Raw genomic sequence first — 106111 nt, 5'->3', positions numbered from 1 at the left:
TAGAGGTAAAAGATGAGGCCATTAGGAATATCAACAAATGTTCAAGTGTATATAATTCAGAAGGGAAAATACACAACTAAAAATACGATATATAAACTCCCCATTCAAACGGCTTTTGAAGATAATACCCTAAATTCATGATAGATTGAGTTACCATGGTAACTCCTGTTTCCAGTACATTTCCCACTTTAGTAATACAAGGTCTCTTTTTATTTTTTTGATGAAAAAGGCAACTATCTGTGATAGCGTTCGTCTTTAATATATTACTTCTCCATTCTGGGCTGCTAAACAAATTAAAATGCCCTCTGTGTATTGTGAAAGTTTGAAACTGAAACCTCCTGAAATCATCACATTTTGTTGCTGCGATGAATGAAGCAGCAGACATGTTATTGTATCTCTGGATCGGCTGATGTTGCCTATGATTGGCTGTTTGTCACCCCACCTCTCACACATGCTCATGGTGGGAAACCCAGAGTTAATTTAGTTGGAGAACTAGTGAAGCTCCAAACCTCAAACTGCCCGAGTGAGCCAAACATGAACGCACGTATTGTGTAACTCGTGAAATCTAACACAAATATTTATAGAAGTGAGAGGATGAAGTGAACCTGTGTTATTGTCAGCCAGGTGTCAAGACATTTACAGGGTACATCAATTCAACTTAAAGGAGCAATTAATTCACTCAATACTTTTTAAAAACATCTTATGTTGGTGCAAGTCAAATTTCAAAATTATTTAATAATCATGTTTTATTCTACGACATCCAATTTGTAGACAAGTAGACCATTTGTGATTTATTCAAGCTTTTACATGTCTGAAAGGAAAAAGACAGCAGTGACCGAATACAACTACAGAGGTTGTCAAGGACATTAGGTAATGAGGGCTGTCCACTCCTGTTAAAACTCAGGGAAGCGGTTTGATCCCAGTTTACCCCATTTCACATGCTGAAGTGTCCTTGGGCAAAGTCTTTTAATATTTAAATCCAGACCATTTTCCATCTCATTACGCTGAACATGACAATGAATCTACTCACCACTACCATTTATAGTCCCGTGTTTATACTCGCGTTCAATCAGGAGGACTTTCACTTTCCACTCACAGTTCTTACCTCTACCAATCAGCTGAGTGTTCACTGTAATCCAATCAGAATTTCCCATTGTCTCAATCAGACAATCATGCCGTCGCCGCCAAATTTCATATCTGTTCTCCACTCTGTTGCTGTCAGCCGTCACTCCCTGCGACCCTCCTCCTCCCCCACAACCTCCAGTCTCCATATCCAACTTCCTGACTGAGTCCACTCATCAGCCCATTCATTCTATACATCCTTTAACCCCCACCTGTGTCTAGACCCCTGAACTAACTCTCTGTAAGTGATTCAAGGGAACAAAGTATGTGCTGACCTACAATCAGATTATTCATTTCTCAAGGTTAACATGTAAGTAAACGCTGATATTACATATCCACCAAACACAGAGAAACAATTAGTCCTGTTGCTGGTGTAGCTTGTTAACTGTGCTGCTTGACGATGCAGGTCTATGTGGGGTTTCAGAACCTTTTCACTGTAAATAGCAGCTTTATTGCTACACTTGAGAACAAGGCTGTTGGTACACAGAGCTGAAGCAAATTATAAAGCATATCCATCATCCAATGGCAAATGAATGCCTTTGATTTTGCACTTTTAATGGGCTTATTGTGCCACTAAGACCAAGCTCTGGTGTGTATGAATAGCAACAGCTAAGTAGTTCATTTGTATAACCATTCTATTTTGTAGCATCGCACAATGTATTCATTTAGCTGCTGGAGCTACTGCATATTCCAAAGAACACTAGACATTCACTGTATGTCAGGATTCATAACCTGCATGGTTTAAAGAACACACACATGTATTTTTAAAATAAATATATTTTATTACTTTGCCAGGACAGTTCATGGTAAAGTTAAACAGTATATGAACATAAAAAGCATATGTTAATGTACAAACAGAGACAATATTTAAAATGGAGAAACAGATCGGAGCGCAAACCTCAGAGCAGCTACTGGGGTCGAGTTCACCCCATGGAGCCGGCAGCAGGGGCCGATGGGATCGATCCCCATCAGTCCGTGCCCCTGCCACCCTCTCGCGCTCAGTGTGATGTGATCATTATGTCTCATATTAACACGACTATACAACACTGCATATGACTGGTGGTGAGGTCCTCTGTAAGAGATGGAAAAAAGGCGACTATGGAGAGTTTATGATGTCGGCCAAAAACACCTTCAAGATGGACAACAACAGAGCTACTGTTAATGACTGATACTGGTTCACAGTCTAGTGTTCTGGCTCCTGGTTTCGTCTAGGGTTGGACTGGTATGTGAGACTGAGATACAGGGTCTTTGTAACACTACTGCCATGTGTTTGTGTTAATGTAGAACTGGTCGGACCAGTAGGAAAAACTTCACAACAGCCTTCTACCTGTAATTTGACTCAAATGTTGAGGATATCTGATACTTGGCGACGTCAAGTGTCAACAAACTGACGGCTCAATGGCTGCAAAGCATTTCGTGGTTACATTGAAACAAAATATGAAGTATAATTCAGTCAGTGACACTAAAAATAGCTCACTGAGGTTTGGTGTTACGACAAGGCTGACAGTAGGGCAGCCATCTTGAAATGATGTGGGAAAGCTGCAAAGACAGAAAAACTGGAAGTTGTCCTGGTCTTCCCAGGGTCCCACCTTCATCATACTGTAGCAGACCAGGGAGCAGAGTATCTGTAATTTGCAGGCATTCAAAACCTCCTATTTAAAGGGACAAGTCAACCTTCAGCTAAAGAGGATAAATGGTCCCCTTGTGTTTCCAACTAACATGTTAGCACATCCAGCTAACATAAGCTGTTGTCAGACATGACCTCCAGGTAAAAGCCGGAGAATTGTGGAGTTTACCCAGAGTCTGCCTTTCACACATGCACAGCACAGCGGGAGGTTTTCTGCACAGATCCGTTTACAACAAGAGGTCAGTAGAATGTCTCACTCGGACATTTGCGTTCACACATGCACCTCCTCCGGAGGAAATACGGAGGAGCTGTGGAGTCCAGTGCATGTCTGAAAGCAGCTGTAGAGTGACATTCATTTGGAGTCATGTTTCTGTTTCTCTCTTCTTTTTGTTGTGTTGTTAGATTGGTGCCTGATGCAAGGCGGGGGATGTCCAGTTAGCGGAAGTCCCACCTGCTAATGCAAGTGAGGACATTAACAGCAGTGAGACTGAAGGTCAACTGTTAAGTTGCAAGACAATAAACCAAAGCAAAGTGTTTATAGAGGCCGTACAGCTTCATAGAACGGTCGAGTTGGGTGATTATTCTTATTGGGGTTTTCAGAAAAAGTGACACCTTTGACACACTACACACAGTACACCATTAGAATGGTCTGTTATAGTATAAAGATATGTAGTAGTGCAGCATTGATATATTCCCGGTGGAGGGCAGTTGTTTGCTGTGTGACACTCTGAAGGGTGATTTTCCCCTGGACTTGTATATTATTGGCAGATGCTAATAACTGTAGCTGATTAAGTCAAATCCTGTTGGTTTTTCAAAGCACTTATTCACATACCCAGTCAAGCCCTAGTTCATATGTTGACCTGTCAACCAAATAGCTGTCGACTGATTGGGTTTGATTGATTGACGACAGCTGATTGGCTTCCTGGCGGAGGGTGGGGAGTGGAGCAGCTCTGTTGTTTGACATGGAACAGGAACAGAACATATCAACGACATCAGGTGCTGAGGTGACTTGGTTGTCCATTTCTTCCACTCATGGGTTTCTCTCTCGTATTTGTCGCAAATTGTACGTGTGTGTGTGTGGTGGAGTGTGACCGGGATGCCCAGGTCAGCCCACCAAGTTCCAGTTACTCCTCCTTTTGAAGTGTTTTACATTATTTAGATGTGATTCCATGATCCCAAGGGCAAATGACGGAGCGTCTTTTCCACAGAGCTGCCAAATGAAATGCAAAGCACACACCATTTATGTAACATCTCTGCAGTGAGCTAGATAGTAAAGTATTACAGTTACGTCGGTACAACATTCAACAGAAACAAACAAGATGTAATTCAGCATTGTGAAGTTGTTTCCTAAAGGAACAGATAACGGCTCCTGCTGTGTCCGGGCGCCCGAGGGCACGCCAGACGCGTCAGGGGTGGATGTGGACATTCTTCGGCTGTGAAGGTTTTCCAGCTTCATAAAAGGAAAAGAAATAAAAATAAAATAAGAACACCTTGACGCCCCTCCCTTCATCTCTCACCAGGAGAGGAAGACAGAAAATCAAGGGAGAGCATTTCCTATGTCACATTGAGATAGAAGTAATTATTCCTTAACACTGCATATCATTCTTCTGACAGACTCCATGACATTATTCACATTCAAACACGCGAAAAACAAAACAAAAAAACCCCTAAAACAGCTCTGGTTTCCCTTATGATATGTATTTCTGGGCAGGGATGGAATGCAGATGGGTTTTTGTTGTGTGCTGCTGAGACCCAGAACCCCCCACTGCCCCGGGGTCTCACTTTTCAGAATGACTCATCTACAACATTTCCGTGAGGAGCTTATCTCAGCAAATATTCATCCCAGCAAATATTTTGAGACGTCTAGGACATTATGTATGGGAGTGTGTTTGTGCCAACGTAAAATTTGGTTTGGAGCCAGATTCTGAATTTGCATTCGTATTGAAGGAACCGACTGTCATCGAACTTAATAATTCATCTCATCAAGTCCTAAAAAGCTCAGTCATAAAAAAACCTTTAAACATCACAGTGTCACACTGACACATGATAGGTGTCCAGAATCAGTCTGTCATGTACTCCTCCCCATGCTCAATAGATTAATCTCTAGTAATGAGTAAATACAGAACTTTTTGAATAATCATTTTGCACTTTCATTTTCACACGGTAAGTATCACACAACTGTACCTTTTGCTTTAACGCAAAGCATTGCACTAAGGGACAGTTGGCAAAATTTCGTGGACGTGCCATGGAGACAAGCTTTATGGATCCATTGTTGAGTTTTTGGAAGGTTCTATATATAGAGCACAAATTTGACACTGAGAATTTGGGCACTCCAGTAAAATGGCGAAACGTAATTATAGTGCAGTATGGGAGTGAATTTAGACTCAGCTCACTGGATGAAGACCCTGCGATATGGTTGAAAGCTCCAGAGGAGGTGAGTACATATTTTTCTTTTTTTTTTCTCTTTACTTAATAAATTCTGATTGCACAACCTCTAAACTGTTGCTTCCGAGGTCGAACATATATACTAGACTAACAAATTCCCAACTTCCTAATGAATAAGTGCATTTAGCAAAAGGTGTAACTACTCCTTTTAGTCGTAGACGTGGATGAGAAGTCTTACAAGTGGAAACCATGTCTCTAGTTCAATGACAACAAAGCAAATTCTACCTGTGGACGAGGGAAGGTGTTATGTGGTCGAAAGCGCAAAAACAAGTGAACTTCTTTTGGAAATCAATAATTTCAGATTCAAATTGTGACAAATCCACATCGGTAAATCAATCCTAAAATCAAATGTACATCACCACAGACTCAACACATTCATCTTTCCAAAAAAGCTGATGAATATGAATTGACCGACCAACCAAAACCAATGGCTTGGATTGGTGGATGTCAGCTTGTTTGCATTGTGCCACTGGATTTCGATCTGAAATTTTGTGGCAAGTGTTACATGGAGACTGGAGACTGGAAACTTGGTATAAAGCCTTAAACGAGAAATTGAAAAATTTTGTTGAACCAAAATGAATACCCGCTGGCACAAATTCCTGCTTATTACCTTCACTTATGAAAAAAAACAACCTGTCCTACTTACTGCATCATTTCTGAGAAGAAGAAACACACCTTTTCTGAAATCCATAGCTGTTTCAATATCCGTGTTCTCCTTACTTTTATGTTTGATACGTGGTTGAACTTTGGCCCTCTGCCGTGGTTGCGGGGGGCCGTTAGCTTTCATACTGCTAAGTTTCAAACATGTTTAAGTGCTACAGTTAGTTTGTCCCCTGTGCTGTTCATGAACAACCACACGGTATCAGCGTGAGCGGAGCCGTGATCCGACCTGCAGGGACAGCAGCATAGAGAGGGATCTGGGTATTAGTGGCTATAATGGAGTTCAGTTCCCATTGTTCGGTGGGATGTGCGACCTCAGCTGTGAAGAAAAGCGGCTTTCTAGGATCATCTTTTAATTTCAGCGGGACTGCCTCATCTGATACACCACACCGCCTACTTCCCGCCAATGAGATTAAGTACTCAGTTGGATCTAATGTCCGAAGAGAAGCTTTCCTCGACTGCATTTCTCAGGGCGGTGCAGGGTCATTTGGGATCGCCTCTTGCATCATTAAATGTTGCTTACACTGTCAAGTCTGAAGTCTAAGGCGGATGAGTGGAGTGGATTTGGGTATTCCACCCCACCATGTGCTTTCTAAATTATTGTACAATCTTCCTCGACCCACGCAGCTCAGCAATCAGAATTGCATTGCCCATGTGTCTCACTGGTTCAAACAAGACACTTCTGAAAGGATAGAGAAGGAAAAGTAAGTGGAGGAGCTCTGCTCATAAGGCCATAACAGAGCCCATTTGTGTGTTGCAGAGCCTGGTTGGTAGTTCATGCTGTTGGTGGTGGATACACACTCATGAGGTTGACATTCAAGCAGTTGTTTTGGAAAAGTCGAAGCTTTGATGACCTGACAACGTCTATTTGTGCAACTGTTACATTTTTTAACAGTATCCCGTTCTACTTGCATCTTGATAGAGAGATATGAGTATCTATAGACATCCTTTAAACCAGACCAGAGATGAATGCGTGCTCTGTTTGCTAGCAGGAGCGCAACATGCCTGCAGAAGAGAGAATGTGGATATGTGATGTTTATTCCAATCATCATCCATCATCATCATCCTCATTCATCTTGACATGTATTCTTTTGCATTCTCTGATAAATAAGTTTCCCTGGCGATGAGATATCTTCTGTAATTGTACGTTCTCCACTGAACAAGGAAATCATGCTGGAGGAAATTGGATTTCTAAATAGCATGTGGCCTAATGTGATGTCAGACATCTTCCTCATACATTCAGTCATCACTGTGGGGCCAGCTTTTTTTTAACTTGTGAAACCCCTGAACCGACCATGGTTAAAGTGGAGTCATGGTCCAGTAGAAGTATAGGGTGTCCTGTGTGATCACAGCCTGTTGCAGAAAAATCTCTGGTATCTATCAACAACCTAATTTGCCCAATTTGTTTTGACAGTGAGGTAAACTGATTTACGGAGGAGATACAGCCACCAGATGAGTTAATTTCATAGGCAGGCCGATTCTAAATCTAATCTGGTACGTCGGGTCTCTGCGGTTCATGCCGAGACTGGAAAGCTAAACAGACGCGGTCAATCTGATGAGTGTGTGTCAAAGGCTTTTGCTGTTGTGCTTCCCTCCTTTGAGAAAACAGATGAGCAGACTCGGCTGTCGATATGGAGAGAAGCTTCGCATTCTGGCGGTGTGGATGTAAACTCATTCATGTAGAGACATGAACGAGTAAGTGTTTTAAAAGACAAAAACTGTTTTAAATATAGCAACAAATATAAAATATTAGACTTCCATAATGTCAATATGCAATAACATTCTAGATAACTTTTTGAAGGACTTACAATTTGTCCCTCTTCAAACCTTGATGTATCGCCTCAAAGATAATATTTAAGACAATGAAAAAAGCACCACAAAATTCATCATAGAAACAGAGATCTAACCATACGATGGTATGTACAATGTACGTATGCCAACAATATGAGAGAGGGAAAGAGATGAGGACAGAGTAGGAAAGAGAAAGAGAGAGAGGAGTAAAACCACTTATCCAACTCCTGTCATGCAGATAAGGAGTTACACAGGAGACCTGAGGAGTATCATCTCTGGCGGTTTGTGAGGGCCACGCCCCTTCCTGTCACAGTCCCAGAGAGACGCCATTACAAATGAGAGCTCAGTTCAGCATTATACACAAACCGTAATCCTTTGAGGCCTCCGTGTTGACGTTTTCTTTTTAAAGGAGGGAGTTTTAGAGGAATGGGAGAAGAAGGATATAAAGATAACATAATACCAAGCGTCGGAGAGTCAGGGCAGAGAGGTTGGGCATGGGGGGGGGGGGGGGGGGGGGGGGTCTACTCCTTGCCGGCTGTTCTTTTTTTGTGTGCAAAGAAATGTCAGAATAAGTCTCAGAGGCACCCATGGGTGCACTCTCCTAGGGCTCTTCGCTAGGAGGTGTGGCTGCAGCCTCCTCTGTGTCCAAGGAACCCGGCGACTCCTGGGCAGGGGTGTCCTCGTGGGGGCTGTCCTTGCCGCTGGGGCTGGCCCCTTCCCCTTCCCCTTCCCCTTCCCCTCCCCTCCCCTTCCCCTTCACCTTCCGCGGCCTTGGCTGAAGTGCTGTTGCCCTGGCTGTCTTGGCCCTCCGAGTTCTCCAGCATCTCCTGGATTAGCGGCGGCATGGAACCTGGGATCTCCATCTTCAGAGAGATGACGCGTTCTGCTCCTGCAAGACAAAATGAGGGTGGTAGACAAAATTGGGGGATGAAAGTTATGTCTTGATTTTAGAAAAAGTTGTTAGAGAAGTATCTGAATTCAAGGTCCTCTGACTGGCTTTGTCTGAGCCTCTGAACGATTTATCCATTGAAAACCACCAGACATGTCGAAAGCTCCAAAACAATGTCCTGAATGGACATTGAGTGAAGATATTTAAATTTGTATTGATTCTAAAGCAAAATGAAGCAGTTTCAACAGGATTTCTTGATCAGACATCCTTTGTAAAATAATTGTTATAAAAAAACTGTATACTAAAACAATTTAATTTGTATTGTGCACTTTAATCGCAACAGTAACCTGCTTTTTAGCCCAGAAAATACAGAGAAGAGAAAATATCAAACCAAAAAGTTAAACTAAGAAAAAGTAAAGGATTAGGACACAAATGAAACCGATACAAACAGTGAAAGCAGTAGTAAGACAATAAGCTGGGAGAGGAATCAGATAAACCAAGGAAACAACAAGAAGCCAAGTTTAAACAAAGGGTTTAAAGGGAAGATAAAGAGCAGAGATAAAGAGTAGGAAACTCTACAATAAAGATTCCAAAGTCAAGGAGCTGAGGTCTGTGGAAGGTTGATAGAAGCGTTTGAGGCTGCCACAAAGCTTAAATAGGGTTTACGGCTCAGCACTGTGAGTCAGTCCAAAACATACATGGAACAGATCAAAGATGTTTTCAATCTATAGTGTTTTACAGGCAGCCAGTGTCGAGAAGGTGCTGCCTCCTTGTGTTCCTTGTCACCTTTCCTGTAAAGTTTTGCAACTGAATATTCACAATAACGATCAGAACATGCCACGATTGTCACCCACCAAAACACCCACCACATACTGTGTTCATTTGATGTAAAAATGAATGTTGTACTTTCTTGTGTGTCCCCCATTATATCACAACTTGCTTATTAGTCCTTACTCAGCAGCCATTTCCCCAAGTTTGAAGATAACTGGGTAGTCCCCCCTTTTCCACTAAGTAGTCAAGATGGCAACTATCGAGTGTGAGAAATGCCCGACTTTTTGACCATTTTGAGTTCACCATCCTGGTACTCATATCTCAGTGCAAGTTTAAAGAACTCAAAGTTGAATAAACAACTTTGACACTCGTCTTATCTGTTTTTTAACCTCTTGAAACCCACTGGGTCTCCGGTGAACATTACAGACACTGAAAAGGTAAAATAATGTAGATGTCAATATGGACATGCTATACATGCTATCACCGCACATAACAACCATTTTCACCTATAAACCAAACACAATTCAAACACCAAGCAACTAAATCAGCATGTCCACGAAGCACACAAACTAAACATGTCCACAAAGCCACTAACGACGATCATGCTGCTTCATTTCCTACAACACAAGGGCATTCCAACGGTATCTTTCTTATCTTTCTATGACCAAAACTCACTCAACCAGCAGCCGAGCGAGAACAAAAATTCAAGTTCACATCAAAGAGCGACATCCATTATGTCTGACCTCTAATGTTTTGTCACAGTAAGTTTTGTTTTAGTCCATAACTCTGATACAGCCGTTCATCCAATGTCTCTGTGTCACTTTGAAAGAACTCCAAGGTTGATTTTCTCCTTCTCTCAGTTTACTGACGGTCCCGAGTAAAACCTCTCCCGGCCCACGTCAGAGAACATTTGCATAAAGTTGAACCTTTTTTCAATTTCTCCGTGTCACATTGCAGCAAGACACCAGCTTATTTGATAATTCTCCTCACAATGATAGCAGCCTGTCAGCCTCCAGCGTTTGAGTGCTTTCGCGTCAATGCAGGAATATCAGTCTCTGACATGCAGGCAGACGTGGATGCCTCCTGCTATTTGTAACTGCAGTGAGCTGATACGTGTGGTGCAAGCGTAAGGTGACATTTCCTTCCCACCTTTAGCACTGATGCTGCGCAGGTCTGTGATCTTCATCAGGGTTTTGGGGAACATGTGTGGTTTGCTGGGACGGCGCTTCCTCACGTAGATCTTCAGAGCCTCCAGCAGTGGCTCCTGGAGCTGGTCCACCTTGGAGGGCTCCTCCAGGTCCTGACGATCTGACACGCACACACACACACACACACACACACACACACACAAAATCCAGTCAGACTTGAGGCTCAGCTATGACAAATCCATGTCTTTGCCTTATCTGATGTAGACAAGCTAGAGGCTAATACATGTATCACAGCATGAAGCCTGGTTTGATTAAGAAGGAAGAGTTTATCTCATTATGTCAGCTCATTTGCTGCAGAGGAGAATTTGCCGCGATGGTTACAATTAGATAACTTGAGCAGAACGCTCATTTAAGTCCTTTATTCTGACTGGTTGTGCTCAGCTCTGATAACTGTGCGGTTTTAGAAGCAAAGCTGCTCGGCAGATGTGGTTTTCAAAGCCGTGCATCTATCCAGAGACCACTTCCCTGCACATAGTGATTATTAGAATGACTCAGTGGTCAGATGCACCAGAGGCCTCTGCTCTCTGAACAGGGACACTGGCTCAAATCCCCCATTCCAAAAACATTAAGGACTTTTTAGCCGGTAGTTCCCTTTGGTTTTTATTTGGCTTTATTGTGCATCACATGTAGCCACTGGCAATGTTGAGAAGACTTAGCTTGGGTTTATTTTCATCACAGAAAATATTCTCCATTTGGAATATCCAGCAGATTTCACAACCCCCGAGCATCCAAGGTGGTAGCTGCTGCTTATTACATACGCAGACCCAATAACAATATAGTGGACTCCTCATTACAATTACATTAAACTATGGCAGCTTTCCGATTTCCCTTTGACACAATTCTGTATCACAACTTGGGTTTCATCTTTGTTAACTGGGAGTTGGTAAAGATAATACTGTTCTAACTTAAAATCCCATTGGGCCGAGTCATGGTGGTGTTTGGCATTCAGAGATCTCAGAGAGTTAAACATTATCACAACCAAAATAGCTGATGATCAGAGCTACACAAACAAAACTCAAGATGTAAAAAGGACCTTCTTTTAAGGTTGTTTGAATCCTCTGATTCCAGACTGCATGATGCCATCAGGGGGAAATACTCTAAGAATTCAGCTCTCACATTCACTATCTTTTAGATTTCAAAAGATTGGTTCACATATTTCCAATCGATCTTAAAAAATGACACGCATGCAAAGTACATTTACTAACTGTTCCTCCTGTTATTTCTTGCTGTAATCACTTCCTTAATCAGTTCCAATGAAAGTGATGGGGATGCTAAAAAATGCTGCCACCTTTACCTGAGCATGTTAAAGCAGCAGGAGGCTGAGGTTCACTTGTTAATATGAGTCTCACTTTATTTAGTGTAAAAGTCTTTTCTGATTGTCCCGACAGCACAGCTCAACAGGGAGGCACTTTGGGGATTTGGAAAAAAAAAAGACTTTTAACACAGCATTGAAAAACAGGTGAACCCATCCTTTAAAACAAATCTCTGTTGGTTTGAACAGAACTTGGAATGACTGACCTGCCGATCCTTCAGTGAGGAGAAAGAGTTGTCATCATTTAAAGTCACTTAGTAAGATATACTACAGGACGTTTGCAGTTTCCAGTACTTTGATCATTGACATTTAAAAAAAAATTTTTAATTGATTTTTAAACTACTCTCTGTTTCTTGTGATTGTAAAATGTCTGGGTGTTTGACCACTGCTCAACGAGACAACTGAATATGTGAACTTGGTAGATGAGAAATCCTGATGGGAAACTATATAGATTCAACCATCAATTGAGAATCAAAAAGTGAAAGAAATAAAACCCAGTAATGTCTTATTTTATCTGAATGTCAGCTCTGAAAAAAAGTCACATTGAAGATTACATTTCAATCCACCTTTAGGCCTTAGGGTGGCAGTGTGTGCATTGAAATCAGAAGCTGCTGGGCCTGCAGACAAGGAGCATGATTACAGATGCAATCAGAGGTGTCTCGCACTTTCCTCGGATTATGCAAGAGCCTGAAATATTTGCTGAGGCTCTGGGGATTGAGTATATAAATATATATTGTTGAATGAAAACCCAGCGGCGAAGGAGCCGGAGCGCTGATGAAAATGACGGGTAGAGGGGAGCGTGATAATTAGAGGAGACGCTGTGTGACTTTCAGTGGACATACAGGAACACTTTGTGCATGTGTGTGTGTGTGTGTGTGTGTTTGAATATGCATGTGTGTGCGTTACAGACATGTGTGTTAATGTGCGCGTAGCCACATGAGGGCATTAGTCATGCCTGAAGTATGGTGGTGGAAAACAAGCAGCCTCTTCTCTCTTGGGGGGGGCAGTTCAAACATTCCACTCAGCGAACTGATTCTTGCTGTGACATACCTGCCCGTCATCTCTCTCCTCTCCCTGCTCTCTCTCTCCAGTCACAACAGCGCTGCCTCACTGACAGCAACCTGTGGTTGACCTGGTTTCAGACTCAGGTGGAGGCTGATTCACTTTCCCCCTCAAACTGAGTGATTCCTCTACCAGTGAACCTACCGAAGCTCTGCTGAACTGCGTCACTGTCACTGTCACAGTGTGTTTTGGGTGATGTTTAGTCCAATATTCTATATCCTATATAGTGGACAAAGGGTATCGCAGTGCATCATGAAAGTGGTGTACAACCGATGGTCACTAACCGGTATATACCATCATGCATTGCACTCATGCCATTAACGGGAAGAAAAATGGCGGAGAGACGAGGAAGAAAGGGCAGCACGTCTCAGCCTTCTCTCTCTTCTCCTTCTCACTCTCATCAAAAACATCGCAAGTATCGCGAGGATAAAGACGGACAGGTTCACAGACCGATTTGAAGATAGTCCGCTTGAACATCCTTTTTTTTAAATCAATTTTTTATGACTGGCACATTGTGGCGGTAAAATGAGAGCAGAGCAGTGCATCCCAGCACAAACAGTGGCAAACAAGTTTATTTCTACATTTAAACAGGGTCATTAAATACGCTTTTTACCTACTTGTATTGATGTAGTGTAAAATAAACATTTGAAATGTATTATGGTATTTCTCCACCGGCCAACATCGTTGTTATTGTTCTGTCATAATCCTAGAACAATGACATAATTACCGGGGCAGAAGAAATGCACTGGGTAGTGTCTGAAAGAGCTTTTTTTCTTTTGTAAATTAGGTCACTATCATCCTTTACATAGAAGTCACTATATAGTATATAGTGACTTCTATGTAAAGGATATAGTATATAGTGAAGTAGGGCTTAGTGAATGAGTGGGTGGTATTGGACACAGCCCTTGTAAGTATCATTCATTTACACCACCACATTTATAAACACAGGGCGCAGGATGAAAAATACCAGAGTTCCCCTTTGAGTTGAAATGTTGGAGTTACGATTTAACACTGTCAAACTTTAAAGACGTACTTTTGCTGTTGGACTGCTCACAGTTTAACAGCCACATATGCAACATGTGACAGGAAGTTACTGTTAGCTATGTGTGCAGTTTGTATATTTTATGTCTTGATGCTGGGTTTACCTATTTACTCACTTCAAAGTGACATAAATTCATAATTTGGCCACTAAGGGGCAGCTCAACGAGCTGATGACAACATATGACACATTATATGCAACTTGTGATGATAGGTTGCATTTACATGTGTGTCTCTTCCTTTCTCTCCGCCTTCTATTCTTATCTTGTCCTTCTTCCCCACTGCCCCCCCACCACTCCTCCCCATTCTGCCCCGGTTTGCCCACCTCCAGAGATGAGACAGATGGCGCTGAGGAGGCCTGTCTCCGTGTCGTCCATCTCGATGGGCAGCAGCTGGTTGGCAAAAGTGAACACCAAGTCAGTGAGAGGGCCGAAGCCAGCGTTGTGCATCTGCGTCCGGTTGAGGGTCAGCCCATCCGAGAAGGTCATGGTGTCCTTTTCGGGGGTGTACCTCGTACAGATGCGCAGGATCTGACAGGGGGGGAAGGAAGAGAGAGAGGCTCGGTCAGCAGGGACTTAGTGAAACCTTATGTGACTATAAACTGGAGGGTTCGTCCATAGAGGGGAAGCTGCAGACAGTTTGCTTCGAACGTCTTGAAGCTGAGTTTGAACATTGACTGAGCATTTGTTCACTTTCATTATTTTTAATGAAAAACCTTTGGTTTGGTTGAGTCAAACTAAAAGTATAAGACTTAATCCAGCTATAATCCACAAGACAAAGCAGGAAATAAGGAGGATTTAACTGTACCACTTTCTACTGATTCCTTTCTGCTCAACCTGGCAATTCAAATGTGTTCTTATTAATGGTTGTATAACTGGTTTCTAAAGCATTACAGTACGTTTTAATAAAAAACAAATAAAGGTATTACATACATTTATAATGTCTTTAGTACAGATGTCTTTTTACAGTGGGGCTGATTTGCTAAAACTTACTTTCTTCTTCTTTCTTTACATACAGTAGTGTTGATATACTGTGGCGACTTCACTATACCTCAAATATCAAAGCTGTAAACTGATCAGTCAGGACTTTAGAGCAGGTAACGTTCTTTAATCAAAGCATGGAGCCAAAGAAAACCACTGAAGCTACAAAATCAGTTTGAAATCATATTAGTGATGGTTCAGAATGAGGCCGCAGAGACACACTGATCAGTCACAACATGCTTTACTTTGTGGTGCTCACAGCATAAATTAAATTTTAAGTCCCAAACCAAAATGAGCATCATATCAGATACCCACATTATTACTGGACCTTCATGATGGGAAGCCATACTTACAATTTCACAGAGGAGATGTGAGAAGGACTGAAAGTGACTGAATAAACGTTCATATTTTGGTTGCAAAATCATCCACACTTCAATGGAACAGGAAATAAAACACGAGGAAATATTGTCACATGTAGCTTAAAAAAAAACTATATTGACGAATTAAATTAAGATACTTTACATCTTGTTTTATTGGCTCAGTGTGAAAAGATGTGCATCACCTTTAATCTTGTTACTGGTAAAAAAAGAAAGGTCAGGTTGTATTTTACGAAATATTTATATTTATATAACTGACGGAGACAGGTAGATACAGACACACAGACACACACACACAGACACACACACACACACACACACACACACACACACACACACACACACACACACACACACACACACACACACACACACACACACACACTCCTGCAGAGAGGAGAGAAGTTCCTTACGTAGATTATGATGTGTGAGTGATTAGAAATGAGCAGAGTCACTTGTTGACCTGCGGGGCCGCCCGGATACTGTAAAGGTTATAATCTGAGTGTTTTATCACACAAGCCTTAGTGGAGAGCATATGGAGAGCATCTAAATAATCAAAATATAAACATGTTGATTTTATTACTTTATTTATTTATTTGTGTGTGTGGGACCTCCACTTTGCCACTGGGCATTTCTCACACTATTTTCCGCACTTTTTTGTGCGTTGCTTTATCTACACATCCCACCAGGACCTGATTTCCAGCGACAGCAAGCAGCTGTTTTCAGTGAAAAGTCTTTGATACACTCCATATCCAGTTCCAAACACATGTAGAACAAAAGTAGCAGATAACTCTTGAAAAACATAGTGTTACAATTAAATAAGATCCAGGTGTTTTTATCAGGAAATAAAGTAGCTGAACATTGAAGGAACATGTTTAGTTACCAGACACATCTGCAACAAAGGTGTATGTTGCTCCGCATTGTAATGTTGTAATGCTAACATATTGGATGTAGATTATAAGGTAAAAATATGTTATATGCTATTCTTAGTTTGTTCTGCTGCCCCCTTGTGGGCAGAAAATCTATTCATGCAACCTAAGGTAAAAAAACACTGCAAGTTTTTTGACTTTCATAACAATGAAATAAAGACACGAAATATACAAAATGGCCATAAATATGCAAACACATAATTAACAGTACCAGCCTTCTCACAGTCATTCTCCCAGACTGTGAGAAGGTTGTTACCATTACATGTGAGTACGTGTGAATCTGTGAGAAGTCTCAACCAAGTTTCCCAGAAAGAGCAACAGAGAGAAGAGGCACAGCCAAAACAATGACCTTCCACACACTCAAAGAAAATAACCTTTGGGTCTCCCTGCTGCACTGCACTGCGTGTGCGTGTGTGTTTGTGTGTGTGTGTGTGTGTGTGTGTGTGTGTGTGTGTGTGTGTGTGTGTGTGTGTGTGTGTGTGTGTGTGAACACCTAATGAAGCCAGTGACGGTGGATGTGAAGCCTACAGGAACCTTTGAAGCTATTTGAGTGGGATGCTTCTGACAGTGAGTGGCAGGCGTGTCTGCAACATGAAACAGAATAAAACATGGCTACTGGCAGTACTCACACCGGCTGGCCAGGCCTGCGCTCAGACACACACAGACACACACACGGTGTTTGATCTTTACTATGACACTCCCTCGCCCAGGCCTGGTGCACAATACCTACGCCCTTCACCACAGAAATGTGCTGGTGAAGGGATGCTGATGGCTGAGTGGGAGCCAGAAAGTCACCACAGCCTTCAACTTCTCACCTCTGTTTCCCCGGGAGGTCACTGCTGCTCCACTGCTCAGCCACACCTGATTAGTGGGACTATATCAATGAAAACTCATTTATTAACGTGGCACTGCCACAGAAACTGAACTTGATAGAAACATACTCAAAGTGAATAACAATCTATTCCTGGTTATCGTCAGCATTCATTAACCCAGGATATGTGTGCATGTTGTTTAGCTACTTTGCATTTACACCTCACATTAATATGCATCTTCATGCATTAATCATAGATTTTACATGCCCCCACCGAAATGCAGATCATCCTTTCTATCACGACCTCTGTTATGGTTCATGTCTTTTAAAGACAGATACATCAGGCTGCTGAGAGAACTCTTTTATAATCATTTATGATTTGTAATCAATGGGTTTATTAATAATTAATGAGTCATTTATGCAGGTTTGTTTATGTATGTAAGAGATATATGCTCAATGGCCGTATAACAATAATCATACTGGGTGGTTCTTCCCACTGTTCTTCAAACAGTTCTTCATGACATTGATCCAACAATATGTTGGAAACGTTCCTCAGAGATTCTGCTGCATGTTGACATGACTCCATCATTTCTGCAGATTTGTCAGCTACACATTCATGTTCAACCAAAAAACAAAGGTTCTACTGGGTTCACATCTGGCGACAGTAGAGGTAAATGGTAAATGGTCTGTATATATACAGTATATATATAGCATTTCTCTAGTCTTGATGACCACTCCAAGTGCTGTGGGTTCACCGTTTTTTTGCCATTCACCAATTCACACACACATTCATACAGTGCATCTATGGGCAGCAGCTTTTTCTATGAGAACGGCACAGCCGACAGGGGCATTTTGGGGTTCAGTATCTTGCCCAACGACACTTCAGCATGCGGAATGGGGAAGACTGGGATCAAACCGCTGTCTATCTGGTTAGAGGACAACCCGTTCTACCCCTGAGCCACAGCCAACACCCAATGGTCCCTGAAGTTCATTGAACCCACTGCCATATTCAGGAAACTAGTTTGACACTTTTACTTTATCCTACTGGAAGTAGCCATTAGATGATGGTAAACTGTGGCCAAACGGACAAACATGGTCTGCAACAATACTCAGACAGTGACATTCAAATGAAGACTGATTGGTATTTACTGACCCAAAGGTTGTCAAGAAAACGTTCCCACCGTCACACCACCACCAGCAGTCAGATGATACAGAGCAGGCTGGTTCCATGGATTCATGCTCTTGACACCAGATTCTGCAGCCTCAGCAGAAATCCAGGTTCATCAGACCAGGCTACGTTTGTTCAGTCTTCACCTGTCCTGTGCTGGTGAGTCTGTGTCCCTGCAGCCTCTTTACTACTCTCTCTAGTAAAAAGTGGTTATCTGAGTTACCATGGCCTCTCTGTCAGATCCAACCGGTCTGGCCTCTCTTATTAACAAGATGTTTCCGTCTACAGAACTAAACGGAATGTCAGCAGATCAGCAGTTTCAGAGACAGTTAGAGAGAGAGAGAGAGAGAGAGAGAGAGAGAGAGCTCAAATGACTGTGTGTGAGTCTATCTGACTTGTGATGAGCTCGTTTTTACTGCACTAGAGGTGTTGCGATAACCAAGTAAGATAAGATGAAATATTGATATAATGTTAATATTACACATATAACATAAAATCGTGTTGATAATCCAGCACCAATCATTTGACCTCAGACCGACCTGCTCACCTTTTAAGTCAGTATTTACTAATGATGTACATTTAATATCAATCATAAGTCATTAATAAGAACAATTGGCATTGGGTTGTGGGAAATCCATGTGGTTATGGTTCCTCCTCCTTTGATATGTCTTTAGCTAGCTCCCTGTCTTGTAGCTAGCTATTAAGTTCTATTAGACCCAAGTTTAATTAAAAATAAAGCTTTACTTCAATCTGTATTTATCATTTTAAGATTATAATAAAGCAGGAATAATTATTATGTGGCAATGATTGAAAAAAAGAATGAAACTGTCCCTAATTATATTAGCCTAAATATACTCTCCCCTAAACACACGCACGCGCACACGCACGGACGCACACACACACACACACATACACACGCCAAGCATGCAGGAGTGAGACAGACGAGGAAGAGAGACAGCCATTTTGCCTTTTTCCATCTCATTACTGTGGCTACATTACAGTACATTGCTCCACTTCACAAGCCCTAAATAACAAACATTTACCCGCTGGCAGGCGGCAGACTCTGCAGACATCTCTGCGTCTGTGCTCCATAAAGAGCACACAGCATCATTAACAAATGCAGTGCGAGGAGTGAATGCCCCACATTCAAAAACACAGGCAACCGTCCTAAAAAAAGATTAGGGGCTGAGAAATGTGTCTGCATGTCTAATCTAACCTCTACTACAGACTGCTGCTCCTCGTGATGAACTGAATTGACTGGCATGATCAATTTATCTGAACTTCCTGACTCCCATTGGCCAGCTGAGGAGGTCATCCAATAAGATCTGAGGATTGGTCTAATGGGAGCCGGGCTTAAAGCCACCGGAGATCTGAGGCTCACCACAGACTCTAAACACATTAATAGATTCCAACACACCGAGGAACAGGAAAGGGAATAGGAGGATAAATATTACAATATACCAAGGCAGACGACTCCCTCTTCAGTAAAGAGGTGTGTTTATATAACTGTGTTATATCACTGCTGGGAGCAGTTCTAGAGAGGTTTTTAGCTCATTACTGAATATTTTAAGAGTTTACTCTCGTACTGAAGAAACATCTAAACTGTGCTTCTTGCAGCAACTCCATTAAAGAGAAACTAGTTCAGTATAATTACTGATATAGATGAAAAGGTAGAAAAGTGACACTGTCTGGAACCCTGTGCACACTGCAAAAAATAAAAGGTTAGAAACAACTAACCCAGTTTTTGATCTTTGAAGAAAATCACAGACAGTTGTGTTGACTGATTGTCTTTAATTCTGATCATTTATCTTGTTATAAAAACATAAAATACTTAATACTGAGAATTCTTGTGTCACCAGGGTCTGGATGATTTAACCAGTTTATTCCTTATGTTGATCTGAAAATTGACACTCGCCATAAACAATTATGTGTATCATTGAAATTTCAATGTAAATCGTCAATAGACTCACATTCACCATATTCACACACATTCATACAGCTCTCCCACAGTATATTCTGTGGTTTTCATTCACACACTTTCTTACTTCATGCAACCTCTTCTGTTTATTTTACCACTTCAAACAACACAACTGGCTTAAAAGCCTTTTTGTCCAGTATATGCACCTTGAAGATTTTTTATGTGGAAACATGAGGACTTGAGTGCCAATACACTAAGAACTGTTTTCTCAGTGTAGTAGGAGACATCTGGTGTCTGCCAGTAAACAAAAGGAATAGTATTATTTCTCTAAACAACAAGTTTATTTCTCCAAAATAGAATGACACCCACCAAAATGTCCAGGCAGGCAGCTTTCAGGAGCGTGATCTGGTCTGCGATGGTCAGCCCCGTGAAGCCAGGCACTCGTTTGGCAAATTCCACGATCTTGATAATGCACTTGGTGGCCAGCTCGCTGAATTTGTCCCACAGGCCCAGGTCCAGCCTCACACGGTGGTCTGCACTCGAGTTCTGTGAGGCACACACACACACACACACACACACACAAATACACACACACACAAACAGAGAACAAGCCGTCAGGCGAAGAGGCAGCTACTTTCGTCATTGCACAGACTGTTGCTAATGATCTCCTCAGTGCACCCTCTTCACTCTGCTCCATATGTGTCAGTTACCTACAGTAAATAGGCTCCATAAGACCAGAGCTCTCAAAAACACTGGCAGGATTGTTGTTGTGAATACGCCGAGCTGAGCCGAGCCGGGTGGCCGGGCCCTGCAATAATGAGCATAACAGTGCCAGTGGGATGCTTATGCAATGATGGGATGCAGAAACAGAGCTGTGACAGGTAGCGCAGGGCGGTTTGAAGCCAGAGCTGCCATTAATACAGCTACACCGTCCAGAGCCTACACTGGAGGGAAGCAGGACGGGTGAAAGCCAGGGAACAATAAAGACATAGCTGATCGCAATATACGGCAAGAGGAAAGAGTGGAAATAAATGTGCTGTAAGAGACCAGAGAGAGGAAAGAAAGAGAAGGAATAACAGATGACAGGGAGGGAAGTTAAGAGTGGGTGAGCAGTGTGGCAGAGCAGAGGAGAAGCCGTGGTATGAAGTCTGAAAATATGTATCCTAACTGCTATTTATGGCCATTGATTAAAACAACAAATGGCTTCAGCTACCTCTTATAGCAAAACTCACTCTGCCACTTTATACACTGTCAATTTATTTCAACTTGGGTCCTACTTTTGTAACTTATGTCATTATTTCTTTCAATAGGGGAAATAATATATAAACACAACCAGTTAGATGGGTTGTAAACTCTTACTATGAGTTGAATTGATTATCTTAACGTTTTGGAGGCTCAATTCAATTGAAAAAGGGAGAGTTCCTGATCTGCTGGTCATAACCCGTAATTGTGCACAACTATGGTCAACATGACAAGATGTGCATCGATAAGCTCTGATGGGTGTTAACAATCAATGTGGTTATCACTGTAACCTCACACCTATAAGGTTCTTAGTACTGCCAGGGTCTGTGTGGGGTTTGAACGCTCTTCTCATCAATCAATCAATCAATCAATCAAATTTTATTTGTATAGCCCATATTCACAAATCACAGTTTGTCTCATAGGGCTTTAACAAGGTGTGAGATCCTCTGCCCTTAACCCTCAACAAGAGTAAGGAAAAACTACTAAAAACCCTTTTAACAGGGAAAAAAGAACGTAGAAACCTCAATTCTCCTGCGGGGCCTTATATTGGTTTCCTGCCACAGTCTAAACACATGCAGTTTGGGGTAAGGTGAATTGATGACTCTGTAGGTGTGAATGTGATTGGTTGTTTTTCTCTGTATGTTGGTCCTGTGATTTGCTGGCAACATACCCCTCCTCTCGCCTGGGAATGACCCCCTAATCCGTACCAGACAATCTGTATAGATAATGGTTGAATGGATTCTGATAGAGTTCTGCTATCCTAACCTGAACCCAGGGGGTCCTGATATAGGCACTCAGGTCGTGTTTGTCTATGTTCATCTGTGGCAAGTTAATAGTAATCCACTTTAAGTTAAAATAACAGTAAATTCATCATCAATAATGATGCTAAAACCTGGGGTTAAAAAGTACATTCCTCTGTAGATTGGTGGAGTGTGATGAAAAAGTAATGTGAAACTGTTAAAAGCACTAGTAAACATAATTGATATGGTTAAAAGATGTTAATTTACATTGCTTGTACATGGTCACCATCGGGATCCAACCCATGTTATATTCACAAAATAACAGAATTAATAGTTCTTGTGTCGGTTCGGATGCCCCTGTTGTGTTTTAAATCTGATTAATAAAATGAGGGATGATGCCCTTTTAGCTGCTTCAGGTCAGAGCTCTGGTATTGTGTATGCTGGCTCTGTCACTGTCACGTAGTGAAACACTAACTAAGCCATCAATAAGGTCACAAGTAACATCAATCTGCAAAAGAGTCATTCTCTAAACTAGTGTGAATATTATGAGTCAGGTGCATCAAAATAAACAGCTTGTGGAGCTAATTTTCCACTCGGGCACCATTTATTGCAAGATGATGTAATTAAAAGAGCACCATCTCAGCCAGTGGAAAAAATGATGGAAATACATGTATATGACATTTCTGTTTGTCTCATGTTTTAATGCGAGGAAGGTTACAATCTGTGCTGTAGTCGTACAATCTGAATGTACGTATTTGTATCTTTCAATTTGTTTCCACGTGCGTGGCACCAGCACAATCCAAGTGGAATAGACTGAAATGCAGAGAGGAACTGCATGCCTGTTGTGTAGCCTCGGTCTATCGGGGCCTTCGTTCATACAGATGTTGCCTTTGTAAGTCACGACCATCACTATCGCTCAGTCTGGATCCGCAGAACATTTACTTTTACTGACACACCAGCTGTTTCACCTCAGCGTATCAAGGTTTCAAGGCAATATTTCCACGTAATGTAGAATTTCTATTTTTTCCCCTCATTTTAAACACTGAAAATGCAAATTAAAAAAGTGGATGGAAATGCACTTAATCCTGTAATTCTGGTGGCTCAAACTCTAAAGATTGTTTTACCCCGATAAAGACACAGTTTTGAGTCAAATCCTTGCTGTACTTAAAATCATAAAACAACACAGAAATTGGAATTAATTCCAAAGATAACAATGTCAGCATCTCCCCTCACTTGTTAGAAGCTACATGCCTACAGCATCTCTCATATCCCAGAGTAATGATCCCCATTATTTTTCAGCTTCATCTTTATCACCAGTGTTTTCTGAGACATGGGAGCATCCAAAGTGGAAACATCCAAAGAGGAGATTCTGTAATGGTTGAAAAAAAAGGGTTTGGTTATTGTTTACTGTGGATTAGGGCTGCAACAAACAGTTTGAAAAAGGGAGGGGAAAGAAATGGCCATGGGAGCAGGGGATAATGTGACAGATTCAGACGGAGGAGAGCAGCTGCTGGGGAATGGCCTGGGTGTAGCAGAGGAGAGCTGTGGTGCGCTGGCTGATGGTGGGGATGGAGCATCTGATGACCGTTCTGTTTTGTGATGGTTAACATGGAATAGCCCATCTGTTCTCCATGGGTGAGTCTCCACATGTAGCAAGGACACACGGCGCACACTCACAGAGAGGGTGACACGCACCAACACTTCACACAATGAGGAGGGACGATCTTTACACAATGTACTGGATATATGTTAGACAAGGGACGTCTGTGCTACGCAGCACGTTCAACATATCTTTTCGTTAGCTGGCCTCACTAAGTGTAACAACCGCAGTCTCGCTAAGCGGTCCCGTGACAGCGGTTATCAACATTATTAGTCTACCGAGCACGTTCACAGAAAGGCAGCGGTGTTTGTGGCATATGACCAATAGTATGAGATTTGACAGATTTGATAAAGTTGAACACATAATAATAATCAAGGTAAGAAAGGTAAAAGTGCAGGGACGACAGCTGGCGAATAATTGTAATATAATATAACATCACTGCCTTATCCATTTTGCAAGAGTAGATCTGACTATAATAACATTTGTGTATTTGATCAGATTCCATGTGTTTATATATGAGAGTTTTACACTCATTCTTTCAGCTGCAGCCCTGGCAGGGTCAAGCAAACATAATTCAGAGTGGTGTGTAGGCTCGCTTTACTAAATAGTCCAAGTCTTTAGCACTTCATTGAGTCTGTATTTTAGGACGATGTCAATATTCAAGAGGAAAATGGCTTTGACATATCTGCAGCCAGGGACAAAAACAGATAAAGAAGACAGGAGGGGGCCCTCCTACACAGGAGAACAGTCCTGCTGAGGAGCTGACCCTCTGTAAAAATGAGGATCATTCAGAGAAACCCCTGATGCCATTTTCCAAAGGAATTGATTGGTTAGTGCCCCCCTTCATTTTTCTGTAGCCATCGTAAACTAAGGGGATCACTGCTGTCGACTCAAAAAGCCTTTGTTACATGTTAATGCACTACTTACTGTTAATGTGTTAAGGGCATTATAGAAGTGGCTGACTCAATGTTCCTCTTGTTTTTCTCCGACTTATTCTTTATGTCAGAGAAAATAAAGAATATTTATAGAAGATCAGAGATAGGCTGGGGACTGGAGTGTTGAACGAGGGGTGCATCAGCAACTGTTCCCGCCTCCAAAGTCTCAAAATTCTACTTGACGAGCGAGCAACTGTCGTGCAGAGTTAAGCAGCTGCGAGTGCAAAGGGAAGTGCAAGTTTGCGCTTGTCTCAGCCCCATGCTCCCAGTTGTGCACGCTGAACTGCAGTTGTGGATGCAGAGTAGGAATTCTCATTCGCAAGTATGGTTTTGCGCTCATGGATACTGCTCTGTGCACTTGCAGGATAGAAACGCTACCTCACCAGTATGGTTAAGCGCTTGTGACTACTATTCTGTGCATTCGTGATAGATAACCTCCATACGCCTCTACAGATCAGAATCTGAAAATTCTACAAAGCAGAATCTGTTTATAGAGATAACCTGCCCTGGAGCAGTTTAGGAGTTCAGTATGATACCAGGAAGATTTACAAAGTGAAACACCATTGTAGCCCAGAAAACCAAGGGATAAACCGAATGGTATCTTGCAAACCATAAATTCTGCTTCATAGTGCAGGAAAGCCAGGACAGAGGCATTGAGACGCTGCTTTGACCTTTTACATTGGGACATTTTCATCATGAGCATCAGTGTCGTGGAGGCAGAGGTTAATACAAGACTGCATTTAGGTTTAGGTGTAATAAACTGGCAGCTGAGTCTGTTTAAACCATAGACTACATTAAGATGGACTACATGTATCCACTTCCTCTAACTGTGCAAAAATTACGCTAAAATATATCTGATACAGCCACTGCCATCTTGCACCACTGCTAACATCATTTGGAGCCAATTTGCGATGTGGAGTCATGGTATCGAAGTCCGGCCAATATAGGCTACATGCTCGACCAATCTCGAGTCAGTCATGACGTTTCACCCTGTTATTATAGCATCATTTAACTCATTAAAACCAAACCTATCAGAAACATGAACATATATCAGTGTGATAAGATTTACCTGAAATGACAGAAACCATCTTTGGAAAAAATGTTTTCACGTGTACTAGTGTTAATGCTCATGACAAAGCGTATCTGCTGCTGATGGCAGCTTGAAAGAAGCTAGTAAGTGAATCTTGAGTCTGGGGTATTTTGCCCAAAAGTCAGCAAATAATAAAAAAAACATGAATATTTATATTTTCCTTATATATGGTTCTTGATTAAGTATGACCAAATATGTAGTTTTACAGTGTAAAACTTAAGCTGTTAGATCTCCCTGGTGGACAAACTGTGTACTGAAGACACTGTTTTTAAATTGCCTCGTAAAATGCATATCGGATTAATACTGTGCATCTGCCATGACCGTTATTCGCCAGGAACAAGTAGAAACTGGAAGAAATTATTTTTACAGTCTGTAAGTGTTTGAACTGTTACTTTTTTTTGTTAAATAAAATGGTAAAATAATGGATAATAAGGTCTGAGCTTTAAAAATAAATAGTTTTACATCAATATAGAAAGTATTCTGTGGTATAGTCCTTAAAACAAATAAAAATAGATCCAACAGTTGAAATGGTTCAAAAGTAAATGGGAACTTGGCTACTGAATGTTTCTTGGGCAGCCGAATGTTGTTTCGTGGTTAGTTAAGTCCATTGATTCCCCTTTTTTTGGTAAGTACCAGCTTCATGGGGAAGAGTTTGAACTTATAAAAACAAAACAGAAATCCATAAAAAGTGCTCTTGTCAGAATCAGAAAAGGTTTGTGCCACGACCAGGCCCCTGCATAAACATATAATGAGCAGGGATTGTTCACATTGCGATTCACAGGCCTCAGGAGGGACAGAAACAAAGCCCTGAGAAGCTGTAATTGACTGCTGCATAGGCTTTTTACTTCCAGATAGTGAATACAACTGCAAAAATACTTTTTTACAGAGTGCTTTGCGCCTCCAAACAAACTCCTTGGACACTTTGGCTGTTTACTCAGCATAAACAACTGTACTGAAAAGCAAAGCATCTTCAAAGCACTGAGGAGAGACTGCTCAGTGTGGACAAAGCGAATACATGCTCTCTCTGTGTGTTTTAGCCAGTCCTACTGATTCGATCTGCCTAAAGATGCCACTTTATGGTTGACTATTAATTTGGTTAAATCTGCCTGTTTCTGTCTTTGTCATTACAAAGTCTGAACTGTATGAACAGATAAATAATGAATACAACTGTCAGAAAAGGGAGTCAAAGAAAAGTATGCATTACATAACAGAACCAAAACCCAGACAAAGAGAATGTTAAAGTCAAGTTTCAAGGGGTGTTATGTAATCAATCCATTTATGTCAAAAATGCTCTCAGTGTGTTTTTTTCTTGTCTGGGAAGAAAAGTCTGTGGAACAGCCTTCAGAAACAACAACTCTACACTGGAACCCAGAAAAATGACACATCTGCTTCCATTGGTCTGAGGGCTTTTGACTGAAGCACTTTCAAGGAGTTTTTTCAATTCAACATTTGTTTGTTTAAACAGAAAATGGGAAGCTGAGGCAGGTTTTACAGCCCCACTCCCCTGAAGCAACTGAAAAAAGAGAAGATCCATAATGCATTCAGTGTGTTAGCAAACCTCAACATCAGCGTACCGCCCTGTTCAGACCTGGCATTGACATGCATCATGGGTGAGGAGTTCACAAGAGGATAGATGTGAATGCACCCAAGTGCATTGAGGATCCATTCAGATCAGTTCGCTCAGATCACATTCGGACGTGTTCTGTGCTGCATGTGGCATCGTTCTTCCAGTGAGTGTGTCCTGGGACTTCCTCTCATACAGAGGACGTCTGGTCCTCTGTATGAGAGGAAGTCGTTCATACTCATCTAGTTGTTTCTCAAACCACATAAAATGGCTTTGTCCATGATGTCTGAAAATTCAGAAAAGCCCCTACAGACATCCATCTTTCCACAGAACTCTCTGTCCGTGGTTTGCATATTTGCAGAACCGTGCATGTCACCGGCTTCACACTTGGCATGTGTATTGTTAAGGGCCAACTGAAGTGCAGTGTCAGTTTTGGTGTGACCTGGACAAGTGGTTCGTTCAAAACCAATAATCTTTGAATAAATAGTCGACCAGTGCTCTGTAGCAGCGGAGGCTAGGACTCATCAATGACAGTGATATATTCGATCATGACAACAGCATGTTCACAACATCGGGTGCATTCATGACAATAACAACTGATTCTCCAGTTCGGGTCTCTGCATACTGAGTCAAGCTTCACTGAACATTGAATAAACAGGAGAACAGCTCTTTGTGGACTGGTATAGTCCTGCAGCCAGTCTTTACTTGCTTTGTCTTAATTACAGCAGGTCACCTTTAGTTTCAGAAGGAAAGCTGCAACCAGTATTAGTGCAGGCCAAGCAAACAGCCCATTCCAAACAGGCAGGTTTACAATGGGCACTATAGTAATGCATCAAACATCTTGGGTTGATTCACTTTGCCTGCAAATACACCCAATTTCTACTTCTTCTTTTAACTTCCATCTATGCACTTGGTATATTGTTCCCTCCCTCCTTCTCCAACAGCATTTGGTATTTTAGAATCAAAATGCTGTAAGCTTTTATTTGCACATAGAGCGGTCACAAGTGGTCACTGGAGGCATCTATGGAGGCACAATCTGATACCAAGTGTGAAGCGACGGAGTTAGAGCTGTCCGCTGATCGCATCGCCTGAGATGTTAAAGCCAGGTGTGAACAGGGCTTCAGCCCGGCCCCGGGGACTGTTTCAGCGCGAGAGGCCACGCACACCGCGGCGCCCTCCTGCCCCCCGACCACATCACTGAAGTGACTGTGAAGACAGCTAGAGCAACCCCCCCTACTCTTCACAGCACATCAATCCCCCTGAGGTTGTTACTGTGAGGCAGTTAGCACCGCGGCGGCTGGACACGAGCAAACAATCTATTGTGTGGCCACCCAAGAGAGAGAGAGAGAGAGAGAGAGAGAGAGAGAGAGAGAGAGGAGAGAGAGAGAGAGAGAGAGAGAGTGGGAGAGAGAGGGAGACAGAGAACAGCAGAGAGAGAGATCATTAAATATGATCTGGGGTTAAGTGAGAGGCACATTTGCTCTGTGTTTAAATCACAGATAACGAGCTGCAGTCGACACAACAGCACTATGGATGCACATTCCACTGATTGACGTCTGATTTGATGGGGACGGAGGAAGCAGTGTGTGTGTGTGTGTGTGTGTGTGTGTGTGTGTGTGTGTGTGTGTGTGTGAGAGAGAGAGAGAGAGAGAATGAGAGTGTGTGTTTGCACAAAGCACATATGTTGGGGGGGTTGGAGGTGACCGATATTAAAGCAACTTATCATGCTCTCTTCCCTCTGGCTGGAGAGAGAAAGAAAGAGAGGGGACTGAAAAGGGGAGCTGAGGGAGGGAGGAGGGTGAGATAATTCGTGGTTGGATTTTCTTTTTTCAACAGTCCCCCCTCCCCCCTCGCAATTCCAGTCAATTACACCAGTCCCATAATTCAATACAGCGAAACAAGGAAGTTGCCGGGGAATTCTAATTTAATTTAAGGTCATTTATTCAAACAAATCATAGAAGTTGCAACATTAGAGAATAAGCTGGCTGTGAGGAAATGAGCGCCGTGCTGTACGTCAGCAGACTTGTGTGTACAGATGCAGAAAGGGAAAAGGCAGTAAAAGCAGCCAGCACCTGTGACGGATGGAGACGGCGGTCAAACTGTAAAGTGGCTAATATCTCCAGACTGGGCCGTGTACTGTGCAGCAGCAGTGGAGGCCGCCTGGAGCCCTCTCGGGCCCCGCAGAGCGCTAATGTTTTATTTTGTCTTTGAAAGTGCCAGGCTCGTTTGTCATCGCCATCACTGTCAATGAAGCATTATTCATTGTCGAGCTAAGCCCTCTCACTTGCGCGGCTATCTCCGCTAACCCGGCAATGAACTCCTAAATCACTGCAGACTAGGATTTGAATATTTCACCACAATAATTGGAGCTTTAACCTAATCTAGGGGCGCAGGAGCTTCTCTTCTGTTTCCAATGAGGAGGACTCAAAAGGCGCATCAGGATCCAATCACTAATAATAAGGAACTTCTCACAGTCTGTGAGCAAGCATAATTACCACTGATCCAGATTAAAGCTTTATCTGGGGCCGACTGCCGCTCCAACAAACAGCAAACACTGGTTACTATCGTAACCGGGGAGCAATATTTCTGCTATCATGTCCTACTATTTTCAGCTTTGCATTTTGCTTCAATACCGACTGATTATTTTGTAAAATCAGGAAGTGTCTTTGGGGAGATTGAATGGGATGAGGGCGGAGAAGAGAGGGGTTACAGCGATTAGCAGCTTTGTGTTTTAGACTGGAAAGGGGGAAAACAGAGCTGTGGAGGTGGAAGGCGACTGAACACTGGAACGACAGCGGCGCCAGCTGCATGCCGCCCATTTGCTCTGTTTTCCCATGTCTCGCCCATCTCCGCTCTGAGGTTCATTGTCAGAGACAACCTTCATCACGGCGCCGAGGGAGACTTTACTGAACATTATAGCTGCTGAGTACATTTGTTTATCCTGGTATAAACAGTATTTTAAATGATTGACAGGTGTCATGAGATTTCCACCAAATCATTAAGTATACACCCCCTCCTGCGCTCCATCTCTCCCCACAAAAGAGTGTTTGTGGAGCGCCTTGTCAATCACGGCTCACTCCCCGCCGACTGTAATCTATATGTAAGTCAACTTAAAAACAAATACATTAGACGCTGTCAGCTCCCTGCACAATGCCGCCATTCCTAAGTGTCAATCAACGCGCAGCCAGCTCAACATGATTTAGAGCTGTCAGCCGTCCTGCAGCTTCAACTGTTTGTGTGACGAAGCATCTCCAAACTCAACCGAACGACGGGTTTGCAGTGGCGTGTACGAGCTGGTTCTCTCTCCGGACGTTTTCTTTCCACCTGCATAACCTCTGACCTTTGCACCGAGTCGTGACGAGCACAGAGCCACCCCTCAGGGGAAGGAGAGGTTTGTAATCATTTTTCATACAAGGTCGGGCGTTTTGAGACTGGACAGCGAGGGTGAGCTTTCTCCAAGCATCCCCTCACTATGTGGTCTTTCAGGGGGATGTCAGTTCAGCACAGGGCCCTGGTGTTTGAGGGTTCACGGGCTGCACAGAGCTCTGAGCCTGTGACTTCTGCTGGAAGATGGCAGGGGTAACAAAGCCTGCACAAACCCTGACAAGCGCTCTCGACACCCAGCTCAGCCGGCGCCTGAATGTGTCGCTTGATTTACAAAAGCAGATAATGATGCAAGGTGGATTATCCATATTTATTCTACTTTTCAGACATGTCAGAAGCTGGAGGCTCGAGTCGGCGTCTGCAGCAACCAGATGGGGAGCTGTCTGGCTCACAAGCACATCCCCGGTGAGGGTTTGATGTTGGAAACTGCATCGTCTTCCCTCCATAAGAAGTCTTTTCTTATTTTTAATTTCCCTTCACACTCTTGCAACATTTTGAACTGGGGTAAACAAATCCTACTATCATCTCAGATTTGTCTCAACAGAGAGAGCCTGGGGGGTGGGGGGTGATGTGTTAGTTGCATCGTGCTATTACGATCCATGACTTTCACTGTCTTTCTATCAGGCTTAATGTCAAATCAATAAGTATTGAGAGGAGAAGGAGAGGAAGTGCAGGCGAGGATTTGCCTGGACAGTCAGCGGTGTACGTGTGAGCTCGGGAGGTGCATTACATGTGGATTTAGAGTACAGTACAGGAGATTGATTATCATTATGAGCTCGGCACTCTGGGCTAGTTTGCGAGATCAGATCAAAGATGCAAACGCTGTCCCCGGCCGGTGCAGAGTCACAGGATCAGAGAAACACTGTGGCTCTGTTATCTGTATGATTCAAATAAATGACCCACTGTGTAGATGTGTACTTTCAGAAAGATGTGGCCCAGGCACTGCAGGACAGTAAACTCACCGTGGTGTATTTGCCAAGCTGGCAGAGGGAGGGGAAGGTTTCTTGATGGGCCTTGCGAATCTTTTCAATGATGTTCTCCAGCTCGGCTGTCAGCTCGTAGCTCTCTGCCAGCTCCGGCTTTGGGCTCTCTTTCTTCTTCTTATTCCGGTCATTTCGAACAGCTGAAGGAGAACAAAGGATTAGGATTAGGCGCTGACAATGAAGCCTGTAAATGGATGACTTGATCATCGCGGCAAATGTGGACGTTGGTGGATGGAAATGAAATCAAAGACATTTTGAAGAAGGAACAACAGAAGTTTGTTGCTTGTAAGCATATTTTCTTTTTTTGCTGGTGACTTTTCAAGAGATGCAGCAAGTTGTCAAGTTATATAAACCGAGACCTTACATAAGGACAGAAAGTTTGGAGCTGCAGACTCTTCTGTCGGCTGAACCGGTTTCTGTCAGTATACTGCCACTGGCAAAGTCTCAAATAAGGAGAAAACAAAAGTGGCTGTAAAAACTCAAGTGCTTCACAAATGGGCTGTGCGATTTGTCAGGGCATTTTCAATTAATTTCCCATTTCTATTAGTTTCCTCTTACTAATGGTCTGTGTGCTTTTTTTAGGTGGCTCATCTGAGGGGAGCCCGAGGTGTAGATAGACATGGATGACTCTCTTCAATTTGATTGTTGTGAATGTGAATGTTAATTACTCACATTCATTTAATCGGGGAAATATCAAACTACGATAATTAGGCGTGCAAAGCTATTAAGTACATTTGCTGAAGTACTGTATATTATATGCTTCATTTCTGAGCGGCTGAGAAACGACATGTTGTGTTTCTCAGGCCAGCTCCCAAGTCAAATCTCCAGAAAATGTCTGAGTGAGCCGATGGGAGAAAACCGCAGAAGATCCTCCGCAGCGAGCAAGTGATGATGCTTTACAACACGCAGCAGGCGCAAAAAAACAAACAAAAATAATACAAATATCTCCGGATGAAAAAGTGGTGCAACACACCAAGACACTGAAGAAGATGACAAGACAGCTTTTGGTGATAAGGGCAATGTGCTGTAAACAAATATCTGTGATCTCTCCACCCAAATGTATAGGTTTTGTCCTGACTCTGCCTGATGAACTACCCCTCACCTGGGGTTCATGTCTGTAAACGGCTTTATAGAGACAAACATCATCGAATGCATTTTATTCCGATAATTGATTATTTGTTAGCTAAGAGATACCAATGTACTCCCATGACTATTGACGCAAAACTTTCAATACTGAAGAACCTTAGGATGAATTCTTGTCTCTGCACTGCCTTCTACAAACGTAACTTTTATTGATGCACACTTGTTGGTTTTAAATAAAATTGCACACCGTAACATGTAAATGAAAACAAAAATATTTTTGGCTTCCAAATACCGAAATGGTGGGTCAGGTTTTTTTTTTTTAATTTGCCAGTGCTCATAACCGTCAGGCAGCTTTAACTGATAATTTACAATAACAATGTATTTGATGTCAATGTGAAAACAACGTGACAATGTAAAAGGGTAGTGATGAACCTACAGAGAAATGTCAGCTTAATCTGCAGCTTCCAGTCCAGTTTGCAAAGTCTGCTGATTTGTGTCGTGTTGTCTTTAGCTGCAGCAGCTTTCAGAGAAAAAGCTGTGAAACTACTGCACCCTACCTCAGTATCATGTGGTCAACTTTGTGAAGCATTAGCAGCTAAAGATAGAGCTAAAAGAGTATGTATATTGGACACTAACACAAAATAAACTATTAGCGCGAGTTCAAGCTGTAACATGCCTTATCTCGCCATTGAGGTTCGACCTTTGAAAAAAAGAAAGAAAAAAGGCATCTCTTGCTGAGCGGTCATCCTCCAACCAGAAGGTCGGCAGTTTGATCCCAGTCTTTCCTATCCGCATGCCAAAGTGCACCCCCCCTCCCACTGCTACCACTGTCGAGGCTCCATCTAAAGTTGCTTGCATCTCTTCATCAGAGGGTGTAAATGTTTAGGACATGTAAGCATGTCTTCTCTCATATGGATTATAGAAGCTGGACTGTAAAATGTCACCTGACATGGCCTCTTACCACAGTGGAACATACATCCTTGCATTGAACAATACACTGTGTAGTGATGTGCTTACATAATCCCAAAGAAACAGGTGCACGAACCTCAGGGAGTGAGTCCCCCAGTACGAAACAGGCAGGAGCTACAACAAAGCCCAGGCTGCTGTGTGTAAACTGCACCCTGAGAGACTGGGGTCCACAGGGTCCTTTGCTTCATTAGGTGCAGATCTTTGAAGTCTGACTTAAACAAACCAAGCAGGTTTATTACTTAACGCACAGCGTGATCCATCCATACATCACAGGTCTCTGATCATCCTTTCAAATAATAAGGAGAGGAGCTGGAGAGAGAGTGCTGGGCCCCGTTGTCAGCGCTGAGACACCCAAGGGACCTTCTGTGGCTGACAAAACAACAGTCACATCCTCTGCCCTAGTTTGTAAAAAAACCCCTCTATATTACCACATTAAAGCCAAGGTTGGAAACCTTTAAAGCAGATCTACAAATAGAGAAAAATAAATATATATATGAGGGATTTTGCAAACAGTGGCCTACTTAAACAACAGAGAACATGGAGAAGCTTATGAAACCTCCCCTCTCTTCAGCTCTCACAACCACATTCATATACTCAGAACTCCAGAAATGTTGTGTATCAGAGGTGTGAACCACAGGTTGCACTGGGACCCGGTGACAAGAGCGTTCGCACACTAACTGTGACATATAAAGGGCGTAGGGAACACACACAGACAGGAATGTTTGTGGCACTGAACATAACAACATGTGAAGTACAATGAAGAGGGACAAAAGCTATAGTTTGGTGTAAGTTGCTTGGGAGCCTGAAGGCCACAGAGCTGAAATTTCACAGAGATGGTTCAATTGGGAGAGTGGCTCTGCATGGGGTCCATTCTTGGTACAGAATACAGAAGGTTGATGTGACTTTGTAGAACCTTGAATGTGAGGAGAAGGATGGTGTAGTCAGGGTTTCAGGGCTGCAGTGAGATGGGGATGATGAGAGAAAAAGCGGCAGAAAATACAGTCCAGGTCTAGGTTCTGACTTGTTTAACTGCACAAAACAGAACCATTCATACAAACTCTGGACTTTCTCCGAACAACGCAGCAGGAAATTCTTCAGTCAGACGCTTTCAGGTGAGGGGTGGTGCAGCAGGAAGCGACAGGACGTCACATATTAATTCTGCTGCTAAGATCATGTGTTTCTGTTGACAACACTGGTGTCGGCCCTTATCACCAAGAACTCTCTTGACATCTGCATCAGTGTCTTCTACATGTATGGTTCCGCTTTTTCATCCTGAGATATTTGTATTCTTTTTGTTTCCCCCATTTTTTCTAGTATTAGAAACGTCATCAACCTTCACACTCACTCTCTGTGATCCTGCGGTGGATCTCCTGCTGTTCTCTAACATGGGCTCACTCGGACATTTTCTCACAAACAGCCCCTCCAGACAATGTCAGGAGATTCAGTGCATGTCTGAAAGCAGCTTATGACACTTTCACAGGTTGGCAGTCTGACAGAAACATTGTAACTTATATTAAAGGAATATTAACAAAAATAGATTATATGAAGAACAAATGTAGACAACAAACTGTAAAAACCAACTAGATTGATGTGATGCAACAGAATAATTTTACTTTTGTTTCTCAAATGGCAATTTTGGTAATTTGCTATGATATTGTAATTGTAATTGTAGGCTATTTTCACTCGAGCTAAGGTTTTCAGTACTTTTCCTATACTGCTGTTGGCGGTGGAGACGGGCTTAGAGTTTCTGACCATCACATCACTAGTCTGTGGAACACTTTGAAAATAAGGGGATTATGATTTTCAAGGCTAGTACTGTTGCCTAACTGCAAAAAGGTTTGAATCCTGGTGAGTCTTTCTGTGTATCATTTGTTATCCCTGTGTTTGTGTGGGTTCTATGTGGGGACTCCTCCCTAAAGACATGCAGACTGGGGACTTTAAATTGGCTGTAGGTGTGACTGCTGCTGGCCTCATTTATAAGGCCCGGGATCCTATCACCAGACTGATCCCCGCCTGTGACTGTGCAAACTTCAACTTCCCGTGGCCAATACTGGACTAACTGTACATACTTCAAATTGTAAATATCTTATCTTAACATCCAAATCGCACAATCCTTGAGTTTATATCATATTGCACAATGCCTTCTCTAGTGTTTTTATATTTAAGTTTGTTTCCTATTTTTTATATTTTTATTCACAAATTCTTTGTATGTGTAAACCTACTCGGCAATAAACCCCGATTCTGAATGTGAGAGTGAATGTATGTCAGCCCTGTGATGGACTGGCGGCCTGTCGAGGGTGTACCACTCCTCTCAAACAATGTCGGCTGGGATTGGCTCCAGCTCCCCCTGTGACCCTCGTAAATTAAGCCGCATAGCTAAAAGATGGAATGGGTGGACCTATTGGCTAACTGATTATGAGTTTCTGCACTAAGCTACACATCTTGCACCTTTCTCTGAACTATATCAGTCTTGCCATGTGACTCTGGCTCAGATAAATACTTCTCAAATGTTGGTATGTCTTTAACTTGATAAGCTGCAACTGTAGTGCACTGCTTACAATGCTTACACCCAAGCACAGCCTTTCCAACCACCATCAGATGTAAACATATAGACCAATGTGCTTATCTCCATAATCAGGCATTAACCCAACACATGGGTTAGAGTCCAACGTAAACATCTCATCTGTTTTATCAGCAGTGGTTGATACCCTTAATCTGTTTGACCTGATGTACTGTATGTAAACTGACACATGGTGGTAGTCTACTTTCAAACTGCAGTTTCTTTTGTATTGCTCCATATATAGTCCCAGAAACGAATCAGTCGCGCTCAGGGACATGGGATGTTGTGCACGTCTGTTTCATTTTGACACATTTCACCCACATCTCACAGGCTCATGTGGCTCCACACTGACTGAGTGTCTCAGTGCATCGTCAATACGGGTTGGACTGAATGCTATGGTCAGCCTTCTGATTGGTTCTGACTACTCCGATGAGAGGCAGCAGTTAATGTGCTGACATTAATCACTCCATACATTTTGACCTATATCTTTGACCTATATGTCCGTATCATTGAAGTAGCCTATGTACTGTATGTATTTAAGAGAATTTCCACTACATCAACTGCGATTATACAGTTAGTAAAGCAAGCTTTGACAATGACAATGTTAATTACTTCACAGACTCAAATGTGATCCGGGAGAACACTAACACTGACTAATTGTAACAGAATCAAATTAAATAGAGTTCCTGGCCACAGACTGGATCAGTTTTAAGATGGTTACAAATTTCGATTGTATTTTCTGCTTCATACCTGACAATGTTAATCCTCCGACATGTCAATGAAACCAGTAATGAGAGAAAGTGATGCTAACCCTGTCATTAAGGGTTTACAGAGTCAGTGTGAGGACAGCGGAAGGGACGTGACTTAGAGAGGACGGTGAGTCCTGGCTCCACAGGGAAAAGCTGAACAGGTCACAGGTCATGTTCTGAGTCACGAGTCATTTTATTAGAAATCAGGTGTGGGCCAGTGTTGTGATTCAAAACAAAAAATGAGAAAGTGACAATGAGGGGATATTGAAGTTTTAACAAAATGGGCACATGAGAAAATTACACGTATGCATGTGGAATTTATGTAAATGTACATAAACTAGATCATAAACCCAAAGTCCCAGTGTGTTCATCAGTTGTGATGTTAATTGTGAAACCACATGGTCCTTTGCACTTGACTGAACAATCAAATCTACACGTATCATGTAATTGAATTAATTAGCTACATGTGAAACGTCGAAAGCCACGTATGTCTATAGAATCACGTGTCAAATATAGATCTAACATGTACAGTAACATGTGAGATTGTTTGAACAATGTGAAATATTAATTAAAATCAATAACTCAAAAGTAAATGAATATGTATTAGTCACGTGTGGCAGTTGGTGTGTACAGAGGTCATGTAGAGGTAAAACAATAAAATCCATCCAACCCTGTCTGTAATGTTCTCTAAGCAACTTTCTCACATTCACATAATTGCTCGGCGGACATGAGAAAGTCAGGTGGGCTTGAACTCTCTAGCTCTCTTTAAAATACTGTTATACACCAGTTTGTCTCTCTTTACATTTGAAATATCAGTGCAACAGTATGAATGTCTTTCAGTGGACATTGTCTGACAATATGTAGTTTTCCCCCAATGTAAACAATATTGTTTGTCCTCATAACACCTTAACATCCGGCCTCCCAGTGTGGCTGTTCAGAAACAACAATCAGAACATGGTTGGAACAAGTTCTTTTTGAGCAGCTTTACTCATCCAACCTCACAAAAAACATCTATCCCAGGTGTGTGATGGAGAATAATTCATGCAGCCACGATCTCGCAGCAATAATGCAGCCTTTTTATATGCTTGTGATGTTTAGAAAGAAAAAAAGAAAAGGCCTGGTTGTTTCTGTCAGAGTCTGTCAGTGGTAGGTGCCTTTTCAAAGAGAGGCAAACAGTCGTGGGGGTGTGAGGGCGAAACCAGGCGCTCTGTGAACACATGCACACATGATACAAAAACACTTTGCTGCGTGGCAGGGGGGATGGTCCAGAGTAATGGTATAGAACGGGGGATGGTCCACAATCTGTTCAAATGTGTGTGTGTATCATTTGTCACAGTGCAGTGACAATCTGTGTCTGGAGAGGGGGTTGTGGTTCTCACAAAGGCTGGAGATGTTATTTAGGGAGACAGCGCCGGGGCAAGTGCAGCCCCCCCACCCCACCCCACCCCACCCCGACCAAACACAAACACTGACCCAAGGCCATCCATTACAATTGCACTCCGAGCAAATCACTGTGAGAAGATGCATGAAAATGATGCATCAGAAAAGAAGCCATTAAAATATATGGCTTTTTAATAAGCACATTAAAGGGGTTGTCATCATAAATTAGGGCCTGTGATCACTACTCCTGATGGAAATTATCTCCACTTTTATCTTTACTGGCCTCTGTGGATCTATCTGGATCTCTGAGAGCCGTTTTATGTAAAATCTTAAAACTTCATGGGAGATAAATGGACATTCAGACTGCGTAAAAAACACAAGAGGCCGCATTAGTGTGGGCGTGTTGTTCCGGGTAGATTTAAGTAGATGAAATACAATCCTCCACAGCAGCTTCTAATTACTTTATTCATAACTACTGCACTGAGACAGAGTTTTATAACTGGAAATTTAAGTGTGTGTGTTGTAATCTACATGACCATTGAGAACTGGTTTGTGTTACAATCTATTGCAGAAAACATTGAACGCCTGGTTCATCAGTGACATGAATTTGAAGATCCCAGTGATCCTAAATGATTATGTTTGACAAAACACAATGTAATATTCTCTAATAGTGTCATGTAATTTCTTGCTTGCAGCAAAGGCTTCCAATCCAAGAACAGATACAGTATTTACAGATGAACCCTGAGACTTTGGTGGCCTTTGACATGGACACATTTGGGCACTGCTGAACAAACTGAACTGATTTCAATCCAAAAATAAAATGTGAAAAATGGGTTTTGAGCTTTAAGGTGTGCTTGCCTCCAAACAGAGGCTGTGAGGAAAACACCATCCAGCCACTCTGTCAGGCTTTGAGGGAGCGCTGTAAAAGTCGAGTGGTCCTGAAGTGCCCAGGGATGAAGTGAGTGGGAATAAGACACGCTGGTATGTAATACACTCCTCACAGCGAGGCCTACTGTCTCACTCCAAGACACTCATCTCCCTCTTCCCTTAGTTAAAGAGCAATGTCCCACCCTCTGTCTTTTGTCTGCTCTATTGTTTTTTTTTCCACAGCTGCTTCTAGCCCCCTGGTGAAGCCTGGCATTTTCTTTCCCTCTGCTCTGCTGCTTTAGCTGGATGTTGTGTGGTTCGGGGGCAGCAAGCATGGATGATGGCCGTTGTTGAGAAGCCACCAGCCAGCCATCTGCGTGCTGCCAAGCTCTGCATGTTGTCTCTACAAGCAAACAGATGCAGCGGTAAACAAACACCATCTATCTGGAGCCCACGTGGTCCAGCCCGGGCCACTTGCCACAGCACTTAATATGGCAGCTCCCTAACACCAACCAGGTGGCTGTCGAGGAACGATGATAAGTCTTTGCTGCCGCCAGAGCTCCGAGTCTAAGCAAACGGCTGTAACGGGACAGGGGGAAGAGAAAGGAGAAGGGGTTGTCAGATGGGAAAACTACATTGTGAAATTATGACCTTGGAAGAGGAGGGGGGAGGGGTGTTGGAGAAATTATAATCTCATGATGGTCTCACTGCTGGTTTAAAGGTGTTTTTTCCACACTGACACACCTAATATGCCGATTGGGCATTAAACCCAGACCAAAAAGTAAACTATAAATAAATAAATAAATATAAGGTTACGTACTCTGTCCACATGAGCGCTTTAACTGCATATCAGTTTTAATCCCTGTCCATACAAACACACGTGAATACGCATATCACATGACTGCTTACATACACTGGGCGTATACGCATGCCGGTGTACACAGGTAGCATCTGCTTGTTAGCTGCAGAAAGAGCTAGGCTGCAAACAAGATTGAGAGCTTATCTCCTGCATATGTAAGGTGTATAGGTTTAAAATGCAGATTCAACCGCACCACAGCTGTGAGCAAAGACAGGGTCAGCAGAGCTTGTAATTGATTATACATGTTACGTTCTGCACTGGTAGCAGAGGCTAAAAGAGGCCATGTGATAGGAGCCTTGAGAATCAGTGACAGTTACGTTGTGACCGAAAAGACCCAGTCAGCAAGAAGTTGTGAGTGTCTACATCATAGTTTCCAAACATCTCAGTTTGTGCCCGTCCAGACTACAACAAACGAGAACAGGGCCCACAGCGTTTTCAGACCTCTCTGTTTCAGCGGTTCAGTGTGGATGCCACGCGTCTCTATGGCAGAGTCAAACGAAATGTAGCCTTAGTCTCATTAATGTGCATCAGGCACAGAACCATCCACTAGCAGCTAGCTGATGCAAGCTGATGAACATGTCATCAGGTTTGAGCATGAACCAAAGTCCTGGATAAAGTGACTTGCTGGTGGCACCAGGTGATGCCCACAGTCACTACAAAACCTCAAGCAGCTGACTAGTGGATACAAACACTGAAGAAGTGACCTGCTTTACAGACGTCTGACCGAACAGAAACCTTGGTAAGTAGCAAAATGCTGCTGCAATGAATTTGTATGACCCACTCGTGAAAATCTAAGGGGTTACTTTTTTCGCTTTTCTGCTTCCTAGAGTTTGAAGACACCGTGAAAAACAACTTCTTTATGCCCCAAAATCCCCCTCCTTACTGGTTTCCCATTGCCTGTTCCTGTACCTGCCCAGCTATACGCCTTCATGGTCATAATTTTGATGGTTACAGTCCCTCCACTGCACCTGTGTGCCTGCTTGTGGGTCCATCTGGGTCACTCACACTGTTGTCCCTGCTCAAACCGTGAAATTGTCTGGTGCACCTGCTGCGGGACTTGCAGCACTTCCATCTGTCCCTTTGCCTTGTCTATCAGCCTCAAAATTTCAATGAGTTCAGATGCTCTAGGGCTTGTCCCAACAAAGAGTGGTGTCCATATCCTTTGGCAAAACTGCACCAATGATCAGTATCTTCAGGGTCGAAAGAAACACATCAGTACATCCAGAATATGTTTCTATCTAGAACTCCTTTCTGTTAAACTTCTGTTCCATCACAATAAACAGTGCATGTGTCAAAAGGTCCTCTGCAGATTCAACAGATAAATAATGAATCAAAACAGTATCTCATGACATCATGAGACTCATGATCGCTGATATAACACAAAGAACACAAGTCATGTAAGGATGCACTCTATCACGTTCCTGCTAGTGCAGCACACACACACACACACACACAGGCACACACGCACAGAATGTCCACCAGTGTCTTCCACTTCAGTGGCACTTCAGTTTTCAGCAGAGGCACATGATTGCACGAGTCCAAAAGCAGATGTTTCCACATTATCTGCTGACTCAGGGCTCAGACTGGACTGTCGACACCCTACTTTCATCATGGGATAACTACACAACACCTTTAGAAACGATAAGCCAGAACTGAATGTATGTACTGTATTCTTCGCTAATTGATTGACTGTTAGAAACCATTTACACTAAACAGATATTGTCATGGCTGATCAGTGTATCTAGTAGGGTTTCTGCCTGGCATTTAAATACAATGATTTCTTGGCTTTATTTGTTCTTTGTTCTATTTAGGCAACCACAGTCCAAACTCATTTGAGGTTTTTGGAAAGTGGAACACGGTGCCAAAAGGTGTCAGAGCATGAGTGTCCCTCTCTTTGTTTAAGAACTTCTTGAAGACTCATCCCTCCTGGCACCTTTGATATCACAACATGCCAAACTAGCACTTACTGTGACTTTCAGTGGACCAAGACACTTGACACTTACATCCTTGTCTTCTACTATACTGACGCTTAAGTGTTGTTCTCTAGTTGTGGGTTGCTTTAGATAATAATGTCTGCCAAATAAGTAAATGTAAATGCACCAATACAATGAGGCTTTGCTGCCCTTTTACTACTTTAGACCTGTGGCTGGTATGTTCTGTTATATCAGCTGGAATCTCAGGGGCTAAATCATCCACTCAAAAGTTTTGGCTCACCTTAAATAGTTCAAGCAGTGGTGTCCTATCTGCAGGAGATCCACTTGTATAGTGTTGAATTGCAGCGTTTGGGAGTTAGCTTATCAGGGCAGCTGAGGCTAAAGCTACAGCTACTCACTTACGTAGAATATACCACTCAAACTATCCCAAACTTTGTAGTATGAAGGTTACCCAGCCAAATATGTGTGACCAAACTCTGATATTGTTCTATATGTCTTTTTGATGCAATTCTAGACGGTTCCTCCCCTGCCCCCTCCTCTGTTACACCTTTTAAAGCTTTTCTCAAAGACCATGGTCTTTCTGATCCAATAAAAGTGAACTCTTCCAGATAAACACTCACCCAATAATTTAGAGGCCTATGGAGGCTACTGTACATGCAGCCTAGTCTAATTACCTGCAATTCTGTGTGCAGTGCTTACTCATGCCTCAGACATATGCAAAGTTATTAATAGAAACAATTATAAGTCATTGGAATTTGGACACAGTATCAGAGAAAGATATTGTTTGAAATTTGTAGCCCAATTTCAAACAATCATTTGATAAATCCTCACGAGTCAGTCTAGTTTAAATAATAAGGGCTTAGAATGTTTTGAAAACCTTTACATTAAGAAATGTTTTGCATCTTTCTCCCAGATGACAAATAAATTATGTGCACAGAGGACAGATTTTTATAATGTTTATAAGTCAGACATTTTGTGCAACTTCTTAAAATGTCCCTCATAACATACAGACACATTTCTGTCATTAAACCCTTCCCCCAAAAGGATCAAAGGTCAGTTCCATTTCCTTCTATCTCAGTCATAAGCTGCTCCCCCATGTCAGTTGGTAGAGCTGCAACAACAGGAGCTAGAGTCTAATTCTTTAGATTACATTTTGGATCTGTCCTTAGCAAGGTACATTCTTCTATTCACGAGGGAGCTGGGTCCTAAAGAGAGAAGCAGCCTTAGGAGTACTCTTGAGCAAGGCACTTAACCTCCTGAGGTGCTCCATTGGATGAATACACTCCATGTTTTCACTGCTCATGGATGGTGAAATGCAGAGGTCAAATTTCCTGTGTGTGTTTAAAAGCATACCTGCCACATAACCCACTTCAAATTGGTAAATGTGCATAACTGGAATTTTGGTATTCTTGTCTTGATCTGCGCCCTGTGTGACTCTGCAATATTTTGTGGCTCAGGGGGTAGAGCGGTCGTCCTCCAACCAGAAGGTTGGCTGTTCAAACCCTTTCTTCCTCATTCCACATGCTAAAGTGTCCTTATACTGAACCTTGCTCCTCCTTGCTCCTTCTCATGTAGAAAGGTGCTGCACATAGATACACTGTATGACAGAAAGCCCTGAGCCTCTCACTCAGACATTAGTGATGAGAATGAGAATGTCCAGAGATTATCTGGAGCTCAGTCTATGTCTGAAAGCAGCTCAAGTCTCTGTGTTCCCTATGCTCCTTGTTGGTTTGTCTGATCTGTTCCCCTGGTGTTCCCTCCCGCTTCTGTTTGTTGCTCATGTTCCAATGGTTTTGCCTCTTGGATTTTCAGCGTTTGGATTTCCTGTCTGGCTGAAACTGCTTGTAAGCCTGTTTCTGTTATAAAGCACATTCACTCCACCTATCTTGCTTCCACATGTGTCTGCATTTGGCTTCAGGATTACTTGAACTGTGACATTTCTGAAATCTTACAGTGTCCCATGGAGCCTATCCGTCTGACTGCTGCATTTGGAATCCTCCTCCCTCCAGAGGAATTGATTCTGCCCAAAGCCAAACAAGGTTATTGCCTTCACCTCCACACCGGCTCCATGAGCACTACTATTCAAATGGAAAGATGCTGCCCCTCTCTCTCATTCCCACTGAGCTTGGGATGTTATGCTGTGTTTGAAACTGTGCCATTCCTCAAAAGGAAGTGTAAATGCCATATAAAATATGGGACCCTTTTCTATCCTTCTTGATAAACCTCAGACTTTTAATCTCCATGTACAAAGTAGTTTACTGTGATTATGCGGCAGGTTTATGTTGTATGCATATGATTATCTTTTTCAGGGTGTCTCGTGTTGGCTTAAAGAATGTAAGTTGTGTAAAATGTTTATTTGTACATTTTTGGACAGAGGCACAGATAATATTCTGAGAAGTAAACTGGCACTTCCCAAATTAAAGATTTTAATATGCAGAGAGTTACAATAGTATAATCTATAACAATACAATAGTACTTTATTAAGACAATTCATTGTCAAATAACCCTTCAGTCGCTAAGCATTTTTGACATTTAACTTGACCAACTCCTCAGGTGATCTCAAAACCCAACACTATGCCTTTAATACAACACCATAGCTTAAATATCAGCCATATTTGCCAAAAGATGTGAGACAAAATCGTAAACTCATACATTCGAAAAGATGAGCACAGCATAGGCCTACAGTCAGTTTGGACCTTGTGGAGTAGGCATTTAGAGCAGGAGGCTAATGATGCCAATGTATCGCCTCCATCCATGAAGAGGATAGGGAATGGTCCCTTTTTTCATCTGTGGCCCTGTGGGGGGGTTTAGCCCAAGGATATCAAGACATCATCTTTTCCATGACTCCTCTGCTGAGGTGTGAAACAGCATAAGAGAGAGGAGCATGGAGCTAATGGAGCATGAACTGGACCTGAGCTATAAATGCTGATGCAATCAAAGAATGCCAATAACCTGTGAAATGCAAACTCTGACAATGGAGTGAAGGGAGAAATGGGGGACTCGACAGCAGCGAGAGCCTGGGTTTTACTAAACGCACAGTGTTTCACTTTCAGACTCAGGGTGTCGGTTCTTTGTTTGCCTGCTCACTTGTTTTTATTCTCCTCATCACAATGGGTGGATGTATGACGGAAGTTTTAAGAACAAAGCAGTTCTTCTTCCTTGGTGGAAATAATGGCTAACATATACACAGGCAACATACGTAAGATTGGATGAGGTATGGGTCTGCACTATAATAACAAAACCTTTTTGCAGCAGCACTAGCACAGATGACTTGATCTTCACTGTTATCACACTGATTACAACTCTTGTGTGTCTGTACAGGACATTTAATATATCCAGGTAGAACCACTCTGGATTTACTTAGAAAAGATTAAAATGTGAGGACATCAGACTGGTCATGACTCAAAATTAATAAACTTGTTTTTTTATCTCTGAAATTCTGTTTGTTAATTAGCTTGTTTTTTGTGCCTGCAGGACCAAGGTTAAAAGTGCAGATGTTTTTACCGAACAGTCAGTATTTTCATCACTTTCCTTAACATTGAAAGATATTGCATTTTTCAAAGTTTTCATCAATTTCTCAGACAATAATATTTGGCAGACACATTCATCTGAGGTTGTTGTTGCTAACTTGAATCTTAAAAAATGTCAATCCTCTGAAACAGCAGAAAGTAAGGAACACCAACATTTTGGGGGGCAACTGTGGCTTAGGAGGAAGAGCGAGTCGTTCACTAATTGTTAGGTTGGCGGTTCGACGCCCGTCTCCTTCTATTGGCCCCTGATGGCTCAGAGTGTGTGAATGTGCGATAGAGAATCAGTGCTGTATGAATGAGTCGGTGAGTAAAGGGCAACACGAAAGCCGTCCATTTACCATTTCAACCCATGACAAAGTTTAAATTGAGCCCATATCAGTACATCGAGTAAAGTGGGTGGGAGACTCACACTCTTTGGACATTCCCACGGCAAAGCACTTCTGCAGGCGGCAGTACTGACAGCGGTTCCTCGTCACCTTGTTGATAATGCAGTTCTTCTCCCGGTGACATGTGTACACCATGTTCTTCTGGATGCTGCGGCGGAAAAACCCCTGAGGAGACAGACACAAGACAGAAAACAGGAGGTGTTCATGAAAAGAACTCTCTCACGACGTTAACCTCAATTTTTTGCTCCTAATCTTCTGCAGCCACCTATTTTCTTCATCAACGAGTCAGCACCAGTGAAACGTCAGTCTGATGAGAATTGCCATTAAGGCTGAGAGAGAAGCGAGGCAGGGCGTCCCTGCTGGGAGCTGTGTAGAGCTTCAAATACTGGATTTAAGCTCAGACATAGAGTGGGAACAGAGAGTGAAGAAGCTCAGGCTTTCAAACAGCGAGGCTGCTGCGCCGTATGGAAGAATAACTGAGGACTTTGGTGCAGCTGAGTTTGCAGCACCACATCTGAACCAGACAAGGTGACATTGAGCTTCTGTGGAAGACCAAAGCACAATTTCTTTCAAAAGAATGCTTTCATCGTGATTCACTGGTACAACAGTATCGTTATTGGGCTAATTCAATATTTAGTGCTAAAAAGATATAAGTAACTAAGAAGTGTGAAAACAATGGAAGAGCTCTGCATTTAGAGAAGGGATTATTCATGAGGCATTGAACTCACATAGAACTCAGGAGATGAAGTTTAAATTCTAAGAACGACAATTAAAGCAAAATATTCTCGGAATGACAACCAAATTTCGACAGAGGGTAATGAACTTCAAATAGAAGATCAAATGTCTTTTGAACAGAACTTTTAAAGTTATCTGTCCCTTGTCTGGTTACGTTTTGGTATATGATGCACAGAGAGAGATGTTGGATCTCCATGACAATAAAGGTACTTACATTGACTTATTCATTTCCATGAGACTGGCCGTGGTTGTAGTTTAACCTGTGAGATGATGAGTGTGAAGTAACGATCAATAGGCATTCTTAAAACCAAGTCTCATCCCCAAAAAAGCCATTTGAATGTGTGTTCAAAAATGAATTTTTGGGCAAAATGTTTTAATCAGGGGCCTCAGTCATAGTATGGATGTATAATTAACTCTACTATTCAGGTTCTTGCAATAAAACCCTGACCAAAGAGTTTCTCAACAGTTCCAGCTTCTGAAACCCCTTGATTGAAGCCTCAACAGCAAAATTATGTGTCACTTATAATTGTCATCACTGTGCTCACTTTACACTTTAACATAAACAACACGAATCAGAAGTTATTAGGACCTGAACAGTACTGAACTTTACTTTGTGTTTGTTTGATTCGCTTTATGAGACATGAATTTAAACACATTGAAAAAAAGTCCAATATTTTGCACGCACGCAGTTCAACGGCCACACACGACAGATGAGACGTATCACACACAGCCAGGACTGTACCTCAGCATAACACCAGCATTGCTACTGGGTATTTCGCACTCTGCCTTTGATGGCGTCCATTTAAAACACAAGGTCTATACCTCAGGCACACATCTTCAGCTTCCTGTCTGTACCTGTTCTGCTTGTGTGATGCCAGAAATGACCCCTTCTTAACCATTAAAGCCCTCTTCATCTAAAACCACATTTCGCCATGTGGTGTGACATTCCAAGGGCTCTGGGCTGCCTGCTTGAAAGAGAGTGATAATGACAACAGTGTGGATTCCTCCTTGAATATCTTGGTGCTCAGAAACAGAGGCAGAGCTCATCTGCCTCTGTCGCTGAGTGACAGAAAGCAGAGGAGCATCCATAGGAAGCTGGAGTCTTCACAGATCCCCCCCACCTTGATATTAATTTTCCATAGCTCTGGGCTCTTTTGCAATGATCGTCCATCATCCAGACCCTTTTGCACCGGGTGGGGGAGGTGGGGGTTAAAATTCCATTTACCATAGCTGCCTGTGACGGATGGGACCTTGCCTTTTCATCAGTGAAGCAGGATGCACGATGGGTAACAGATTAGATCACAGGAGTGAAACGACTGACTCTGTAGCCCATCTCGCCTCGGCCTCGATCATCCGTCAAATGCTGCGCTGCCCCTTTGGTAGCACCGGATACTAACTAAAAGCAGCCAATCGTGCCTCAGCCTTGATGACACGTGACCAGCGCGAGGTCACCTCCCCTCAGTTGGCATTATTCATTTTCTTAATAGAGGCCTTTATCCTGGCTGATGTAAGCCAAGTGAGTTGGTAGACATTACCTGTGAGGTCTGATGGATGACCATGGAAGCGGCCTGCATCACCATTAGCTGCCATATAACTGTGTTCAGGTTGGGTGCAGAACCCAAGGCTACTCCAGTACTTATGCCATTCAAAGCTGAGAGCATGCAGGTCACTTAGCCTTGGAAATCTCTATGTGTGTGTGATAAGTGCTGTATGTGCTCGGGCTTTCATAGTTGTCCTTTGCGTGTCACGCACTTGCTGCAGACTGTTTCCCAAGATGCGTTTGAGTTTTAGCTCTACTATGGGGATGGTTTGTTGACAGTTAAAGGGATGCGATCCTCCTCTTCCTCTCCATATATAGTAGATTAAACATACATACTGATGGGGAGAAGGAAACACAATTTTCTGATAATAGAGAGTTATAGATTCCTGGCAACTAGATCAGAGACATTATTCGAGAGAAACAAACCATGTGTTACACCACCGTAACATAAGAGTCTGCAATACTGAAGAAAGAAAGCAAATCAAGCCAGTCACATTGTTGCACTGATGCAAGTAAAACTTCAGTTTCTTCACTTCAACATCAGTTGTATAACTTGTTGACAAAGGCCATTCATGTTGGGGCAGAGTTAAAGCAGAGTAATTACTGGACTCACAATAATTGATATGAACTTTACAAGCGCGTGTGTAAATGTTGTTCCAGCTTTTTTACACAATGCACCCAAGTGGCAACAAAATAATTTCATCTAAGTTCAGAAATAAAACCCTGGACATCCATATTTGCCGGTGCTGACAAAGAGTAAATCGCACCAATCTTTGGTATAGAAAGTAACTTAAATTAACTTTTAGATGAACCTTAAAGACACTAGATAATAGCAGGCTAGCTTTCTTCACAGTGCAACCCTAGAGGACACTATTGTAATAACATTGCATCCAATTGTGATGGTGTATAAACATCTTCAGCGACAAAGTGGTCGACAAGACAAGATGCTACAAATAAAAAATGTCTCTAGAACAGACTGTGGAACTTATTTTCCAGTTACCTTCCCAGCTGGTTCATTTCCTTACTGGCATATAGAAATCCAGCATGTTGACACATTTTCTACCATATTACAGTTAGCTAGCATATTACTACTTTGCTCACCAGCTATAGAAGGGTAGCAGTAGGGTAGTAGGGTAATCACTATTTACGTTTCCAGAATCATATATAGATTAACATTGCAATGCCCCTTTTTTGGTCTGACCACATTTTATTCCTGTGGCAAACAGCTACTTCAGCTCCTCTCAGACAGTTATCCCACCGCTGCCACTTTGTTACAGTAAAATCTGAAACAAGTTATGTCATCAAAAATCAAATAATTAATAAAGAGATAGCATAATGGGGCAGTGTGTAAGAAGCTGAGCAGACCTGCTACAACACAGTTGTTTCACGTCAAAGAAATAAATACAAGCCCTGTAGCAAGCATTCGAAAATGTCTTTAAACGTTTATGCACTATTACTTTTTAATGGTCACCCCACTACTTACTACTACTTACCCCCTCCCTGAGGCAGATATCACAACTTTATGTGGCAGCTGACCTTGTTTATTCTGGATTTTCACCCATTTTCACCCACTCTTCCTTGCAAATCACTTCAAGGTCTGAGATATTTGTATTCATGTTCAAAGACTTCGAAAAATGTTCCAAAAACGTAATCTTCTAGAAATAGTTTGCATAGGATTTTGAGGTTTGCTTTCGATCATGTGTACTGCAAGACATTTGCATCCACCATTTGTTGATATATATTCCATGTAGCTGTGAAATGTTTCCTGTGCCAATGGTTTTCACATGAGCCAAAAGAATAATGTTTCCATCCTCATGCTTAACAGTTGGTGAGGTTTACGTTTCATCAATTGTAGCTTTATTTTCTCCATAAAACCCTTTAGTACTTGTGCTTGTAACCTTATGGCTAAATTTGGACTTGTCCAGGTGTTGATTCCTGCGGCCTACCATTGAGGTAGTCCACGCTGAGCTAGCCTGTAAATATCATCCTGACAGATGTGTTTTCCAGGATAAACAGAGCTTGTTGGGGTGAAGAAGCATCTTCAGGGGAGCGGAAAGCAAATTGCAGGGGTCAAGTGGCATCTGGAGGCTGGAGGACTTGCCTCTTGTACCACTTGATGATAATATGTGTGAGTCCTCAGTGGCGCTAATCCTTCAGACAGCACACAGGAAAAACCAGGATGATGTTGGTTGACTGGAAGCATGTGGGAATGACTGCTTGGGTATTCAAGATGTTAAAATGTCTGCATGGACATTGACCAGGTTTGATGGCATAGTCACAGTCTCTGTTGATTCTCTGTGCATAACTGAGCTTTGCTTCTCTGATGCCATGTCACAGGTTAGTTCCTGCTGCTTTGTGGTCTGCCTCTTTCCTGCATCTGAATGAAGCTTCTCAGATCTTAAACAACCTCCAAACCTCTGCTGTCAGCAACAGCTTCTAGTTTACCCTTGAGGTGGTGGTTTTAGTGTCTGTGACGTCAATACGTCAATAGTACTGATGTGAGCTGTCACAGTCTCTGTGTATTCCTCCAGATTTATGCGATCCTCTCGGTAGCATGCTCTTTTATTGCTTTTGAAGCACTGATTCAGGATGGAGATGGACACCTCTGGACATGAATGTTTACAGATTGGTCTGCACATTTTCAGTGGTGGTCTCTTTACTGGGATTAGCATGACATATGTGATCTAAATGGCTAGGCTAGGAAGGGGGTGATAGAATGCTTTGCATGCACTTTGGTTTTTGTGTAGACAAGGTTCGGTGTATTTTCTCTTCTTGGTGCAAACCTGACATGCTCGTGGAATTGTAGAATTGTATAACAGTAGTGAACATCCTCAATTAATAGTATGGCCAGCACATCACGGCCATAAACTCAACAAGAGAATATTATTGTTTGAATGTGAACACAATATTCATGCACTAGAAACAGTCTACAAATCTTACCGGACAGTCATGAAACCTTGTCATCTGTGCGACTCAATTGTGTGCATGTCCACAGTGTCCCTATGGAGTGATGTTTCAAGGAAATTTAATCCAAGCTGTTCTTAATTTCATGCTTGGTAGTCCGTCTAAGCTGTAAAATTCAACTTATTGTCTTGTGAGCACACATTAGCCAACAGCATAGATGGGGCAGCAAGTGAAGTGGGGTAAGCATTTAGCCGAGCTCGGATTCCAACACAAGCTCTGCACTTCTATTTCCTCCGTCACAACATTTAGTGCTTTTACTCAGTGAAAGGTTGCTGTGTGTGCATGTGCTGCCATGTCCATGTCTTTTACAAGTACAGTTGGTCAGTTAGTCAGTTAAATAAACATTGTTTTGTAGTGTGACACTTGAAAAAAATGTTACAAAATATCTTATCCAATTGCTTGTTTGACCATTACCCCACAGTAAGTGTTGCCTGTCAAGTTTTATAGCTTCAGGACATACAAATAGCAAATGCCGGCCAGTTAGTTCAAAACGCTGACGAACTATCAAGACTTATTGTTTAAAATGAGAAATTTGCAAAAGGGGAACTGAAAATTATTTCAGTGGCTTCATACATGATATGTTGTGGTAAAAGACAGCAACTAAAGATAACAGTTTCTAAGCAAGAAATCCGCACCAGCACTTCAGCTGATGATTCATGTCGATAGGGTGGAGATAAAGAACCACTGTTGCCCTTGTGTTGCACTGTGCTGATAGTCCTTGTATCATGTATGCATTATGTAACCGCAGCAGTAAAATGTTAGATCAGAGCATTATTTAATTAGAACTTTTTTTGTTTCTTAGCTTAGGGTGTATTATTTTAACTTAGTATATATTTTTATTTTTAGCCTTACAATAGAAAAGGCTTTGAGGATAAAGACCAACATGCTTGACTCAGGTAGCATTAACTCTGCAGCACCACAGCTGCCACAGAGGGGGACTGTAGCACTACACAGTGGATGTGATTGCATTCAACAGGCCTTTTTCTGAAGTAAGATATAATCTAATAAAGTCATGGAGTTAACATAAATTAGTCAAGACAAAATATAATGAATCACTAGTTTAAATCTGTTGTATTTGTGCAGCTCTGCTGTGGTCAGCTGTGTTTGACTGTTTGCTGTCATTAATGCCAGTTACATGACTAATCAGACCATGTGCTGGTTATTCTCTATGTATCATGGCTCATGGATTAATAATTATGGATTTGGTGTCAGATCAGCTACTGGAGCGCACACACGTTATATTTGCGGTGCAGTGCCTTTGGCAGCTTCTCTCCGTCCAGTCTGATAGGTGAATATTGTTCAGAAGGTCTTGCTTGTCTTAATCGCAAAGCTTTGTGAAGCAGGTTCCTAGATTTTGTAATAGAATAAATTAAGGAAACATTAACCCTTAGCAATGTATTTACTGAATAAAGGATTATGGGAACAAAGCTTAAATTTATCTTTTTTATTTTACTGGCCACATTTGATATAAGAGGTGGTGATAGCTTGATGAAGTCTTGCTGTGGACCCTCCCAAGGTTCGGGCATGTGTTTTTTTGTGACAGATGAATTGCCTCAAAAAGCCAGAGGTCTGATCTGACCATCAACTCAATGGTGCAATAAGCTATAAGTCTGTCTTTTTGATGGTTGTTCCAACAGTTCCAGTCACAGTGTTGTTCAAACATGAGCTGTATGTGTAACAATGTGTATCTCCAGTGGTCTCTGAGCAGCAAAAGTGAACAGAAGCTGCAACTCGGAACAATTAATCTCTTCAAACCTCCAGGGAAACACCATCAGTGTCTGAGATGACACTGCAACTCACAAAATCATCACATCTGCTCTTTGAGCCTTGCTTTTTTTTCTCCTTTTCTGCCCTCTTTCTTGTTCTCATCAGTATTTTTTGTGTCTCCTCTGTCCTACGCATCTCTTTGATTCCTTTCTGTCACCACAGGACACCAGTGTTGTCTTGATACTGGAGACTGCTGACATTTTCCAGCACGTGCCCTGCAGGGTGAACTCATTTGAAGTTTATAAATGTGCGACCAAAGGACACCCTTGAGCTGAGTGTTGTACAAAGGTGTTTACCTAGGAAGTGTAAAGTGGCGGAAGCGCTGCTGCTGGGCTCAATAAATTATAGGATCAGAGGTTTCAGCTGCAGGGACAAGTTGAGAATGAATCACACCTCGTACACAAGGATGCAGAGGAGGGCAGAGCTGCTTAACTCAGTTTGCCCCCATACAGTATCTGTCTGCAGATATATATATGGATGACATCCAGGAAGTGGTTGAATAGGTCACAAATATACATTAATTTCCACTTAAAATTATGCTGACAAAATACTTATTTGTTTGTGTTTTTATCCCCAGCCTCTCTCATACATTTTGGAGATAATAAATAATTATGAACGATGATATTTCACAAAGTAAATGATGATCAAACAGATATCATTTAATTAGTTTTTTTACACAGGACCCTATCAATTCTTTGTGGAAAGGTAATTTTTGTGTATGTTGACACCTACAGCCGTCTTGATTACAGAACTCTCTTTTCGCTCTTCTGTAGATACGGCCATATTGAGATGTAATGTCAGTGCATCAGGGGACACAAGCTCAGCCACCTGGGAGATAAGGCCACTTCCCCCGGACTGATAAACTGCACCTTAACCAAGATCATTATCCAACATCTTGTTATCTTAATGGGCCAGGGATAGGGTGTCAGAGTGACGGCCCCACCATCTTAGGCCTTCTCATTTACAGATTAAAAAACGAAAGTTGCGCCTATCAATTATTAAGCTACAAGTCAACCCCTTGTCCACCTGGCCTCCTCCTCTTTCTCTTTCTCTCTCTCTCTCTCCCTCTTCCTCTCTCTCTCTCTCTCTCTCTCTCTCTCTCTCTCTCTCTCTCTCTCTCTCTCTCTCTCTCTCTCTCTCTCTCTCTCTCACCGCTCCTGCCATCCACTGGCTGCAGCTCTTTGGACTCAGCTGCAGCGTTTTGTGTTGCCCGAGGACTGGGTAGAGCCGCGGGGAGAGAGGCAGCGCGGCGGATTAGCTTTCACCCTTAATCGTGTCGACATCTTATCACTGCCGTGGAAAGTGGAGAGGACACTGGAGACCCCGAGGGGTTCCAGAAAAATGAGGAGAAGAGGTAGAGTGGAAAGTAGGAAGGTAGGGGGGTGGAGAGGGTGGAGAGTGATAATTATCCAGTTCATCCAGTCCAGGCTATTACTTACACCAGCAGTTTACTGGAAAGACATTAGAGTTCAGGGAGCGAACAGAGTTGTCAGAACGACTATGGGCAAAAATACAAGTTGGAAAAGGAGGACAAGAAAAAGAGCAGGTTTCTTAAAATTCTCGTTCCATTTTAGGAAATGAATCAGGAACATTACACCGACTGCAATCATGTGAGAAATCATAAGTCCATTATTCCACTCCAGTTTTCAGTTTTTTCATGTCAAAATAAGGGTTTGAACTAATGTTCGGATTAGAGGCTTTCTCAACCAAATGCAAATAGTTTTAAACTGTATTCCATGTACACACATTTCTCCAAGTGAACACATCAATTGTGCCAAGTGGGTTTTGTCGAAGCTTAAAATGGACATTTTGGAAAACACAAAATGGGGACAGCAGCGGTGTTGTGCTTCAGCCTGCTGTATCAACTGAAACAGCAGAACAACAGGACAAGAAAGGAGCCGGACTGCACAAAGAGTCACATTGTTACCGTGGCAAATGTGAAACCTCAACTGATAAGGCACAAACAGTTACAACATGGAAAACAAGACGCAGCTCTCTCAGACCCCCGCTCTTCTCTAATGTTTCTCCTTCTCTCTCCACCAGCCCCCGATACTCAATCAGTGCTTATCTGTCCATCTGAACATCTGAAGTGCACAGATGGACCGGGAGATACAGTAGAGACTGAAAGGTAAGATAAGGGGAAGTAGAAAGGAGAGGGCAAAAAAAAGAGGTCATAGAGAGGAGGAGGAAGAAAATAGCTGGTAAGAGGCCCGAACAGAGGAGCTGTGTGACTCACCCAAGCAGCTCTGAATAGCTGCAGAGACACAAAACTGGAGACCAAACGAGAGGCATGAAAAGATAACAGAGGAGAGAATGAGGAGGTTTCAGATCACCCAGTCCTCCCCAGACGCCCCACTGTGGCCCTATTCTTCAGGTTGCCGCTCGCCATTCAGCGCTCATCTTTCGGCCCCAGACCTGCCAGGGGCCCCCGCAGCACTCAGAAGCCATGTCTGAGCTCTCTCTCTCTCTCTCGCTCTCCGGTGGGAGGCCTCCGTCCTGCTCACTTGCACATTAACACACACCCCACACAGGCAGACCTGTTGCTGACCTGTCCCATCCAGCACAGCAAGGCAAACACTGGAAACACTACTGTGTCGCTTTATTGTGTGTCACTAGATGTGGATCTTTTTCTACGGTTTCAACTTATTCAGCTGTTTAGGATGCGGTTGGGTCTAACGTCTGGAAATGCTGGAAGGTTAGTTACTCAGCCCCACGCCAGTTTGAGCTACATTCAAGTGTGTGTATCATCACAATATTTTTTCCAGTTCGGGTTTCTCCACATCCACTGAGGTGATTTAAACCTTCTCTTTTTGAGTTATTAAGGTCAAAATTCATACTCAACAAACTTAGAGCTTTGAGTTGTAATTAGGCACAAATTAGAATTAGACATAAAGTAATTTTTCACGGAGCTTTATTCTTTCGTTGCTAACTAGCTGTTTGGTCCTGAGCAGGTAGTGTGCCTGGATTTGATCAGTGCTGTTGCTGGAGACGATGCACATGAGAGTGGTGTAGCTGAACCACAGCAACAAAGCTGCACGCCAGAAAACTACCAGTGAGCTGAAAGCTGTCTAAATGACTTTGTAATATTTTCATGGGTTCATCACTGTGAGAAACCCTTTTCATATCACAGCATGGAGACATTTGTTCAAATAAAAAAAATATTGATTAGTGCAACATTAAAGTTCTGGGCACAGTGATATTGTGACCAGTGCCAGTTCATTTCATTTCAGCTTACGGACATTTCCAGATGGTCACTACCAGACTGCAAACTATCTTGACAGGGCTCAGCTTTGAAAACAGAGAGCTGGAGAGAACAAGATGGCAGAAGCTTCCATGTTACTTATTCAGCACTATAAGACCCCTGCTCTGCTGAATTTACAAACTCGTCCACAAAGGGGCTGCAGTCCGTTGCAAAACCATATGTAGCAAATACTCCATGTTCATTCTACAACAATGGAAGTACTCACTACAGTCATCCTGATCAAACTCAGGGCACCTTTGAATCTCAAGTACATTATTCAAAATTTGTTCTGAAATAAATACAAATGAACAATTCTGCATATCTCGAATATTTTTTGATAAAATGACCAAGGTAACTGAACAAAAGAAGAAAATATTGCATAATAGTGAAACAATACAAACTCACCTGTGAGTAATTTTCACATGACCTGATCAGTCATTGATTTTATATCAGCCAGGTTATGATAGCCAATTGAAATCCAGGTGTTTAAAAAATGTGAAAATTGTATGTGAACTTAATGGGTACTGACCTAATTTCAATATTGATCAAACAGAATTGTTAATTTAGAATATTGACTTGTATAAAAGTCAGAAAATGCTTAATTTCTTACTGTACATATCTTATTTATTTACATATTCCACTTTACATATGCACATACTCTGCACTTTTACTGCTTTTTTTGCACTTCTGGTTAGATGCTAAACTGCATTTCGTTGTCTCAGTACTTGTACTCTGTGCAATGACAATAAAGTTGAATCTAATCTAATCTAATCTTTTCAGACCATGCAAAATCCAGGCGTGCTAACCCTTGCAGTGCTACCAATAGCAGCATTCTTTCCTTGCACATGAGTGTTCCACTTTCATGCTAGTTTAAATCATCTGCGCAACACAGGAGAGAGGGCAGGCCGGGCCACAGCCCCACCTAGGGGCAGGGAGCTGTGTAACATCTTAGTTGCACCAGTTAACTTGAATTGTACATGAATAAAATATGAAATAGTGCCGAATAGAAAGGGTAACAACACCGAATCATTTAGCCAACCAATTGTGCACTTCCTACAGTTAAAGTTTCAGTGTGTAGGATTTAGTGACTTCTAGTGGTGAAGTTGCATGTTGCAGCTGAATGCCCCTCACCTCACCCTCCCCTTCCAAACATGAAAGAGAGCCTGTGGTAGCCTTCAGTTGTCATAAAAACTCAACAGGTTTTTAGTTTGTCCAGTTTGGACGACTGTAAAAAACATGGCTGCCTCCATAGAGAGGACCTGCTCCTGATGTAAATATAAAGTATTTAAATAACAAGGGTCCATTCTAGGGTAAAGAAAACAACAATTCTTACATTTTAGATGAAACACACTAGTGAAAACATCACCAGGATTATTTTATATTCAATTTCTGCCAATAGATCCCTTTCACCTAAATCTTACACACTGAACCTTTAAGATAAAAGCTGGGTGGAGCTGGGGCTGGAGTATTTAACAGGCGTGTGTTACAGTTTAAGCTGTATGACAAGCTCCAACCTGAGGGCTAAGAGTAATGGTGTCGCTTAAAATCAATCAAATAATAAAAACGATTCTAAACATGTAAGGAGAAGGGCTGACACAACACATATAGAAAGCATGTTAAAGAGGAAAGGATGAGGTCGTGTTAGTACACCAGTGAAATTCAGGTCAGAGTGGGAGTGAGTCAGACAGCACTATGCTGCATCAGGCTGACTGATGCTCCTCGTATACACTGCTATGGTTTAACTCTGAATACACGTTAACGGAGCTCATTTTCTATCTCAACCACGTCGCAACCACATGTTGTTGATGGTCATATGGTTTTCACATCTCATTTACCTTTAGATTCGGTTTGGAAAAGCATTTGGTGTTAAGGTAGCCGTTAAAACAACGATAATTAAAACAATACAATAAATCCTGATCAATGCTATGACTGTACTTCCCCATTATTGATAAAACATAGTATCCATCTGTTTCACATTTTTGCCAAATCAACAAGGAACCTAATGTGTTTGAAATAAATAATCAAAGGCGTCTCTCTAATGACAAACTTGCACATCAACCCGAAGCACCAAAGGACCATCATTCATATTTAGGATACCTGTTTGAGCAGGTAACTGCTAATTCCTCTGACAAATAGCAGAACGGATTTATTCCTTGAGCAGCAAGTCACCCTCCACTGCACCACATGGGAGTACACTGAAGACTGTTCCTTCTATATCTGTTGTCAACCAAAGAAGATCTTGATTAACTAAAATTGTGGCTAATCCTCAACCAATTGGTTGCAGGGAAAAAAAATCTATTGTTAATATTAACACAAATTGAATAGAGAACATAGCCAGACTCAGGGAGTGTGGGGGAATCTGCTTCGACAGGTTGCAGCCGCACCAACTCAAAGTAAACACTAACCAAACTTAAGAAAAGTTAGACCTAGACCAGTCTCCATTAGCTCAGGTGAGTTCAAAGGTATTTCTAAAACACCCTGTCGCCAGTGGAAGGCTATTGGTGCAGCACTTTACTCCTTCTAAACGGAAAACCAGCGATTGTCCAACAACTGACAATTTGAACGAGAGTATAAAGGCTTACCAGTCGCCCGGGAAAGTACGGTAAACTGTACATGGACTGCATTTATATAGCACTTTCCTAGTCTCACTGACCACTCAAAGCACTTTGCAATACAAATCTCATTCACCCATTTACGCATTCATACACCACTTTTATATGCAGCACTTTTTATCACACATCATTCACACACAGGGACTTAGTGTCTTGCCCAAGGACGACTCAGCCTGAGGATTGGAGGAGCCAGGGGTCGACCTCCTAAGCCACAACCTCCCCTTCATAGTCCTACCTACTTCACACATTAACAACCTGAGCTCTGCCCACACACACAGTCACACTCCAGGTGATACATAAATAAATGGTTTGTAAATGGTAAGTATTTATAAAGTGCTTTTCTAGTCTTGATGACCACTCAAAGCACTTTACAGTACAGTTTGCCATTCACCCAAGGACACTTCGGCATGCAGATGGGACCGAACTGCCGACCTCCTGGTTTGGAGGACAACAGGTCTACCCCTCAGCCACTGCCGCATATATAACATACACAAAATTCAAGTCTTTCAACTAGCCATCTACTAATGACAGAAAAAAGACACGAAGCAGTTTCAGCAGTTGAGCAGCAAATTGCACTGCAGGGACAGCACAGGGATGCGGTGGCATAACAATCATATCTATTTCATGTCATACTTCTGCAGTGTTGACCCTCGCTGTCTGATTTTTCTCTCTCTATTAGCGCTTGCACTTCTTTTATGTTGTACAACGTTGACAAATCACATTATGAGAGTGAGTGTTAGCACCGAGGGGAGCTGTATAGATTATGGTGACAGGCAGAACGCACTCAGAGAATGGCCCCGGCAGATCCATGTCCCTTTTCCCCTCTCTATTTCTCTAGTCAGCTCAACTGGGCTCTTCATCAACGGCGTCCTGCAACAGCAGTGGACAGCAGGGAGTAAATAAAGATATGAAAAGCACCCGGGGGGAGAAGGATTATGAGATGTGAGGAGGGTGCTGCAGGCCCAAGCACTGCTATGGATGTAGGTAGGAGCAGGGTGGAAGGCACTGCATGTAGGTCTGTTCAAGGTAATATATATGATATTCGTTGCAATTAGATGTCACAGTAGCTCAAGCATCCTGGAACAAAGCAAATATCAAATGGGCCAAACCTTCCTTCTCCCTTTGTCCTCTCAGATAGGTGTTGCTAAACAGTCAATGGGTGCTTAGAAGTGGCCCCTTTACCACACACACAGCTGAATAATTTTAGACTGTGGACAGGATAGCCAACAAAAAGACAATCCAGCTAAATGTGCAGAAAAGGATCCATTGCGTCCTACCATTGGGTTGGTGCACGTTCGTTTTTTCCAAACTATACAATGCAGCAATGGAGAAATACACCAAGTTAGAGATCTCTTATGTTATTAGTGGAGAGGGATCCCTCACATGTGGCTCTCTCTGAGGTTTCTACGTTCTTTTTAGCCTGTTAAAAGTTTTTTTTTTTAGTTTTTCCTTACTCTTGTTGAGGGTTAAGGGCAGAGGATGTCACACCTTGTTAAAGCCCTTTGAGACAAATTGTGATTTGTGAATATGGGCTATACAAATACAATTTGATTGATTGATTGATTGATTATTAAGTATACGTGTAGAAATCTTCTTTTGTTCATTATGAAACTGTGCTAGGACAAATTTATATAAAGTCCTGTTTACCTCACTGCTGAGCAGAGCTGAAACCATCTTGCTCTATCAATGTGGGGAGGGAGGGAGGGACTGGCTACTATAACCAAGTTCTGTTCAAAGTATTACTGCTCAAACCTTCATGTTATTTGTATCCATCGCAGGGTCATTTGTGTCGAAATTATTATGTTGATGAATCCCAAAATCTCCGTACTCACAAAAACAGAAAAAATGCATATATTATCTTGTTACCGCATTTAAACTCCTGCATAATTCATTGTTACACAAAGGAGGTTTTATTTTTACTCCTGTTTATGTGTTTATCTGTTAGTCAGCAGGATATCTCTGACGGTACAGGGGCCTCCATGCTGTGAGTGGTGCTTCCAACAGAGAGTAAACCTACATCACTGTATTAACTCCACGCTTCTATTCACACTCAGAAAAACAAAGGGAAATGTCATTCAAAAATAAGTTAAGATAGAAGTTTTAAGTTTTAAAAATAGTCAGTCTTCTACCTGCACCTACAAACCCCAGCACCTGGAACCACCATATTACCCAACATTTTCCTAAAACTAATTGGGTTTTTTTCATTCCCTGCTGCTGCATTTACCACTTTTTAAGGCTTCTGCCCCGACACATGATCAGATATGCTTGAAGTGGTCTGCTAGGCAATGTGGGCAACCGCTGTAAGGGTGAACAATGGTTCTAGTAAAGAAACAAGTTGAAAACTATAACAAAAGAATAATCATCCTGATTTTAGAGGCTCCCCTCAAATCTGATCTGTAGATTTATGTGGTTGTTAGACCTGACATGATCCCAACATTATACGGTAATTTAGATATATTCTGTCTTATTCTCTGCTGTTGCACAAACCATATTAACATTGCATCCATTGAGTTTTATGGGATTTTCTGCAGGTTTGGATACAGATCTGGATAAAAAATGGTATTCCTCTCTTTGAATGCTGAATAATTTTAACAACACTTATTAAATGTTTAGCAGCTTTGACTCAGGTACAGCATATGTTACTGAGTGCTTTAAAAATGTCTATATAAATATGCGAGTCACTAAGAAACCGTGACTACCTATTCACAGCTTTATATCCACTTCAACAGACGTGGACTGAGGCAGCTTTTGTGAGCAGCCGTATCTGAAACAGGATGTTGTGAGCTATGATTGTCATCTGATTAAAAACACATTGTGCAGTGGATTACATTGTTGTAAATAGCAGTAAATAGACTGCAGTTATTTAGCACTTTTATACAAAGTGATGGATTTCTACGTAAACCTCAGCTCGTTAAATACTCACAAGTTGTTTTCTGTGTGGAAGGTGGAACCTGCATTCATTTTCTACATACATTATTTAAATGCAAGGCATCTGGTTGGTCGTGTGAATAATGAATTAAGTCTTTCTAGAATCTCTAAATTCTGCCTCGGTGAGAAACTGAGATTTGTAGCTGAATGCAGGTGAATTTATTCCTTTCTTCGGTCTCTGCATGTGGGCGTGAGGTGGAAAAGGGAGAAAGCAGCGAGGGCTGGGGGTTCAGAGAGAGGAGTGTTTCTTTTCCAGTGTGTGGATTCTGAATTGTGTTTTATTCACAGAGGTTACGGTCTCCCGCTTGTCAAACCAGTTCCATCAAACTAATCCCACTGTGTCAACATCTCAGGATCCAACACGTAACAGGGGGCGAGGGAGGAGGGCTCACAGGCTCAAAGTTTTGTCTTCATCCCCAAAGGCCTGTCAGCGCCGACGACACGCGTACAGATTCAAGCCGTCTTTCTTTCTGGACATTTCAGGGCTTATGCAAAACAAAGCTATGATGTAATTGTCTAAATTGTTCTGCATCAATGCTAGAAAAGAGGGAACTAAGCCACTGAAAAAAACAAACCTCGCTGGATACTAGTCATACAGACACAGCAGTTCTCGTTTTATTTGTCCAGGTTTGGGGATATTGGTTTGTGTCTCCACCTTGATACCGAAATTGATCCTGTAGCTGCAGCACTGACCAATCACACTCTGAATGAGCCTTTGTCAGACGTGGAATACGTAACATTGCTTCATCTGTAAAAGTGATTGCATTTTGTCATTCTGACATGTGCTCATCTTTATTCATACCTGACATGACCACTCAGGACAAGGCCACAATGCCTACACAATATTTGGCACATGGTGTGTGACAAGATGTGTGTTGTTCACACAATGTGAAACTGCCAGACCCTGACTTTCACCACCAGATCCCCAAGTAGCTTTTTATCATCACTTTGAAAATTCAGATTTTGCACATAGAATCACAAGACTTTGGGCTGGGAACTAATTCCTCTTTGCTTACTTGTGAATGAAAAGTGTTCTGCTGGAGAGCATTCATTCATCCATATACTCATTGATAAAAGTCAAACATATATAAGAATGCTTTTCAGATTATTGAAGAGCTGTAAAGAGTCACATGTGTATTTTTGTAATTGTGTAGAATAGTTAATTGTAAATAAATAAAAACAAATCTTTGCAAATTCATTCAGAATCAGAAACTGAAATCTCTCAAAATTATGGAGACTCTTAATTCAGTGCTATATAGAAAACCCGTTAGCAGCACTTACAGCTTCAAGTCTTCTAGTAAAATCTGGGCAGGGTTTTCACACCTGATTTTAGGAAGTTTATCTCATTCTTCCTGGCAGATCCTCAAAAGATCCGTCACACGGGACAGGAAGTGTCCGTGAAGTGACATTTTCAGCTCTCTCCACAGATGTTGTTTGGGGTTTAAGTCTCTGCTTTGGCTGAGCCACTCAAGGACAGTCAGAGACTTTTCCTGAAGCCTCCCCAGCCTTGTCTTGGCTGTGTGCTTCGGGTCATAGTCATGCTAAAAAGAGAACCATCAACCCAGAGTCAGGCTGAACAAACTGTGGAGCCGAATTTATCCTTGCCCCTAATTCTGATCAGTCCTTCTGTCCCTGCTGCTGAGAAGCATCATCACGCTTCTCTTCACCACGGGGATTGATACCCAGGTGAGAACCTGGGTTCTGCCCAAAGAGTTCACTGTTTGTCACATCACACCAGATGATCTATTTCCTTCCAGAACTCACTGGGTTCTTAGTCTCCTCCCTCGCCATGGCCCACTTAAATCTATAGAAATGGTTTATACCTTTGTCCTGATCTTTGCCTTAATGGTTTAGTTTTTGTCTCGACACAAAGTGAATAAAGTGGATCTACTCAGGCGTGTTCCTTCCTAAACTGTTCAATCAATTCAGTATCCAAAATCTATAGAGAGTTTAATAGATATTTTAGTTTTAAATTTTCTAAAAACACATCTTTTTGCCACTGTGGATTATTGAGTTTAGACTGGGCAAAATGGCAATTATATTCTTTATTTAATCTACAGAATGATAAAGAGAAGGAAACACCCTTTGGATCCTTCGTTGCTCAGGGATGGAAGGAAGCTTTTTTCGGCCGCATTTATCCTTTGAAATTGGACAGTAGTCATGCTGCTGTCCAATGGCTTGAGACAGTGCTTCACTACTTCTACACCCTGGATTACAATGAAACTCTCCCTGGCTGAATCATCACTGCATAACATTAACAGCTTCATTTGAAGAAATCACATTTTTAAATGTCTTAAATGTTACCGCATGTCACATAGACTGCAACTCCGTGGTTTCATTTTGTCAAGAAACACTTAATCACCACAAGCACAACTCTGTCATGAGCTCAGCTAACTGTGGGTTAAAGCTGAATGTTACACTATTGATCTACAGGTTAAATGATTTGACTTTTACTATCATGGTCAATCGGGGTGAATTCAATGCTGTGATTTCAATACGCTACCGCTCTGATCTGTGGCTCTGACTGGCTTCTTCTCGATAGTAACGGCCCCCGAGGCTCATGGGTATTATAGTAGTTACACACTCTCGCCAAGCCAAGATTAAGGACCATAAATTCTCAGAAACTAAGCTAAATAATTCAAACTGTACCCCACATCTTTATGTGGGAGTCCTTTTTTCCATTTTAGATAAAACAGTTAAATAGGGGGAAAATGGCAAGAAACTCCCTTTGAGTCTCAGATATGAGACATGTAAAAACATGTAAAACTGCCAGTAAATATGTTTAACAAGATGTATGTCCAAAAGGGGCTTTAAAATATTCAAAAGGCCTTGCTGTGTTTTCATCAGAACAACTTTCTAGTGAGGAAATAGTCCCTGTGAAATCTGTTGAAAGAGTGTGTTCTGTGGACGGGGATACTGGGAGAAGTTGAACTGGAAAATATTGAATTTGATGTTTTTGTAATCTGGCTGAACTCACCCTTTAAATTTCCTCTCCTCTGAGAACTGTGGTGTATTTGATTAGCAGAGACACATTTAAGTGATGCCAAAATGCGAGGCTTTACAAGCGGACAGAAATCTGAGAGCCAGCACTTCCTCATGCTTGGAAAGCCAAATTTAACACGATGGAGTCTAGAAGACTACTTATATAGAGCATTTTCCCCCTAAGGTGTTAGTTACAGCAAAGAGAGCAGACATCAGCACAGCAACATGCATTTATATCAGATTCCTTCTGGCATCTTTAAAGTGGTCCCACAGCACCTGTGACATTTTGAGGGGTTTTCAGAAGGACGCTGTCAAACATGTCAGACGGGCAGGAAGTGCAGGGGTGACTGGATGTGAAGGCTGCCTTGACTTTGGAGGATTTCTTGACTTTGGGTCAACGCAGATAAAAAACTGTCATCTGTTGCATATGCATGTACTTCTGGACGCCCATATGCCGGCACAGTTTTTTAACAATTCAAATCAGCCCTGTCCACACAGGGAGTCTGCTACTGGATCACACAGCTACTCAGGCATTAATGCAATCAAACTCTGATCAGAGCACAACTTGCACCTTGTAATGCTGCTTTCTGCTGTTCATAGGTTTACTCTCATGCTGGAAAATAATCTAAATTAAAAAAATTACCAAACTTTGTCTGGTCCAGCTTCTTAAATATGAAGGTTTTACCTCACAAACTGAAAATAATTTATTAGATTAAAACATTATATTTATGTATGAGTTATTGAGAGACTAGAATGACTTTCTTGTGGCTGTATGATACTGCCAAATAGTTAAGTTGCAGGAAACATTTTTTCAATGGTGTTGAATAATGGCAAGAAGAGTGAAGTCAAAGTAAAATTGACCTTAAACCTTTTGGATATAAAATACAAACACTTCATTGTTTTACTTCAATTAGAGATTTTGTTTAAAAAATATCCTAATTGGAATTTTATATATGATTAAAAATAGATAAATAAATAATAAATAAATATTTTTGCCTAATTTAAAAAAAAGGTGTGTGAGGTAAAAGTGACCTTTGACGAATAAAATTATGCCTCCTCTGACGGCTGTCGATGGTGTGGAGGCATAAAAATTGAGCTATTGACCTAATAATTATTTGGTCTTTAAAAGATCAGATAACATCTATGAACTAGAGACAAAATAAATGTAACTCAACTGTAAAATGATGTTTGTTTTGTCTGATCCAAACCCCAGAGATCACCGCAAACACAGTAAATCATAGGATATTAGCCTGCGAGGAGCTGTGTTGTTTCATTCCTTTTCCTGCTTGAGAAAGGACTTTAGTGATTACAGAATTGATGTGACAGTGAACCAGCAGGGACCATATCGAGAAACTGACACTGGAGCAGAATTAATTTTAATATTTACACCTGTTCTACTGTCACACGTCAAAAGATCTTCTGTGAAAAAGCCCTGGCTTCCACTCCCTGGGTGTTTTACATTCTGCTAATGGTTCCTCCTCTCTGCTCTCCTCAAGCCTCCGGCCTGCAACCTGGGAATGGATTGAGGTCCCGCACCATCAAGAATGTTCAATCCCTTAAAAGAGGGGTAAGTGATAATATGTTAATCATAAACCTAATTATGAATAACTGTAATTAAAAAGAAAATACAACTAAATGCACAGAATTTGAATGTAGAAATTAAACGTACTTTTTTTTCATGTAAGTTTTATCTGAACAAAAATGCATTTCTGCTTTGCTTATTCTGTAAAAAAATGTTTTCATATCTGTGTAAATCGGCAAATAAACACAAAGTGTCTGTGAAAGGCTCCTTCTAGCTGATTTTTATTGACCAATCGTAAAACATGATGTCCTGCAGCAGCTGTGTGATGATGGCATCACACATATTCTTTCCTATCAATGAAGAAAAAATGTGGCAAATAAATTTTAAAAAAAACACAACATCCAAACAAACTACTAGTAGGAATTAGCAAGAGTCAGATGTTAACATAGTTTTGCAAAACAGCATGGACAGAAGAGAGAAGTAAAGCTAAAATTTAAGTATATTTGTAAAATGTATTTTCTAACTCATGGCTTGTCTTCAGTTACTGTTACAGTTTGATTCATTAATGAAAACATATTTACTGGCATTGATCTCCATTACTGGGGCACTGCACTTAAAAGAAACATGTTGCCATTAATTTGAAGCTACGTAGTTAGTTAACGGCAACAAAAAACAACAAATGTAGGGGCACTTATTAGTTGAGCAATTCTTCACAGAGCTGGGACTGGCCGTCTGTGCACCGTGAAATGTATTATACTGCAGCATATGTGCATGCATGTGACCAGCCCATACATACACACACACACACACACACACACACACACACACACACACACACATACACACTCTCACTCCCTGTCTGTCTTTGAGTCTATTTGTGTCTCTAATTGGCTCATTCACTGGGCAGTAAAAGGCTAAAAGCTACAGCTGTAGAGTATGCTTGACTGCATCTATCCAATAGATGGGGCTTTCCCGGCGCACTACGCACAACAATGCATGCACCATGGAGACGGAATACAATACAGAGAGAGAGAGAGGGAGAGAGAGAGAGCGAGTAGAAAGGTTATTTTACAAACACACACATACACACATATCTATATCAATATATATATCTATATCAATATAGATATAGATATATATATATGTATGTATATATAGTCTGCTGCTTGAGTCAGGGCCATTGAAACTCATATTGTTCGTAATCTCAGCAGCACTTAGACTTTAAATTTCACCTCATTCACCCCCTGTCATTAGGGAATCATAATCTGGGCTCCATGTGCTCAGACCCACGGTCATGTGATGATGATGTTTCACTCATTTGTATAAACTAAGCTGCTGGGGACACACTGCACTGTTTATTTTTAGCAGTACAGATAAATTCCAGTGTTTTAATATTAAGAGGGCTTAATCACACACCAGAGCAGAGAGGTCAGCGGTCATGACAGGCCTTTATGATGAGGCTTATATTGGCACATAAACGGCATGGGAGACCACAGACAACTTAGTTTGACCCAGAGTCTGTGGTGAGTGAACTGATCACCACCTCCCTCTGGGGCCAAAAACTCCAAAGGATTCCTGGCATACCACTGCTGCAATTACAGAGGTGGGGAGGAGAGAGGACATCACACCGCAGCGTGGCTACATGGGGGAAAAAAACGCATAGCCCAGAAAGGAATTATACAGGATGTCTGTGAGGTTTACTGTACATGTGGTATTCTCCCAAAAATGTAATCCATTACTACTCCCACTGACAACATAGATCCAATATTTACTGTTTAGTGCTCAGCACAGTTTTACATATAAAGTGTTCCAACGCAATGCTCCAGTAATGCTTTCAAATCCATACTCAGCGGCCTATTCTCTGACGAGCCTACTCAATATTGTTTATATATACTACAGTATGTGCATACGGGCGTGAGCGGTTGCCTAGCAACAGCTGCTGAAAGAGCTCAAGGAAAGACAGAAGACAGAAGAAATGCTGGCAGGGCAGATGTTGGGAGGAATTTCTAAAAGTGGAGCATTTGGGGCTGGCAGACTGAGACTGAGCAGAGACACTGTCATGTCTGGAAAGAGCAGTGCAGCCGGAGTAACACCACGTTTTCTCAGTTTGACTTTTACTCCCAATCCTACAGGTCTTCTGTGGCTGACCACACACAAGTGAGGTATATGGAATTTAGTCTGTGGTTCATCTTTAATGGTTAACCAAAGAGACTTGCATGTGCAGTTGTCAGAGCTAATAGCACGACAACTCATTTTTGAACATTGCCATCGTAACACAATATGTTTTGCTTGTGTCTGAAATCACTGTTGACTTTTTCTGTATTGAGCCAATCTTTCCCAAGCATTAGCCAAGAGCTGTGAGAGTCTGAACCCAACCATGAACCAGTTTATTAATGATGTGGAGTTACTCCATGTATGTTTGCTGTCATTTTACAGATGCATTCAGTATTGATGAATTTATGACTTGCCAAATATATAAATTAATAAGGTGTTTTTGTATATCCAGTACACATGAACCAGAATTATGTAAGACGGTTTTTCAGAATGACATTTTACAATTGAACAATGGTTCTTTGTTTGGTCCAATTACAGGTTTTGTCACCATCAGCAGATCCAGTTCTCTCAATATACTGTAAATCTTAATGGCTATTTTTGACATATATTATAAATTCATCCACAACCCTTTTTATGCAAAGGTTAAGCATAAATCGTCATTGTTGATCTTAAAAATAGTAAGTAAGGAACTCAAGGTCCACTTACTTGCTTTTTCATATGATGAAATGTCATATCTACAATAAGCTAGCATCAGGAATGACTGTTTATTGGTCACCAGTCCTGCTAACTGGCATGTCTTTTGAGAATAGACCACGCATGAATGGGAAGAACATGGAAACCCAACACAGAAAGGCCATTTAGGATTTTCCTGCAGTGGGGAAACTGTGCGGACTACTGAGCCAAATTTCAAAAGACAAGGCCAAAACAGGGGAAATGATGCCTTTCGAAAGCAAGTCCTGAGTCCTGGGACATGAAGTGGATATATGTGTTTTTATACTCGTCTTCAATGGTCTTCAGACTATATTTACAAAAGTCTAAAAACATACATTTTACTCAATGGGTTAATAATTTACTGTCATTCTTTCCAAAATTAAAAAAAAATTCATACAATGTTCAGACAGGGTCAAATATTAATCAGATCAGTTTCAGATTAACAGCACAGAAAACAATCCCCAATTTGAATGAAAAGATTACATAGAAACTAGAGCTCTATATTTCACTTCACTGCTTTCTCAAGAGGCAGTTGTGTGAAAAACCACTTGAGTGTTCAATAAAAAACACTCTGAATGAGCATCACAGAGACAACTCAGCATGCCATTTCATCTGAAGAGGTATGGGAGTACTACCTTGCAGCCCTCACAAGCGCTGACTCCATAGTGGTATCCAGAGGACTTGTCCTGGCAGACGAAGCAAGGCTTGTAGACTCTGGGAGGGGGCAGCGGGGATGGTGGGCTGGGGACGAGCTCCTCAGAACTGGTGCTCTGTGTTTCAATGGCTGCAAGAAATGCAAGCAGGAAGAGGAAGATGAAGAAGCTTGGTTTCAAATGAGTGAATGATTCATTTAGACATCAGGAACTGGGAAAAAAAGACAAAGCAAACATGACATAAAAAAAACTGCCTTGCCACAAAAAGAGAATTTGTTGCTGGCCTGAATACTTTGCCTCAGTGACTTTTTGGTTTGAGGCAGTTGGTTGACTGTGCTGTGAGCAACAAACAAACAACAAAATGTGTTTCCTACTACACTCCCGACGGAGCTCACATCATCATTCTGAAGCGGGATGAATCATCCATGCTTCCACCAGCCTCTCTGTGGATGATGACAACCTGTGGTTTGGTAAGTCAGTTGGTCGATTCAACACTTTTGTCCTGGAAAACTCTGAGCAATTAGGCTGCCTATCCAGGGTTTAACCCACATCTTCTCCCAACGTCAGCTGTGAGGGGCTCCACCCCCCCACTCTCAAAAGTTCAATTGACACAGATAAGGGATGGATGGATGGATGGATGGATGGATGGGAATCTAAGCAAATAATGTATGGATTGCCTTGATATTTGAAAATGTGTTGTCTTAAAGATAAAATTTTACTTTGTAATACTTTAGTTTATGACTAAATATACATATATATATATTTAAGATGCTCAGTATGGTACACATAACATTTGTCATCGACGAACTATCGATTTGCATGATTGGCTTTCGGTCTTTGCCAGAAAACGTTTTGGCAAAGACATGGAGGAAGAGGGGAAAGCCATGCAGACAAAATATATATTCTATTTGGTTAAAAGCAGTCTCATCTAAAAGAAGTTGAGGAATAAATTAAACAGTAGTGTTTGTGGAAGGTGTATTTGTAATTTTTGGTTTTCAGACACCAAAGTATTAAGAATACTTCAACATTCACGCTAGCGAGTCGCAGATCAGAACACGTTGAAACTGTACCAGACTTTGAAGCTATGCTGAGACGCAGGTGCTGCCCTCATGAACACAACACAATTTACATAGAAAATGGAGAGCAGTCTTTGCTAATTAGATTACATTCTTCCGTACTTCATCACAGTAAACTCAATTACTGATGGTGGGGGACAAGCTCTTATAATTACTGGACCCTCGTCCTTCTATGGAATTACCTGCAGGTGTAATCTAATAATCGGCCTCATTTTCCCTGTGTGACTTTTTGCACACGTTGAATTTGCAGCTTTACATTCGGTAACTTCAGTGACTCGAGGGAAGACTTAACAAGTCCACGGCCCATACAGCGCCGTGTATGAGGATAAATGTTACCTCTGTAAACAGGGATGAGAAATCGAGACGACCAGCAAGGTTAATTAAAATGAGATGATTTATCGATTCTCGCTCTTATCTGAGTTTGTGGAGAGGTTTGGGCACCAAGGAGAAGTCACTGTGACTGGTTATGAAACAGTGACAGCATCAAATACTTAAAAGTTCTGCAAAATCTTTAAGCAGACTTGCATAAAGTTGACATAATGGTGCTGTGTTAGGATTTAGAAAAGTTTGCTGGTCGGAATTTCAAGTGGTGTTCATCTTAAGAGAAGGAGAAGTCAGCCATGTTATTTCCTCCACAACTGCAGTGTGAGCTGGTTTCATAGGAAAGAGAGATAGACATTTGTCATCTCATTGCTCCAAATGCACCAAGTGCTTCCCCTCTGTTGTTGGCAGAGTGAAGTAAGAAGCAGCTTGCATGTAAAGCAGATGTATGGAGAGACACCATACTGGAGAAAAGCCAGGGGTCTCGGATCTAAGCCAAAGCCCTTGAATAGGAAAAGCAAAGGGGTGCATCTTTGCACAAATATAACTAGGTCTTATGTAACAAGTTCTAAATATTATAATTTAATCCGAACACATCAAGAAAACACCTCCTACTGTGCCTCAAAATGCTTTTTACCAACTGAAATTTACATTCTCACTTTGTCTGTAAGGAAACAAACTTTAATGTGTATATTTATTTCCATTTCCCAAAACAGAAAAAAACTTTACAACATATTTGTGGAGACAACTTAGGCTGATTTATTTAATTTTTAATATGTTTTTATATGTACACATAGCATTAACTTAGAACCATTGCCATTACGGCCTTACTACTGTCAGACTGCCCTCAGTGACTACGTGAATGCAGAAGGAACATACCTGCCTTTATATGAGGGGTAGATATATTGGCACACACAGTATGCAATGATATAAAAACATATTTAGGCATTTAAGCACTTTCCAACAGAAAATAGATTTTTGTCAACCAACCTGTGTTAGTAGAAATAAGCAGTGTTCACGCCAAATCTGCTTTGTGATGCTTCAGTTTTCTCATGCATACTTGACATTACAAGTCTCAACTGCCTATTTCAAGTCAAGTCCATTGGTAATGGTAATAGAGTGTCCACCTACGTAATTCTATAAGTCTTGGTCTTAGTTCATAAGGTAGGCCTACTGTATAACCTGAGCCAAGGTCAGTCCTGTATAAGACCAGTGTCTCTTCATATGTCCTGTTTCTTCAACAGGGTTGTCAGTCTGGTCGTCAGACTGGGGAGTATTTTAGTAATTGTCTAAACATCAGGAACAGGCACTTATTGAAGATGTCCCAAGTGTGAAAAGGTTGTAAGTTCACAAGTTGACAGGATCCCATTCAGTCAGCCATTGGTCGACATTCCTTAGCTGCTGACTGACACAAAGTGGCCCTGTAAAGAGGGGTATTTAGTTTAGTGTAGAGTTTAATTAAACTGCGCATTTGACCGAGTTTGAGACTTAACTCGAACAAGATCATCAATCTCATAGGTGTGAGTATCTCAAGTCAAAGTACTGTTTTTGTCTGTGGCGTGTTGATGTGCTTCCTGAAGGAAGGCACTGAGAGTCTTGGTATGGCCTGTCATCTATGTCATCACAGGCAAGTTTTTTAATGAGGTCGAGAGAATATTCCAGTTCCGAATCATAAAAGGCTGAGGCCTGTGCTTACGCAAAGTAGATCTGGGTGACAGACCTTCCCCGTGTCGTGCACTTGTCCCCAACACAGACACAAATTGTGTCCTGTTCACTTGCTCTGTTGCATTTGTTTATGGGTGGTGCAGTGGTGAGACTGAAATAACACGCACTAACAACTCACTCAACAGCCCTGAGCCCCTGTCTGACATGAGGGGCAAATGTCTAGCAAGTATCTCGCTGACAAACCTGCTGGCTGCAACCGGAAATAGAGGCTTCTCTCAGTACACATACACCGATCCACTTGGAGAAATATTTGACAAAGATTAGCAAGCGGCCCAACAAAATCCTCTCCTGTGTACTGCATCCCCATGGCTGTTGAGGCAAGATAGTAATATTTGGACTTTCCAGAGAATTCTTGTCCATCCGTTCAATTTGTTCCTGCTTTGGCACTGATCTCTCTAGCTTGTTAAATTCACTCAGCATATGTTAATCAGGTGCATGGACACAGCAAATGATGCCTCTCAGGACAAATTCTTGCTGTCAGATGGAAAAACCCTTTTCTGAAAATCTGGCAGATTTGTGTTCAACGTGTGAACTGAGTGCTGAAAACCATTTGCTACTCTCTTTTTTTAAGGAAATTAATGGCAGTTCATTCAGCATCTGAGGACTCCAGTATAGCATGATGCAATGCAGCCGTGATCACCCTTGGTTTGTTGCTAAGTTTGGGTAAACAAGGATGCAGGACAGAGCCGGAGTGTCAGGCTTGAGCTCTGGTGTAGGATTTTGTATGTAGAGAAGGGGGTTGCACCTTGGTCACAGCAGTTGCATATGAGGTTTATGGGGAGCAAACTGTTGTTTGTTTGATCCTAGTGTCTGAATATGCTATAGTAGGGTTCAGGTCATGTAGACTCTCCTGCAGTCATGCAACTTCTGCCTTTAGCTCCTGTACTTTCAAGGTCTAAAGTTTCCGTAAGTTTTGTAAGAAATACAACATCTCTTGAGAGATCCCATACCCATGTTAGTCACCAGTGTAAGTCTGCATGTCTGGATGGGATGTAATTATGTATTGATACTTTAAGTCACAAATACACCTCAAATATGCACTATTGTATTGTCTGAACAGTAGCAAAGGTTCAATCCCCTGCTCCTTCAGTGGAAGTGTTCTTAGGCAAGATACTGAACTGGGGATGCTTGTTTTTTTTCAGTTTTTGAATGGGTCTTCGATATGGTATTAAGGATACACATACAATTATCCACCATTGCAGGCACACAAAGAGAATATGCCCCAATGATCTTAATGCAGTATACAAACTTTGAACCCTTACTGGGGAATTAGCTTCAACAAGCTTATGCCTGAAATGTGATGTAGACTCCTCTAATAAAGCTGCTGCACATACACGTCCTCAGTCTGTACTCCCGATCAGTTTGCTGAAGAAGGGTTCAGACAAAGATGCCAATTAGAACGTGTGGTGTAAATGCTCATTTACACTGCCCTTACATACAGAAAGAGACACGTCCGTTGAAACAATGAGTACTTTACATTGGCTTGGTTGTAAAGCAATACGTCCACTTGAAGGCATTGCAAAGTTGAGAGGTTCTGACAACGACAAGCATGGTGATGGTGGAGGAGGTTATGATAATGCACCTCTTGAGATAGTGGAAAAAGTGGCCACATTGTTGACATTTCTTCCTCATGAACCTAGGGTCATCTCACTTTTGGTTACACTGCCCCTCATTATTTCGGGTGGTACTGCTCCATTCCATCTGTTTTGTCCGTATCCATAAGTTCCCGAAAGATGTTCACAAATATGGACGAAATTAAAGTAGAGTACGAACAGTGGGCTCCACCCGTATCTCACGTTCAGCCTTAAGTGGAGAGCTAGAATAGCTGGTCAATTGACAGACAAGGGAATAGGGGGATTCCACACTGGTTCTTTGTATTACAGAATTTAACACTGATCATACAGTACCAGGTCTCCAAGGCTCAATAATTGCTAGTTATACATGAGCAGCAGAACCAAGAGCAACTCATTACTGATGATATCTCCATCAAAGCAGTACACTTGTGAATAAAACCCCCTAACCCTAGCTCAACAAAAGAGAAGGAAGCACCACATTGTGGTGCTATTTAGCATTGCAGGAGAACCGTATAAACTACACAGGCATCGTCAACACCGTGATTGACTGGCAACATTTCCATGGGTGCACTATGCCTCTCGCCCAGTATCAGCAGGCTCCATTTGCACCACAGCCCTCAAGGATAAGCAGGTACAGCTAATGGATAGATGGATGTGACATATACTGAGAAGGTTACTCTTAAGTTTCATTTGCAGTAGCATTCAATTGCAATTCTGATAAAGACATAGAGGGAAAAAAATGTATACCATTGTAAAACAGATCACAGGTTAGGAGATAATTATACTCGTCCTTGCCTCTTCACGGCCTGTTTTTTTTACAATTCTATGTTTAACTATATAAACCTCTGGTCGCCCTAGCCGATTGTCATATAACAAAAAGTGAACTCCTCTTCCTTTGTAGATCCCTCAGCTTTAGAGCACCCTGCCTGACAGTTTTGACCATTTCTCCTTTGTGTAACCTACGCTTTATTCATTTTTTATTGTAATCATAATCTTGTCTTCCCACCCCCCCACATTTTATTCACATTGCTGTGTTTAACTGCAGCAAGCTTTCATTGTCTCATTTCACAATCACTCAGTTCACAGTTCACTGTGGTTATGGTCGCTTGAAAAGAATAAAAATGGCTCCTTTTCCTCACAAGCTCCATTCATCCACTTGTCCCTTTTCCACAAAGAAAAGCAATATCATATAACCTCCCACATCAAACATATAATAAGTGAAACAAGGGACGTGAGATGATGATGAGGATGTATGACTACTGGAGCACAAAAACTGTATATTTGCCTTCCCCATGCTATGTAGAACACTGAAGCATATATCTACATGAAATATTATTTTGCTAAGGATATGCCTCTGTAGTATTTGTAATACACTGAGGAGGGGCAGAGCCAACAATTCAACCCTGTGCCGATTTGAAACTCATGGCTGCATCTGGAAGGCAGTGTGACCACATGCAAACAGATGGGACACATAAACATAGACGTATTATACCTCGGAGTGTGTGTGGGTTTGGGGGGGGGGGGCTTCACAGAGTACCTGTATAGTGGTATATGGGCCCTATCAGGTGCAGAGGAGCCTTTTTCCATTTTCTGCATGATTAAACTTTGAGTCGACTTCGCTGCATGTTAACATACACAGAAAGCTCCATTATAGGAATAAAGGCTGGTGACAGACAAGCGCGCACGGCGGGTTCTGGCTTAAGAGCAGGCAGAGAAAAATGTGTGGCTGCCATGGTGGCTGAACCCTTAGCCTCTGGCTGAACCTGCCAGAAGGGTCAAACAGGAAAGCACACACTCCCTGCTGGAGGCTGCAGGCTGAATGAGGGGAAAGTCTAAAGAAAACAGCGCCACTGATTGGTCTGTCCACTGGGACCGAGCCCACTGACAACAGCACTGATACGCAACAGCTACTGATACTGTCTTTTGTCAAGTATCAGTCAGTAAGAGGGATGAGCTCAGAGAAACACAGCTGATGAAAGTGCACACTGACTGATAAACTTTACCCTAAAAGTTTAATTTGTAATGACTGAAAATATGACATGATAATCTTATATCTCTGCATGGGACTGGTGTGACTTTAATTTATTTAAATTTAATTTATCAATGACTTTATGTAAACATGGAGAACCTGTAAGAAGAAGAATTGAAGCCAAAATCCCGGATATGGGAGCTGCCATCTTGTGCTGGTGATGTCATTTGCAGCCAGAGTCTTTGCAATGGTTATCAGGGGTGGAGCTAAGTCCCCACCAGCCCATCCAAGTGGCCAATTGAGAGTCAGTCTCAGCTGTCAATCATGACGCTTTAGTCCATTTATTTTTACAACATCAAATAACTAATTAAAAACAAACTTAGTGGAATGATCACTCGAACACACATCAGTGTGACAACAACTATACCTAAAATGACAGAAACCATCTCTGGGAAAAATGTACTTGACTTTTTAGTTTAGTTTATGTCTTATCCACTAACAGTGAGGAGGCATGGTTTATGGCCTACACTGCAGCAAGCCACCAGGGGGCAATTGCAATCTCTTGGTTTCATTTTTAATGTCAATCATGTGCCATTACTTGTGACGTTGACCAAGTTTGAAGATAATTTAGATCTGGGTCTTATTTTTGTTCTTTTGTTAGTTTAGGAGTTAACATGATAATTAATAATAATGAAAGTTGGTATACCCTGAAAGATCGAGAGAACACAGCTAAGGTAAATATAGTCGGTCAAAGCAAAGTTAACTGAAGAGTCAGTCTTTTTATAAATGAACTTAAATTAGTTTGCGCCCTCAGTGACTGTTTCATCTTCCAGTTTCAGTTTTTTTATTCTGAGTTACTGATTTGGCACAAACTGTTGCAGGGACATCAGACTGTCACTGGTTGTGAGATGAGCTTTACTGTCACACAAACTGGCTTCATGCATCCATGGAAACAATGAACTCAAAAGAGGCTAAAACATACAAAAATGTTAAGGAGGAGTACAGAGTTATTTTTAGAATAAAAAAAAAACATTTTACATTACACAAGTCAAAGAGAAATATGCAGCTTTACATTCGCTCTTTTGTTATCTTAAGCTGCGCCTCTGTAACCTTAGTATTAATGTAATTGAAATCAGTTCAGACATGATCTTGTCTGCAGATTTGCAGATTGTTCTGTACAGGTTTGTGAAACATTTTACATTACACATTGAAATAAAAAATATTGATTTAAACTACATTTAAATGACGTTCAAATAATAAATCCTTTAAAGAATTAGCTTATCAAAATTCAGGGGAAAAAATTCTCCCTTTCAATTTTCAGAACCTCCTGTCTACGAAAGAAACCGTCCCCCTGGAGACTGTCCACAGTGAGGTCTGTGGATCATACTGGGAGCATCGCCTGTGGAAAGAGATGTCGCTGGAGGCGATCTCAAAACCTGCACATAGAAACCACCCCCACTAAAGGTGTGAATGAGATTTTTCTTTCTCTCTTTCTTTGGAATTTGAATGAAGCTTTGGAACATTGACGCTTGAATATTTTCATGATGTTTCACATCATCTGTTCATAGTGACACTCAAAAATGAAGGCACCACCCAAGCACTAACACTGTTCAAGCCCCAAAAAAACTGCATTGGGATTTGAGATTATTTGTTAAATAATGTAGAAATAATCTGCAGACCTGCAGCATTGTCTAAACATAAGAATATCCTCATATCCAGTTTCCCCATTCTGAAAACCAGTGACATGTACGATGACATGGTCCACACAACCACACGGCAGATGGTAAAGAACCTGAAGCGAAGTCTGTCGCAGCACACAGGCAATTCAACTCGATATCACAAAGGAAATTAGGACAGAGCTGTTTCTGCTGCAAATAATGGAGGGAAAGGTGCACTTTAAATCTAAATGCTTAATTTAAATTTAAATTTAAAAAAAATCAATTCAACACTAGAGCCATAAATCGCAGTGATTAAATTAAACCTGACAAATTATAGAAACAGGAAGGAGGAGAGAAAGAGAGCAAAACCAGGAGGGGGTAGAAGAGAAAGGGAAGCATTTCCTGAAGCTCTTATTTGTGTATTTGGTTTGTGTTAAGGAAAAAGCTGTGGTGATTTGGGTGTGGAGCGGTGGGCATAGCCTAAGAGGATTAGAGGAATAGGAATAGCAGTCAGTGAATTCAGTCCTCCTCCTCCTCCTCCTCCTCCTCCTCCTCCTCCTTCTCCTTCTCCTCCTCCTCTTCTTCTCCCTCCACTCAGCTGACGCTCCATCCAGTCTGGAAGTGTTTTTCCTCCAGGTTTTTCTCTGCAGGAGTGCCGAGCGCATAGCTCGCATACAGCAGGCCCAGTCAGAGGAAATAGTCAAAGTTCACTCAAAGTACACCAAATTAGAAGCAGCTTTGCACTGCCCTCCAATGTGTTTTATGGAGAGGGATATTTAGAGGAGCTTTAAACACTCAAGGGGAAAAGAAAACAACAACCAACAGTCATTTGACTTTGGGTCTTCTGGGGAAAAGGAGAATGGTGGGAAGGCTGCTTTTCATCAGGGCTTCAAAATCTATTCTACACTTTATAGAACAAAGCCCCCAAACTTGACTTTACTTCTGGATATTATGTGCTGATAAATTATTATTATATGAGTTGTGTTTTGGTTTAGACTCTCCCAGGAAGTCGTTTGACCAAAACCCACCACTGAGCCGTCCTTTGGACCCCCTCTGTGACCTCACGGTAACCCCTGGGAGGGACTGCGGCGCTGAGGTCAAACGGCACGTTGAAGGGTAGCTCTCTCCGACTTTACACACTCGAACACAACAGGTGCAAGCCACTTCAAAGCTTTCATAAAAACCAGCCGAGGAGCTAAGACGGCCATAAAAGCAGGCGATGGAAAGAAAGCTCAGGGAAGGGAGGCAGGAAAAGGAATGAGGCTGTTCAAATGCAAGAGGCTTCCTTTTTGATCCTCAGGAATTCGTGGCCTTAAAAGCACAGAGCAGGTATGACTGTATTCTCCCCCTGCCAGCAATTTTAGATGTAACTGGGTTCTGATGCTGGCTCTGTTAGAAAACAGTCAAAAGAAGTGCTGGGTGCTCCGGGATGGGTGTGGCCTCATAACGTTTCAGCTGAGGGACTCATTGGACACATGTAAAAGTTCACATGGAACTGTGAGTTATTTTCAGGCTAAAAACAAGCAAGAAGTCTCATGACAGCAGGTCATGTTGTTCGATATAAGTCACTAACTACAAACTCCCACTCCCATACGACCCAGCAGGACACAAATAAACTACAAATATAAATTTTAAATAATCTGCAGAGCCCACATTTCTCAAGTGAAATTGCATACAATTCAAAGGTGCTAATGCCTCATTAATCTCTCCTGTACACACGGTCCCCACAGAGAGAGAAATCCTGGACAGTATTTCAAACACTTCCTCAGGCTCTAAAATAAATATCAGGGAAAAAAGCACACAAACATTGTACAGCACTTGTTTGATATTTGCTTTTGTGGGCTCATGTGTTTAGACTGAACTCGTGAATTCTGCTGATACTCCTGCCGGTGTTAAAAAGGGATTGCTTACTTTCACGACGGCAGAAAAACGAGCCTGAAAAGACAAATGCAGCCATCATAAGAAGGTAAAAAGTCTAAACTGCAGCTAGAACATTTGACATGGACCTGCAGTAAGAATATAAACCTGTGGAGTTTGAGGTTATTTCTAGACGTTCCATACAGTTAGGTACTAAACTCCTGAAAGTGCCGCTACAGCCATAACCTTTAAAAATAGACCAATGTAAGTGTTTTGGTTTCAAGAGGATTTAGAGAAATATGTCCATGCTTTTAATATAGTAGTTGTGACTGTAATGCTTTTTGTTAGGTTTTTTTAACTAGTCTTAAAATCAGACAAAGTGGATTACATGAGTCCAGCTCTCTTCCTCTCAGTCAAGCACTGTAAGCTGTTGGTGTAACTGTGAAGACTGTTACTGTACATTAATAAGATCCTCAAAGCTGCTCATGCTATATCATGCTGTCTGATGATTTATTTAATGATTATTACATTTCTTTACAGTTCTACGTCTTACTTATTAAATTGAATCCAGTGCTGTTTATTCATATTTTACAATTCGTTGTAATCTTCTATTCATTTATGTTTTATTCCATTACACATATGTACAATTTTTATCTTGTATATTTCTTATTTTCAAACTAGCTATATGTATCTTTTCATATTTCCTTTCTTTATTTTATTACTTTTTGCCTAAACATTTAGTGAAGCACTGTGAATTGCCTTGTTTTTTAAAGCTGCTGCCACTAGTATAAAAATGTAACGTTTGGTGTGTATGCCTCTGAAACAGCATATAAAGTAAAATTCTCAATGGAACCAGTTTAAAAACATATTTCTGGGCTTCTAAAGGCTACACCTATGACATGAGAAATTCTCACCTGCATAAATAAAACATGGAAATGTGCTTTTTTTTCCTGCCGCCGAGGTCAAACAGAAGCCTACAGCAGGTTAGTCTGCCGTGGCGTTTTTTGATATTTATCAAAAGGCCAGTATCACTGCTGATACACAGTATCACTGTCACCCTGGTTGGACCCTAACACCATCCTATAATCATGACAATTAAACATGCCTGGCACCAGCGAGCTCTCCTTTCATTTCACTGTTGTTCACGGCTTTTTATTTCCCCCCATCCGCCTTTCATTTCACATGCCCACTAAATTAGCTTGGTGTTCAAGCTGTGCTAATGGCCTTTCATGTCCATATCAGAGGCGCTTAAGCCTTGAAGACAAAAAGGCCCCAATTATCCCATAACACACATCGACTGTCCAATACATATCACAGTGGTACATCATCACACTGCATTTTTTTAAACAGTTACAATAGCAACAGTGTTTGAAGACAATCACCTTTCCATTTATTCATGTGAAATGACTTTGATGCTTTTAATGTGAAATGAATTTATATTTGCACGGCGTGCGCATCATACAGTTTGCAGCGATTCCTCGGCTGCAAAGCCTACTTTATCTGTGTAAAGGAGGTCCTTGATCATTCTTAATTAACATCTAAACTGGAAGAGGAAGTGCATTAATGGCCGGCTCTTTGTCGGTGCGGCTAATTAACACCCAGGAGGTTTCCATTATCCTGAATAAATAAATTAATAAACCAACATTTCAATGACCCTGGGAGAGGCTTTCTCAAATCAAAGTCTAATTTAAACAGTGCCTTATTCAAACAGGAAAAGGGCAGGGGTGTCCTGTCTGACAGCGCTAAAGGCCAACGTGCAGCTTTACAGGGCGAGGACGAGCTCATCGTGAGGAAAAAAAGAAAATCAACAGAATCTCCTTCTGATCCATTTAGTGCTCCATGGGTCCGTCTTAAAAGGCCTGTTTGAGCAGATGTGTTGAAGGGCACTGATTGTCTAATTGCATGGCAAATCCAACGCACCTCAGTGCACCGCTTCTTTCATTTCATGGGTCATGGAAAAACGACTTTATGTTCGGTTGACCCAGTGTAAACCAATCATTATGTTAAATGCCATTAGAGAAAATATAATATTCAAATTAAGTCAAGTAATCAAAATCTAATTGAAATGAGTTAATGAATTTAATGGAACAGACTCTGCAGGTTCTTCACAATGACAATGGCACCAGGTGCAGCAGGGCCGTAACTGTTCTGAAAAGACGCTCATTTTTGGGGACTTTATCTCATGAAATTTAAAAGTTACATTTAAAGTTACATTTAAAGTTACCTTCTGACCCTTATGTCAGAAGGTGCAGTATTTTCACAGTCACTTGGTTTTATTTGTTTCTATTTTTAGTCCAATATACGTAAACAATTCAGTATTTTTCCACCAGATTTTTATTCCTGAACGATAAAATGCTGACCCTCAATTCAGGGGTTGGGTCGGGGGATTCGATTTGACTTCAGTAAAATGAACGGCCGCTTAAAGGAACAGACCTTCCGGCTCATTATATTTGAACCTGACGAGTCCGAATGGACTTTTTGGAATTTAGTCTTTAACATAAAATAATATTACAAATTACAAAAATTTACCATATTCTTCTAATTTCAGGATAATAGGCCTTTATGCATTATCCCTAAGTGCTCAAGTATTCTCAGTCTGCACTATATGGCAAAATAGCCAGTCTGCGGATATTGAGTGTTTGTATGAAGAACATTTTAATGGAAGTTTCTACTTGGTTCTAAAAAAAAGGCTTTTAGGTCAGAAGTAATTTTATTTTATGACAAGAGAAACAAAAGAAAATGTCTGAGGCCAGATTTGGACCTTCATGTAAAAAATAGAAAAATTACAGGTTATAATAATAAACACTTTACAGAATAAATGAATAGCAAATATCCTCATGACTGAAGATTTCTTTCTTTTGATTGTCTGGTTAAAATTTTCTGAGGAAATTGTCCAAACTTGACCGTTTTTTAATAAGCTCAGCCTTCGGCCCAGTCAAACAGTCTGAAAACGTGTGGGAACATCTAACAAACTGGATGCTAATGTAGAATGTTTATAAAATGTTAATAAAATGAAAGTTTCTTCTGTAATGTTGAAATATCAGCTACTTTAGATTGAAAATTATAAACATTTTCAGATTTTTTTATCAACATACGCTGCCTGCACGGTTTTCTTTTCAGTTGTCAGTTTCAAAGCTCAACAATATGATTAACTCTAATTTTAATTATCAGTTCATCATAAATTAGCTGCTATTTTTGTATCATATACAGTAGTAAACTGAATATACCTGAATATAGACTTTGGACTGTTTGCAGTTATTTCACATCATTTTAGAAAGAAAACTACACAGAAAAAGAAATCTGCAAAATCACTTGTCTGGGAAAGTGACAGATTTGTCTCGTGATCAAACCCCTAAAACTTGCAGCAGCAGAATCTCAAAGTTAGAGGTGGCTGCTGCAGCTAACTTTTCACGTTGTCCCTGCACTGATGAGAGCCACTTTTCTTTTTTGACCGCGCGCCCTTGAGCAAACACTTCCTGAGGAATGACAGCTGGAGGCCGGTCGTTATCAGATGGGGATGAATCACAGAGCAGCAGCAGCAGGATGACAGTGAAAAAACAAACTGTGACAAGTGTCATGAGCTCATGGTGAGTGGATGAAGATGATGGAGATCCGGGGATGATGATACATCATTTATAATAAATTTAAGGTTAATATCAATGTCACCTTTAGTCTGGTTTTCTAGTGCACTTTGTTTGAGGAATCTTAATGTTGCATCACATCGGATGTTGGCCTCCATACCATTCTGCATCTCCTGCTTTTATCAGAATTAGCATAATTTTATCCTCTTGGTGTATGAGGACAGATTATTATTACCTGTCACCTTAATGGCACTTTTTCTAATTCATATTTCTGTCTGTTTTTTTGCCCCAACAAGGTGGAGAACCAGGTGCAGCACCCACTTCCCCTACTTGACTAAAAACTTTTGCAGCCGTCCACATCTGTCAGCCAAACCTCAAAACGCAAGAATTTGGACACGTTCCGAGCAGCACCCCGCTAATCTCGCTGACAGGCTCCGCATGGTCGTTTATCTCAATCAGTGTCAGAGAGCGCAGGTCGCGGCTCGTCCGGCCCCTCGCACACCCCTCACCAGCCCCTCGCCCTGTCATGTTCCGCCGGGCAGGAGGTGTGGTGGACGCCGCCTGTGTTTACTCTGCGCATTCCTCCAGCCTCCTGCATGCGCACCGAGCGGCACTCGGGCTCGTCTGACAGGTCCGGGCTGGTTCCGCCGATTTATCAACGATCTAATGGAGCGATCATATGGAAGTCCGGGAGATGGTTGCGCAGGGATTTCTACTTAGTCCGACAGCAAAAGCAAACTTCTATTTTTAAATCAAACACCAGGACATGCACACCTCAGCTGCTCCATGAAATGCCCTCCCTGTATTAGATGATTATTTGAGATGAGCATGTGATGCTTTCCCTGCCTCCAGGAGTTCTCCTAAAACTTTTAAACACCCCAGGCTCATTTGGAATGAGCCAACGTGCTGTTCAACTTCATCATCATCATCATTGTCACACAAGGGCCAACTTATCTAAGAGTGGTGTGGACGATGGACTCAGCTCGTGCTGGCCCACCATCCTCCTCATCATCAGCCCTAACAGTGAGGCACATGCAGCAGCAGCAGCAGCAACAACAACAACAACAACAACAGCAGCAGCAGCAGCAGCAGCAGGAGCAGATGAGGAGAAGTTGGACCTACAGTGTGCGCTCCGGCGGTGCTGCCACTCTCGGTGCGCCAGTCCGCTGATGCAGGCTTTCAGAGCCTTCTCCTGCAGCATGCAGGAGGACGGGCTGGGCGAGTAGAAATCCAACATCTGCCCGGGACTCACGGCCAGCACGTCCATGCAGTCGAACATGTTGGCGGCGCGTCGCTCAGCTCGTCTTGTGCGTCAAGGAATTGGGGGAGAGAGAAAAAATCACCGGCATAAGCGCACACAACTCCATCAAACTCCGCTACTTCAGCCCCCCTCCTCCTCCTCCTCTTCCTCCTCTTCGCCTGGTTCTTCTTGGCACAGCAGATTCCTCTCCTCTTCTTCTCATTCGTCCCGCACCGGAATCATGAATTATTTCGGACCTCAAATCTTCCACCGCTTCCTCTCAAATGTTCATTTTCTTTAAACAAAAATCCTCCGCGGCACCGGGTCCGCTCAGCGCGCCGCCACGGGCGCCAGAAAGCGACTCTTCCATAATAATCATAATAATCATAATAATAACAACAACATGCCGACGTGTTCTCACTCAAGTCGCCCCGCTGTCGGCTGCCTGGCACGGGGGAAGGCGGCGGTAACACACCGCCTCCGCTGGACGGTCTCTCTTTGAGAATATGAAAAAAAAACAACGCGGACGCGTTTTTAAAAGCACATGTTCTTCTCCCCCGATGACGAATGGCTTATATCCGTCCCCCAGCTCCGCTCATTTCCAACTAGTTTTGCCACGGAGAATGAAAGATTGAATAGCCTAATATATGCGACTGAACTTTGTATGAACCCTTCCGAGGCTGCTGACCTTCAAATGACCCAGGCAGGCTGACATCACTGCAGCTCCCCGGCGCGGAACAAGGCGGAGAGAAGAAGCGCAGGGGGAAAATCACAAAGATCTTTTTTTTCTTTCTTTTTTTTTGTGTGTTGGGGAAAAATGAAATACACGAAGGCCACCCTCAAAAAAAAAGAATAATCCACGAGTACACGAGCTGAAGAAGAGTTTCCACTGCTCTCAGTGTCTGATTTGTCTTTACGCACAGTGACAGGAAGATTCCCCTGCGCCTGCACAGATGAATGGTCATAAACAGCAGCAATACTACTGATTTATGTAGTTATGAAGGAGCAATATTTTACGGAAAGTAGGCCACAAAAGTGAAAAGAACAAAAAGAAAGGAGAGTCTGTATCCAGTCTCTTTAATCCTGTTTATCTTGACAAACTGCAGCAGCGACTGAAGGTCTGTCTGTCGCTGGTCAGTGTGATCAATCATCAGCTCAAAGTGGAAACATTGGTTCTGCTTGTTATGGAAAATTAATTTGTACATTTCTGTAGGATCCATTTATCCACAACATCCATCTCTCTATTAAAATGAGAAAATGTATATTGATTAAAAAAGATTTATTTAGCCTCAATTACTTTATTTTGAATTCCTGCTTGTTGTCTATTAATTAAAAAAATAGGAACATATACGAGCTCAGTCACACCTCACCAAACAACAAGCTGCTTATATTAGATTCAGGTTTTATGATGTGAAATTATTACGGATTACAAAACAAATCTGTGTAGGCATTTCCTGAGTAAAGTGCATGTGGTTGGAGTTGATGCTTATGTGCTTGGTAATAAAAATAAAAGCTCACAGGCTGAGTTCCAATTGAACTCAGCTTTAACACACGTCTGCATCCAGCTGCATTGTGACTCACAAGGTGATTAAAATGAGATTATTGTTAGTGTGCAGTAGTGGGAACATGAAATCTGACTGTTGGCACGACACTTACTATTTCACTTTGAGCAAAAGAAAGTGTCACAAATGATTGATGGCTGGCGTGTTATTATTTGATCAATCATGAAGTGACATTTCACAGATGTTTCAGTTTCTTTTTGACATTTCTGGAGCTTCCTGTTTGGTTTAATTTCTTCAGTAAAATGACACAAATCAGAAGATTAGGATTTAAAAGTGTTTTTCTTTTATGACCTATAAGCATGAGGCCTGTCACACCTCACCAAACAAATGACACCTGAGGCCCAAATCATGTCACCTTGTCATGTACATGTAAAAAATTGTATTATTTAATCACAATTTTAATGTATGAAGACAACATTCTAAAAACACAATGACACTTTTTTTCCATGACACCTGAATGACTGTATTCATATATTATATTAAAACCCCATGTTGACGTGTTGCCTAACTCATATGAAGCGGGACTCTGCCTGGTGGTTATGCAACTTTACATAATGAGCTTATTCACAGTCAATCAATGTGCAGTTGTGTGCCTGTTGAAATTTGAACTGAGTTTGCACTATATATGCTGCAGTGTATACACTACATATCTATAGTGTGTACATGTGCTGAGTTATATAACAGTGGATCTGAATGGGCCTCCAGTGAACGGTAGTGTGTATGGAATTAGTTTGTGCAGTTTCAGGTGAGTCACAATGAGGCAGAATAATAAAAAGAAGAATCGAAAGAGGGAATGTACAAAAATAAAATTATAAAGTAATTATTACTTTTACTAAAATTGAAATTACCATCGTTTATTTATTTGGAGTGATGTCTCATTTCTCCGTATCCATACATGCCAGTAAATTATATTTAAAGCTTAAATATAAGTAATAAAGTAAAACAAAATATAGGAAGTACATTTACCCAAGTTCTGCACTCTAGTTTTGAACAACTTTCCGTTTGCTGTAATAATTCTATTTTGGGCAACTTTACAAACTTTATCCTTTACACCAGCAAATCATTTTAGAGAGAAATGTACTTTTTATACCACCACATTCATAAGCTTAGATTTTAGACACACATGCACCCCAGTCTCTGAATCAGTCCTTATTCTATTCTATTATTATGACGTTGCAATATTTGAAAGCTCTTGTGTGTAAAATGTTATACATGAGAGGTATATTGTGCCGGAATAAAAACTCTATAAGCTGTTTAAATCAATTCTCTATTGAGCATATATTTTAAAATGCTGCTTACACATGAATGTGACACTAATAATAATCAAACAGTCCAATATAACACTCTAAAGGGGGCTGCACTGCTTTATGCATCTTAATGTACATTTTGCTACCATTACTTTTTCATGTAATCTCAAGACTCTATTTTCATATGCAGCATCTCTTGTGCAAAATGTTAAAAGGCTCCACTGTTGCAGAAGAAATGACATGATGGGAAAGGTCCCAACTGGAAGTGATGTTGGTCCAACATGCTGATGTGCAACAGCAGGAATTACAAATGCCTTATTATTTAAGGGCTGAGAGTCAGCTGACTCATAAACTCATATACTATCTCATCCCTTATTCCTTTTAGCAAAGTAGTGGCTGATGCTGTATCCCACGACTCACTGTGATGCATTACAATCACATTTGCCCTTTAGTAGCAAAGATGAGTTCCTTTGAATGTAATGATCGGAAAATTATATGAATTGTATCAAAGTGTCATTAAATGCCAAGCTGCTCCATTAAATGTTCAACCTCCTACATAATGTGCACATTATGCTTATTATATCATGTTCTGATTACACTAACCATCAGGCGCTCACAGCGGCTGCTTCTGCGATTCCACGTAATGACTTATCAGGAGCGCCACAGGTTAAATGTCATAATTCATTTTGGTTCAGTGTTTATTTATTATTTACCGCTTGACAGTAAAAATACCTGTGCTCACTGAAGCAGAAAATCATTTTAAAACAGAGCTGCGGGCCCTGGCGAGTCTTCTCATCCAAACATCTTGCTTGGCTGCAATTTTTTAAGACATTCATCAAGGTTGAAAAATACTTTTCCCAAAACTCACATTTACATTTTTTCCCCAATCTGCTCCCCTGTCACCGTTCCCTGTGGTCCAAAACCAGAGAACATGTTTGTTCTGCACTTCTTCACAGAGAACAAAGTTTGTTCGAGTGGTAACCGTTTCTGTCCGCCGACCTGGGACACGTTTGAACAACAGCGAGACGATTTCAAACGCTAGGCTTTTGATTTTTTTTAATTCTTTTTTATGAAGTTTTCTGCAGACATGACAAAGTCAGCACAGCAACTGTAGGGCATGATACAGAGAAAAAAAACACCAATATTTCCAGCCACTACTATGAATGTGAATCAGACATGTTTGCAAAGGTCTCTCTTCTCCTATTATTATAATTATGTTTTCCATTACTACCATTGCGCTTGTGACATTTAGACGTTTCCAGCTACCAGCTCCTACTCACCCTGGGTTCACACTATTAGTGTTCACGTTCTGCTTTATGCAGATTTCCGCAAAATTTCAAACAACCCTGCTGTCATTGGTACTATCAAGATTTGGCATTTCACATGATCCATGCACTCATTTTAAACAATCACCTACTCTCTGCTCCCTGCTCTGACCCTGCCAGCTGCAGGAGGTCAGCCTCACTACACTTAATCAACTATTTGAGAACGAGGGATCCTCATCCTTTGCATCTCAGTCAGTTAAATATAAATTGCCTATTAGCCATCTCTTTAATTTTCTTTCCAAATAAAGCGTTTTTCCCTGTTTTCCCAACTGCCCTCCTGAATTGGAAATTGACCAGTTTCTCTCCCTCGACTTTGATCAGACGCAGCCGGTATCTGTTGTCTACGGCGAAATCGAATCCTAAACCCCGCCTCCACAGTATCTCTCCGAGACACCTGGGATCACGACTTGTGTGTTGACACCTCCGAGAACCAGTGGAGCGACATTCTCGCTCTGTTGCACTCCTCATCTATATGTGCCAGACATATACGCAACTATTGACCCTTAGCCCCAGACTGCTTTGTTTGGCCTCCCCCCAACTCGGAATAAAACGTGTACAATACAGCGTGTCATTGCCCATATACCACCCTGTTGGCTAGACACCACCCCCACCCAACAACAGGTGGATACAAAAAGTCACTGCCTTTTCTATGCCTTGTCCATTTCATCAACAATATGAATATGGTTTTGATAATTTACGGACACTCTTATTCTACAAATTGTATTTATTCATGAAACGTTTTCACAGCTTTTCAAACATGGTTGTGAAGAATTGTTATTACTAAAACAAAGAGTATGGTTCAGTTCTTTGCTTCTCTCCAGTGACAGTAGTTTGTGATGATTGTATGGGAGTGTTACAGTATAGAGGCAGACTCCCTCTCTGCGTTTAAGAGTCGGCTTAAAACCTTCCTTTTTGATGAAGCTTATAGTTAGAGCTGGTTCAAGTCTGTCTTTGACCTGCCCCTAGTAATGCTGCTATAGGTCTAGAATGTCGGGGGACACAAGACACATGGAGCTTCTCTTCCTCTTCTCCCTCTTAAACACATTAATGTCTCATCAATACATGTGACTGACTTGACTTCTTCCCCGGAGTCCTTGTGCTGCTGCCGCCACATCATGGATCATGATGGTGGATCTTAGATTGGGATCACGGACCATAGATCGTGATGGTGGATCGTGGTCGTGGTGGCAGCTGATCGTGGATCGTAATGGTGGATACTATATCGGGATGGTGGATCCTGATCACGTATAGTGGTGATGGATCGTGATCATAGTGGCGGCTGATCAAGGACTATTATTACAACAAGACTGCTTAATATACGTCTACTCACGTATTCTACCATTACTCACAATAACTCCTCCATTTCAATTGTCATTGCTGCTCCCTTCATCTTTATCAGACAATTTCTTATGTATAAATACTTCAAACATTGAGACAGCTTTCCATTGTGTTAAAAACTGTTTCTTCTAATCAACGTTGTAAATATTGTAATTTTGTTTATGCATTCAGTTACACGCAGCATCTATTGCACTTCTGTCCGTCCTGGGATGGGGATCCCTCACATGCGGCTCTCTCTGAGGTTTCTACATTTTTCCTTACTCTTGTTGAGGGTTAAGGGCAGAGGATGTCACACCTTGTTAAAGCCCTATGAGACAAATTGTGATTTGTGAATATGAGCTATACAAATAAAATGTGATTGATTGATTGATAGAGTATATGTTATGTCATTTTAGTGAGTATACATTAGTCTGAGACGTGTTGAACATAGGATTATACAAGCCATTTAACACTAATAATACTCATACATTTCTTTTTTGAACACTGTACCAGTACAAAACCTATTGGTACATATTGATCAATTAAGTGAAAAAGACACAAAGTTAGGCAGATAACAATCTGAGAAAGAATAAATAATTGTTTCTAAATTGTTTAATGAAATATCTTTTGTTTGTTTTGAAAGGAGAGACAAAAGACACACAGCTGTTTGCAGGATGAAGTGATGCACCTTTTTGTTGCTGTATGACTGATAACTGTTAGATGACAACGTTATAATTTTATTTTAGTATCGTTCATACACCAACTATAACTCTGCTGTAAATTGTCTTTGTCTCACGTTGCCGGTGGTCCAACCTGACGACAGACATTGAGATAAAGACAATTTTTTTCCCTGTCTCATTTGCTGCTGTAGATCATGAAAAGGGAGCAATATTAAAATTAAACTGTTTAATAACCAGTTAAAAACTCCTTGTTGTCCATTTAAATATCTCTCAGATAAATGTACTGAAGCCCTGTCAGTATAGGCACCAGGTTTACCCATGCTTTTGTCTATGAAAGGATGCAACATTTAAGTGCTTTAATTCATTCCATGGCAAGAGGAGCTAGAGACACACAAATAACAATGAAGGCTCTATTTTAACAATGTGAGCTCTTGGTGCAAGTGCATTTAGGTTGCTTTCAAATCCACTTTCGTTTGTTTAAAAGTGGATAAAAAGATCAGTGCATCAGACGCATGGTTCAAATAAAGTTGTCTGTAGACTCTCAGTTAATCATAGTCATCACATGCAATAAATTAATCAGAGCGACATCTTCCATTCTATGTAGTTAGTGACAGAAACTGTGAAAAGGTTTCACTTTGCACACAAATTGAGCAAGTGTCTGTGTATAACAAGCAGAATATACACACATTACTATCTTAATAATGTGTCCTCCAAATAACAGTGAAATAAAAGGCCACTGACTTCAGACATGTCATTTCATTCTGTGTTAGACTTGTTCAGTAGATTCGTGCTGTGTGTAGCATCAAATAAAATTACAGCTGCTCAAAGAACGATGGAAAAAGGCCAGTAGGCTATGGCCTGACTTTTTCGTGACATCACCTTGTTTTGCTGCCCCTAGAACTCTCTCACCTGTGGTATTAAACAGCCCATTTCTCATTGATATATACAGGTGTAACCAAATCAACCACTGACATCATCGTGATTGCCATTTTAATGTTTTCCTCTCATTTGCTCATTAAAGAATGGAAAATGTGCTGAACAGTGATTGATGTAAAATATACGTTGAAAATAGCTTCCTCTTTTTTATGTACACGTGACAGCCAACAAGGACGTCAGCACTTACTTTATGTCATTAAGGTTTTGTGTTCTGTATGGAATATTCTTTATACGATCCTCTGAATGAGTTGCATAACTTATTGTTAAGTGAGGTTTGAAAGAAAGAAGGATCTGTGCTGCAGTAATGCTGTGAGCAAGTTAGAGAGATTACTGGTTCCATACTTTTTTATCTTGGTAACAAATATGATTTGCATATGAGCTGGGAGCTGTTGAACAAAGTGTGATGTGACGTTCATTTGTCAGACTTATTCACTTAAGTATTTCACAAGAACTAAAGAAACATTTAAAAGATACATCAAAAAAGTTTTTCTAATCTTGACATTAACAAGGTGACCGAAACCTAATTTTCCACCTTAGAAACATTGTTGAAACAAGATTCAGCCATTTATAAATCATACAGATCGTGAAAAGCTGATTTATGCTTTCATTTCTAGCCGACTGGATTACTGTAATGCATTTAATACAGGGGTCCTAAAGAAACAATAGAGAGACTCCAGCTCATTCAGAACTCTCCAGCTCATGTGAGAGAACAAATAAGTCCAGTTCTAGCTGCTCTGCACTGGTTACTAGGAAAACTCAGGATTGACTTTAAGGTTCTCCTCCTTAGACACAAGGCTCTGAATGGACCGAGTTAACTTGCTGACTCTCTAGTTAACTATGTTCCCTCTAGAACACTGAGATCATCTGCATCAAGTCTATTAGAGGTTCCCAACAACAGCCCAAAGAAAATCTGAGATGCACCTTTTTTAAATGACGCTCCAAAGTTGTGGAACAGACTGCCGCTAGATATCAGAGAAGCTAGTTCAGTAAACATCTTTAAAAGAAAACTTAAAACATGTCTCTTTATTTCAGCCTTTAACTAGAACTTGCACTTGCCTGCACTCCCGAGCTTTTATAATTTGTAACACTTTCTTTCTTTTCTGTTTTTATGCTTCTTTTTTGTTTCCCTTTCTTTTAAATTTTAATATGTTCTTATGTTACTTAAAAGGGGGTTAGGGTTAGGTTATGTACAGATTCACTTGGTGGTTGTGACTGATGGCCTGGTATGACAGACAAAACTGTCAGCTTGGAGACATTTAACAGATCCAGTATTTTCATGGCCTAACCCAGATAAAGGACTGAAAGTTACTATCTTGACCTCTGCTGTTTCAATTTTGACCATTTTAATCTGTCTCTAAGAAATTTCTCCATTTCATGGAAGTTAAATACTTAATTGCTCTCCCTCATTTTCTTTATCTTTAAAAGACCTTTAAGGGGATGTGGTTCAAAATGCTTGTAAAAAATGATATTTCCCCCCCCCCCTTTTTTGGCATTATGAATTTTACTTCAACGGAAACTGTTGGAAAATATTGGCTAGTGATAAGCAAGGTTATTACCCTGCGCACGGGCATAGCAATACGCAGGATATTATTTTCACCTGTGTGTGTGTGTGTGTATATGCAAAGCAACTAAACATTGCATGGATGGATTTTCACCAGACTCGGTGTGAATATTACTTGGAAAAGTATCTCCAGATGAATACATTTGTGAGTTAATCGGTGAAAGGTCAAGGTCAACAAATATAAGGTCTGAAAAACAACATTTCTCAACAAACTATAGAGGCAATCTAAAGCTTATGTTGATCAGAATTTATTTTCCATCATATGATATCATTAAGATACATGAAATCATGATAAAGTCCAAAAGAATTCAGAAAGTGATGTCATGCATAATTCAAATTTTTACTTTACTCATAACCTGAAGCTTATATCGATCAAAAACTACAAATAATTTGTCAATCACTTTATAGCAATAATGTCACCATGACATCACTATAAAGTCAGAAAAATACCTCATATAGTATAACAATACATTAACTTTTACAACCAAAGAGATAAGGGATACCATCTACTTCTTATCTAGATCAACCACTGATCATAAAGTATAAATGGCATTATAAAATGGCATTATTAGAATGAAAAAAGGTTAGCATTACCTGATGGGGTTATATACAGTGCTCACATGGTATGAATGGCCCCTCCAATGCATTTCATTATAGTCTTTATTATGACTGGCCTACTGTATAATCCTTGTGATGCTGTCATGTCATTTAAAGAGGGTTCCATTATTTACAGCTTCCATACAGCTTCAAATCCACATAAGAATCCTACTCACTGTAATCATGTCAGAGGAAACTGTAAATGTAAAGTTTGAGGGTCGTTTGCACCGTGGCCTACATGCAGTACTAGCCCGGGTCAGTTTGCTGAAAACCACAGGTACAGTACCACTTGTGATAGCGTTTGATGGAGTAAAAGAAGGTGGTTTGAGAGGCAGAGCTGGCCTGAGCGCTGCACAGCACATTGATCCCCACGGAGCTCATGAATATTGCAGAGAGCCTACAGCAGAGCTGAAACAGGAACCCCTGGACCCCCCCTCCCCTACACACACCAGCTGACCCCCTGCAGTTCAGCCAGTGTAACAGTAACCCATGGATACACACACACATCCACAGAACCCCGGTCAGCACAGGTAATGAATACACCTGAAAATCCACCTGTAATTAGAAGGTGATAATGAACCCATCCATCAAGATAATCCACTTTCTGGCAGCGGCGGTCCGCAGCTCTTGGCCACCACTGCCAAAACTCAGCAGGCTGTGACAATACACAGCGTAGCTGATCATTTAATAAGGCCGGGTAACGCCTGACCGCTTTGAGGATGACACACATGCAGCGGCTGCTGTTTTCACCGAGTTTTAACACAACCCGTAGGTGGATGAGTTCACCACCTAAACTGCAGCTTCAAGTGTGTTAGATTCCCATTTCTTGTCCACATTAAACCTGCATTTCATAGCATATTCATGAGCAGAGCTGAATTTGGTGCTCGCAATTCATCTGTGGGTCAAACCCCATAACACCTATATTTAGTTACACTTGCACTTAGCCTATTGGTAATTTAATTGGAGCTGCATGGCAGAAGCAAAAATATTTTCCACTCAGGTAAAGTATCATGCCAAAGCGTGCGTCGGAATTATGGCTTTGTGTTGCAATACGATACGCAGAGTGAAACTGAAGATTAGTATTCATTTCAGTATGCTCATTAGAATAAATTCTTCATATTTAAACAGTGAGGGAGCATTTATGGATTAAATACCATCCTATTTGGGACATCTTTTATCTTATAAAAAAATAAATGCACACAGTTACATAAGCTTTAAAAATGCCTATATTCTATTTTTGTTGAGGATATGCAGGGAAGTGAGCAGGCTGAGGATCAGCAGCTTATTCCTCCCAGGTTGTATTTAAAGCATTGATTCATAATTTTCCCCACAGTACAGCTAAACCTAACCATCCATCATTTTAGGAAGGTTTTTATTATACCAAGAAAACTGGAAAATAACATTTTACAAAGTGAATGGAGCATTTGCAATAAGTAAACATTCCATATTAACTCCTAAAACTGTCAAAAACAGTGAAGAAAAAAGTCTATTCAATAGAGCCATATTATTCTAGCTCCATTATTCAAAGAGCTTTTCCTCTTCTGTGTTGACAGACTGAACAAAGCTGAGAAGCAGCAAATGTAAAGATTGGCAATAAACACAGGAATGATTTATTCTAAAATAATTAAAACAAGCAAACTCAAAAGACTGAAAAAATTGTCACCATCATCCTTTCAATACATTCTGTTTTTCACAAAATGAACTTTTTGTTCCAGTTTTGTTCCAGCAGGACTAGACATCATCACTTTCAAAAACAACAGCCTCCCAAAAGTTTGTGAAATGAGCACATGCAGTGCTTTTTTAGAAATATTTTGTTGCCTGAACAAAAAGTGAGAAAATGTCAAATTTCCCATCAGGAAAAGATAATGTGGAGGATACACAAAAGCAGGAAGTGGTTTGACATTGAGATACTGAGGAAAGTAAAACATGGAGGTCAAATGAAGTGCATGTGGGAGGATTTAGCTCAAACACTAATGAACCGAGTTCAGTTCCCGAATCAGAATGATGTTTGTTACAGCAGTGAGTCGTACTGTCAGTGAAACTCATTAAAAAACTGCAACAGTAACTACATGGTTTGTGTTTACATCATTTAACATGTTTCAGTGTCGGAGATGTCGCTGTGAACTCCTTCCTCTGGTTGTGTGACTGTGATTGGTTTAACTTCATCAGAACTAAAAAGGAGGTCAACTCCAGTCCTGCTGTCGCTGGCTCCATGTGACCTCATGACCCTGATGAGGATTGTGTCCCTTTCTTCATCGCTCAGAAAACGTCACTGATAATAAAACACATATATTTTTAAAAAAGCACAAACACTCTTCTCTTTCGATTGATCTCTTATGGACAATCTCACCCCAACATGCTCTATACCACCATTGAGCACGGCATTGAGGGGGAGCTGTGGTTCAAGAGGTAGAACGGGTTATCCACTAAACAAAAGGTTCTACCCCTTTGTCCGTGCTGTAGTGTCCTTGGGCAACATACTGAAGCCCAAATTGCCCCTTAGAGCTGTGTCGGCAGTGTATGAATGATGAATGGCAAAAACTGCACTTTAAAGCACTGTGAGTGGTCATCAAGACTAGAAAAGTGCTATATAAATAGAGACAAATTACCAAATTTGATATTAATTTATCAAATGGAAGCAAGGTAGATTAACTTGTAACTGTACTTCACTGCTCTTTTTACAGATGAAGCAGAATATGTGGAGAAATCGTCAAAAATTGCTGGAAATATATATAAGAACATGTGCGCATAATTCCGGCGCCTCACGAAAGCATATTCAAATGCACACACAAAAACCCCCAAAAAAGTGTCCAGTGCATACAAATGTCTAAAAATATGTTCTTTTATATTTATTTAGCAATTGTTAAATGTGAAATTTCCGAACAATTATTATTATGAGTAGATTGGAGTAAATGATATAATCAGAAGATGAATTTGTGGAGTTGAATTAGTAGTATGATGTTTTGTGTTGTCTTTGGTGCTTTAGGCCTATATCATGTGTTTAAATAAAAGTAAATGGAGCAGGGTCCAGAATAAATACATGATATTAAGTGTGAAGATGCTACAAATACTGATCACCAAGAAATTACAAACATGCATGGCCCCCAGAGAATGAGTGCTAATTATAAATAAATTAACTGTCTGGCACCATCAGGTCCGAATGCACCTGCAGTTATGGCAAATGAAAGGCTACGGTTAGACAATATAAACACTTGGCACTGAACATAAATAGTGTTGCAGTATTGTCCAACAAGAGCATAATTTCTACAAATAGTGGTAGATAGACAGTAGTTACTTTTCTTTAATGCTCCGTGGTAGAACCGCCAATGGGCATGAGAATCCATAATTCTCCTGAGCACATTCATGCTCCTCGGAGGATGAGCCCTTTCCATTTCGAACATATAATCCCTTTATATCAAACACTGAGTAAATTATTAACAACATATTCTACAATCTATAGATTACATGGGAATAACTTAAAATGATATCATTGTCAGTAGCTTGGTTATTCTACACGTTTTGATTTTGTTCTGCTTGGTTTACTGTAGCAACACTGGAGGATGCAAGTGAGGCTTTAAACCTTTCAGTATCATTTCCCTATAAATACTGTTCCTCCAAAATCCTTTGAGTTCTCAGCCTAGATTTAATCAAGAACCATTCAACTTTAAATTCTGTGTCTGCTGGACTGGAACTATATGAACAATGATAATAAATTAGATGTATTTCTACTGGATCGCTTGATTACTGATTTTCATGATTATTCAGTTAGAACATTAGGATGTGTTTATAAAGGGCATTATAATGTCTGCTACATTAAGTAAACAGCACAACAAGTTTGTGGTGACTGTCTTATAAAAGAAAGCAGTTCTTATTATATAAAACAGAGTAAACCCCATGTGATGTTTAAATATTTTAGCAGTAAGAAGAACGAATAACAGACAACAGAGACAAATTGTCAGTAATAAAGAGAACACCTGTTTACTCAACCTAAAGACAAATGTGAGGATGAATATTATATAACATCCTTCATTTTGAATTATTTCACTCGGCCGTGGTGTAGAACACAAAGTTGCATGTTAAGGTTCATTGAAGTTGAACGTTAAGTTGCTGATGTACACTCCGGCCCTGTGGGTGAATCCACTGATTGAAATAATTTGATTAAAACTAGTAGGTTTTACTACAGCATTTAATAGTAATTAACAGGGGTTACACCAGGTCTTTATACAAACCACAATTCCTTTTTGTAATGTTATATTGAATTGGATTAGATTCATTCATTCAGTCATTACACAAACTCAGTAAGTACCGGGTAGGTTTAATATGTACAGTTTGGATAGGGACTGCAAGAAATAGTACAGACATGAGAATGACTCACCTGAAATCGTACACGTAAGTCAAAATATTGGTGACACTCCAAAGCAGAAGTACAAACTGACTGCAGACATAATGCAGATATTTAATCTGCACATATACAAACAAAAGCCGAACCGCGTGCATGAATATATGAATTTCCCTGCTGAGTGGGAGACATGATCAACAGATTTAATAAACCACCTCTGCCCCTCAGCTGCACAGTTAGAGGCAGAAGTGTGCTAAGTTAAAGTTATAAGCACAAGCCCCCCCATGGTCATGACAGGGCATTTCAAGTCAAGTGCACATTATTGTCTGCTCTGTACAAGACAATAGCTAATAAACATTGACTGTGCGGGCTGATTGTGATTGGTTAAAGATGTGTACCACTGGCCAGAGGTATAGAGGAGAGACCCATTACAAACTAGAAGGCAATAAAGTGAGCTCATTTACTCCTAACAGCCTAACTACCTTCAGCAATGGGTCCCCTGCTGGAAATTTGGGTCGATGGAGAAGCAGTAATTACACTTCTGTCTAAGTGTCTTAATGTGACTGCCTCCATTGTTTACTTCTCTGTCTCCAACAAAACACTGGCTGATGGATCATTTTCATTTCCAATCAAACCTGTGGGTGTACGTGTGTGTCTGTGTGTCGCCACAAGCATGTGCTTGAATGTGTGGGTGTATTGCTTCTCCATATTGTAAGATAATGCAATATCCTGTGATTGTCAGTGGAACACAACTCAGTGCCAAAAGCTTTATTTAGGAAAATTGTTGATGTGGGAATTTGTTTAGCTTTATATGAATTTTATGTGTGGGGCTAAAAACTACTTTCATTCACTTGTTACATGTTCATAATCTTTACCCTAAATTTCTCCTACAATTGTTCATATTGTATGAACACGTCAGATTCAAAGAAGCTTGAACTGGCCTGAGAACAGCAAATTAACATAACAAAGGCCCGAATAATACCAAATAAGGCTACACTTACTGCCACATGTCAGAAGTGTTCATTTATGAAAGAGTAAAAAAGATGAAGTTCATGAGATCAGAGACTGAAGTCCCAATTTCAGTGATCCAGGGTAGAAAGTCTGGACTTTTTAGCAGCATAAGAAATGGAATTAAGAATCTGATTAAAGCAGCATTACACATGCTGTCAATGCTGAGTCACGGGTCCAATGTCACTGAAAAAAGAATTGTTTGAAATCTAAATGAAGTAAAAAAAAAGGTCTCAGCACAGCGAGTGGATTGATGGCTGTAACAGGAGGAGGTGAAGGTAAAGTCTCCATCACTGATATGAATGAAAAATACATGCAATTAGAGGTGATGTTACCCTGACATGTTTTCTGCTGGTTTTTGATCAGACAATGGAACCTTCAACCACTGTATTATTACACAGTATGCAGCATGTTCACAATAATTTGACATGTCGTCTCTGCTGTGTGTAGCTACCACCAGCTGGGTCAAGGCACATCCACCTGACCGTCACATCACCAACTGTGCGATCTGCCATGACACGTATGCATATGACGCTCGGTGTATGGACGCTCCTGTGCTGTCTGCGGGTTGAAAAGGTGTCATGGGGCTCGGAGTTTAACCATAACATCAGTCACATGGAGAAAAAGGGGAATTATCTGCAAATTATCCGAAAATATTTTACATGGCGACAATTAAGTCCAGCCAAAATGAAGTCTATGAACAAAGCCCAATGCTAATTGCACTATTTGCTGCTCACAGAAGATATGCGCTCCCCCGGACATGATGACATTTAGCAGGTACATTCATAATTATAGAATTATAATTCAAATTGCAGAATTAAAAACAACAACTTGTAACCACATGTCACCACCATGAGGTGTAATTTACATATAATCGTTATTTTTGCTTCAAACTAAAGAAGTATACAATCCATTAGTGAAAAACTTGGTTTGAATAACAGCCGACTGATTTCTCGTGACTCCTAAGACAGGTCTGGACCACTCTTAAACTCTGTACCTTTAAGAAAACTCAAAATACAAGAAAATTGGGGAATTCAGCAAGTTCTCCCAAGTCACTCGTACGCACAACTTAACATTCAATCTGTTCGTACAAACTGTTCTTGCATGAGGCTCAATGTTTTTTTTAAAGATTTCCTCGGAGGAGAATCAGCTCTCAATGGAGATGCAGACAAGAAAATTGTGCTGGTGCACAGGTGAAGACTTCCTACCTCCAAACATTCACATGATCTTCTAAGGGTGAAATTCAGGTGTGAACTTACCCCAGATGCATTGAAGACACATTAAAGACATAATATTATTATGAGTGGGTGATTTAGTTTTCCTTGGACACACTAGGATCCATACCCAGACTGTATTGTCTTTATTTTGCCTTGTTTTTAAAGTCTATACGTCTCCTGTTGGCAGAAATTGAATCAAATATTTATAATAGTTTTTTATATTTATATTCATATTTGTTACGGTGAGGTGTACTGTCTTTGAGTACACAGAGTTACTGCAAAGCAGAGCCAAATCCCTCGTATACACAAACATACTGGGCCAATAAAGCTTATTCTGGTTCTTGACAGTGCTGACCTTTGTAGGAATGAAGAGTACTGGATAGTTTAAAAGAAATAAGCTATCTTATTAGTGCACTATTTATCCACTTCTGGCCATTATCCAGGTCTGGGTTGTGGTGGCTAAGCAAGCCCGGACATTCTTATTCCTATAACCTCCAGCTCTTTCTAGGGGATCCCCAGACATTCCCAGGCCAGATGTACAGAGCTATGTAATTGCTCCAGCCTGATTTGCTCCCTGAGATGAGATGAGAGACTGAGACCTCAACAGGGAGGCATCATTTCCATATTCTCAAAGCACCTTGTCTGGCACATACCAACAAGAATGAACAGTGGTTATACTTTTAGTTCCTTCTGGATTTCTGAATATTACCAAGACAGCTGGTACACCCCTCCCATTACTGCTGACCAGACGATACTAAAGTCACTCCAAACCCAGAGTGACCATGGCTTAAGATGTACTTTAGACTTATTTGCTGCCTCTCATCATCTACTTATGTATGTTTTGCTGAAGTATAAGCTGCCCCAAATTTACTGTAGTGTCCTATTAGCAGCTGAGAGTTTGTATACCAAGCTTTTTGCACTGCTTATTTGCATTTCACCTTGCCACCTTCTGGTGTCAATAGTCTATCTGGTCTGTGTAAATCAGAAAATGTAATATAGCTATGGTGTGTGTAGCTCAGAAAACTAGAGGTACAATGGAGTAGGGTTACCGTTCTTTCTTGTAGAAAAAATGTAGGCAGTGGAGGTTGAGGCGTCCTAATCAAATTGACAATTGTCCCCTGTGGAAAAGATACTGGGCCCGATCCAGAACATTCTGGAAGGACTATTATTCTGATCAGAGGAAAAGGACATATTGGCTATCAGTCTGTTGCAAGTGGGACCAAGCACCAGATAAGCAGCAAAAAATTGAGGAAATGATATATAGCAAAACCAAGTGCTGAGACAAAACAATTCAAATTGTAGCTTCTGAATAAATTGTATGGAAAACCTTCAAGTTCCAGAATTTGCATGCCTTTTATTTAGGTCTGTCTAGACTCAAAAGGATTTAACATTTTGAAACATTGGGATTTTCTCCTTCTCAGAAAGACCTTTATGATAAAATGGAAATGGAAACATTTGATTAACTGGATTAGCAAACTCTATTAACGTACTGCTTCCATCTCAGCTTTCTTCACCAGCAAAAAATGTATTTTATGATCTGATCCTGCAATCAGCATTTTGCTTTGCAAAACAGTTGGAATGACGGTAGGGATTAGCCATATCTACTAACATAGCTTCATTAAAAATATCTTTAATTCTGTGAGGGGAAGATTATTGTGATGCTTCAATAAACCTGATGGCAATGACAAACAGTCAATGTCCTACCATATGGAGTTTTGCATTTTGCCGACCCAGCCATTCGCCCCAGTGAAGTTTTGGAGCACTTTAACAACATTTGTGAAAATCTTTACTCAAGATCCATTCATTAACTTTTCAAAGAAGCTCTCATTGGGCGAGCTGGTGACGGCTATCACAGAAAGCCTCTGTAGACCCGACCATCTCATTTAGTTTTGACCTTTGCTGTCTTTGTGCCTAGGCCGCATTCCTCCGAAGAATGCAGCACCTGAATGAAGACACATCTTGTGACTCCACCTTTACAAGTGAGCAACCACTACTTTTAGATCTAATCTTAGTCCAGACATCAGACCTTCATGTTTGGGAGCTATTTGTTATTGCTACATACCAACATTAGAATAAAAAAGTTACTTACATATCTATCAGACACTTAATGAGTTCAATATCCATTTATCTTCCTTTACTTGCCAAGAACTCTCTACACTGGAGGAAAGGAACGCTTTATTATACTTCTACTTCTATCAACTCTTTTCTTTTACTGAAGTTAGCATGCTAACTAGCTAGATCCGGCCCAGCAGGCCTGTCTCATCAGCATCTTTTGTCGCTTTTTGTGTGCAGCCTAACACTGAATGCCTGCGAGCAAAGACAGTCTGAAGCTACTGTTCTCACAATTTGATAAATAATTGCTCCCCCTCTCTATGACAGCATAGTTTCAAGTGTGATTGCTCAGAACAGTCACATATGCTTCATATATGTTTCATATGCTAACCAGTAGGCATTCTAACCAACTGAAAAGTGCTGTTGTTTTTCTAATGAAAAATGACAATCTAAGATGTTGAACATTTTGATAATAAGAGACATATTTAACTTAAAATCTATATTTAACTTAGAGTATCAATAGTCTAAGTAAAGTTAGACCACTGTGATCACACTGACTGCTTAACCGACAGAGGAATTATCTTTCTCCTCACTTCCTCCCGCTAAACCATCACCTCAGCCCTCACCTGACCTGCCTCTATAGAGATCCCCGTCCCGGCGATGATGAGCTGTTTTAGTGGCAGAAGCCTGGTGTTTGCTGTGAGGGGACCTTCCCATCAGTCCAATGGGCTTCTTTGTGGCTCGTGGAGGGATTACTGTGCATTCAGGAGGCTTCACATGGTGAGCCACAGCCCCTCTGATCAGAGAGGCACTCGCCTATCCCCCCGCCTCACCCCTCGGGGCCCTTGATTTCGCAAGGATTAGCACACAAAGTCACCTAATCTCTCCCTCCACTCTCTTTCTATTGATGGCCATCTCAAACATGAACGCTCACACACTGCCACACTCACAGTCAGTGAAGTGCCAGGACAATAAAATCTAATTACTTGGATCAAATCCTCAAAAAAGGTAATATTTTCGCAACACAGCTATTAGGTTGTGTGGGCATGGTCAGCTTAGCTTTGCATAAAGAGGAAAGCAGAGGGAAGGAAGATATCTTGGCACTTCCAAAATGAAAAAAAAACAACAACTTACACATTGAAAACAGTTTCAGATTAGTTTCATATTGGAACGAACCCTAACCCAAACAACAGCTAGGCAACTATAACGACTAGCTGTGTGCAGCTTCCTGGAGTCGTATTGTCTCAGTGAGGTTGCCAAGTTGGGATCATTATGTCTCTACAGACACAAACACCTGTGCTCACTTTGCAACATACACTATTAACTGTAATGTATGCACTGAATTTGGGGATGATGCTCATCAAGCCATGATTGACCTTGTTTCATTGAATTTTCAGTTTTTGGTGAAACTATCAATTTAAAACCTCAACTTCTTATTTTTAAATGTCTTTTCTGTAAATTGAATGGTTCCTCTGGACAGAGATGTAGCTTGCTTTATCCTCATGCCTCCAGTCTTTATTCTAAAGTAGGATGTGTGCTCCATCTCTGCAAGTGTGTTTCCCAAAATGTTGAATTATATCTCTTTGAGTTTGCTTAAAGAAATCACTTTTCTTTGAGGATCAAAGTAAATCAAGTGCTCTCTTAAATTAAACTTATTTTGTTATCATCAATGGCCTTTTGGCACATTGATAAATAATAAAATGAATTATGGCTGAATTCCATTTGGCTGTTTCTGTTTAAGGGTCCTGATATTGTTCATGCTGTCAAACTGTTACACTGTCATGGCTTCCTGGGACACTCAAATAGAACACAGCCATTACTAATGCTGTTAGTAACACTTGTGCTTTTCCTTCTATGTGAAAGTAAATGAAATGACTGCTGCAGAAAGGACCTAGTACACAAACATATTGAACAACAGAAAATCTACTGGCTGAACTTATCTGTGAGCAAGATGTACTAAAGCTTTTCTTTTTCAGTCCAATTCTGTCTTGTTGATTTTGAACTGTTTTGTTGATTTCATTGATTTTTTTTATTTGGGTGTGGATGGCTTGACTAAGGTAATTCATTTGAATGTAAGTCGCTTTAAAAAAATGCAATCCACCTTTCATAATGTAAGTGAAGCAAATTCTACCTTTCTGTATAGTTCATTACAATTACTGGTGCAAATTCTGAATGCTGCACAGCAGTCACAAAATGGATTTGCCAATGAATCTATATCAGACATGAAATCTGCTGACGTATGTGCATAGGCTGTCACAGCATGGCATGTAGGAAAATCTGAACAGTTAGGTGGAGAAATATAGGAGACTCCTAATTGCTGTATTTATGAACAACAGCCTTGTTCTTTTTTCGAATCCTCTCTCTGAAAACAGTAAATAACTACTGTCCCCAATAAGTGTTGAGAATACTGCAGGCTGGTACCAAATGGCAGAACACAGACGCCTAATTCAATCAGAAAGCCCTAGGGCGGCCAAGCATGGCTAACTACATCATGGTTAAGCATCTTGATTTTGTCAGAATTATAGAAAATGACAAGTGAACTTGGCATGAACCGCAGAGTCAGGGTGGAATCCTCGTATTGGCATTTCATAATCTAAGCAGGGCGGTGCCAGAAAATCAATACTTTTCCGGCTCCTTTTCTGCTGTTTTCTCCCCCCTGAGTCTGAGGGAGATGTCTCTGAAACATCACGAAAGAGTACACAATAACAAAATGCACACCGTAGAGTCATGAGTACTTATACTACTGTAGAGACCCAATGCTTCCACAGTTTGTAGATCTTCAATCACTGTGGGCTTTATGTGAATTCATCTGCTCATCTGTTAGAATCACTGTGGTGGTCAAACATAACAGATTCAGGGGTGGGGTCGGTGATGATGATGATGTTTTGGGTTTGGTTCATGGAGCTGGGTGAGGTGGAATATAGATGGTAGGTTCTGGTGATTAATAAATGTAACTCAGTCCCACCACTGGTCCCATGGCTCTGAAGGAGCTGAGCCAATTAAAGCTAAGCATTAGAGATTAATAGATAAAGAATTTCCTTCTCCAGAAAATCATACTGTTGCCTGGTGGTTGCAGGATGTGAGTGCACCATGATGTGATTTTTTTAAGAGTTAATCAATGGCAATAGAAATAAATAATGGAAAAGGGATTTAGCATCAATCAATGTCATGATTCTACTCTATCTCATGTTGTAAATTGTCCCATCATATCCCTATAAGACATTGCAAGAATTAAAAATAAATAATACATGAAGAATAATGAGCTCCGTTAATCCAATGTCACCCATATAATGTGCAGAATAACGAGTCCTATCAGAGCAGTCTGATGTGTATAGAGTGTGTTTATTTGGAAGCAATCTGTTGTCGTTTCCACATGATCTAATCAAGGTAAACACAGGCATGTGTAATGGCACTCTGCTCCAGCGTGGCATTCCTGAAATCAGAAAATGCTGATTTATCAATAAGCAAAAGTGTGTGAACCCTTTGGAATTACCTGGTTTTTATGTCCATAAAATGTAATGGGATCTTCATCAAAGTCACAAGTACAGAGTAACAGAATGGGCTTAAGCTAATAACAGACAAATGATTCTAATCTT

At 41.2% G+C, this 106111-nt stretch overlaps 1 protein-coding gene across 1 annotated transcript; it reads right to left on the bottom strand.

Moving 5' to 3' along the window:
• Nucleotides 1–8152: 8152 nt before the first annotated feature.
• On the bottom strand, nucleotides 8153–85352 carry LOC118125146 (retinoic acid receptor beta). Its single transcript, XM_047344244.1, has 8 exons — nucleotides 84557–85352; nucleotides 69656–69804; nucleotides 45987–46128; nucleotides 31626–31786; nucleotides 20478–20654; nucleotides 14251–14455; nucleotides 10455–10613; nucleotides 8153–8534 (listed from the first exon to the last, which is right to left on the bottom strand). The coding sequence occupies exons 1-8, from the start codon at nucleotides 84711–84713 to the stop codon at nucleotides 8260–8262; spliced, it is 1425 nt and encodes a 474-aa protein (XP_047200200.1). The 5' UTR covers nucleotides 84714–85352; the 3' UTR covers nucleotides 8153–8259.
• Nucleotides 85353–106111: the final 20759 nt, after the last annotated feature.

The sequence above is a fragment of the Hippoglossus stenolepis genome, chromosome 17 (assembly GCF_022539355.2).
Source record: "Hippoglossus stenolepis isolate QCI-W04-F060 chromosome 17, HSTE1.2, whole genome shotgun sequence".
Taxonomy (NCBI): domain Eukaryota; kingdom Metazoa; phylum Chordata; class Actinopteri; order Pleuronectiformes; family Pleuronectidae; genus Hippoglossus; species Hippoglossus stenolepis.
The sequence above is the reverse complement of the archived record's forward strand: the minus strand, read 5'-3'. Positions and strand labels throughout refer to the sequence as shown.

Coding starts and splice junctions, on each gene's coding strand:
- LOC118125146 (XM_047344244.1), bottom strand. CDS start 84,713: ATGTTCGACTGCATGGACGTGCTGGCCGTGAGTCCCGGGCAGATGTTG. Junction 69,805..84,556: donor GCACCGCCGGAGCGCACACT/GTAGGTCCAACT, acceptor CATTTCTTGCAG/CCATTGAAACACAGAGCACC. Junction 8,535..10,454: donor GCGCAGCATCAGTGCTAAAG/GTGGGAAGGAAA, acceptor TTTGTCTTGCAG/GAGCAGAACGCGTCATCTCT.